This window comes from Primulina eburnea, unplaced genomic scaffold, assembly GCF_022965805.1.
Source record: "Primulina eburnea isolate SZY01 unplaced genomic scaffold, ASM2296580v1 ctg1320_ERROPOS1310249, whole genome shotgun sequence".
Lineage (NCBI taxonomy): Eukaryota > Viridiplantae > Streptophyta > Magnoliopsida > Lamiales > Gesneriaceae > Primulina > Primulina eburnea.
The window spans coordinates 76777-220955 of NW_027330849.1; the positions used below are offsets into that span (position 1 = coordinate 76777).

A 144179-nucleotide genomic window follows, 5' to 3' on the forward strand; every position below is an offset into this window, starting at 1 on the left:
CGAAGAAGCTCGATAAACGACTGTTAGATCTTGGTGCATTGGCAATTATTGAAAGAGGTCTGGGAGATGATCAGCATCCTTCAGGGTACAATATTTATTCACATGATTTTAGATGATTAACCATTAGCTCTTATGAAATTTACAATATGGAATTTACGGTCTTTCCCCGTTTAATTCAATAAAACATGAGAAATGAAAGCACTTCATGTTGTTTGGATTCCAGTGAGATGCAAATTCAACGTCCAAATGGTGTTGGCATGTAATCAATTTACAGGGAAAACTCTGTACAGGTTTGAAGTATCTTGAGATGCAGGTTGAGAGGACCCGTTCAATGACTCCTGCAGTACCTTCTGGGAAGAACAGGCCTGAGTGCTTCCTGAAAATGGTATTATCATCATATTTTGTCTTTAGCAGTAAAATAGTTGTCGTGATATTCTGTTTACCTGTTCAGTTGTGCTTTCTTCATCTACAAGTGTCTTGAGTCTTTCAAAACTATTCCGTCAAATTTCAGCAGTATAGCATATCTTTCTTCCTAGGGATAAATCCTTGACTTGAGAATATTTGAAAGTGTGTTTTTCTGACAGAAATAGAAAAGGTTTCCGATCCACAGGAAGCCTGTTTTGACTATAATTTACCCACAACCTACTGACAAGAACACTGATTGTAAATTTGTAATGATGTATATATAGATACCAAAGTTTTTATGAGGCCACACGTGCTTCCAAAAGCAACTTCTTTTGGTTCATGAATTTGATTGGTTACAATATAATGACAAAGCACTTGATCAAACAACTCTTGTCTGTTTGTTCTTGCTGACAACATTCAAATGCTTTTTGTTGTTGGTTGGTTGAGGGGCTGATGGAAGTGTGTTTTAGCTACAGGTTGATCTGGAAACCTTTGACTTGCATTTTGTTTCATGTGCACTATGTTTTTCCCAGCTAGTTAATTTTCTTAAGAAATGCTTGGGTACTAGAGGGATGAGTTGATTTGTTTTTTTCAGTTCATTTGTCTATTTGAAACTCATGTGCAAGGTATGTAAGTATCCATAGGTTACACATGCTCCTACTGGTAAACATGAGTATTGAGTTGTTTGAAAATATGATAGATATGAACAGTTATCATATATATCGAATTTGCACCTTAGTGATCAAGTTTGTTTGTAATTATAGACCAAGAATCTTCGATTAAGTAGAGAGGGCAGTGGGAAGGATGTGCGCCACTTTGAGTTCGATGTTGTTTCATCTGTAAGTCATGCTAAACATTCTCAAATAGGCAGTTGTCCGTTTTATTTTATGGTTAAAACCATACATATGTTCTTTTCTATTAATGTGTTGTGTTCATGTCTGCAGTCAATAGAATATGAAGTGGGCGATGTTCTTGAGATTCTTCCAGGTCAAAGTTCTGCTGCAGTATATGCTTTTATACAGCGTTGTAATTTGAACCCTGAGTCTTACATAACTGTATGTATTTCTCCATTTGAATTTCTTTATCGGTGCTTTTTTTTGAAGATTTTTTCAGTGTTTTCCGTGTGCCAATATCACAAATGTAATACTATCCCCTCTTGATCGTTCCTTTAATACTTTTTTCTATGTCTTGTTTAATCATCAGTTGTCCATACATGTTACACGGACCACTGGACTCTTGCATTGGTTACCATGATAATTTTATTATTGGATTTGAATGTATGCATTGTATTCGCAATAAAAGGAAAGCCAAGAAGGGATTTGGAGCTTTGAAGTTAGACATGAGCAAAACATATGACCGCATAGAATGGAGATACATGGAAGCCATCATGCTGAAGTTAGGCTTCGCTGCGAGTTTTGTAAGGCTGATCTTAAAATGTATATCTATTGTCTCTTATTCATCCGTGTTAATCACAATACTTATGGTAAGCTGATCCCAAAGCGTGGTATTCGTCAAGGTGATCCTTTATCTCCATATCTATTTGTTTTATGTGCTCAAGGACTTTCGGCCATATTATCTCTTGCGGTGCGAAATAAACTGTTTCAAGGAGTTAAAATTGCCCATAATTGTCAAGAAATCTCTCACTTACTGTTTGCAGATGATAGCTTAAACTTCTTTCGTGCTAAGGAAACAGAGTGCATACAGCTTCGAAGATGTTTGAGAGTTTATGAAATAGCTTATGGACAAACAGTAAATTATGATAAATTGGCCCTCACCTTCAGTGCGAGTGTTTCTTTGGATACTATAAATGCAATCCAGACTACCTTCTCTATACCTGTGGTTCAAGGCCATGAAATTTATTTGGGCCTTCCTACGTTCTCTCTTCGTAGTAAGCGCATTCAATTCTCTAATCTTCGTGAAAGACTTATCAAGAAGATCAATGGCTGGGCATCACGGTTTTTCTTTGCTGTAGGAAAAGAAACTCTGATTAAATCAATCTTGCAAGCCATACCCTCTTATGCAATGTCCTGCTTTAAGCTATACCTATTTCATTATGCCATGAACTGGAGCAGTTGTGCGCAAAATTTTGGTGGAATAAAACAACCGATGGAGAGGGAATGCATTGGGCTAGCTGGAGGAAATTATGTAGACCGAAACAATATGGAGGTATGGGGTTTCGTAATCTCTCTGAATTTAATCGTGCTTTTCTTGCTAAACAGGTATGGAAAATTATTACGGATCCTTCCTCGTTTATGGCACAAACGCTCAAATCTCGATATTTTAAAGATTGTTACATTATGGATGCTATTTTAGGATCGAATCCATCCTACATATGGCGATCGATCCTTTGGAGTCGAGATCTTATTCAAAAAGGATTAATGTGGAGAGTGGGGAATGGATCCCACATCAATGCACTTATTGATCGTTGGATTCCTAATCTCTTTTCTGGGAAAAGCTCGATGACAGGCTCAAGTGGTTGAGTAAGGTTCAAGAACTTATTTCATGTGACAGAACGTGGAATGAAGTTGAGGTACGCTCCAAATTTCCTTCGTTCGAAGCAGAATGTATTCTTGATATACCTCTGAAAAATCAGCACACTGAAGATGATAGATTCTGGAAGTGGGGAAAGAAAGGCAAGTACACAGTTAAATCAGGCTACCTGGCTCAAATTGGATGCTTCGATCCACATGAATCTCTATCGCATTCTCGTTGGAAAAGCAGTGGAAAAAGATTTGGCAGCTAAACATCCCACATAAAGTTCGAATATTTTTTTGGTGTGCGAGCAATGAATTAATTCCCACTTAACTGAACTTGTTTAGAAGACATTTACATACCAATAGATGTTGTTTTTATTGTAGCTCTTCGAATGCTTCAACAAGCCATTGTCTAATCTTTTGCCCCCTTGTAAGGCATATCTAGAAAGGTACGCTTTTTTGGCCATATCTAAAGAAATGTGGTGTGTTGTCGTTTATATCATGTGAGTTGTGCCTAATGGATCAAGTTTCACCTGCTGAATTTGAATTGTTTGCAATGCTCGCTTGGGAAATTTGGAAAGAGATTTGTATTTTAAAACATAATAGACATATTCCCAACAAATGTATTAAAGTTGAGTGGGTTATGTCGTATCTTGAGCAATTTAGAACAGCTAGATGTGCTTGAAATTTAGCTTCAGGGGAGGTGCAGAGTAGCAGGGATATGAGGTGGGTGCCTCCTCCGTTGGGGCAGTGGCGACTTGATGTCGATGCTGGGTTTAATGATACTGTTGGTAAATATAGTGTGGGTGCTATGATTCAAAATCATTTTCGAATTATTTTTGCTGCCTCAGCCATTGGCATACGAAAACCAGGATCAGTGTTGGAGGCAGAACTCTCGGCTATTCATTTTGGTTTGATGCTTGCTGTGAGAGGTAACTTTTCTGATGTTTGGGTTTTCTCGAACTCCTGTAATGCTGTTAAAGAGGTGACGTCGAAGTCTGAGGCTCGCAACCATCAAGGACTGTTAGTCTTGAACATATTGGATATTTTAACTTCTGGTAGATTTAAAAAGTTAGATCATGTTAGTAGAAATACAAACAAGTTAGCGCACTGTTTAGCGCATTTTGCTTTATCTCATCCTTCTCGTTCATGTTGGATGGAAGATTTTTACCCATCCTGATTGATGGATTTAGCTACTGTTGATTTAATTAATGTATAATATCTGATTTCCCCACAAAAAAAAGTGATTCGAATTCTCTCAAACTGACACGAAACTAGTCCGAACATCGCACTGATAATAATTAATAACACAAGGGAGGTAAACCCAAAAAATTTGGAAGTTGATTCAAGAGGCAAACCCAAAAAATTTCTATAAGACACATGAAAATTTAAAAGTCTCTTCGTCCAGTTAAGAGGGTCTGCCTGGATCATACCAAAAAGGGGAACAATAACTCAGAAAATCTTACTAAGATAAGTTCCCTCCACTCTGCTACCACAAATTAATGATATCAGTAGCTTGATTGAGCAGAACAACCATCTGTTTCTGGGAAATCCAAGGCTTACTCTCCAGAAAAATTTTAAGCTCTTCCCACGCATCTTTCCTCGGCCAAAAATAATATGGGCTCAAAGGAACAGTCCCATGACCTCCCGCAATCACTTGATCTAAAGCTATCCCTATGTTCTTTTCCATCCAAACGAATTTCAAAACCAGCCTCGGTCCCTCCATAGGCATCACCACAACTCCCAGTTTCTTCTTTACTTTTTTATTATTGTCAAGATCATGATTATTATTATCCAAGATCAATGATTCATGAGTGGTAGAGGGAGATGAAACATGGATTTTGAAGGGTTCGAGTTTGATTTTGCTGGGTTGGGGTTGATGATAAGAAAAAGGTGGAGTCTTCAAGGTAAAAAATATTGGATCTCTGGGGAGTTTTGATTTGAGAAAAAGGTCTAAGTGGATTCTCGTTGTGGGTTGAGACTTGAGAGCACACCGGTGTGAACATCTTGTCCTCCGCTGGCAGAATTATTCGAGGGAGAAGAAAATGTCTTTGGGGACTGCGCTTGTTCAACTGCGCTCGTACTCTTAATAAATAACTAGTAACCGTGGCTAATATATTAAATATTTATGATATTACAACATAATGACGTCACAACATAAAGAAGAGAGTTTATTTTTCACGGTGGTTAGTTTGGAGAAGAAATAACATTATTTTTCACGTGAGCAGTTTCCTTATGACGGTGAATATAATATTATTTGTTAAGAAAAAATATAATATAAAAAATGAAAAGGGTAAAATAAGAAAGAAATTTGGTGTTCTCATAGAGCGGTTATTATTAGGGGCTCAACTATAATAAAATAGTAAATAGTAAATATAAAAAATTAAAAAGGATAAAACAGGAAAGAAAGTTGGTGTCTTCACAGAGCAGTTATTATTAGGGTCTCATACTTAATATAATAGTATAGATAATTTTCATTTTTTAACTTTTACAAAAATACAGTTTATTTTTTTCCTTCATAATTTATAGATAGATAATTATCGTTTCCCAAATTTGTTTCATCGTACTACATTTTAAGACAACTGTATTTTCCTTCCAAACATCATATATACACTAGTAACCGTGGCACACACGTTGCGTGTGTCCTGAATACATGTGGCTAATATATTAAATATTCGTGATATTACAACATAATGACGTCACAACATAAAGAAGAGAGTTTATTTTTCACGGTGGCTAGTTTGGAGAAGAAATAATATTATTTTTCACGTGAGCAGTTTCTTTATGACGGTGAATATAATATTATTTGTTAAGAAAAAATATAATATAAAAAATGAGAAAGGGTAAAATAGGAAAGAAAGTTGATGTCCTCATAGAGACGGTTATTATTAGGGGTTCAACTATAATAAAATAGTAAATAGTAAATATAAAAAATTTAAAAAGGTAAAACAGGAAATAAAGTTGGTGTCCTCATAGAGCAGTTATTACTAGGTCCTCATACTTAATATAATAGTATAGATACACACACACACACACGATGTTTCATATCTTTGATTGTGATAAATTGATCACGAATATATTATATTTACATCTTTTTCCTTCAACATTTCAAATACCGAAAAATAATAATGCATATATAAATGTAATTCAAAAATATCAAAGTTAGAATATCGCAAGAATCAATTTCTCAGACCAATAATGTTCCTAATCTCTTTTCCAACCATTTTCTTGTATTTAAACGAGAGAATCAACTCTATTAAAAAAAATAAGAAGAGAAAATCAACTATTTTCAAGACCAGGCTTCGACATAATACTTGCCGGCCTCTCCAGTGCTCGAATCCATCTCGAAGCAACCTCTTTCGAAACCCCACTTTCAGCAGAAACTATATCTTCAAAGGCTGATAATACATCTGAAGGCATCTTATTTGACGATCCAGCAATGTACACAGAAGCACCTTGACTAAGCAAACCCCATATCTTAGTGCTTTGCTCCTTAATTTTGTGTTGCACATACACTTTCCGTGGCTGGTCCCTTGAAAACGCAGCATAGAATCCTCCACCCTTGTCTTCGGATAGTACCCCTCTGTTCTGTGAATGTTTCATCCAAAAATCTTGATAGAGAAAGTCATTGTCTCTGTTTCTGCATCCGAAGAAAAAAATCATCGGAGCTGTTGGGTCAGATTCATTTTGAAGTGCTCTTACTTCCACAAATCCACGAAAAGGTGCACATCCCGTTCCAGGACCAATGAGGATAAGATGAAGGGATGGCGGTGGAGGAGGAAGCGAACCTTTCTTAAACCACACTGCTACTAGTACATCTGATGAAGATTAAATACAATTTGTGAAAGTATATAACAGGAGACTAAGTTTTCTTGGTATAATAGATAGAAGTCAGAATATGATAATGGACTCACTCTGCTGAGGATCAAGACTGGCTAGCCAAGACGAGCAAAGACCTGAACGCTTCCTCTTGTATGGGGTCTTCCACGTGACCACACTTACCGTTAAGTGCACTTGATTTGGATGAGCTGAATGACAAGAAGAGATGGAGAAGGCCCTTGTTTTTAATGGAGGAACCAACTGTACCAACCATTCGAAGGGCATTTGCACAGAAGGGAAATCCTCCAATACCTACATTACATTACAGCTCCGGTGAAAAATGAGTAAGAATGTAGAGTAGAAAAGAGTTCATAAATTCTCCTCGTCCTTCTAACATAAATATGAAGCACTTGAACCTATCAAAGAGCACGTTATCTGAAAACCTAAAAAGATTACCTATTATATCTCTGATATGAAGCAATATTTAAAGACGATGCTCTTATTTTTCCTTTGTTCATCAATAGAAAGAAATCACAGTTTATGCGTACAAAACAAAATTATTTCCTTGATGCAAATGGTTTAGTGGTATATTTTCCGAAATATAACAGGTCAGAAATAAAAGTTGCAAACCAAGGACACTACCATTTTCCCGGGAGATGAAACATCAAAGGAGAATATCAGACAAACGTCTTGCATTTTCCAGGGTTGATCGCATAGTACATTTTACACGTAAAAAGACGTTGAAAAAGGTTTACATAAGAAATAAGAAAATCTAAAGGACAAATGAATGCAAAATAATACTTGTAGAAAATTAACAATATCTTGTCACTTCTAAAACAGTCATTCGCTCCTTCTGGTTGTATTGGTATAGATCATCTCTTCCTTCTGGCGAGGCAAAATATTGAAGCCTTTCCTTCTCATGTTCAGCACTGGCAAAAAAACTCATGACCTAAAGAAGCCCATAGATTAGAAACAACAACTGAATGTGTTATGGAGAACATCAGAAACAATTGTCTTGATAATAAAGCAGATGTGCAAGATTAAGATATTGCGACACAGGATACACCAATCAATCATATCTTCAATTCAGAATAAATTGACAAAGCAAAAGATACAAATCAATTGGTACAAGCTTACCTCAAAGAAGTAACGTCTAGGAGAAGCTGAGGCCACATCCATATTCAGCTCAACAAAAGTTTTTAGTTTCACAGGGAACAGGGAGGTATTTATCCCAGCTTTATTCCCTTTTCGCGGCTGAATCTAAAGACAAGTATTGTAATGAAAATAAAATTGGAGAACTAGTTAAACAAACCAAATCCACTTAGATAAAGCACCAAGCAGCAATTTATCATGGTAACCAATGCAAGAGTCCAGTGGTCCGTGTAACATGTATGGACAACTGATGATTAAACAAGACATAGAAAAAAGTATTAAAGGAACGATCAAGAGGGGATAGTATTACATTTGTGATATTGGCACACGGAAAACACTGAAAAAATCTTCAAGAAAAAGCACCGATAAAGAAATTCAAATGGAGAACTACATACAGTTATGTAAGACTCAGGGTTCAAATTACAACGCTGTATGAAAGCATCTACTGCGGCAGAACTTTGACCTGGAAGAATCTCAAGAACATCGCCCACTTCATATTCTATTGACTGCAGACATGAACACAACACATTACTAGAAAAGAACATATGTATGGTTTTAACCATAAAAGAAAACGGACAACTGCCTATTTGAGAATGTTTAGCATGACTTACAGATGAAACATCATCGAACTCAAAGTGGCGCACATCCTTCCCACTGCCCTCTCTACTTAATCGAAGATTCTTGGTCTATAATTACAAACAAACTTGATCACTAAGGTGCAAATTCGATATATATGATAACTGTTCATATCTATCATATTTTCAAACAACTCAATACTCATGTTTACCAGTAGGAGCATGTGTAACCTATGGATACTTACATACCTTGCACATGAGTTTCAAATAGACAAATGAACTGAAAAAAACAAATCAACTCATCCCTCTAGTACCCAAGCATTTCTTAAGAAAATTAACTAGCTGGGAAAAACATAGTGCACATGAAACAAAATGCAAGTCAAAGGTTTCCAGATCAACCTGTAGCTAAAACACACTTCCATCAGCCCCTCAACCAACCTTCAACAAAAAGCATTTGAATGTTGTCAGCAAGAACAAACAGACAAGAGTTTTTTGATCAAGTGCTTTGTCATTATATTGTAACCAATCAAATTCATGAACCAAAAGAAGTTGCTTTTGGAAGCACGTGTGGCCTCATAAAAACTTTGGTATCTATATATACATCATTACAAATTTACAATCAGTGTTCTTGTCAGTAGGTTGTGGGTGAATTATAGTCAAAACAGGCTTCCTGTGGATCGGAAACCTTTTCTATTTCTGTCAGAAAAACACACTTTCAAATATTCTCAAGTCAAGGATTTATCCCTAGGAAGAAAGATATGCTATACTGCTGAAATTTGACGGAATAGTTTTGAAAGACTCAAAACACTTGTAGATGAAGAAAGCACAACTGAACAGGTAAACAGAATATCACGACAACTATTTTACTGCTAAAGACAAAATATGATGATAATACCATTTTCAGGAAGCACTCATGCCTGTTCTTCCCAGAAGGTACTGCAGGAATCATTGAACGGGTCCTCTCAACCTGCATCTCAAGATACTTCAAACCTGTACAGAGTTTTCACTTCAATACGATCTTATAGTGGCAGAAACATAGACATATTTCTAATAAAATAAAAACTTTGGATATCATCAATGCATTATAATATCGAGGAATAATGAAACAATGAAATATGGAAGACTTGTTGGACTTTCATGTTCACCAAATATCTAAGAAACAAGTAACCTCTGGCATTTGAAACTGGTGGTACCCCTTCATTGATGTCATGATATATAATTTGTGCTCTAGGTCGATCAATTAAAGCTGCATCTGGATTGACAAAAACTGGACCATTTGGAAGTAATTTGAGATTCATTTGATATAATATATTCCACAAGGAGGACATCCAGGGATCCAAAGCCCCTTCATACCTATGAACGAAATGCCAATCATAAACCTTTTATGAGAATGAATAATTTAAAATATTCACATTAATTTGAATAAATGAAAATTAAAAAGTTGAATATCTTAAAATATGCAGGAAACAACATAAAGTGCACAAATCATCTGAGAGCCATTGTCACAGGAATAGCCAGATGAACAATTAGCATCATACTACAAGCATTTTGGCAAGTGAAAATTAGTACCAAATGACACAGCCATTAAAATACACCATCAAGACTAAAATTTCGTGTTCTACACATATATGGACTACACAAAACTAGAAGGTTATTCGAGCACACTAAACTTGACTTCATATATAAGAGGAAAATAATTAGGTAGGAGGAGTGGAATTCCTAATGTTAGATGCACACTCCATAATTGCTCTGATATCCATAAAATGTTTATAATGCAGCGAAAATGTCCTATTGCAAACTGACACGTTTCCCTGTAAATTGATTACACGCTAACACCATTTGGACGTTGAATTTGCATCTCACTGGAATCCAAACAACATGAAGTGCTTTCATTTCTCATGTTTTATTGAATTAAACGGGGAAAGACCGTAAATTCCATATTGTAAATTTCATAAGAGCTAATGGTTAATCATCTAAAATCATGTGAATAAATATTGTACCCTGAAGGATGCTGATCATCTCCCAGACCTCTTTCAATAATTGCCAATGCACCAAGATCTAACAGTCGTTTATCGAGCTTCTTCGCTACAAACTACGACCAGAAAATCCATTTATGTCATGGAATTAATAAGCAAGGAAAGATTATGGAAAAAACTTTTTGAAGATGCAATCTGTTAAAACAATTATGACGGAACATTCCATTATGAGAATCTACAACCAAACATATGATACCTATCCAATAACAATACACCCTGGTAATCTGAAAACAGGAGAACCAAAAATTTCCTCTATTTATGGCAATTGAAAAAAAATAAGATCAGGCCAATTATATCAAGAAGATCACTTTTTTTTCATCATTATATTTAGAATGTTCAACAAAAAAATGCATGTTTACAGTGCGGAAGAAGGAATACCTTCCTTTAGAAATAAGTTCATGAATTGTAATAAGGTGTTGATCTAGAAATAAGGTCATAAGATGATTTAATAAAGTAAAAATAAAAACTTTACATTATATTTTTGGTAACTTGAATCACCCAATCCAAAAACGGCATAACAAACTCCATTAAGCCACCCATGTGACAAATTTTTTTGCAGCAAAAACCTCCAAAACCCCTGGCAAATAATCTTGATTATGACGGATTAAAGCTAAGCACAAAAACAAAGAATTTATTATCATTAAACATAAATAAAACCTTAATAGAATCAGGGGCATCTCCTTGTCCTGTGGTTGACACCACAAAAATCACTTTCTCTTTTTTTGGTAAGTCACTCTGGCCAAGTAACCAATATAATCAGCCTACAAAACATTTAAAAAAACTGAAAGTTGGTATGTTCTGAAATAACGAGTAGAAGTATACCGGATGAAACTCATCCACAGAGAGGACAGAGACAGAAGGGCAACCGCGGCGCTCTGCCTCACGACCAACCTGCTCAGCAGCATCTATGGCATTTCCTGTTTCTGAAGCATACAATATCAGCAGATGCGTATTTAATTTCCCGTCCATTGTGCCAATCTGTTTTTGCATCATCAGATCTTTTAGGCACAGGAGCTGATCGTTGTAACATTACTAAAATAACTAGCCAAAATACCTGCTTCTCGTAATCATTAATGATCCAAATAAAAACAAAGTAAGAAATTCAACACGTACATCATTGAGTAAATCGCAGATAAAGGTCAGTGAGGTACAGCAAAACTGCTGAATACAACCATAAAGAAAAGTAAATAATAAGACAAGACATTCAACATATCAATACTTTCTGACTGAAGAACTCTTTTTCATTTCTAAATGTCAATTCTTAGGCACCCAATTGTGCTGCCCATATTAACCTAAGAATCAAAAAAGTTTCCCATAACCTTATTCTAACAACCAGATTTGGTAACCAATTCAAAATGGTGCTATTAAATTTTACTTCTTTTACATTGAAGTTTATCATTATTTCTAATGATATGATATTACTGCTTCAAAAGAATATTATTTTTTAAGATCAACACATATATCATGTGAGCTAACAAATTGAGTTTGACATATTTATTTAAGCTTTGGAATATCTGGCTTTTCATGGATCAAGTACAAATGTTTTTACTCTCATGGTATTGTAAAATCAGGAAGATTTAATATATTATTCTCATATATTAATGACACACGCAACGCGTGTGCCTCGGTGGCTAGTGCCATATTAATGTAGATTGATGAATAATGAAATTATTTAGAACTGTTAAAAATAACATAAAATAATTCTTTTGAAAACATAATTATAAAACTGATATATTTATTCAGCCAAGAACCATCTCAAAACTGCTTGCGATATTTCTAGGCACAGTTTGCTCCCGCTTTTTGAGTTGGCTCACAGTTTGCTGTAATTCAGTGTAAAGAATCGAACTTTATGTGGCAAAGGAGTTTTAGCTAAATCCTGCTTCTGATTCTTTCTGGGCACTTTCATTTTTGGTAAATGGGCATTTTGCAATTTAATTTTGGATTGCTATGTATTTGTTGGAATTCCCCTTTCAAAAGTCGTTGTAAACTTGTTCCTTGTTGAATAATGACTTTTTATTCTGATTATCTAGGTTTTTTTGTGGCTATAGGCTTTGGTTGTTTAGTTAGAGAAGCATTGCAGTTTATGATGGTTTTGAATCCATCAAATAAGAAGTTCATGTATTGTATTAACTTTTTATTCGCGATGTGGAATAAGAGTCTTTGACTATGTTCATGTATTGTATCAAACTGTTTGACTATGTTCTCAATGGACGAGGTAACAAGACTCACCTGCTGCTGTTGAAATACCATGTCTTTATGACACTTGGAGCACATATTCATGGTAGCTGCACTTCCGATGAAACCACAGTTGTTAATGCAAAGAATTGGGCCTTCGGGAACTTGACAACCGGTTTCTTTGGAAGACTCCATTCCTGTAAGTCCTGATATTTTGACATACATGCACTCGATGTGTATAAGGCTATTCAAGAAATGCATCAAAATTGAAGGGCACTAGCATTTCCCGAAGAAAATTCCCACCCAGGAAATGAAACCCAATTGCAAGAATCTATAACATCCAAATCCATATTTAATACCTAAATCAAGTGACCTTGGATACAAAGACATTCAGCCTGCTCAACAAAGAGTTTTACCAAACAAAAGCTTTTTAATATATTCTTTTTTTTTAAAAGAAAAAAAAAGAAGCAGAACCAATTCAGATACACAATAAGACACTTTTTGAAGGAGTAACTGCATAGTTGTGTTGCATAATTGTTGAGGCAACATGCATTGAACACATCTCCCATCCACAAGCAATTCAATAAAGTAGCCACTGTAATTGAACAATCCAGAAACAATAAAAGAAAAAAAGGTTTACAGGAGCAAAAATCAGTTTATGCAAAAAAGTAAAGTTATGGACCAACTGAGCCGATAGAAGTAAATCAGGCTTCAAGTGCTTAAGAAAGTTAAATAAAGTGAAATAGCAAGGTCCAAGTACAAAACTAGACCTTAATCCATTGGTATTTCAACAACAGCAGGTGACTGCCACCGAACCAACCGATCCCGTAACTTACATACAAAATCCCAAAAATCCTAGATTTCCACCATTCTCAAAATCCTTTAGTTCGAAACCAAAAGAGATTCCATAGGTGAAAAATATTTCAGTCAGAAAGATCGTAACACTTCCATAAGCAGCATAATCAATAGGATAAAATAAAAGTTAAGTACATACAACAAATAACAATCAATTCACGCCAAATAAGAAAGAAAGCAAAAGCCAGCAGACACACGCAAAGAAAATTTTCATCTCTAAAATTGAACAAATGACGAAGCTTATCCCGATCTCGACTTCGCAAAATCAACCCAACAATTTTATACTATATCCCGACCCACGAGAAAAAGGAATACGAGCGAAAGATTCAATCTTTTTACGAAATTAACAAAACCCATGAGCAGATCACAAAACCGAGTGAATTTTTTGCAAAAGAAAAAAAACAGATTAAAAAGCCCAAAAGCGCGGATAATACCTCGACTGAGAGATAATTGGAGCAGTTTGAGGGCTCAAAAAAGAAAAAGTAGGAATAGAGAAAGAACACCGCAGAGGAGAGTCATTTCTTACTGAATAACCAATTTTTCTCTCTTCGAAATTCGTTTAAGAAATTGAATTGAATATGTAGATATCTTTTGATAGGTTGCATGCGATACCCATTTATTCATGTATTGTATCAAACTGTGCCTAGAAATATCGCAAGCAGTTTTGAGATGGTTCTTGGCTGAATAAATATATCAGTTTTATAATTATGTTTTCCAAAGAATTATTTTATGTTATTTTTTAACAGTTCTGTTTGCACAATATTTGGTATTTGCGGGCGTGCTAGGTGCGAAGTGCACCAATTTACGTAAATCTAACTTCTAAATATTCAAGCGACGTGAATTCTAAATTCGACCGTCAGTTCTAGTCTCCTAAAACTAATGCGATGCCAAAACTAAGAAAACTATTGGAAAGTGATGGAAATAAACCCCTGACATGATTTTATTTTCAATAAACCGTAGGAATTCATCAAAGACATGAAAAATATAATAAATTGTTGTCGAAATCTAAAATGAGAATGCTAGAACAACTATTGAAAAGCTTGAAAAATAACGCTTGAAGACTGGAAATTTGCAGAGAGTATTTTTGCAGAGTTTTTGCTGTGTTGAGTTGTGTGTCTCTCTCTGTTTGCCGATTCTTTCTTTTCTTCTCAGTCTGTGTGGTTCCTCTCCACTCCCCCATGATCCATGTTCCCCACTTTTCACGCCACGATTTCTACCTCTCCTCCCACTAGCCATGAACTCTTCTCACGATCTCCTTGGTGGGACATTATCTGCTTATTTAAATACACTAATGGGCCTCTTGTTTTTCTCTACTAATTTAAACTTTTGGGCTTAGACAATTAATTGGGCTCAATTTAATTTTTGGTTCAAACAAATGTCCCCCGCAAGCATTGGCCCATTGGGCCAAAATGCTTGTATATGAGCCCAATTTTAATCCACTACGTAATAGCCCCAATTGATTTTTGTGAATTGGGCCAAGCACCCAAGTCCATGACTTCAAACTCTTCATCACTGTCTTTTGGGCTTTCTTCAAACTCTTCAAATTCAAAAAACTCTCTAGCCCGCTTTATTCTTCTTTCTCTGTCTTCAACATTCCCTCCTCATCCTTGTTATCAGAGATCTGCTTTTCTGTAGTCTTTTCCACCCAAAAAGGGACTGGGTAGCTAATAAACTCAAAGTGCTTCTTGACCAAACTCTTCAGCCTGCGTTCCTCAAGGTATTCAAGCTGGTCCTCTTTGAGATCTCTCCTGGTTTTCACAGCAAGCATGTAACAGTGAATGAGCCACCAGCTTGGTACTCCCATACATATCGCTCATCATCATTATGCTTAATAGTTACATTAACCTTCTCAGCAATCAAGTAAGCTAATTAGAAACCAACACCAAGCTTAACTCCCATCGACCATGACCAGTACCGTCAATCCCTACCAGGTAATTGCTGTATCTTACGATAGTTGTTCCAACCAAGAAGTAATTTTGCTAATCATTGCGCCTTAATGGTGTTTGTGAATTTGCTCCAATGAAAATTATATTAAAATTTTGTTGATTTCATTCTCGGCTAGACCGACGCGCCAACGGCCGTGGCTCCCCGGTTCACCACTGCTTCTATCGGAATTTGCTCGCCTTGCAAGAGCGAACACCACTCCCTTCTCGAGCCATGGTTTTGCGACTACCACGGTCAAACAAGATTTCCCTTCGGTTGTTTCTGCTTCTTCTACAGCTATTGGTACTCTCTCTCCATTTTTCTCGAGTACTATGTGATGCTATTCGGTTCCTTGAAATTTCTTGTTGTCTTGATTGGAGTAGACTTTTTACTTCTTTCTGCTTTGTATGATTAACCTGAGGCGCTTTGACTCTCCTAGAGAAATTTGAGGGAATGACGACTGGTTTTGTCACAATATTGATCACTGCCATGTTACTCTATATTATTTCCATGTTGGCTCTTTGTAGAGGTTTATATGCCACTGCCCCTTTGTTTCTTCGACAAACAACTGATTCAAGCCATGTGTTGGCATAACTCCCCGCTAGATCACTGGCTCCCTTGTTCAATGAACGTGCATATGACCATGAATTGACAGTCAAGAAGTAACTCTAATATTTTCTTTGTGTGTTGCACATCACTTGGGTCACATTCCCCCTACCCAAGCAGCCATTTGCATGCATTGCACTTCAGTTGGACCCCTTCCCGCATACGCGTCTACTTATTGTTCTTGCATGGGTGGCTCTGCTCTCTATCTGTTGACTGTTGGTTTGTCCTTCTAATTGTTGGATGTTGTTGGGGATTGGAGATGGGTTGAATGTGGTGTTGGAGATGTTGTTGGGGAGTTTATTCTGAGTTAATCCACTTAACCCAACTGGCTTCAATAGCTTCAATCAAAACCATAGGTTGACTTAAAACTCCCCACTCGTGATTATTTCACCATTGATTCCCCAGCGAAACAAAATGAATCCAATATGATAAGAGTGGCCAACGGGCCAACTTCATTTGATCATAACCAACAAATATCTATATTGGTGGTCCCAAGGCCTACTTCAAATAAAATATCACAACATGCAGCTAAAAACCGTATAAAAATGGCTGGATAGCCTATTTCTATACCAAAGTCCACTTTTGGGTCCTCTTGCGGTTAGCATAGTGCATCTGTTCTCTTCTGTTCTTCTTTGTTCCGCCTGGTGAGCTCCACTCCCCGCTCTTTGTAGTTTTTTCTTGCCATATTTTAAGTGGCCTCTTCACGAGCATGTCACCGCACATGCAAACAACCATTTATACAGTGGCTGTATAGCCGACCTTATCAATGATTTTTCGTAACATAAAAATAATAAAAACATCAACCAAATGTCTGGACTAGTGGCCATAAGGCCTACTCCCCCACATACTTAATTTCCTCAAATAGCACGAAAGCCACCGTGGACTCAAATTATCACCGTTCAAACAGAAGTTGGTCCCTGAAAATGACTATAGAGTCCACTTTGTTCTCCATATTTCACAATATGTAGGTAATAAAGAACGGAGGCATGCCAAGCTAGCCCAAAGGCCAACTCCCTGCTGAATATCAGCCTCTCTGTTTGCTCTTATTTCCTCACCTGACTCCATAATAAAACCAGAAACCTCTAAAATTATGAAAGTGGCCTACTAGCCCACCTCATTTTGTCAGTTTCATTATTGAATCATAAACAACGAATACTTACATCAGTGGCCTCGAGGCCTACATCATATGAAGTCCCAAAATAATTAAACATATATAAAGGTGGCCAGCAAGCATGTCCTTATATCAAAACATAACTCCCACACCTTTCTGTCGTTTGCACAGTGGACTCGGATTTTCATTATTTGAAACAAGTTCTAAATAATTTCATTATTCATCAATCTACATTAATATGACACTAGCCACCGAGGTACACGCGTTGCGTGTGTCATTAATATATGAGAATAATATATTAAATCTTCGTGATTTTACAATACCATGAGAGTAAAAACATTTGTACTTGATCCATGAAAAGCCAGAGATTCCAAAGCTTAAATAAATATGTCAAACTCAATTTGTTAGCTCACATGATATATGTGTTGATCTTAAAAAATAATATTCTTTTGAAGCAGTAATATCATATCATTAGAAATAATGATAAACTTCAATGTAAAAGAAGTAAAAAAATTAGTCAAAAAAAATATCTTAAAAATATAAGAACTCTGCTAGATCTTGAAAGTTTGAGTTTAAAATCTACCACCCAAAATGTAAATTTATCTCTAAAGATTATAATAAAACAATGTATAAGAAGTCCTAATATAATGATTTAGTGAATCTGTTGAGAATATGTGAGAGATTAGATCATAAGATCTTGAAGCTCGTAATAAATATATTATCTCACCTGCAAGATCAAAACGAACAGATGAATATGATATGACCACTAATATAAAGTAACATAATAAATCATAGAACATAAACTATTTGATTGTTAAAAACAAACCAGATGAAGATGAGGGCGAGTATATCTAATCCATTGAATTGAGTAGGCGATTTCTACAAATGCTTTGTTTGCAACCATTGTCCTTCAGCTTTTGAGAAAAAAATACAAAGGCAATTATGAATAAAACAATGTATCTAATGAATGTTTGAGTTGGTATAGTAGGTGAATAGGCCACTAATGTTGAAGGCTGGTTTTTGGCTTCCCCTTTTAATCTTCATGAGACAACTAAGATGTTAATATTCGACCATCCTACTATGTTCTCGTCAGAACTCAAATATAACATTATTATTCACAAAGAGTAGATACCAAACCTTGTGGCCTTTGGAACAAAACTCGGGCTTCAGATTGAACAACTTGAAGGCTCTACTACCTCGAGCGTGAAATTTGAACGGGGGATCTAGCAACCATGGGCATATAGATCTCTCTCAGCACCACTGTTTCTGTTTGAAATGAATTATCACTGATCTTAGATCAGTTAGCCAAAGTTACTGGATTATTTTTATACACATTAATCTTGACATCTCTATCATTCATATAGGGTTCTTAAATTTTTTGAAATTCGTTAAAGTTCAACAAAATTCATCACCATCCTCGATAAACAAAAAGTACATAAGCTTTTGTTTCTAAATTTTTTTTAAAAAAATATTAATTGTTGTAATCATTTAGGTCTGAATTCGATAAAATTTTAACAAAATTCATCACCATACTCAGTAAACAAAATGTACACAAATCATCAAGAGACCACCTTTAGTTGTCCAATAAACATAAAAACACATTTTGAATAATTTATTAATGGGAAGGCCACTCATTGCATAGATTCAATAAAATACATGATATCAAAATAAGACTATCCCTAGCGCAAAATAAAGACAGTCAACACTCCTCCAAAAGTTACAAATGTGAAAGAAAAGCATACTAAATTCGTCTTTGTTTTCACTAAATTTAAATCCTCTATGTAAGAGTACCGAGAAAAAATGTTCAAGCCTTATTTGCAGAGAAAGCATACCAGTATAATCGATCATCTTCTTCAAATACTCCCAGAAGATTTGAAAGATTTGAATAAAAGTATTTATTATGATTTATTAAATATTTCATAAATAATGAATATGGAGATAAGCCACTGTGTTTTTCAGGTATAAATTGATTTTCGAGTCATATGACCTATACAGGTGAGGCTTCACCTATGCTGCTCTCTTTACCATCTACTTTCCTGATTTATTCTGAACAAAAAAGACTTAAATCATATTTTCTTCCTCCTATTTCTGAACATGATTATAATGTCATATATCAAATGTGCAGGGAGAGGAGTTGAGAAAGATGATTGGTTCTCATGCTTACACTGAATGTAGTTAAATGTATTCTCGAGATTCAATATTCAAGTTTTTAGTTTCTTTTATTCGTACCTTCACTCTTTCAACATGCTGCACTCATTTACCCCATTATGTTTTCCCAACAGAATGTCACAAAGTCTGGATTAAATGGGTAGCATTTAACCACCACTGGCCTGACTCCCGAACCTAACCCATGATCTCAGTTTGGATGTGACAGTCCAAACCTCTGGAAAATTTAATAGACTGGAATGAAGAACAAACCTTCTCTTGCAGCTTTCAGCTCATCTGCCTAAATGAAAGAAAGGAAAAAGATGAGAAAATGGAACCAAAACATTTAGCATGATAGCACCATCCTTCAAGTGTATAAGCACAGTTTCATCATTTCCTGTTATTTTCTAAATAAATGAAAAGAGTGATTCAAGTCTCTGCTGGTTTTGGAAGCCACCAATCTAACATATTGTTTTAATTCATCCCTAATAAAGGGATCAATATTTGAACTGTCAAAAGGCAACAAAAAGTTGGCGGTCTATTCGGAACAGAGAACCGTAAAACTTACAATGGAATATGTGCACCATGCATGAGGTGTTTAAATAGCTCAGCAGTTCTAAGGCTCTTGATTTTTTGGTATTTCAATTTTTACATATACAGAGTTTTTTGCAACGACAAAAACTAAGAAATTTTTCAATGTTCTGATAAATATATATATTTTTAGTTAAGAAAATATATTTTCCCAACATGCTAGTTTCTAGTTTCTTTTATTCGTACCTTCATTCTTTGAACATGCTGCAATCATTTACCTCGTTATCTTCTGCTATCAAAGTCGTGCTCCAGCCACCCAAGCAAAAGAAAAAGAAGAGTAAGGCTCAAAAGGCATGTTCTATATTGTGATCAGCATTATGCACAATAAGGACAATAACCCACCATTGTTTCTAGCAATTCGTCTAGATGACTTAAACCCGAATAGTTAAGTCATATGTAGTCAATTGCCCATTGTGTTTTGATTTGTTTTATCTTGTTAATGTCCATTTTAATTACACACAACTGCAATATTTTAATACATGTGAGAACTAAGAACATAAGTCAGCCATATGAATCGCAATTCTAGAATCTAGAAATAAATTAGATTGACGCAAACGATTACTGCTTTAATTGATGGATCGAGACAGTTTCCAGAAATTGCAAAAGAACGCTGTCATATTAACAACTACGTGCCGTTTCAGCCCGACATTAAACGCAATTCGAATTAATGAGAAGCCAAAATTCAACCAAAAAATACATTACCTCAATCAAGCCTGTGTTCTCTCGGCACCTTCCTTGGTAAAGTAACTCGAATCTTCTGCAAGAGGACCAGATAATTTTCAAAATACCAAATTGAAGTACCTTTCGAAACTTGTCTTTGCTTGAACATAAAATGAAAAAGATTACAAAAACTTGCATCTGTGGCTATTCTGGAGTTAGCTCATCATGCGAGTCAAAATCCAAAGCAAACAGATTAAAGAATATGTAGTGCCTTGTTATCCCGATCACTTCGAAAACTTGAGGATCAAAGAGCTAAAAACAACATAATAATCTTTCATCAATCACGGAAGGACCCTTATGATTTCTTGGCCGGAAAATTAAATTTGAACCGACAGACAAGAGGCTGGCGATCGAGTGCAATGGATGTGGTGTTGAGTTCGTCGAGGCCTCAACCGAGTATTTGTTGGAGGAGATCGTGGATTTGGAGGAGATCCACCTTGTAGAGACGATTTGTGAAGGTAAATCAATTATATCTGAGAGAATCGTGGTGCGTAGTTGTGTGGAACGGTTTGCTGGAGATGTGGATTGATTTTGAATGAGATATTTTTGAGCTGAAACAAAAGGGCAAAATGGTCAATAAAAAATTGGTGTCCGCTTCGACAGTTTTTATGTGCCTCTCATCTTTAATAAAATAGTAGAGATATTGGCATAAAAAAAAATGAAATAAATTTTCTACATTTTTTCAAAATATTGCATATAATTAAAAAAATTAAGATCTTTTTTTGATAACAAAATATAAGATATTTCAACTTATTGATAATTGTTTTATTGTGTTTAAAATAATTTTTTTTGAAAAACTTTTTGTGAAAATCCATAAAATAAATATTTTTCTGTTTCATATAAAAATCTCACCAAATCAAAGTCCCATATTTTCTTTCTCTGTTACCTTATTTATTAATCATTATATTGCAAAAAATTTCATTAGAAATTTTTAAAATTGTTGTGAAAAAGTAAAAATTTATGTTAAAAACTAAAAATCTCAAACTCTCAAAATTTACCAAACTACACACTTTATAATATTTTTCTCTCTACTCAATTGTTATTTTCTTCACAAATGAGAGATCTATTTATAGAGTTTCATTACACATAATCCAAAAATAAATTCATCATTACATACATCATCACACACTAATTTTCAATATTCAACACCTAATTTTACCCAATTTTCAACATTCAACATTCAACATTCAACATTCAACATACACATTTTAATATTATATTTTCAACACTCCCCCTTGTGATGATGATCATAATGATTGTCTTCATTACGTGTTTTTATACTGCCTCGTTAAAAACCTTACTTGGAAAAACCCATTGGGATAAAAACCATAGTAAGGGAAAAAGAGTGCAGTCACGTAAACTCTCCCTGATGTTGACATGAACAATTCTTCACAAATATCGTAGATTGCGCATCCCAATATTATATATGTGTTTTCTTAATATTGACGTAGGAAGTGCCTTTGTGAAGAGATCTGATGAGTTTTCACTTGATTGAATGTGACGAACATCAATACATTTATTCTTCTCAAGCTCCTTGGTGAATGCGAAGAACTTAGGAGGAATATGTTTAGTTCTGTCGCTTTTTATGTATCCTTCTTTCATTTGAGCAACACATGCAGCATTATCTTCATATAGTATAACAGGCTTCTCATCGAATGATAATCCGCATGAAATTTGAATATGTTGGGTAATTGATTTTAACCACACACATTCACGACTTGCTTCATGTAGTGCAATAATCTCGGCATGATTTGATGAAGTTGTTACGAGCGTTTGTTTCTGTGAACGCCAAGATATTGCAGTGCCTCCACGAGTAAATACATATCCAGTTTGGGAACGTGCCTTGTGTGGATCAGATAAGTATCCAGCATCAGCATAACCAATTATACTTGGATTAGCATCTTTTGAATACAAAAGTCCCAAGTCTGTCGTTCCTCGTCGATAACGGAATATATGTTTAATTCTGTTCCAGTGTCTCTTTGTTGGATATGTGCTAAATCTTGCCAACAGATTCACGACGAAAAATATATCAGGCCTTGTACAATTTGTAAGGTACATAAGGGCACCGATGGCACTTAGATATGGTACTTCTGGACCAAGAATATCTTCATCATCTTCACATGGACGGAATGGATCCTTTTCTATGTTTAATGATCTAACAACCACTGGAGTACTTAAAGGATTTGATTTATCCATATTAAAACGTTTAAGGATCTTTTCTGTATAATTTGTCTGGTGAACAAACATTCCACATTCTTTTTGTTCAATTTGCAAACCCAGACAATACTTGGTTTTTCCAAGATCCTTCATTTCAAATTCTTCCTTCAAGTATGACACAACTTCTTGAATTTCCTTACTCGTTCCAATGATGTTTAAATCGTCAACATATACAGCAATAATTATGCATCCGGATGTTGTTTTCTTAATGAAAACACAAGGGCATATTGAATTATTTACATATCCCTTCTTCATCAAGTGATCACTTAGCCGATTATACCACATTCGGCCGGATTGCTTTAACCCATATAATGATCTTTGTAATTTCACAGAATAACATTCTCTGGGTTTTGAACTTTGTGCTTCAGGCATCTTAAATCCTTCAGGGATTTTCATATATATATTACTATCAAGTGATCCATATAAGTAAGCTGTAACAACATCCATAAGACGCATTTCTAAATTTTCAGATACCGCCAAGCTAATCAAATACCGAAACGTAATTGCATCCATCACGGGAGAATACGTTTCTTCATAATCAATTCCAGGCCTTTGAGAAAAACCTTGTGCAACAAGTCGAACTATATATCTTACGATTTCATTTTTCTCATTTCGCTTTCGAATAAAAACCCATTTGTATCCAACAGGTTTTACACCTTCAGGTGTAAGGACTATATGTCCAAAAACATTACGTTTATTTAGCGATTCTAATTCAACCTGGATGGCATCTTTCCATTTTATCCAATCCTGCCGATTTTTACATTCACCAAAAGATTTTGGTTCATGATCTTCGTTATCATTTATGATGTCGATTGCCACATTATAAGAAAATATATCATCAATTTCATCTATATCTTTTCGGTTCCATATTTTTCAAGTATTAATGTAATTGATAGAGATTTCATGATTCTCGTCAGTTTGTGGTTCTGACAGAACATTTTCATCATCATGTGTTTTTTCAGGAACACCATTCTCTATTTTGTGATCATCATGTGTTTCTCCAGAAACATCATTCTTTATTTTGTGATCATCGTGTTTCTCTATGAATTTTTTTTTTCGAGGATTTTTATCCTTGGAACCGACTGGCCTTCCACGCTTCAGGCGTTTAATGACATCATGAGTATCTTCCATTTGTTTATTTGGAATTTCAATTCGAGCAGGGGCATTTGCAGGATGTATATATGATTTAGTTACCCCTTTTGTGTCTGCAAATGCATCTGGTATTTGATTTGCTATTCTTTGCAAGTGCACAATTTGCTGTACATCCTTTTCACATTGTTTTGTTCTTGGATCCATATGTAACAATGATGATACATACCACGTAATTTCTTTTTCGGTATGTTTCTGTTCTCCCCCTAACATTGGGAAGATTTCCTCATTAAAATGACAATCAGCAAAACGTGCTGTGAACACGTCTCCTGTCTGAGGTTCAAGATATCGAATGATTGATGGACTATCATAACCGATATAAATTCCAACCTTTATTTGAGGTCCCATTTTCTTTCGTTGCGGTGGTGCAATAGGCACATACACCATACATCCAAAAATTCTCAGATGAGAAATGTCTGGTTCTTTACCAAATGCAAGCTGTAATGGAGAGTATTTATGATATGCACTCGGTCTGATGCGAATTAATGCAGCGGCATGTAAAATTGCATGTCTCCATATAGAAATAGGGAGTTTTGTTTTCATAATCATTGGTCTAGCAATCATTTGAAGACATTTAATCAATGATTCAGCCAATCCATTCTGTGTATGTACATGAGCAACAGGATGCTCAACAATGATTCCCATAGACATACAATAATCATTGAAAGTCTGGGAAGTAAATTCACCAGCATTATCAAGTCTAATTTTCTTGATTGTATAATCGGGAAATTGATTCCTCAATTTTATTATTTGAGCAAGTAATCTTGCAAATGCAACATTTCGAGTTGACAATAAACATACATGTGACCATCTGCTGGAGGCATCAATCAATACCATAAAGTATCTGAATGGTCCATATGGTGGATGGATTGGTCCACAAATATCACCCTGAATACGTTCAAGAAACATTGGTGATTCAGTTTGGATTTTGCCTGGTGATGGTCTTATAATAAGTTTTCCGAGAGAACAAGCTTTACATTGAAACTTATTATTCTGAAAGATCATCTGGTCTTTCAACGGATGACCATGTGTATTTTCTATAATTCTTCGCATCATTGTTGAACCAGGATGTCCCAATCGATCATGCCAATTGATCAGTATTGAAGAATTATCAACTACCATGTTTGATTCAATTGGACTTATATATGTATAATGCAATCCAGTAGAGAGCATTGGTAGTTTTTCAATCACATATTTCTTTCCTGATTTATATGTGATAAGACACATATATTTCTCATTCCCTTCATTCATTGTTTGAGTATCATATCCATGGGAATATATATCATTAAAACTCGACAAATTTCTTTTCGATTGTGGTGAATATAAAGCATCATTGATAAAAAATTTTGTACCATTAGGTAACAAAAATTGTGCTTTACCACATCCTTTAATCAAGTCTACAGGACCTGATATTGTATTCACTGTTGTTTTTGTTGGTTTTAGTTCCAAGAAATATCTTTTATCTCGGAGGATAGTGTGCGTTGTACCACTATCGGATATGCAAACTTCAGCTTTGCTCATAGCATTTTCCATATTTGAACTTCAAAAAAAAATATGCAATGAAATAAATTACTGGCAATATATATTTAAATATAACACATATCATAATTATACAATAAAACATTATTCTATGAATACATGAAAATAAATTATTGTACATTTCTATTCTACCATTATATTGTTCATTTTCAGATAAATCGTTGAGAAAATCTGCAGCATCAATATTGTTCATTTCTATCCCACCAGCATATTGATCATTTCCAGAGAAATCATTCATAAAATCACCAGCATCAAAATGAGTTGAATCACTCCAACGGTCACTGCGTTCAGTGAAGTTGGTCTCCTTTTCTTTCCCCTTTAATGATTCTTTATAAAGTTTACAAAGGTGCTCAGGGGCTCGACAAACTTTGGACCAATGTCCTGGAGTATCACATCTGTAACAAGAACTTTAATATCTTTTTGGGTGATTCTCATTAACACTTGTATTCTCATGATGCCTTTTCAGTGGATGGTTTGTGACGTTCTTTTGAGATGAGTTATAAAAATAACTATCTCTATTATTTTCAAAACCACGGCCGCGTCCACGACCACGACCAATTCCACGTCCACGTCCACGTCCACGACCTCGACCTCGACCAAAACCTTGTCTTTGAAATTGATTTTGGTTTCCAGGTTTAAATTCATTTTTACTTACAACATTTACTTCTGGAAATGCTGTTGATCCAGTGGGTCGGGACTGATGATTTCTCACTAGAAGCTCGTTGTTCTTTTCCGCCACAAGAAGACAGGCAATGAGTTCAGAATATCTCGCGAATCCACGTACTCTATATTGTTGCTGTAGAGTAATATTTGATGCATGAAACGTGGAAAATGTTTTTTCAAGCATCTCAGATTCTGTGACCTCATGTCCACAAAATTTTAATTGCGAGATTATTCTATACATCGTCGAATTGTAATCACTGACTTTTTTAAAGTCTTGGAATCTCAATGTATTCCATTCATCCCGGGCGGTCGGAAGTATAACTTCTCTTATATGTTCCCATCTTTCTTTTAATCCCTTCCACAAAGCCATGGGATTTTTTTCAGTCAGATATTCACATTTCAATCTATCGTCGAGATGTCGACGCAAAAATATCATGGCTCTTGTCTTTTCTTGTGACGTGCATATGTCATTTTCTTTAATGGTCTCGCTTAGACCCAATGACTCAAGATGCATTTCTACATCTAGAGTCCATGGCATATAATTTTTCCCAATAATGTCAAGAGCGATGAATTCGAGCTTTGTCAAGTTTGCCATGGTGGTACTAAAAATCACGATGCATTTTATTAGTTAATGAATATTGCAATACAAAGTAATGGATAAACAACAAGTACAAGTATTCGTAAAAATAAAGAAAACACACGAGGAGGATATTCTCCGATAAATACAAGACTCGTGAGTATGATAACTAAAATAATTAAAAATAACCTTGCGAAAGCCATCTTCTTTTTTTCTTCGAAAAATTTGATGATGAATAATTTTTAGAGAAGAAGAGAAAGTTGGAGTGATTGAATGTTTTTATGTGATCATATTTATAGGGCAAAAACTAGCCGTTTTTTACCATTTATGACCGTTGGTGTACAAAAAAATAAAGGTATGTATTTGTATAATTTTATGGTAATAATATGGTATATATAATATTAAACATGTTTAAATAATTATGTATATCATATCATAATATTATAATGAGTGTCATAATTTATTTTGTTTAAAAACCTTATAGGCTTTTATACTTGTCGTATCCATTACCGGGAGTGTGGGATGTCGTCTTAACATCCTCCCAGGATTTATAACAAGTTTATGAAAAATTTATTTTATTATTTCTAATAATAACATTATATTGTATATTAAATAAATACACAATAAATAAATAATAGTAAAATAAATATAATTACTTTTGTTACCTTTTTCTTCTGTGTGGAGCTTAGAAAAGTATGTAAGACTTTTAGAGCTTCGTGCTGATAACGTGTTGTGAAAAAGTAAAAATTTATGGTAAAAAGTAAAAATTTCAAACTCTCAAAATTTACCAAACTACAAACTTTATAATATTTTTCTCTCTACTCAATTGTTATTTTCTTCATAAATGAGAGATCTATTTATAGAGTTTCATTACACATAATCCAAAATAAATTCATCATTACATACATCATCACACACTAATTTTCAATATTCAACACCTAATTTTACCTAATTTTCAACATTCAACATTCAACATTCAACATTCAACATACACATTTTAATATTATATTTTCAACATAATTTATTAGGTTTATTATTATATAAAAGCTATAACTCACTTTTTGTGTTTTTTAAAAATACTTTTAAATTTTTATGTTTGTATCAATGAATAAAGATTCGTGATTTAATTATGTATACGAACATATATCTCTATATTATATTTCATACGCATAAATCATAATATAAATATATTAACTTGATATGTTTTTTTCCCTAAAAATTTAAGATTTTTTAAATAAAGTTATTAGGTTTAAAATTTTAAATTAAATATTTTTTGTATGAATTACATTTGTTATAATAATAAAATTGATAGAAACTCCTAAAATATATTGGGAATTTGTTTCTGGAAGTATCATCCATTCCATGGAAAGATGGTTTCTGTAATGACCCGATTTAATTATATGTCATTTGGCGATAATTAAGAGTAATTATTTTAAATTGAGGAATTTAAAATAATTAAACCAAATAATTAAATAATGTGTTTAAAAATATGTATTAGAAAATATCGGTTTATAGATGATATTAAAATGCATATTTAAATTTTATAGCACACAAGAGTTGAAATAAAATAGACCGGGTCAATTTCGAACCCCAAAAAAATAAAAGATAAACACATATAATATATATATATATATATATATATATATAGGTATATATATATATATATATATATATATATATATATATATATATATATATATGAGACTTGTTACCCTGCACCCAAGGGGTGCCGGGTAACATGGGCGCCTGCACAGCTGGCGCTGTGCTGGCGCCCAGCTGGATGCAGAGCTTGCATAATATTACATAACGAAAAAACGTTTAGCGACGGTTTTTAATATCCGTCGCTATTAGCGACGGTTTACTACACACCGTCGCAAAATGTCTAATTTTTCAAAGAAATAATTTAAATTAGCGACGGTTTTAAAAACCAGTCGCTAATAGCGACGGTGTTATAAAAACCGTCGCCAATTGTTCATTTTTTTTTTAAAAATAATTTTAAAAAAAAACAAGAAAATGAAACATAACCCACGTACGCCCAAATTTCTTCTCCCACCTTCGCCCAAATTTCTTCTCCTACCTACGCTCAAATCTTTACGTTAAGAAGATTGAGCGTAATTCTGGAGATCTCGTGCGGGCAAATATTCCGAAATTAGAAGGTAAATCGATGTAGTTCTAAATTTCATATTCCGAAGAAATTTCCAATTTATGATTTTGAAGGTTTCCGGTATATTGGCATACATGTTCTTTAATGTTTGTGTACAGTGATCCTGCTATTTGTAAAAGCCATCGGATTATTTGTTCCAACCCTTCTCTCAGTTCACATTCTACCACTAACTTGTAGTATTTGTTCCAACCCTGTCTGTGCTCCTACAATTTATTCATTTCTGGTGCATTTAAATCTTTTAGTGTTTTGGCATACAGGTTCTTTAATGTTTGTGAAGTGTAAGTTTGCATATTTAATTAATTGCACTAGGAAATGGTGTTGATGATCTAGCTATTTATGTATCTGGAGAAGATGTATGTTTTTTTTTAAATATATTTTATACTTGATGTCATTTCTCATATGATTTTATTGTTACCGTCGCTAATCCACCGTGCTCGGTTAATCCCCAGACAATCCTCGCCTAGCGCCACTGTAGATGAAATGGATCAATATAGTGGAGATGAACAATCGTACATCCCCCAATTCGGTGATGATCAGAAACCCCAGATTGGTATGAGATTTGATTCGTTAGAGGATGCATTTTCATTCTACAAACAATATGCCCGAGAATCCGGTTTTAGCGCGAGAATGAGTAATAGCAAGAAAAGTAAGAAAACGAACGAAATTACATGGAAGAAATTTGTACGCTTTAAAGAAGGGCATACAGATGATATTCGATGGAGCAAACAGACACAAAATGATCAACCAAGAAAAGAAAGAGCCCGTGGTGAGACTAGAACCGGATGTTTGTCCAAGATTTCAGTTGTCAAGGAACAAACAGGTCCAGGTTGGGTTGTCAGTACCTTCATTGAAAGTCATAATCATCCATTATCGACTCCGTCGAAGGTGCATTTGTTACGCTCGCATCGTGGTATTTCTGCATCAAAAAAAATGTTGAGTCAACAATTTGCAGAAGCCAATGTGCCGACTTGTCAACAAATGAGATTATTTGAGATGGAGTCTGGAGGGCCTGAACATGTAGGTTTCATAAAAAGAGATATCAGAAACTACGAGAAAAAGTGTTAGGCATGAGCATAAGGGTATTGATGCAGAAACACTGGTCGATTTCTTCGAATCTGAGAAAGCGAAGAATTCATTTTTCCAAGCAAGGTTACTTCTATCTTCGACACAGATATCAAACCAAACACTGAAAACACAGATATATGAGAACTCAGATTTATGTATATGAAACAAAGCACTATAAAATGGTTACCCCCATCGCACATATACAAATTGATACAATAACAATCTTGAAGAAGCTATAAAATTGAACAATTAGCGACGGTTTTTATAACACCGTCGCTATTAGCGACTGGTTTTTAAAACCGTCGCTAATTTAAATTATTTCTTTGAAAAATTTGACATTTTGCGACGGTGTGTAATAAACCGTCGCGAATTGCGACGGCTATTTAAAAACCGTCGCTAATGGCGACAGATTTTTAAAAACCGTCGCTAAACGTTTTTTTGTTATGTAATGTTATGCAAGCTCTGCATCCAGCTGGGCGCCAGCACAGCGCCAGCTGTGCAGGCGCCCATGTTACCCTGCACCCCTTGGGTAACAAGTCTCTATATATATATATGACACACATGCATATATAATATATGAGTAGGTCTCATGTGAGACCGTCTCATGGATATCAATCTGTGAGACGGGTCAACCCTACCCATATTCACCACAAAAAGTAGTACTCTTAGCATAAAAAGCAATACTATTTCATGGATTACCCAAATAAAGATCCGTCTCATAAAATTTGACCCGTGAGACCGTCTCACATAAGTTTTTGCCATAATATATATATTAATATACACCCTCTCTCACACACTACACCTATAAACACACACTAAATCTCATCTTTCTCCCGTAACATTTTTGTTCTTATTTCTTCAACCCATTTCCGCCACTTTGACCGCTCATATCTCCTTCACCGGTCACCGAAAAATTCAAGTAAATATAGATTTGGAAAGCCCATGATGAGAGCTATCCATTGATACCACTTTTGATAAGAAAAATCGAGATTCCCGAAAACCCGACGAAACATGCCGCCCCTTCCTCCGCTGAATCGTCGCCGTACGTCGCCGGAGTTCGGAAATTGATTGAGGACTTTTGTTCTTTGAGTTATAAGCTTCGTTGTGATATAAATCTTGAGGTATAAACTCTGATTCCGGAAATTATGTAAGGGTTGATCCATTTTTGGTTAACTTTGATATTAATATTGATATTGATTATATTTTTGGATGTAGGTACAAACTTTGAGTTGATTCGAGGTACCGATCAAATTTTAGAAATGGTAGCGAAGTCCAGAATATTTAATTAGAGATTTTGAGTTAGTGAAATGAGTAAATAGAGTATCAACTAGTTTGATGCCTTAGAATTGCTAATTATCATTGTTGGAAATTATTATGAAAAACTGTGATATAAAACGAAAAGTTTGGGAAAGTAGGAGAGATAGGCGCTTGAATATTATTTTAGCGTCATTTAAAGTTAAAACGAATATGCTGCGAAAATTAATTGATATTAGGCATTTTAGGCTAATATTGGAATTTTAGGAAATAAAATACCTAAATAGTTGAAATTGGATTGTTAGTGAATTTAAATGGTTATTGAAATTTTATATGATAATAAGACCGTTTAAATTAATATTCAGGTGAATTGTCTGAGTTGATATTTCCAGGACTTTCTTGAGGATTTAAGTTACTGGTAATTTAATTTGAAGGTTAATGTGAAGGCCCGAAAATACTTGATTGAAAAATTGCGGAAAATTAAAAATTTTCTTTTAAAATAACTGAATTTGCCTCGTTTCAAAATCAACTGATAAATCCAAGTCAAAGTTTAAAATATCGCAGCGGAAGAAATTAAAGTTGCCAAAAATTACAATTTAAAATTGTCCAACGACTGATAAAAAAAAATATTGTTTGAGAAATAAAATAGCAACTGCTGCACTGAGGTCCTCGGGTGCCACTACTGCCGACCCAAGCTGGCTCACTGGTCCCCGCCCTCGGCCCTAGCCTCATCAACACCTACAACAATCGAGTCTAGTGAGCCTAAAGACTCAGCATGCATATAACGCAGGTAACGAGTAAAATCTGAAGTAAAATATTCATGAGATAAAATATCATGTCATGAGGCATGCTGAAAATAATCTGTACTGAGCAATTATAATACGTGCATAACTGAACTGAAAATCATAGTAAAAATATTTTCTCCTTGGAGCATGTACTGAAATAACTGGTAAAATTTTCTGTTGAGATTATGTTTTACGCCTGTGGCCACTGCACTAAGCTGAAACTGATCGGTAACTGGCTACCGGGGAGGCTGAAACTGAACTGAGCTGGTCGGTCACTGGCGACCGGGTGGTACCACACTGAACTGATCGGTCACTGGCGACCGTATAAAATATCACTCCCACATAGTGAATGAACCTCAAGCCATATCGCATAAATCTCAAAATAATCATTTTCTATTTAATGCACGTAAAATAATTAACTGGCATAATGAAAATTCCTGTATATTTTACCAACTGGATTGGATCGTCCCCAGGCTCGCTGCAACCTAAAAATGCCTTGAAAATATGCAATGGAATTTTCTTGACCAACTATGCAATTTACGTTCAAAAGATGCGACAAAAACGTCTAACGACCTCGTATTTAATCATGACTTTAAACCAACCCGAACCAACACTGAACCAACGTGACGTCATGATTAAAATATGCTTAAAATTATGAATTTATGCTCCTAAAATTATGAGGGTCGAAATCTAGGTGAAATGGAGGCCAAAACATGAAACGCTCTTTCGAGAGTCAATTTGGCACATCGCACCGTAAATTCTCGTACGACCTCAAAAATGATCCGAATCACGAACGGTCAAAAACATGACCTTCCAAACTCAATGGGGCACTGTCCAGTCCAAGGCCATAGGCTAAAAGCCAACCAAGAACTCAAACGAGCCTTCTAAACGACACAGCGACCTGCTGTCAAATTCCAGCAGCTGTGCAAGTGCGTTGCTTGCGTCGTTTTCGAGTCCGCCGGCCATTGGGGCTTGCACGACCGACCAGAGACCCTTACCAACATCCCAAGGAAGGATTTGAACCATGGCTAAAGGCACAAGACCAGCCACAATTCGAACCACACCATGAGAGACCCGAAACTCCCACCCGAGCGCACCAAAATCTGCACTGTGATGCATTGGTTCGCTTGCTGTCTTTCATCATTCCAATGGCCATTTGATTGACCAAGGTTCGATCTAGACATCAAGGGGTGTGGTGTGAACCAGGGCTAAGGGCCAGAGGCCAACCAAGATCCACCCAACCTCATAAAAATCGAAACCACTCACACGAAGGAAAACAGAAAAGCGAAGAAAACGAGGGACACTTGTGTTGCTTCTGTCCAAACGACTTGGGACATGGATCAAGCCACTTAGGGCCGACTTGACCACGTCCTATGCTTGCTAGGGAAGGGTCCTAGCCATGGCTACTGGCCCTAGGCCAGCCATGACCTGAAATCTAACCCAAACAAGCCGAGACCCATAAGCTGTCAAAACCGAAGGGGCGAGAAAGGGGAGGGGCTGTTGTGACGTTTTATTTAAAAACTGAGGAGCCATGGACCAAGCCACCAAAAGGGCGACTTAGTCACGTCTTAGACATGCTAGGGGAGTGATCCAACCATGGCTAAGAGCCCTTAGGGCAGCCAAGATCAGATCCAACCCCTTGACATACAATCTGAAATTTTGAAACTCAAATTGACACACATGAGAGGTTGCTGTCCTCTCAGAGATCCCAGCGATTATGGGACTAAAACCACCGTTATATCCTGACCCTAACACGTCCTAGTACATGTCTATATGCAGCTTCGAGCCCCTGGAACGAGCCATCCCTGAAATCGAAAAGAAACACACCAAACGTGAAGCATGAAGAACCAACAAAACTGTGCAGAATTTTTAAATGATGTTGCTGTCAAAAAATCGGTTTCATGCTGTAAAATCGTGACTATGAGATGCTATAAAAATACTATAGGACTTGATTGAGGTTTAGAAAAGAACATAGACATGCCTGGTTTCGTTTTTACTAGAAACGAAAAGAAACAACGACGACGCGACGCGGAGGAGTGAAGCGCTTCTCTTGTTTCTTGCTCTCGATTTTTCTTGCCTTTCTCCCTAGCTATAACTCACGATTTTTACACTGGAAATGGATCTGAATGGTGAGTAAATCGGTGGTGAGGGAGGGGAGATAAGTGGTTATGGGAGTGAGGAGGATAGGTGCAAGATATTAGGATCTTATCAAGGCCAAGTCTCCAACAAATTTTTGAGTTTGAAATGATGTTGATATCAAATCTTTTTGGATGGGTCTAGAAAGGAGATGGCCGATTATTCCCATGATAAACTAGACTAGGATCATGATAATTAATTAATAAAATGTGCTCCCAAAAATCCTAGACTTAAATTACTAATTAAATTCAAAGATGAGATGAGATGGTGATAAGGCAAGTAATTGTTTAAACAATCAAGGTGGCCGAAAATTTTAGGATAAATGGGGAGGAAAAATATTTTCTTAAACCTTGTATTTTAAATCTCTAGTGTTTAATTTACCCAATAAATATTTTATGGAATTAAGAAGCTAATTATCTAACTTATTTACTATTCTATCTCAACTTAATTAGATAATCCCATAAACTTTATTTTACACTAAAATCACTTATTAAATAGCCTAAATAAATTCTAGAATATTTCCCAAATATTAAAATTTATCTCTATGCTCCAACTCCGGTCCGGCCTCAATGAATTTACTGAAAAGCTGAAAGTTAAACTACTGCATGAAATAATGAAATAATTAACTTCAAGAAGTGCACTTAAAATAAACATGCAATGAAGTCAATTTAAAAATCTAGAATTATGCATGGCTTGTACGCAGTCAAAAATCCGGGTTCTACAGTTAAGGTACGGATTGATCGATTTCTTACAGCGTCTATGTCGACGTGTAATTTAATTGATGTGAGCTAATTGATTTTATGTGAATTATATGATTATGTGCTCTTTGTGGAATTTGAATGCAAATTTAAGATTATTCCTCATTTTCTTAAAATAAAACATGATTTTCAAATATATTGGAATAATCTATGGATTGATATACATTGTTGAGCACACATTCATATTGAGCCCTTCAGTTATTGATACCCGTTGATATTCGATTGAGATCTGTATATGATATTATATTGTGTCTTGTGGATTTTGGGCACCTTGACTCGGTCCGGCTTAGGTAGTTGCTGGCATCAAGGGTGAAGCCATATCCCCAGACACTGTCCGCTGAGTCGTGGACAGGTCCGTTGAGTCGTGGACCAGCTCGAGCATATTATGATTGTTGATATCGATCCTTTGACTCCTGATATCCAGACATCTTGCACCCGTACATGCATTGCATTGATTTCATTACATGTCATTTATATATGCTGTAATTTATTTGATCTTCGTACTGGGGTTTGACCCCTGTCCTTTGGGACTGCTGTGGTTTGTTCTGTGTTTCCATAGCAGGTCATGCAGGTGGTTTGTCTTCGGCTGCTCAGGATGAAGCACCGAGGGGCGCTAGAGCTCTTTGAGTTTTGAGCTCAAGCCTTTATTGTTTTCTCTGTGAGTTCAGTCATCGAGTCCCCAGATATTATATTTATGTATTATGGAGTCTATGTATTACCGGGGTATGCCCCGAGTAGTTGTATATTGTGTTTGTGGAGAATCGTTGTTGTGATTGTTCCTGGTTGGCATTGTTTTCGTATTGGATGTTTGTTGAGGGTTTTGATTTAGTCTTTTTGGTTATTTATATTTTTCAGGTATGTCCTATTTACGGGGAGGTCATGCCGAAATTTCTATTGGGCCAAAAAGCAAAATTTTAACTCGTTTTCGCTGTTTATACTAATTAATCCTGATTGTGAGTTAATAAAATATTAATCAGGAACAAGGCCCTCACAGTTTCCGAGTAAGATACGCGCTTCAATTCAACTTGAAATCACTGTTGAAACCTACCCAAAATTTGTGGCTGCGCAGCCACAGCCTCCATCGAAAGACACGTTCTTTGAGAACTTGTCGTAGAAGCCCGTCGGTGCAGTGGCATCCCACTAATTATGGCCTCCAAAACTGTTGTTATTGCATGGTCTTCCCCATTACCTCATCAAACTACAGTCTACCCTACATGCTCTTTCTCAATTTTCACTCTTATCTAGGTTTCAATGGTTTTTTAGGGGTTCTGGAGAAGATGGGCAGTTGGGAATTGGAAACAGTGAGGAGAAAGAATGGGTTTGTGCCATTTCTGCTCTGAGTTCTAGCAACGTTTGCTCTGTAGTGGCCGGCAGCCGTAACTCCCTTGCTATATGTGATGACGGAAAGGTTCTAATTTTGAACTCCTTTATCTTGGTTTTACTGTATTTGATGATATGTCTATACTGTGTTTGATAGTGTGCTTGTTTGCTTGATGCTTGTGATGATTTAGTTATTTACATGGGGCTGGAATCAAAGGGGAACACTGGGCCATCCACAGGAAACCAAAAATGAGAATGTTCCCAGCCAAGTTAAGGCACTTGCCAATGTCAAAATTATTCAGGTGTTTCATGGTTTCTTTTCTGTGACTTATTTATTTATTTGTTGTTTTGACAATGGTGTAGACTTTGGCATTCTTTGTAAGTAAAGTGTTCTGGTTTTGATCATAGGCTGCTATTGGTGGCTGGCATTGCTTGGCCGTTGATGAACAAGGTCGAGCTTATGCATGGGGTACGTCTACTGTTTTTGCTCAGTACCTTTTTTTAATGTGTTTACATTTTACAGAGGCCAAGTGAGAGTGGAAAATGTTGAAGTTTCAGCTTTCAAAGTTATTTGTGGTTAATAAGTGGAAATTTTGATCTCGTGCTAGGATAGTTTCGTGATTCATATGTGGACTAAAAAGTAGAGTTAGCTCCTTTTATTTCTGAACGGTGAACCTTCTTCGGTGCAGGTGGGAATGAGTATGGACAGTGTGGTGAAGAACCTGAACGGAAAGAAGACATGGGCAAACCTGTCAGAAGAGATATAATCATTCCACAGCGATGTGTGCCAAGACTTTCTGTTCGTCAGGTGGTTAAACTTCCGTATCTCAGTTTTAAGCATGGAAAATAATCATTTTAATACTTCATTCCCCTCGGATAATTGGGTTAATTAATATCAAAAAAATTGTTGCAGTGAACTTGTACTGAATGAAACATTTCAATATCAAGCATAGCTGATAATTATTCTTCTAGATGATCTATGATTACCATCGACATTTATTCATGTTTGGCCCCAAAGACTTAGAATTATTTTTTATCAACCCAAGAAGCAGCATTTGACTGTTTTTGCCATGTGTTTGATTTTCTAATGTATATGCAATACGCATGCGCCAAGCCACTAGTCAGATTCACCGGTGACAGTCCTAACTTTTTCACCTCACAGGTAGCTGCTGGTGGAACTCATTCTGTTGTTCTTACCCGAGAAGGACATGTATGGACATGGGGTCAACCATGGCCTCCTGGAGACATGTATGTTTGGTTTACTGAAGTCTGTGATAAATATATTATTTCTTTTCTGATTTTTTCTTATCTGTTACTGGCATTCATTGGATTAAGTAGCTTAGTTAGTTGCTTACACTTGTTTAACGTCAATCAATCTACAGAAAGCAAATTTCGACCCCAGTTCGAGTGCAAGGTCTTGATAGTGTTAGGTTAATTGCAGTAGGTGCATTTCACAATTTAGCTCTTCTTGACGATGGAACTTTGATGGCTTGGGGCAATAATGAGTATGGTCAGCTTGGAACTGGTGATACCCAGCCAAGATCACAACCTATTCCTGTCCAGGGCCTCTCCGATCTTACTTTGGTTTGTGTTACCATCCTCTATATATACTCTGTTTGGCCATTAGTTTCCTTTTTCCATTGCATAGAATCTTGTGAGCATTTTATTTTTGCCACCAGTCAGTGATTGTTTCATTATATCAACTTCAACTAACTGTTGTGGTTGATTTTTATAGTAATGATAATTTCTGAACAAAAGACGGTGAATAGAGATGGAATTTTGAAGGTTATACGTTATGAAATTACTGATATCACATGGCAATAACAATTTGGAGTTCTATGGAAAAGAGTATAGTCTAGAACTTACCGTCATAATAAATTTTGAGAAATAGAACATCTTTGATTTTACTTATGGTTGGACTTAAGCGATTCTCTGCATTGTTGTCCAGGTTGATATTGCTGCTGGAGGATGGCATTCTACCGCGTTGACTGATGATGGAGAGGTATATATTATGTCTCTTCATTCAGCTAAAAATTTGTGCATTTGAACACATGTCGGTGCTTCTATCTAGTTCATGTTTTTCTTTAGGTGTATGGATGGGGCAGAGGGGAGCACGGAAGACTTGGATTTGGAGATGACAAGAGCAGCAAAATGGTTCCTCAAAGGGTTCAACTTTTAGTGGGCGAGGACATTGTTCAGGTTCTTACATGTATCAGCATCCTTGTGATTCTTATATTAAAAATTTGTAATGACTTAAATAAAAATGCAACAAACGAAATGCTCCTTCAGCCTTCCATTCATTTCGTTGCTTTCATAAAAATTGAGTAACATCAGTTTTGCGTGACTGCATGTGTGTCATGGTACTTAAAACACCTTAACTCACATTCTTATAGTATCATGAATTTGGGTATAGACTAAGCCAAATTCTAGCTTTTGCTCTTTAAGACTGTGTTGACATATCTATGCTTGTTACGAATTTAATATATCTGTTAATGGCTTCTTTTCTTTTCTTTGTTTTGTGGTTTGTCCCTTTGAGTAATTAGGCAATTTTATGATGTGAACATTTTGTTTTGTTATTTATAGCATGCTTCTTTGGAAAACCAAATATAAAAACTTCTGTTTTTTTTTTTTGCAGGTTTCTTGTGGAGGTACTCACTCCGTTGCATTAACGAGGGATGGCTGCATGTATTCAGTAAGTGCTTTACAGATCTTTTAATCTTTTTTATGCAAAAATGAACGTACCATCAACCCACCCAGAGGTATACGCTCTTCAGAAAAATAAACAAGCAATATATGCATCTTTTTTATGCATCAAATGGACATACTATCAGCCATTCAGCCCACCAAACGGTATATGCTCTTCAGAAAAATAAACAATCAATATATGCCCTTCAGGAATATAAAAAACAATGTAGATAGCCGCAAACAAAATAAAAATGTTTGGAACATCAACTCTAATGTTATATATTTTCTATACCATTTGATATAGGTTTTATGTACATAGTCTTGAATAAATATTGATGAACAAAATTTACCAATTCGACTTAATTCAGTTGAAATCGGAAAGTTCTGTTTTTCTGTTTTGGAACATCAGCTCTTGTGGTTATTACAAGGTATTTATTTAATGAATCTCTGTAACACTCAATAAATGCTTCGTTTTTCTCTCTGCTGTACATTTTTCCGAGTGTTGAAACTCAATCAGGAACCCAAGATGAGCAAAACTTTCTATTTCCAATTCACGTTTAACTTGAATCCAAGTGGTTTTCAAGGCAGTCATGCAAAACACATCTGACTTATCTTGATGCTTGCAGTTTGGACGAGGGGACCATGGACGTTTGGGATATGGACGAAAGGTGACAACAGGGAATCCAGCTGAAGTTCCGATAACAATTCCACCTCCTAAAGGCATCAGCGGCAGTGCAGCTGAAGGCCGGTGGTGTGCTAAACTAGTTGCTTGTGGTGGCCGTCATACTCTGGCGATAGCCGAATGGCACTCTTCTGAGGCGGATCACGAACTCTGAAGCGCTAAAAAGGTAATGGGTCTACGAGAAATGGCCTAGTTTGTTATTTTGTAGTAGAAAACCTTGTATAAGAGATATGGGGTACTGTGAGATACCTTGGATTTGCGTCTTGTACTCTTTCCATCTGCCGTGTAACTTACTAACACTAATATTTGTTTTACAATATTAGTTTTTTGGAGGGGAAAAAATACCCTACTAATTCGCTTTTTGGGTAAATTGCACGATCTAATTGCCATAAATACCATCGGAGGTTTGGGGAACTAAAATGTCCCCTGAAAGATTGTTCTAATCGCCATAAATACTTGCGAGGTTTAAAGAACTACGATGTGTTCCAAAATGTTACGGAAGATTTCTGTTTCCGTCACCGATCTGTCACATCAGTATCACAAAGCTTTACTAGAATAAATAGATATTTTTTGAAGCAACGAAACATCTCTAGTTATCAAAAATCTTGCAATTTTCCACTTCTTACAACTCAGAAATGCCAAGATTCTAATATTCACCACATGATAATCACTTGGTTCAGACTTACACGAACGTTAACCTTGTGGAAACCCGAAAGATTGTGAACTTGGAAATTGTGGTACTATTTTTTGAAGTTCCCTTAACGTTGGTAAGTCGGCCCGAATCTGCTGTTAAAGACGCCAGCATGCAGACGAAGCAGGTAGAGTAGTTGGATGAGACCCGATATCGCAATAAACGCTTCCAGTGTTTGCTGTGATTTGCAAGCTTAAAATCAAGAACCGGTGATGGATGCAATGGATATTCTATGTTAATTTAGACACCTTACCAAGCTAGCGTTTACCCGTGTCCTCCCACTATGGTTTGTTTGCAAACCAGGCGCTGTTTCAATTAGCAAAGAGCATATTGTATGTTTAGAACACAAACAAGCTTGGGGAACGCAGGATATGATGCAGGCACGAGCAATTGAAATGCATAATATTTTAGACTATCTTTTGACAACATTAATAATAAACAGATTTTATATGGTGGAGATTGAAGATTAATATATGTGATGCATACCCAAAAGCAAGAGCAGTAATCCCCCAAGAGCAGTAATCCCCCATGAGATAACAACTCAAAAAGCGGGAGCAAACTGTGCCTAGAAATATCGCAAGCAGTTTTGAGATGGTTCTTGGCTGAATAAATATATCAGTCTTATAATTATGTTTTCAAAAGAATTATTTTAAGTTATTTTTTAACAGTTCTAAATAATTTCATTATTCATCAATCTACATTAATATGGCACTAGCCACCGAGGCACATGCGTTGCGTGTGTCATTAATATATGAGAATAATATATTAAATATTCGTGATTTTACAATACCATGAGAGTAAAAACATTTGTACTTGATCCATGAAAAGCCAGAGATTCCAAAGCTTAAATAAATATGTCAAACTCAATTTGTTACCTCATATGATATATGTGTTGATCTTAAAAAATAATATTCTTTTGAAGCAGTAATATCATATCATTAGAAATAATGATAAACTTCAATGTAAAAGAAGTAAAATTTAATAGCACCATTTTGAATTGGTTACCAAATCTGGTTGTTAGAGTAAGGTTATGGGAAACTTTTTTGATTCTTAGGTTAATATGGGCAGCACAATTGGGTGCCTAAGAATTGACATTTAGAAATGGAAAAGAGTTCTTCAGCCAGAAAGTATTGATATGTTGAATGTCTTGTCTTATTATTTACTTTTCTTTATGGTTGTATTCAGCAGTTTTGCTGTACCTCACTGACCTTTATCTGCGATTTACTCAATGATGTACGTGTTGAATTTCTTACTTTGTTTTTATTTGGATCATTAATGATTACGAGAAGCAGGTATTTTGGCTAGTTATTTTAGTAATGTTACAACGATCAGCTCCTGTGCCTAAAAGATCTGATGATGCAAAAACAGATTGGCACAATGGACGGGAAATTAAATACGCATCTGCTGATATTGTATGCTTCAGAAACAGGAAATGCCATAGATGCTGCTGAGCAGGTTGGTCGTGAGGCAGAGCGCCGCGGTTGCCCTTCTGTCTCTGTCCTCTCTGTGGATGAGTTTCATCCGGTATACTTCTACTCGTTATTTCAGAACATACCAACTTTCAGTTTTTTTAAATGTTTTGTAGGCTGATTATATTGGTTACTTGGCCAGAGTGACTTACCAAAAAAAGAGAAAGTGATTTTTGTGGTGTCAACCACAGGACAAGGAGATGCCCCTGATTCTATTAAGGTTTTATTTATGTTTAATGATAATAAATTCTTTGTTTTTGTGCTTAGCTTTAATCCGTCATAATCAAGATTATTTGGCAGGGGTTTTGGAGGTTTTTGCTGCAAAAAAATTTGTCACATGGGTGGCTTAATGGAGTTTGTTATGCCGTTTTTGGATTGGGTGATTCAAGTTACCAAAAATATAATGTAAAGTTTTTATTTTTACTTTATTAAATCATCTTATGACTTTATTTCTAGATCAACACCTTATTACAATTCATGAACTTATTTCTAAAGGAAGGTATTCTTTCTTCCGCACTGTAAACATGCATTTTTTTGTTGAACATTCTAAATATAATGATGAAAAAAAAAGTGATCTTCTTGATATAATTGGCCTGATCTTATTTTTTTTCAATTGCCATAAATAGAGGAAATTTTTGGTTCTCCTGTTTTCAGATTACCAGGGTGTATTGTTATTGGATAGGTATCATATGTTTGGTTGTAAATTCTCATAATGGAATGTTCCGTCATAATTGTTTTAACAGATTGCATCTTCAAAAAGTTTTTTCCATAATCTTTCCTTGCTTATTAATTCCATGACATAAATGGATTTTCTGGTCGTAGTTTGTAGCGAAGAAGCTCGATAAACGACTGTTAGATCTTGGTGCATTGGCAATTATTGAAAGAGGTCTGGGAGATGATCAGCATCCTTCAGGGTACAATATTTATTCACATGATTTTAGATGATTAACCATTAGCTCTTATGAAATTTACAATATGGAATTTACGGTCTTTCCCCGTTTAATTCAATAAACATGAGAAATGAAAGCACTTCATGTTGTTTGGATTCCAGTGAGATGCAAATTCAAAGTCCAAATGGTGTTAGCGTGTAATCAATTTACAGGGAAACGTGTCAGTTTGCAATAGGACATTTTCGCTGCATTATAAACATTTTATGGATATCAGAGCAATTATGGAGTGTGCATCTAACATTAGGAATTCCACTCCTCCTACCTAATTATTTTCCTCTTAAATATGAAGTCAAGTTTAGTGTGCTCGAATAACCTTCTAGTTTTGTGTAGTCCATATATGTGTAGAACACGAAATTTTAGTCTTGATGGTGTATTTTAATGGCTGTGTCATTTGGTACTAATTTTCACTTGCCAAAATGCTTGTAGTATGATGTTAATTGTTCATCTGGCTATTCCTGTGACAATGGCTCTCAGATGATTTGTGCACTTTATGTTGTTTCCTGCATATTTTAAGATATTCAACTTTTTAATTTTCATTTATTCAAATTAATGTGAATATTTTAAATTATTCATTCTCATAAAAGGTTTATGATTGGCATTTCGTTCATAGGTATGAAGGGGCTTTGGATCCCTGGATGTCCTCCTTGTGGAATATATTATATCAAATGAATCCCAAATTACTTCCAAATGGTCCAGTTTTTGTCAATCCAGATGCAGCTTTAATTGATCGACCTAGAGCACAAATTATATATCATGACATCAATGAAGGGGTACCACCAGTTTCAAATGCCACAGGTTACTTGTTTCTTAGATATTTGGTGAACATGAAAGTCCAACAAGTCTTCCATATTTCATTGTTTCATTATTCCTCGATATTATAATGCATTGATGATATCCGAAGTTTTTATTTTATTAGAAATATGTCTATGTTTCTGCCACTATAAGATCATATTGAAGTGAAAACTCTGTACAGGTTTGAAGTATCTTGAGATGCAGGTTGAGAGGACCCGTTCAATGACTCCTGCAGTACCTTCTGGGAAGAACAGGCCTGAGTGCTTCCTGAAAATGGTATTATCATCATATTTTGTCTTTAGCAGTAAAATAGTTGTCGTGATATTCTGTTTACCTGTTCAGTTGTGCTTTCTTCATCTACAAGTGTTTTGAGTCTTTCAAAACTATTCCGTCAAATTTCAGCAGTATAGCATATCTTTCTTCCTAGGGATAAATCCTTGACTTGAGAATATTTGAAAGTGTGTTTTTCTGACAGAAATAGAAAAGGTTTCCGATCCACAGGAAGCCTGTTTTGACTATAATTTACCCACAACCTACTGACAAGAACACTGATTGTAAATTTGTAATGATGTATATATAGATACCAAAGTTTTTATGAGGCCACACGTGCTTCCAAAAGCAACTTCTTTTGGTTCATGAATTTGATGGGTTACAATATAATGACAAAGCACTTGATCAAACAACTCTTGTCTGTTTGTTCTTGCTGACAACATTCAAATGCTTTTTGTTGTTGGTTGGTTGAGGGGCTGATGGAAGTGTGTTTTAGCTACAGGTTGATCTGGAAACCTTTGACTTGCATTTTGTTTCATGTGCACTGAGTTTTTCCCAGCTAGTTAATTTTCTTAAGAAATGCTTGGGTACTAGAGGGATGAGTTGATTTGTTTTTTTCAGTTCATCTGTCTATTTGAAACTCATGTGCAAGGTATATAAGTATCCATAGGTTACACATGCTCCTACTGGTAAACATGAGTATTGAGTTGTTTGAAAATATGATAGATATGAACAGTTATCATATATATCGAATTTGCACCTTAGTGATCAAGTTTGTTTGTAATTATAGACCAAGAATCTTCGATTAAGTAGAGAGGGCAGTGGGAAGGATGTGCGCCACTTTGAGTTCGATGCTGTTTCATCTGTAAGTCATGCTAAACATTCTCAAATAAGCAGTTGTCCGTTTTCTTTTATGGTTAAAACCATACATATGTTCTTTTCTATTAATGTGTTGTGTTCATGTCTGCAGTCAATAGAATATGAAGTGTGCGATGTTCTTGAGATTCTTCCAGGTCAAAGTTCTGCCGCAGTAGATGCTTTCATACAGCGTTGTAATTTGAACCCTGAGTCTTACATAACTGTATGTAGTTCTCCATTTGAATTTCTTTATCGGTGCTTTTTCTTGAAGATTTTTTCAGTGTTTTCCGTGTGCCAATATCACAAATGTAATACTATCCCCTCTTGATCATTCCTTTAATACTTTTTTCTATGTCTTGTTTAATCATCAGTTGTCCATACATGTTACACGGACCACTGGACTCTTGCATTGGTTACCATGATAATTTTATTATTGGATTTGAATGTATGCATTGTATTCGCAATAAAAGGAAAGCCAAGAAGGGATTTGGAGCTTTGAAGTTAGACATGAGCAAAACATATGACCGCGTAGAATGGAGATACTTGGAAGCCATCATGCTGAAGTTAGGCTTCGCTGCGAGTTTTGTAAGGCTGATCTTAAAATGTATATCTATTGTCTCTTATTCATCCGTGTTAATCACAATACTTATGGTAAGCTGATCCCAAAGCGTGGTATTCGTCAAGGTGATCCTTTATCTCCATATCTATTTGTTTTATGTGCTCAAGGACTTTCGGCCATATTATCTCTTGCGATGCGAAATAAACTGTTTCAAGGAGTTAAATATGAAATGGAAAAAACATAGACAAGCCCACGAAATGAGTTTGATCATACCTATAAAACTTCAAAGACTCTTATTCCACATCACGAATAAAAAGTTAATACAATACATGAACTTCTTATTTGATGGATTCAAAACCATCATAAACTGCAATGCTTCTCTAACTAAACAACCAAAGCCTATAGCCACAAAAAAACCTAGAGAATCAGAATAAAAAGCCATTATTCAACAAGGAACAAGTTTACAACGACTTTTGAAAGGGGAATTCCAACAAATACATAGCAATCCAAAATTAAATTGCAAAATGCCCATTTACCAAAAATGAAAGTGCCCAGAAAGAATCGGAAGCAGGATTTAGCTAAAACTCCGTTGCCACATAAAGTTCGATTCTTTACACTGAATTACAGCAAACTGTGAGCCAACTCAAAAAGCGGGAGCAAACTGTGCCTAGAAATATCGCAAGCAGTTTTGAGATGGTTCTTGGCTGAATAAATATATCAGTTTTATAATTATGTTTTCAAAAGAATTATTTTATGTTATTTATTAACAGTTCTAAATAATTTCATTATTCATCAATCTACATTAATATGGCACTAGCCACTGAGGCACACGCGTTGCGTGTGTCATTAATATATGAGAATAATATATTAAATCTTCGTGATTTTACAATACCATGAGAGTAAAAACATTTGTACTTGATCCATGAAAAGCCAGAGATTCAAAAGCTTAAATAAATATGTCAAACTCAATTTGTTACCTCACATGATATATGTGTTGATCTTAAAAAATAATATTCTTTTGAAGCAGTAATATCATATCATTAGAAATAATGATAAACTTCAATGTAAAAGAAGTAAAAAAATTAGTCAAAAAAATGTCTTAAAAATATAAGAACTCTGCTAGATCTTGAAAGTTTGAGTTTAAAATCTACCACCCAAAATGTAAATTTATCTCTAAAGATTATAATAAAACAATGTATAAGAAGTCCTAATATAATGATTTAGTGAATCTGTTGAGAATATGTGAGAGATTAGATCATAAGATCTTGAAGCTCGTAATAAATATATTATCTCACCTGCAAGATCAAAACGAGCAGATGAATCTGATATGACCACTAATATAAAGTAACATAATAAATCATAGAACATAAACTATTTGATTGTTAAAAACAAACCAGATGAAGATGAGGGCGAGTATATCTAATCCATTGAATTGAGTATGCGATTTATACAAATATTTTGTTTGCAACCATTGTCCTTCAGCTTTTGAGAAAAAAATACAAAGGCAATTATGAATAAAACAATGTATCTAATGAATGTTTGAGTTGGTATAGTAGGTGAATAGGCCACTAATGTTGAAGGCTGGTTTTTGGCTTCCCCTTTTAATCTTCATGAGACAACTAAGATGTTAATATTCGACCATCCTACTATGTCCTCGTCAGAACTCAAATAAAACATTATTATTCACAAAGAGTAGATACCAAACCTTGTGGCCTTAGGAACAAAACTCGGGCTTCAGATTGAACAACTTGAAGGCTCTACTACCTCGAGCGTGAAATTTGAACGGGGGATCTAGCAACCATGGGCATATAGATTTCTCTCAGCACCACTGTTTCTGTTTGAAATGAATTATCACTGATCTTAGATCAGTTAGCCAAAGTTACTGGATTTGTTTTATACACATTAATCTTGACATCTCTATCATTCATATAGGGTTCTTAAATTTTTTGAAATTCGTTAAAGTTCAACAAAATTCATCACCATCCTCGATAAACAAAAAGTACATAAGCTTTTGTTTCTAAATTTTTTTTAAAAAAATATTAATTGTTGTAATCATTTAGGTCTGAATTCGATAAAATTTTAACAAAATTCATCACCATACTCAGTAAACAAAATGTACACAAATCATCAAGAGAACACCTTTAGTTGTCCAATAAACATAAAAACACATTTTGAATAATTTATTAATGGGAAGGCCACTCATTGCATAGATTCAATAAAATACATGATATCAAAATAAGACTATCCCTAGCGCAAAATAAAGACAGTCAACACTCCCCCAAAAGTTACAAATGTGAAAGAAAAGCATACTAAATTCGTCTTTGTTTTCACTAAATTTAAATCCTCTATGTAAGACTACCGAGAAAAAATGTTCAAGCCTTATTTGCAGAGAAAGCATACCAGTATAATCGATCATCTTCTTCAAATACTCCCAGAAGATTTGAAAGATTTGAATAAAAGTATTTATTATGATTTATTAAATATTTCATAAATAATGAATATCGAGATAAGCCACTATGTGTTTTCAGGTATAAATTGATTTTCGAGTCATATGACCTATACAGGTGAGGCTTCACCTATGCTGCTCTCTTTACCATCTACTTTCCTGATTTATTCTGAACAAAAAAGACTTAAATCATCTTTTCTTCCTCCTATTTCTGAACATGATTATAATGTCATATATCAAATGTGCAGGGAGAGGAGCTGAGAAAGATGATTGGTTCTCCTGCTTACACTGAATGTAGTTAAATGTATTCTCGAGATTCAATATTCAAGTTTTTAGTTTCTTTTATTCGTACCTTCACTCTTTCAACATGATGCACTCATTTACCCCATTATGTTTTCCCAACAGAATGTCACAAAGTCTGGATTAAATGGGTAGCATTTAACCACCACTGGCCTGACTCTCGAACCTAACCCATGATCTCAGTTTGGATGTGACAGTCCAAACCTCTGGAAAATTTAATAGACTGGAATGAAGAACAAACCTTCTCTTGCAGCTTTCAGCTCATCTGCCTAAATGAAAGAAAGGAAAAAGATGAGAAAATGGAACCAAAACATTTAGCATGATAGCACCATCCTTCAAGTGTATAAGCATAGTTTCATTATTTCCTGTTATTTTCTAAATAAATGAAAAGAGTGATTCAAGTCTCTGCTGGTTTTGGAAGCCACCAATCTAACATATTGTTTTAATTCCTCCCTAATAAATGGATCAATATTTGAACTGTCAAAAGGCAACAAAAAGTTGGCGGTCTATTCAGAACAGAGAACCGTAAAAGTTACAATGGAATATGTGCACCATGCATGAGGTGTTTAAATAGCTCAGCAGTTCTAAGAATCTTAATTTTTTGGCATTTCAATTTTTACATGTACAGAGTTTTTTGCAACGACAAAAACTAAGAAATTTTTCAATGTTCTGATAAATATATATATTTTTAGTTAAGAAAATATATTTTCCCAACATGCTAGTTTCTAGTTTCTTTTATTCGTACCTTCATTCTTTGAACATGCTGCAATCATTTACCTCGTTATCTTCTGCTATCAAAGTCGTGCTTTAGCCACCCAAGCAAAAGAAAAAGAAGAGTAAGGCTCAAAAGGCATGTTCTATATTGTGATCAGCATTATGCACAATAAGGACAATAACCCACCATTGTTTCTCCTCCATCAACTTCATTTGCTTTTCCCTCCTCAAAGTAGGAACCGTTGTCTGCCTTCGCTTGCTCCAAGTTCTAGCAATTCGTCTAGATGACTTAAACCCGAATAATTAAGTCATATGTAGTCAATTGCCCATTGTGTTTTGATTTGTTTTATCTTGTTAATGTCCATTTTAATTACACACAACTGCAATATTTTAATACATGTGAGAACTGAGAACATAAGTCAGCCATATGAATCGCAATTCTAGAATCTAGAAATAAATTAGATTGACGCAAACGATTACTGCTTTAATTGATGGATCGAGACAGTTTCCAGAAATTGCAAAAGAACGCTGTCATATTAACAACTACGTGCCATTTCAGCCCGACATTAAACGCAATTCGAATTAATGAGAAGCCAAAATTCAACCAAAAAATACATTACCTCAATCAAGCCTGTGTTCTCTCGGCACCTTCCTTGGTAAAGTAACTCGAATCTTCTGCAAGAGGACCAGATAATTTTCAAAATACCAAATTGAAGTACCTTTCGAAACTTGTCTTTGCTTGAACATAAAATGAAAAAGATTACAAAAACTTGCATCTGTGGCTATTCTGGAGTTAGCTCATCATGCGAGTCAAAATCCAAAGCAAACAGATTAAAGAATATGTAGTGCCTTGTTATCCCGATCACTTCGAAAACTTGAGGATCAAAGAGCTAAAAACAACATAGTAATCTTTCATCAATCACGGAAGGACCCTTATGATTTCTTGGCCGGAAAATTAAATTTGAACCGACAGACAGGAGGCTGGCGATCGAGTGCAATGGATGTGGTGTTGAGTTCGTCGAGGCCTCAAACGAGTATTTGTTGGAGGAGATCGTGGATTTGGAGGAGATCCACCTTGTAGAGACGATTTGTGAAGGTAAATCAATTATATCTGAGAGAATCGTGGTGCGTAGTTGTGTGGAACGGTTTGCTGGAGATGTGGATTGATTTTGAATGAGATATTTTTGAGCTGAAACAAAAGGGCAAAATGGTCAATAAAAATTTGGTGTCCGCTTCGACAGTTTTTGTAACGTCCCGAAAATTTGAAGATTTAAGTAAACCACATGCATGCAAATTAATAAATTTCTTTGGTATTTTATTAAATTCTTTTAAAGCATAAAATGCATGTTTATTTTATAAATTATGTGTTTAATTATTTTTATGCATTTTATACATAATTCATACATGATAAAATTTATTTTATGAAATTTTAAAGGTTTAAGCATTATAGATTTTTAAGTTGCATTTCGCGCTCGAACGAGGAACGGAAGCCGGAGAATTTTCAGAAAAATTATTTTAATTACATGATTTGTTTTTAAATATTAATTTAAGACGTTTTAAAGGTATTTTTCAAGAATTAGATTTATTGGGTATTTTTACCCGCATGATTTTAATTTTAACGGTACGCAAATTTTATCGAATCGGGGGACTTTTTGAGGTTTCGGCTAATATTTTCAAAATCTTTCCAACACGAAATATTTTTGGGGAGTGCGTTTGGATTCAATGGACCTACTTTTGAACTTATTGTGCTTATTTATTTATTTTTGTGCTCTTAAATAAAATAGAGACCATTAGCTAAATTATTATCTACCTAATTAACTCCTAATTATTCCCTTTAACTCCCCACTAACCTAATCACCCCTCATCAGCCGCCCACTCCCCTCCACTCACATTCATCCTCCTGATTGCTGCTACAACAATTCGGTGAAGTATTTTCTCTTGAAGCAAAGATTTTCTTCATTTGGTTGTTGGCTCCTCGATCGTTTTTTTTTTTCCTTAAGCAAACATCAGGCACGTTTTGTTCCATTATTTCTGCATCACACATGTTAAATATTACTGATATGTGTTTTAGTTTAATAAGGGATGATCGATCCAGTGTACAACATGGAAGTTCGTTCGGTTTTTTTTTCTTTTTTTGCTCTTGTCGTTTATTTTATTATTGTTTATCCACTCACGGTTTGATGATTTGTGCAAGGGGTTTCTGGTATGAGCTGTTAAGATTCTGATGTGGGTTTCACTTAGAGTTTTTGGGAGCATTACTGATCGGGGTCGCTGGAAGTGGCTACATCGAGAGTTTTGGGACGTTGCTCGTTGGGGCTGTGGCTCGCTTGGGTTGGAACGATCGGTGAAAGGGCTGAACCGGGGCTTGGACCAGACCCCAGTGGGTCTGAGTCACGACTCAGGGAAGCCCAACCACCGCTGGAACCACCTGAAGCGCCAGCCGCACACCATCGAGAGGAAAGCTCGGGTAGGGTCTTGGCAAGTGCTAGCTAGCGGTTCTGTTAGTGTAGGCTGCATGGGGCTGGGTTCTTGATGTTGGTAGGCTCCTTGGGGTCTGGACTAGGTCCACCATAGGCTGGTTAGGGGCTGGAGCCATCGGCTTGGGTGTAAGGGTGGTGAGTGTGTGCTAGTGCTTCGTTTGGGGGTGAGGGGAGCTGCTGGATTTTCCAGCAGCTGTACAAGGGAATTCGAATGCTTTAAAAATCTGGGTTTTGGGTTCGTTAGAGTCCTTTAAGTGTTTTTAAGACATGGTTTAAGTTTGGTAAAATTTTGTTAAGTTTCGAGTTGATTCGGGTTAAAACCGAGACTCCGGTCCAAGTTTTAAAACGAATCGGTTAAGTTCTGATTTTGGCTTGGGTTTACGTCTAAGAATGCTTTTAAAAATGTTTTGGGACATATTAAGGAGTTTGGTAAGTTTCGGGTCAATTTTAGAGGTCCAGGTTTAAAACGATAATTTTCGGGTTTTCTGGGGCAAAATGGTCATTTTGCACCCGGGGTGAGATTTTGGTCTTGGCAGCGCCCTGAACACAAATATATGATATTTTAAATGTTTATGCATCATTTTTAAGATTTTTACGCAATTACGATAAATACGTTGCATGCTTGGTTTAAAGGAAAAGTTACGCATATGCATGTTTTTATTAAGTGATGAAAATAATGATATTTTTGAAGGATGTGAATTGGTTGTGACTGACGATGTATATGTATACGATGACATGAGATATGATGAGCTGAGGCCCGGGCTCAGTGGGCGGGTAATACTGTCGCTGATGTCCCCCGCCGCCGGGTACCACGGTTTTTATAGATGGATCCATCGATAGAGCTGATACGATAGAGCTGATACGAAAGTCACAACTAATGAACTGAATTCAAGTAAAAGAAAATGTTTAAATTTATGACACGATGAGCTGTTTTGACACGTATATGATGATATGAGATGACATGAGTTGACACGACATGATTTTATGCGACACGTTTACGTTATGCTTTTAAGTTCATGAAAGATATGTTGAGTATGATATTTTCACTGTTGTGTGCTATGTATATGTACTTGTTATTAACGGTACAGGTGTGTTAAGTCTTTAGACTCACTAGGCGTGTGTGATGCAGGTGAGCTTGTTATTGAGAGGACTGGAGGTGCTGAACACTGAGTAGACAGACCTGGTGGGGTGACACGACCCGAGGACCATATGTTTTCCGCATTTTGTTTTTATGAGATTTGAGATGATATGAACATTTTTATATGCTGGTTTGGATACGCTGATGATTTTCACAATTTCTACTCGTTTGTGTTTACGCACTATTTATATTGTCACATACTTAAGACATTTTTAAATGTTATTTCTAAAATGCGAGCTTTTATATATAAAAAAAATATTTCCGCGCTTTTAAAATTAGTAGATGTTACAGTTGGTATCAGAGCCAGGTTCCTGTATAGGGTTGTGCACCGCCAGCTTCTGTCGCTCAGTTTTCAAGCCTCAAGTCTGTAAGTTTATATGGTTTAAATGTTTTGAAAGTTTTAATGATATCACCTGCATGTTACATGATATACGTTTTACAGTACATGTTTATCGGTCGCTATGTTTTGAGATTTAATGTTTTAAAAAAATTTGTGCATGTTATGACATGAAATGAGAAATTATATGATTTTCATGCATGCTGGCTTTGTGGTGGAATTGGACAAGAATAAGAATTATTCTATTGGGCGTTAGGAGAAGTTGGAAATGATTTGGTAATATTAATTTTTGGTTAGTAGTACTGATGTTCTACTTGTAGGTCATAAATTAAAATTAAAAATTATGAATGCTTTTGGGACTTGTAAATTTTCTAAGAAAATACTGATGGTTCGGGATTGTTAGTTGAGTTAGTTTTTGAGGATTACATGTAAGGATTATTGATTCGAAGACTACGAAGATTTTTGGAAGTGTAAAGCGTAGAATTTATTTAGGATGCATGCTCTACCTGGTTGGGTTTAAGGATGGAATTGCACAAATTGAGAATTTTAAGGATTTAATTGTAATAACCAATAATTTCAGGACCTAAGTACAAAAATAAAATTCTAAGGGACTATTTTCGAATTTACCGAATTTTGGGATTTAATTCTGTGTTTGAGAAAATCGATAATGTTATGGGGACAAAAATGCAAATTTCGAAGAGTTGTAGGGCCAAAAATGTAATTTTCGAGAACAATAAGGGCCAAATTGCAAATCTCGAAATTTTTGAGGATTAAATTCGAACTTCTAAGGAACACTTGGGATTTTAAATATTCATGAAAATGTAAGACTGGTTATTAGAATTAATTTTGGGTTTAATAAGCTTAAGACTATTATAACTTATGATACGGGAACCTATGAAATGGAATTAGGAATGCCAAGAACTTGTGGCTGATTGTGGAATTTTTGGAATTAAGGATAAATTGGATAATTTTTGAGGAAATTAGAAATTAATGTTGCAATTCTAAGGAATTTGGAGACTAATTTAGCAATAAGAGAGATATGAATGGTTTAAATGATAGGAATTGCCAGTGATTTAGGCTTGAAGGATATTTAAAACCTTTAGACATTTGAGTTATAATGTTATAAGGAATGATAAGCAAGGACATTGTAGGATAAAATCAACATTGGGTTTGAAAGGTTAAGCGCTAGAGAATTAATGCTGTGGCAAGTTAAGAATTTAGAGTGATAACAATTTAAGATAAAACTGATCAATTAGTTAAGTTATAAGATTAGACAATAAGTTAACTTATTTTTGGGAACTCAAGTTTGATGTATCATAAGCTTTAATCATGATATTAACAGTTAAAATTATACTTTTGTTGGAATTTAATTTTTCTAGGAAGTTGGGTATGATTTATGGTTAGGTTATTTGATAGACGCGTGTAAGAGGTGAGGTAAACACCTAGTCTTGAGGAATTTTTGAAAGCCATTAAGAAACTTTGAATTAAGTAGATTTGTGTATTGGAATTGTGTTATCTAAAACTATTTGGGTTGCGTAAGTTTGAATTTCAAGTTTATGGGATATGTGTTCATATGGAAATTTTGGGTGAAATAAAAAAAAAACAAAAAAAAATTTGCGGTATTCAGCATAGGTTACGAATGAACGAATATTAAGATTCTTATCGAGTAAGAAATCCAAAATCTTGATATGGAAATTTTAGAATTCTATGGGCTATAAGTAAAGTTGAGTTATTAAAGTTAGTCTAATCTTACCATGGGATAACTTATTAAATTTTATACGTTAATATCATTTAAGCATTAGGGATATATAAGAATGCGACATTCGTTTCAAGGAGAAAAATCTAAGAGTCTTAGGTTTCAACTATATTGTAATTGGGAAGTGAATAATTTAAGCATCCAACTGATGCAAGAAGGGTTTTACTAATTAGGTAGAAAATTATTATGGTATATTTTGGGATTTACGAGTTAACATTACTCGAGGATTAAAATTTGCAACAATTTTATAATTGAGATGTACTTGTAATAGTAAGTTACGTAAGTTTGGTACCGTAAGATAAAGATTCGATTCAAGGATTTTAGGCTAATATTATTATGGGGTTGAGATAAGGTTTAACTTTTAAGTGTATTATCGAGGATATGAATCGATTAGTAAATTTTGGCACTAAGGTTTCTTAAATTGAACTGCATAAATACTAATGTAATAGGTCGATAAACATTATGAGTATAGTATAAGAAAAGTAAAGTGCGTTAAGTTGGACATCCATTTCTAGTATGAGGAATTGTGAGATAAGTCAAATTCGAGATATTAGTAGAATAGAACTAAGTTGCTATAAATCGTTTAAGTTACGATTAATAAACGAGGATTTTGACATTCAAAATAATTAGGATTGAGGAGACATAAGGACATCTTAAAATTTATTATTTTATCAGAGTAGCGTCGCAGAAGCATGGACCATTGGGATACTAGAACTAAGTCTAAACTTGTGATTATCAAGGACAAGCGAATTTCGGGGACGAAATTCAATTTAAGGGGGGTAGATTGTAACGTCCCGAAAATTTGAAGATTTAAGTAAACCACATGCATGCAAATTAATAAATTTCTTTGGTATTTTATTAAATTCTTTTAAAGCATAAAATGCATGTTTATTTTATAAATTATGTGTTTAATTATTTTTATGCATTTTATACATAATTCATACATGATAAAATTTATTTTATGAAATTTTAAAGGTTTAAGCATTATAGATTTTTAAGTTGCATTTCGCGCTCGAACGAGGAACGGAAGCCGGAGAATTTTCAGAAAAATTATTTTAATTACATGATTTGTTTTTAAATATTAATTTAAGACGTTTTAAAGGTATTTTTCAAGAATTAGATTTATTGGGTATTTTTACCCGCATGATTTTAATTTTAACGGTACGCAAATTTTATCGAATCGGGGGACTTTTGAGGTTTCGGCTAATATTTTCAAAATCTTTCCAACACGAAATATTTTTGGGGAGTGCGTTTGGATTCAATGGACCTACTTTTGAACTTATTGGGCTTATTTATTTATTTTTGTGCTCTTAAATAAAATAGAGACCATTAGCTAAATTATTATCTACCTAATTAACTCCTAATTATTCCCTTTAACTCCCCACTAACCTAATCACCCCTCATCAGCCGCCCACTCCCCTCCACTCACATTCATCCTCCTGATTGCTGCTACAACAATTCGGTGAAGTATTTTCTCTTGAAGCAAAGATTTTCTTCATTTGGTTGTTGGCTCCTCGATCGTTTTTTTTTTTCCTTAAGCAAACATCAGGCACGTTTTGTTCCATTATTTCTGCATCACACATGTTAAATATTACTGATATGTGTTTTAGTTTAATAAGGGATGATCGATCCAGTGTACAACATGGAAGTTCGTTCGGTTTTTTTTTCTTTTTTTGCTCTTGTCGTTTATTTTATTATTGTTTATCCACTCACGGTTTGATGATTTGTGCAAGGGGTTTCTGGTATGAGCTGTTAAGATTCTGATGTGGGTTTCACTTAGAGTTTTTGGGAGCATTACTGATCGGGGTCGCTGGAAGTGGCTACATCGAGAGTTTTGGGACGTTGCTCGTTGGGGCTGTGGCTCGCTTGGGTTGGAACGATCGGTGAAAGGGCTGAACCGGGGCTTGGACCAGACCCCAGTGGGTCTGAGTCACGACTCAGGGAAGCCCAACCACCGCTGGAACCACCTGAAGCGCCAGCCGCACACCATCGAGAGGAAAGCTCGGGTAGGGTCTTGGCAAGTGCTAGCTAGCGGTTCTGTTAGTGTAGGCTGCATGGGGCTGGGTTCTTGATGTTGGTAGGCTCCTTGGGGTCTGGACTAGGTCCACCATAGGCTGGTTAGGGGCTGGAGCCATCGGCTTGGGTGTAAGGGTGGTGAGTGTGTGCTAGTGCTTCGTTTGGGGGTGAGGGGAGCTGCTGGATTTTCCAGCAGCTGTACAAGGGAATTCGAATGCTTTAAAAATCTGGGTTTTGGGTTCGTTAGAGTCCTTTAAGTGTTTTTAAGACATGGTTTAAGTTTGGTAAAATTTTGTTAAGTTTCGAGTTGATTCGGGTTAAAACCGAGACTCCGGTCCAAGTTTTAAAACGAATCGGTTAAGTTCTGATTTTGGCTTGGGTTTACGTCTAAGAATGCTTTTAAAAATGTTTTGGGACATATTAAGGAGTTTGGTAAGTTTCGGGTCAATTTTAGAGGTCCAGGTTTAAAACGATAATTTTCGGGTTTTCTGGGGCAAAATGGTCATTTTGCACCCGGGGTGAGATTTTGGTCTTGGCAGCGCCCTGAACACAAATATATGATATTTTAAATGTTTATGCATCATTTTTAAGATTTTTACGCAATTACGATAAATACGTTGCATGCTTGGTTTAAAGGAAAAGTTACGCATATGCATGTTTTTATTAAGTGATGAAAATAATGATATTTTTGAAGGATGTGAATTGGTTGTGACTGACGATGTATATGTATACGATGACATGAGATATGATGAGCTGAGGCCCGGGCTCAGTGGGCGGGTAATACTGTCGCTGATGTCCCCCGCCGCCGGGTACCACGGTTTTTATAGATGGATCCATCGATAGAGCTGATACGATAGAGCTGATACGAAAGTCACAACTAATGAACTGAATTCAAGTAAAAGAAAATGTTTAAATTTATGACACGATGAGCTGTTTTGACACGTATATGATGATATGAGATGACATGAGTTGACACGACATGATTTTATGCGACACGTTTACGTTATGCTTTTAAGTTCATGAAAGATATGTTGAGTATGATATTTTCACTGTTGTGTGCTATGTATATGTACTTGTTATTAACGGTACAGGTGTGTTAAGTCTTTAGACTCACTAGGCGTGTGTGATGCAGGTGAGCTTGTTATTGAGAGGACTGGAGGTGCTGAACACTGAGTAGACAGACCTGGTGGGGTGACACGACCCGAGGACCATATGTTTTCCGCATTTTGTTTTTATGAGATTTGAGATGATATGAACATTTTTATATGCTGGTTTGGATACGCTGATGATTTTCACAATTTCTACTCGTTTGTGTTTACGCACTATTTATATTGTCACATACTTAAGACATTTTTAAATGTTATTTCTAAAATGCGAGCTTTTATATATAAAAAAAAATATTTCCGCGCTTTTAAAATTAGTAGATGTTACAGTTTTTATGTGCCTCTCATCTTTAATAAAATAGTAGAGATATTGGCATAAAAAAAATGAAATAAATTTTCTACATTTTTTCAAAATATTGCATATAATTAAAAAAATTAAGATCTTTTTTTGATAACAAAATATAAGATATTTCAACTTATTGATAATTGTTTTATTGTGTTTAAAATAATATTTTTTTGAAAAACTTTGTGTGAAAATCCATAAAATAAATATTTTTCTGTTTCATATAAAAATCTCACCAAATCAAAGTCCCATATTTTCTTTCTCTGTTACCTTATTTATTAATCATTATATTGCAAAAAATTTCATTAGAAATTTTTAAAACTGTTGTGAAAAAGTAAAATTTATGGTAAAAAGTAAAAATCTCAAACTCTCAAAATTTACCAAACTACACACTTTATAATATTTTTCTCTCTACTCAATTGTTATTTTCTTCACAAATGAGAGATCTATTTATAGAGTTTCATTACACATAATCCAAAAATAAATTCATCATTACATACATCATCACACACTAATTTTCAATATTCAACACCTAATTTTACCTAATTTCAACATTCAACATTCAACATTCAACATACACATTTTAATATTATATTTTCAACACTCCCCCTTGTGATGATGATCATAATGATTGTCTTCATTACGTGTTTTTATACTGTCTCGTTAAAAACCTTACTTGGAAAAACCCATTGGGATAAAAACCATAGTAAGGGAAAAAGAGTGCAGTCACGTAAACTCCCCCTGATGTTGACATGAATAATTCTTCACAAATTTCGTAGATTGCGCATCCCAATATTATATATGTGCTTTCTGAATATTGACGTAGGAAGTGCCTTTGTGAAGAGATCTAATGAGTTTTCACTTGATTGAATGTGACGAACATCAATACATTTATTCTTCTCAAGCTCTTTGGTGAATGCGAAGAACTTAGGAGGAATATGTTTAGTTCTGTCGCTTTTTATGTATCCTTCTTTCATTTGAGCAACACATGCAGCATTATCTTCATATAGTATAACAGGCTTCTCATCGAATGATAATCCGCATGAAATTTGAATATGTTGGGTGATTGATTTTACCACACACATTCACGACTTGCTTCATGTAGTGCAATAATCTCGGCATGATTTGATGAAGTTGTTACGAGCGTTTGTTTCTGTGAACGCCAAGATATTGCAGTGCCTCCACGAGTAAATACATATCCAGTTTGGGAACGTGCCTTGTGTGGATCAGATAAGTATCCAGCATCAGCATAACCAATTATACTTGGATTAGCATCTTTTGAATACAAAAGTCCCAAAGTCTGTCGTTCCTCGTAGATAACGGAATATATGTTTAATTCTGTTCCAGTGTCTCTTTGTTGGATATGTGTTAAATCTTGCCAACAGATTCACGACAAAAAATATATCAGGCCTTGTACAATTTGTAAGGTACATAAGGGCACCGATGACACTTAGATATGGTACTTCTGGACCAAGAATATCTTCATCATCTTCACATGGACGGAATGGATCCTTTTCTATGTTTAATGATCTAACAACCATTGGAGTACTTAAAGGATTTGATTTATCCATATTAAAACGTTTAAGGATCTTTTCTGTATAATTTGTCTGGTGAACAAACATTCCACATTCTTTTTGTTCAATTTGCAAACCCAGACAATACTTGGTTTTTCCAAGATCCTTCATTTCAAATTCTTCCTTCAAGTATGACACAACTTCTTGAATTTCCTTACTCGTTCCAATGATGTTTAAATCGTCAACATATACAGCAATAATTACGCATCCGGATGTTGTTTTCTTAATGAAAACACAAGGGCATATTGAATTATTTACATATCCCTTCTTCATCAAGTGATCACTTAGCCGATTATACCACATTCGGCCGGATTGCTTTAACCCATATAATGATCTTTGTAATTTCACAGAATAACATTCTCTGGGTTTTGAACTTTGTGCTTCAGGCATCTTAAATCCTTCAGGGATTTTCATATATATATATTACTATCAAGTGATCCATATAAGTAAGCTGTAACAACATCCATAAGACGCATTTCTAAATTTTCAGATACCGCCAAGCTAATCAAATACCGAAACGTAATTGCATCCATCACGGGAGAATACGTTTCTTCATAATCAATTCCAGGCCTTTGAGAAAAACCTTGTGCAACAAGTCGAGCTTTATATCTTACGATTTCATTTTTCTCATTTCGCTTTCGAATAAAAACCCATTTGTATCCAACAGGTTTTACACCTTTAGGTGTAAGGACTATATGTCCAAAAACATTACGTTTATTTAGCGAATCTAATTCAACCTGGATGGCATCTTTCCATTTTATCCAATCCTGCCGATTTTTACATTCACCAAAAGATTTTGATTCATGATCTTCGTTATCATTTATGATGTCGATTGCCACATTATAAGAAAATATATCATCAATTTCATCTATATCTTTTCGGTTCCATATTTTTCAAGTATTAATGTAATTGATAGAGATTTCATGATTCTCGTCAGTTTGTGGTTCTGACAGAACATTTTCATCATCATGTGTTTTTTCAGGAACACCATTCTCTATTTTGTGATCATCATGTGTTTCTTCAGAAACATCATTCTTTATTTTGTGATCATCGTGTTTCTCTATGAATTTTTTTTTTCGAGGATTTTTATCCTTGGAACCGACTGGCCTTCCACGCTTCAGGCGTTTAATGACATCATGAGTATCTTCCATTTGTTTCTTTGGAATTTCAATTCGAGCAGGGCATTTGCAGCATGTATATATGATTTAGTTACCCCTTTTGTGTCTGCAAATGCATCTGGTATTTGATTTGCTATTCTTTGCAAGTGCACAATTTGCTGTACATCCTTTTCACATTGTTTTGTTCTTGGATCCATATGTAACAATGATGATACATACCACGTAATTTATTTTTCGGTATGTTTCTGTTCTCCCCCTAACATTGGGAAGATTTCCTCATTAAAATGACAATCAGCAAAACGTGCTGTGAACACGTCTCCTGTCTGAGATTCAAGATATCGAATGATTGATGGACTATCATAACCGATATAAATTCCAACCTTTATTTGAGGTCCCATTTTCTTTCGTTGCGGTGGTGCAATAGGCACATACACCATACATCCAAAAATTCTCAGATGAGAAATGTCTGGTTCTTTACCAAATGCAAGCTGTAATGAGGAGTATTTATGATATGCACTCGGTCTGATGCGAATTAATGCAGCGGCATGTAAAATTGCATGTCTCCATATAGAAATAGGGAGTTTTGTTTTCATAATCATTGGTCTAGCAATCATTTGCAGACATTTAATCAATGATTCAGCCAATCCATTCTGTGTATGTACATGAGCAACAGGATGCTCAACAATGATTCCCATAGACATACAATAATCATTGAAAGTCTGGGAAGTAAATTCACCAGCATTATCAAGTCTAATTTTCTTGATTGTATAATCGGGAAATTGATTCCTCAATTTTATTATTTGAGCAAGTAATCTTGCAAATGCAACATTTCGAGTTGACAATAAACATACATTTGACCATCTGCTGGAGGCATCAATCAATACCATAAAGTATCTGAATGGTCCACATATTGGATGGATTGGTCCACAAATATCACCCTGAATACGTTCAAGAAACATTGGTGATTCAGTTTGGATTTTTCCTGGTGATGGTCTTATAATAAGTTTTCCGAGAGAACAAGCTTTACATTGAAACTTAGTATTCCGAAAGATCTTCTGGTCTTTCAACGGATGACCATGTGTATTTTCTATAATTCTTCGCATCATTGTTGAACCAGGATGTCCCAATCGATCATGTCAATTGATCAGTATTGAAGAATTATCAACTACCGTGTTTGATTCAATTGGACTTATATATGTATAATGCAATCCAGTAGAGAGCATTGGTAGTTTTTCAATCACATATTTCTTTCCTGATTTATATGTGATAAGACACATATATTTCTCATTCCCTTCATTCATTGTTTGAGTATCATACCCATGGGAATATATATCATTAAAACTCAACAAATTTCTTTTCGATTGTGGTAAATATAAAGCATCATTGATCAAAAATTTTGTACCATTAGGTAACCAAAAGTGTGCTTTACCACATCTTTTAATCAAGTCTACAGGACCTGATATTGTATTCACCGTTGTTTTTGTTGGTTTTAGTTCCAAGAAATATCTTTTATCTCGGAGGATAGTGTGCGTTGTACCACGATAGGGTATGCAAACTTCAGCTTTGCTCATAGCATTTTCCATATTTGAACTTCAAAAAAATATATGCAATGAAATAAATTACTGGCAATATATATTTAAATATAACACATATCATAATTATACAATAAAACATTATTCTATGAATACATGAAAATAAATTATTGTACATTTATATTCTACCATTATATTGTTCATTTTCAGAGAAATCGTTGAGAAAATCTGCAGCATCAATATTGTTCATTTCTATCCCACCAGCATATTGATCATTTCCAGAGAAATCATTCATAAAATCACCAGCATCAAAATGAGTTGAATCACTCAAACGGTCACTGCGTTCAGTGAAGTTGGTCTCCTTTTCTTTCCCCTTTAATGATTCTTTATAAAGTTTACAAAGGTGTTCAGGGGCTCGACAAACTTTGGACCAATGTCCTGGAGTATCACATCTGTAACAAGAACTTTCATATCTTTTTGAGTGATTCTCATTAACACTTGTATTCTCATGATGCCTTTTCAGTGGATGGTTTGAGACGCTCTTTTGAGATCAGTTATAAAAATAACTATCTCTATTATTTTCAAAACCACGGCCGCGTCCACGACCACGACCAATTCCACGTCCACGACCTCGACCATAACCTTGTCTTTGAAATTGATTTTGGTTTCCAGGTTTAAATTCATTTTTACTTACAACATTTACTTCTGGAAATGCTGTTGATCCAGTGGGTCGGGACTGATGATTTCTCACTAGAAGCTCGTTGTTCTTTTCCGCCACAAGAAGACAGGCGATGAGTTCAGAATATCTCGCGAATCCACGTACTCTATATTGTTGCTGTAGAGTAATATTTGATGCATGAAACGTGGAAAATGTTTTTTCAAGCATCTCAGATTCTGTGACCTCATGTTCACAAAATTTTAATTGCGAGATTATTCTATACTTCGCCGAATTGTAATCACTGACTTTTTTAAAGTCTTGGAATCTCAATGTATTCCATTCATCCCGGGCGGTCGGAAGTATAACTTCTCTTATATGTTCGAATCTTTCTTTTAATCCCTTCCTCAAAGCCGTGAGATTTTTTTCAGTCAGATATTCACATTTCAATCTATCGTCGAGATGTCGACGCAAAAATATCATGGCTCTTGCCTTTTCTTGTGACGTGCATATGCCATTTTCTTTAATGGTCTCGCTTAGACCCAATGACTCAAGATGCATTTCTACATCTAGAGTCCATGACATATAATTTTTCCCAGTAATGTCAAGAGCGATGAATTCGAGCTTTGTCAAGTTTGCCATGGTGGTACTAAAAATCACGATGCATTTTATTAGTTAATGAATATTGCAATACAAAGTAATGGATAAACAACAAGTACAAGTATTCGTAAAAATAAAGAAAACACACGAGGAGGATATTCTCCGATAAATACAAGACTCGTGAGTATGATAACGAAAATAATTAAAAATAATCTTGCGAAAGCCATCTTCTTTTTTTCTTCGAAAAATTTGATGATGAATAATTTTTAGAGAAAAAGAGAAAGTTTGAGTGATTGAATGTGTTTATGAGATCATATTTATAGGGCAAAAACTAGCCGTTTTTTACCATTTATGACCGTTGGTGTACAAAAAAATAAAGGTATGTATTTGTATAATTTTATGGTAATAATATGGTATATATAATATTAAACATGTTTAAATAATTATGTATATCATATCATAATATTATAATGAGTGTCATAATTTATTTTGTTTAAAAACCTTATAGGCTTTTATACTTGTCGTATCCATTACCGGGAGTGTGGGATGTCGTCTTAACATCCTCCCAGGATTTATAACAAGTTTATGAAAAATTTATTTTATTATTTCTAATAATAACATTATATTGTATATTAAATAAATACACAATAAATAAATAATAGTAAAATAAATATAATTACTTTTGTTACCTTTTCTTCTGTTTGGAGCTTGGAAAAGTATGTAGGACTTTTAGAGCTTCGTGCTGATAACGTGTTGTGAAAAAGTAAAAATTTATGGTAAAAAGTAAAAATCTCAAACTCTCAAAATTTACCAAACTACACACTTTATAATATTTTTCTCTCTACTCAATTGTTATTTTCTTCACAAATAAGAGATCTATTTTTAGAGTTTCATTACACATAATCCAAAAATAAATTCATCATTACATACATCATCACACACTAATTTTCAATATTCAACACCTAATTTTACCTAATTTTCAACATTCAACATTCAACATTCAACATACACATTTTAATATTATATTTTCAACATAATTTATTAGGTTTATTATTATATAAAAGCTATAACTCACTTTTTGTGTTTTTTAAAAATACTTTTAAATTTTTATGTTTGTATCAATGAATAAAGATTCGTGATTCAATTATGTATACGAACATATATCTCTATATTATATTCATACGCATAAATCATAATATAAATATATTAACTTGATATGTTTTTTACCCTAAAAATTTAAGATTTTTTAAATAAAGTTATTAGGTTTAAAATTTAAATTAAATATTTTTTGTATGAATTACATTTGTTATAATAATAAAATTGATAGAAACTCCTAAAATATATTGGGAATTTGTTTATGGAAGTATCATCCATTCCATGGAAAGATGGTTTCTGTAATGACCCGATTTAATTATATGTCATTTGGCGATAATTAAGAGTAATTATTTTAAATTGAGGAATTTAAAATAATTAAACCAAATAATTAAATAGTGTGTTTAAAAATATGTATTAGAAAATATCGGTTTATAGATGATATTAAAATACATATTTAAATTTTATAGCACACAAGAGTTGAAATAAAATAGACCGGGTCAAGTTTCGAACCCAAAAAAAATAAAAGATAAACACACATAATATATATATATAGATATATACACACGCATACCTATATATATATATATATATATATATATTACACACATGCATATATATTATATATATTAATATACACACTCTCGCACACACACTACACCTATAAACACACACTAAATCTCATCTTTCTCCCGTAACATTTTTGTTCTTATTTCTTCAACCCATTTCCGTCACTTTGACCGCTCATATCTCCTTCACCGGTCACCGAAAAATTCAAGTAAATATAGATTTGGAAAGCCCATGATGAGAGCTATCCATTGATACCACTTTTGATAGGAAAAATCGAGATTCCCGAAAACCCGACGAAACATGCCGCCCCTTCCTCCGCCGAATCGTCGCCGTACGTCGCCGGAGTTCGGAAATTGATTGAGGACTTTTGTTCTTTGAGTTATAAGCTTCGTTGTGATATAAATCTTGAGGTATAAACTCTGATTCCGGAAATTATGTAAGGGTTGATCCATTTTTGGTTAACTTTGATATTAATATTGATATTGATTATATTTTTGGATGTAGGTACAAACTTTGAGTTGATTCGAGGTACCGATCAAATTTTAGAAATGTTAGCGAAGTCCAGAATATTTAATTAGAGATTTTGAGTTAGTGAAATGAGTAAATTGAGTATCAACTAGTTTGATGCCTTAGAATTGCTAATTATCATTGTTGGAAATTATTATGGAAAACTGTGATATAAAACGAAAAGTTTGGGAAAGTAGGAGAGATAGGCGCTTGAATATTATTTTAGCGTCATTTCAAGTTAAAACGAATATGCTGCGAAAATTAATTGATATTAGGCATTTTAGGCTAATATTGGAATTTTAGGAAATAAAATGCCTAAATAGTTGAAATTGGATTGTTAGTGAATTTAAATGGTTATTGAAATTTTATATGATAATAAGACCGTTTAAATTAATATTCAGGTGAATTGTCTGAGTTGACATTTCCAGGACTTTCTTGAGGATTTAAGTTACTGGTAATTTAATTTGAAGGTTAAGGTACAGATTGATCGATTTCTTACAGCGTCTAAGTCGACGTGTAATTTAATTGATGTGAGTTAATTGATTTTATGTGAATTATATGATTATGTGCTCTTTGTGGAATTTGAATGCAAATTTAAGATTATTCCTCATTTTCTTAAAATAAAACATGATTTTCAAATATATTGGAATAATCTATGGATTGATATACATTGTTGAGCACACATTCATATTGAGCCCTTCAGTTATTGATACCCGTTGATATTCGATTGAGATCTGTATATGATATTATATTGTGTCTTGTGGATTTTGGGCACCTTGACTCGGTCCGGCTTAGGTAGTTGCTGGCATCAAGGGTGAAGCCATATCCCCAGACACTGTCCGCTGAGTCGTGGACAGGTCCGCTGAGTCGTGGACCAGCTCGAGCATATTATGATTGTTGATAACGATCCTTTGACTCCTGATATCCAGACATCTTGCACCCGTACATGCATTGCATTGATTTCATTACATGTCATTTATATATGCTGTAATTTATTTGATCTTCGTACTGGGGTTTGACCCCTGTCCTTTGGGACTGCTGTGGTTTGTTCTGTGTTTCCATAGCAGGTCATGCAGGTAGTTTGTCTTCGGCTGCTCAGGATGAAGCACCGAGGGGCGCTAGAGCTCTTTGAGTTTTGAGCTCAAGCCCTTATTGTTTTCTCTGTGAGTTCAGTCATCGAGTCCCCAGATATTATATTTATGTATTATGGAGTCTATGTATTACCGGGGTATGCCCCGAGTAGTTGTATATTGTGTTTGTGGAGAATCGTTGTTGTGATTGTTCCTGGTTGGCATTGTTTTCGTATTGGATGTTTGTTGAGGGTTTTGATTTAGTGTTTTTGCTTATTTATATTTTTCAGGTATGTCCTATTTACGGGGAGGTCATGCCGAAATTTCTATTGGGCCAAGCAAAATTTTAACTCGTTTTCGCTGTTTATACTAATTAATCCTGATTGTGTGTTAATAAAATATTAATCAGGAACAAGGCCCTCACAGTTTCCGAGTCAGATACGCGCTTCAATTCAACTTGAAATCACTGTTGAAACCTACCCAAAATTTGTGGCTGCGCAGCCACAGCCTCCATCGAAAGACACGTTCTTTGAGAACTTGTCGTAGAAGCCCGCCGGTGCAGTGGCATCCCACTAATTATGGCCTCCAAAACTGTTGTTATTGCATGGTCTCCCCCATTACCTCATCAAACTATAGTCTACCCTACATGCTCTTTCTCAATTTTCACTCTTATCTAGGTTTCAATGGTTTTTTAGGGGTTCTGGAGAAGATGGGCAGTTAGGAATTGGAAACAGTGAGGAGAAAGAATGGGTTTGTGCCATTTCTGCTCTGAGTTCTAGCAACGTTTGCTCTGTAGTGGCCGGCAGCCGTAACTCCCTTGCTATATGTGATGACGGAAAGGTTCTAATTTTGAACTCCTTTATCTTGGTTTTACTGTATTTGATGATATGTCTATACTGTGTTTGATAGTGTGCTTGTTTGCTTGATGCTTGTGATGATTTAGTTATTTACATGGGGCTGGAATCAAAGGGGAACACTGGGCCATCCACAGGAAACCAAAAATGAGAATGTTCCCAGCCAAGTTAAGGCACTTGCCAATGTCAAAATTATTCAGGTGTTTCATGGTTTCTTTTCTGTGACTTATTTATTTATTTGTTTTTTTGACAATGGTGTAGACTTTGGCATTCTTTGTAAGTAAAGTGTTCTGGTTTTGATCATAGGCTGCTATTGGTGGCTGGCATTGCTTGGCCGTTGATGAACAAGGTCGAGCTTATGCATGGGGTACATCTACTGTTTTTGCTCAGTACCTATTTTTAATGTGTTTACATTTTACAGAGGCCAAGTGAGAGTGGAAAATGTTGAAGTTTCAGCTTTCAAAGTTATTTGTGGTTAATAAGTGGAAATTTTGATCTCGTGCTAGGATAGTTTCGTGATTCATATGTGGACTAAAAAGTAGAGTTAGCTCCTTTTATTTCTGAACGGTGAACCTTCTTCGGTGCAGGTGGGAATGAGTATGGACAGTGTGGTGAAGAACCTGAACGGAAAGAAGACATGGGCAAACCTGTCAGAAGAGATATAATCATTCCACAGCGATGTGTGCCAAGACTTTCTGTTCGTCAGGTGGTTAAACTTCCGTATCTCAGTTTTAAGCATGGAAAATAATCATTTTAATACTTCATTCCCCTCGGATAATTGGGTTAATTAATATCAAAAAAATTGTTGCAGTGAACTTGTACTGAATGAAACATTTCAATATCAAGCATAGCTGATAATTATTCTTCTAGATGATCTATGATTACCATCGACATTTATTCATGTTTGGCCCCAAAGACTTAGAATTATTTTTTATCAACCCAAGAAGCAGCATTTGACTGTTTTTGCCATGTGTTTGATTTTCTAATGTATATGCAATACGCATGCGCCAAGCCACTAGTCAGATTCACCGGTGACAGTCCTAACTTTTTCACCTCACAGGTAGCTGCTGGTGGAACTCATTCTGTTGTTCTTACCCGAGAAGGACATGTATGGACATGGGGTCAACCATGGCCTCCTGGAGACATGTATGTTTGGTTTACTGAAGTCTGTGATAAATATATTATTTCTTTTCTGATTTTTTCATATCTGTTACTGGCATTCATTGGATTAAGTAGCTTAGTTAGTTGCTTACACTTGTTTAACGTCAATCAATCTACAGAAAGCAAATTTCGACCCCAGTTCGAGTGCAAGGTCTTGATAGTGTTAGGTTAATTGCAGTAGGTGCATTTCACAATTTAGCTCTTCTTGACGATGGAACTTTGATGGCTTGGGGCAATAATGAGTATGGTCAGCTTGGAACTGGTGATACCCAGCCAAGATCACAACCTATTCCTGTCCAGGGCCTCTCTGATCTTACTTTGGTTTGTGTTACCATCCTCTATATATACTCTGTTGGCCATTAGTTTCCTTTTTCCATTGCATAGAATCTTGTGAGCATTTTATTTTTGCCACCAGTCAGTGATTGTTTCATTATATCAACTTCAACTAACTGTTGTGGTTGATTTTTATAGTAATGATAATTTCTGAACAAAAGACGGTGAATAGAGATGGAATTTTGAAGGTTATACGTTATGAAATTACTGATATCACATGGCAATAACAATTTGGAGTTCTATGGAAAAGAGTATAGTCTAGAACTTACCGTCATAATAAATTTTGAGAAATAGAACATCTTTGATTTTACTTATGGTTGGACTTAAGCGATTTTCTGCATTGTTGTCCAGGTTGATATTGCTGCTGGAGGATGGCATTCTACCGCGTTGACTGATGATGGAGAGGTATATATTATGTCTCTTCATTCAGCTAAAAATTTGTGCATTTGAATACATGTCGGTGCTTCTATCTAGTTCATGTTTTTCTTTAGGTGTATGGATGGGGCAGAGGGGAGCACGGAAGACTTGGATTTGGAGATGACAAGAGCAGCAAAATGGTTCCTCAAAGGGTTCAACTTTTAGTGGGCGAGGACATTGTTCAGGTTCTTACATGTATCAGCTTCCTTGTGATTCTTATATTAAAAATTTGTAATGACTTAAATGCAACAAACGAAATGCTCCTTCAGCCTTCCATTCATTTCGTTGCTTTCATAAAAATTGAGTAACATCAGTTTTGTGTGACTGCATGTGTGTCATGGTACTTAAAACACCTTAACTCACATTCTTATAGTATCATGAATTTGGGTATAGACTAAGCCAATTTCTAGCTTTTGCTCTTTAAGACTGTGTAGACATATCTATGCTTGTTACGAATTTAATATATCTGTTAATGGCTTCTTTTCTTTTCTTTGTTTTGTGGTTTGTCCCTTTGAGTAATTAGGCAATTTTATGATGTGAACATTTTGTTTTGTTATTTATAGCATGCTTCTTTGGAAAACCAAATATAAAAACTTCTGTTTTTTTTTTTGCAGGTTTCTTGTGGAGGTACTCACTCCGTTGCATTAACGAGGGATGGCTGCATGTATTCAGTAAGTGCTTTACACATCTTTTAATCTTTTTTATGCAAAAATGAACGTACCATCAACCCACCCAGAGGTATACGCTCTTCAGAAAAATAAACAAGCAATATATGCATCAAATGGACATACTATCAGCCATTCAGCCCACCAAACGGTATATGCTCTTCAGAAAAATAAACAATCAATATATTCCCTTCAGGAATATAAAAAACAATGTAGATAGCCGCAAACAAAATAAAAATGTTTGGAACATCAACTCTAATGTTATATATTTTCTATCCCTGACCATTTGATATAGGTTTTATGTACATAGTCTTGAATAAATATTGATGAACAAAATTCACCAATTCGACTTAATTCAGTTGAAATCGGAAAGTTCTGTTTTTCTGTTTTGGAACATCAGCTCTTGTGTTTATTACAAGGTATTTATTTAATGCATCTCTGTAACACTCAATAAATGCTTCGTTTTCTCTCTGCTGTACATTTTTCCGAGTGTTGAAACTCAATCAAGAACCCAAGATGAGCAAAACTTTCTATTTCCAATTCACGTTTAACTTGAATCCAAGTGGTTTTCAAGGCAGTCATGCAAAACACATCTGACTTATCTTGATGCTTGCAGTTTGGACGAGGGGACCATGGACGTTTGGGATATGGACGAAAGGTGACAACAGGGAATCCAGCTGAAGTTCCGATAACAATTCCACCTCCTAAAGGCATCAGCGGCAGTGCAGCTGAAGGCCGGTGGTGTGCTAAACTAGTTGCTTGTGGTGGCCGTCATACTCTGGCGATAGCCGAATGGCACTCTTCTGAGGCGGATCACGAACTCTGAAGCGCTAAAAAGGTAATGGGTCTACGAGAAATGGCCTAGTTTGTTATTTTGTAGTAGAAAACCTTGTATAAGAGATATGGGGTACTGTGAGATACCTTGGATTTGCGTCTTGTACTCTTTCCATCTGCCGTGTAACTTACTAACACTAATATTTGTTTTACAATATTAGTTTTTTGGAGGGGAAAAATACCCTACTAATTCGCTTTTTGGGTAAATTGCACGATCTAATTGCCATAAATACCATCGGAGGTTTGGGGAACTAAAATGTCCCCTGAAAGATTGTTCTAATCGCCATAAATACTTGCGAGGTTTAAAGAACTACGATGTGTTCCAAAATGTTACGGAAGATTTCTGTTTCCGTCACCGATCTGTCACATCAGTATCACAAAGCTTTACTAGAATAAATAGATATTTTTTGAAGCAACGAAACATCTCTAGTTATCAAAAATCTTGCAATCTTCCACTTCTTACAACTCAGAAATGCCAAGATTCTAATATTCACCACATGATAATCACTTGGTTCAGACTTACACGAACGTTAACCTTGTGGAAACCCGAAAGATTGTGAACTTGGAAATTGTGGTACTATTTTTTGAGGTTCCCTTAACGTTGGTAAGTCGGCCCGAATCTGCTGTTAAAGAGGCCAGCATGCAGACGAAGTAGGTAGAGTAGTTGGATGAGACCCGATATCGCAATAAACGCTTCCAGTGTTTGATGTGATTTGCAAGCTTAAAATCAAGAACCGGTGATGGATGCAATGGATATTCTATGTTAATTTAGACACCTTACCAAGCTAGCGTTTACTCGTGTCCTCCCACTATGGTTTGTTTGCAAACCAGACGTTGTTTCAATTAGCAAAGAGCATATTGTATGTTTAGAACACAAACAAGCTTGGGGAACGCAGGATATGATGCAGGCACGAGCAATTGAAATGCATAATATTTTAGACTATCTTTTGACAACATTAATAATAAACATATTTTATATGGTGGAGATTGAAGATTAATATATGTGATGCATACCCAAAAGCAAGAGCAGTAATCCCCCAAGAGCAGTAATCCCCCATGAGATAACAACTCAAAACGCGGGAGCAAACTGTGCCTAGAAATATCGCAAGCAGTTTTGAGATGGTTCTTGGCTGAATAAATATATCAGTTTTATAATTATGTTTTCAAAAGAATTATTTTATGTTATTTTTTAACAGTTCTAAATAATTTCATTATTCATCAATCTACATTAATATGGCACTAGCCACCGAGGCACACGCGTTGCGTGTGTCATTAATATATGAGAATAATATATTAAATCTTCGTGATTTTACAATACCATGAGAGTAAAAACATTTGTACTTGATCCATGAAAAGCCAGAGATTCCAAAGCTTAAATAAATATGTCAAACTCAATTTGTTACCTTACATGATATATGTGTTGATCTTAAAAAATAATATTCTTTTGAAGCAGTAATATCATATCATTAGAAATAATGATAAACTTCAATGTAAAAGAAGTAAAATTTAATAGCACCATTTTGAATTGGTTACCAAATCTGGTTGTTAGAATAAGGTTATGGGAAACTTTTTTGATTCTTAGGTTAATATGGGCAGCACAATTGGGTGCCTAAGAATTGACATTTAGAAATGGAAAAGAGTTCTTCAGTCAGAAAGTATTGATATGTTGAATGTCTTGTCTTATTATTTACTTTTCTTTATGGTTGTATTCAGCAGTTTTGCTGTACCTCACTGACCTTTATCTGCGATTTACTCAATGATGTACGTGTTGAATTTCTTACTTTGTTTTTATTTGGATCATTAATGATTACGAGAAGCAGGTATTTTGGCTAGTTATTTTAGTAATGTTACAACGAGCAGCTCCTGTGCCTAAAAGATCTGATGATGCAAAAACAGATTGGCACAATGGACGGGAAATTAAATACGCATCTGCTGATATTGTATGCTTCAGAAACAGGAAATGCCATAGATGCTGCTGAGCAGATTGGTCGTGAGGCAGAGCGCCGCGGTTGCCCTTCTGTCTCTATCCTCTCTGTGGATGAGTTTCATCCGGTATACTTCTACTCGTTATTTCAGAACATACCAACTTTCAGTTTTTTTAAATGTTTTGTAGGCTGATTATATTGGTTACTTGGCCAGAGTGACATACCAAAAAAAGATAAAGTGATTTTTGTGGTGTCAACCACAGGACAAGGAGATGCCCCTGATTCTATTAAGGTTTTATTTATGTTTAATGATAATAAATTCTTTGTTTTTGTGCTTAGCTTTAATCCGTCATAATCAAGATTATTTGGTAGGAGTTTTGGAGGTTTTTGCTGCAAAATAATTTGTCACATGGGTGGCTTAATGGAGTTTGTTATGCCGTTTTTGGATTGGGTGATTCAAGTTACCAAAAATATAATGTAAAGTTTTTATTTTTACTTTATTAAATCATCTTATGACCTTATTTCTAGATCAACACCTTATTACAATTCATGAACTTATTTCTAAAGAAGGTATTCCTTCTTCCGCACTGTAAACATGCATTTTTTTGTTGAACATTCTAAATATAATGATGAAAATAAAAGTGATCTTCTTGATATAATTGGCCTGATCTTATTTTTTTTCAATTGCCATAAATAGAGGAAATTTTTGGTTCTCCTGTTTTCAGATTACCAAGGTGTATTGTTATTGGATAGGTATCATATGTTTGGTTGTAAATTCTCATAATGGAATGTTCCGTCATAATTGTTTTAACAGATTGCATCTTCAAAAAGTTTTTTCCATAATCTTTCCTTGCTTATTAATTCCATGACATAAATGGATTTTCTGGTCGTAGTTTGTAGCGAAGAAGCTCGATAAACGACTGTTAGATCTTGGTGCATTGGCAATTATTGAAAGAGGTCTGGGAGATGATCAGCATCCTTCAGGGTACAATATTTATTCACATGATTTTAGATGATTAACCATTAGCTCTTATGAAATTTACAATATGGAATTTACGGTCTTTCCCCGTTTAATTCAATAAAACATGAGAAATGAAAGCACTTCATGTTGTTTGGATTCCAGTGAGATGCAAATTCAACGTCCAAATGGTGTTAGCGTGTAATCAATTTACAGGGAAACGTGTCAGTTTGCAATAGGACATTTTCGCTGCATTATAAACATTTTATGGATATCAGAGCAATTATGGAGTGTGCATCTAACATTAGGAATTCCACTCCTCCTACCTAATTATTTTCCTCTTATATATGAAGTCAAGTTTAGTGTGCTCGAATAACCTTCTAGTTTTGTGTAGTCCATATATGTGTAGAACACGAAATTTTAGTCTTGATGGTGTATTTTAATGGCTGTGTCATTTGGTACTAATTTTCACTTGCCAAAATGCTTGTAGTATGATGCTAATTGTTCATCTGGCTATTCCTGTGACAATGGCTCTCAGATGATTTGTGCACTTTATGTTGTTTCCTGCATATTTTAAGATATTCAACTTTTTAATTTTCATTTATTCAAATTAATGTGAATATTTTAAATTATTCATTCTCATAAAAGGTTTATGATTGGCATTTCGTTCATAGGTATGAAGGGGCTTTGGATCCCTGGATGTCCTCCTTGTGGAATATATTATATCAAATGAATCCCAAATTACTTCCAAATGGTCCAGTTTTTGTCAATCCAGATGCAGCTTTAATTGATCGACCTAGAGCACAAATTATGTATCATGACATCAATGAAGGGGTACCACCAGTTTCAAATGCCACAGGTTACTTGTTTCTTAGATATTTGGTGAACATGAAAGTCCAACAAGTCTTCCATATTTCATTGTTTCATTATTCCTCGATATTATAATGCATTGATGATATCCGAAGTTTTTATTTTATTAGAAATATGTCTATGTTTCTGCCACTATAAGATCGTATTGAAGTGAAAACTCTGTACAGGTTTGAAGTATCTTGAGATGCAGGTTGAGAGGACCTGTTCAATGACTCCTGCAGTACCTTCTGGGAAATGAATTATCACTGATCTAGCAACCATGGGCATATAGATCTCTCTCAGCACCACTGTTTCTGTTTGAAATGAATTATCACTGATCTTAGATCAGTTATCCAAAGTTACTGGATTTTTTTTATACACATTAATATTGACATCTCTATCATTCATATTCTATCATTCATATAGGGTTCTTAAATTTTTTGAAATTCGTTAAAGTTCAACAAAATTCATCACCATCCTCGATAAACAAAAAGTACATAAGCTTTTGTTTCTAAATTTTTTTTTAAAAAATATTAATTGTTGTAATCATTTAGGTCTGAATTCGATAAAATTTTAACAAAATTCATCACCATACTCAGTAAACAAAATGTACACAAATCATCAAGAGACCACCTTTAGTTGTCCAATAAACATAAAAACACATTTTGAATAATTTATTAATGGGAAGGCCACTCATTGCATAGATTCAATAAAATACATGATATCAAAATAAGACTATCCCTAGCGCAAAATAAAGACAGTCAACACTCCTCCAAAAGTGACAAATGTGAAAGAAAAGCATACTATATTCGTCTTTGTTTTCACTAAATTTAAATCCTCTATGTAAGAGTACCGAGAAAAAATGTTCAAGCCTTATTTGCAAAGAAAGCATACCAGTATAATCGATCATCTTCTTCAAATACTCCCAGAAGATTTGAAAGATTTGAATAAAAGTATTTATTATGATTTATTAAATATTTCATAAATAATGAATATGGAGATAAGCCACTATGTGTTTTTCAGGTATAAATTGATTTTCGAGTCATATGACCTATACAGGTGAGGCTTCACCTATGCTGCTCTCTTTACCATCTACTTTCCTGATTTATTCTGAACAAAAAAGACTTAAATCATCTTTTCTTCCTCCTATTTCTGAACATGATTATAATGTCATATATCAAATGTGTAGGGAGAGGAGCTGAGAAAGATGAGGTGTTTAAATAGCTCAGCAGTTCTAAGGCTCTTAATTTTTTGGCATTTCAATTTTTACATGTACAGAGTTTTTTGCAACGACAAAAACTAAGAAATTTTTCAATGTTCAGATAAATATATATATTTTTAGTTAAGAAAATATATTTTCCCAACATGCTAGTTTCTAGTTTCTTTTATTCGTACCTTCATTCTTTGAACATATTGCAATCATTTACCTCGTTATCTTCTGCTATCAAAGTCGTGCTCCAGCCACCCAAGCAAAAGAAAAAGAAGAGTAAGGCTCAAAAGGCATGTTCTATATTGTGATCAGCATTATGCACAATAAGGACAATAACCCACCATTGTTTCTCCTCCATCAACTTCATTTGCTTTTCCCTCCTCAAAGTAGGAACCGTTGTCTGCCTTCGCTTGCTCCAAGTTCTAGCAATTCGTCTAGATGACATTCACGACTTGCTTCATGTAGTGCAATAATCTCGGCATGATTTGATGAAGTTGTTACGAGCGTTTGTTTCTGTGAACGCCAAGATATTGCAGTGCCTCCACGAGTAAATACATATCCAGTTTGGGAACGTGCCTTGTGTGGATCAGATAAGTATCCAGCATCAGCATAACCAATTATACTTGGATTAGCATCTTTTGAATACAAAAGTCCCAAGTATTTCGTTCCTCGTAGATAACGGAATATATGTTTAATTCTGTTCTATTGTCTCTTTGCTGGATATGTGCTAAATCTTGCCAACAGATTCACGACAAAAAATATAGCAGGCCTTGTACAATTTGTAAAGTACATAAGGGCACCGATGGCACTTAGATATGGTACTTCTGGACCAAGAATATCTTCATCATCTTCACATGGACGGAATGGATCCTTTTCTATGTTTAAAGATCTAACAACCATTGGAGTACTTAAAGGATTTGATTTATCCATATTAAAACGTTTAAGGATCTTTTCTGTATAATTTGTCTGGTGAACAAACATTCCACATTCTTTTTGTTCAATTTGCAAACCCAGACAATACTTGGTTTTTCCGAGATCCTTCATTTCAAATTCTTCCTTCAAGTATGACACAACTTCTTGAATTTCCTTACTCGTTCCAATGATGTTTAAATCGTCAACATATACAGCAATAATTACGCATCCGGATGTTGTTTTCTTAATGAAAACACAAGGGCATATTGAATTATTTACATATCCCTTCTTCATCAAGTGATCACTTAGCCGATTATACCACATTCGGCCGGATTGCTTTAACCCATATAATGATCTTTGTAATTTCACAGAATAACATTCTCTGGGTTTTGAACTTTGTGTTTCAGGCATCTTAAATCCTTCAGGGATTTTCATATATATATTATTATCAAGTGATCCATATAAGTAAGCTGTAACAACATCCATAAGACGCATTTCTAAATTTTCAGATACCGCCAAGCTAATCAAATACCGAAACGTAATTGCATCCATCACGGGAGAATACGTTTCTTCATAATCAATTCCAGGCCTTTGAGAAAAACCTTGTGCAACAAGTCGAGCTTTATATCTTACGATTTCATTTTTCTCATTTCGCTTTCGAATAAAAACCCATTTGTATCCAACAGGTTTTACACCTTCAGGTGTAAGGACTATATGTCCAAAAACATTACGTTTATTTAGCGAATCTAATTCAACCTGGATGGCATCTTTCCATTTTATCCAATCCTGCCGATTTTTACATTCACCAAAAGATTTTGGTTCATGATCTTCGTTATCATTTATGATGTCGATTGCCACATTATAAGAAAATATATCATCAATTTCATCTATATCTTTTCGGTTCCATATTTTTCAAGTATTAATGTAATTGATAGAGATTTCATGATTCTCGTCAGTTTGTGGTTCTGACAGAACATTTTCATCATCATGTGTTTTTTCAGGAACACCATTCTCTATTTTGTGATCATCATGTGTTTCTTCAGAAACATCATTCTTTATTTTGTGATCATCTGGTATTTGATTTGCTATTCTTTGCAAGTGCACAATTTGTTGTACATCCTTTTCACATTGTTTTGTTCTTGGATCCATATGTAACAATGATGATACATACCACGTAATTTCCTTTTCGGTATGTTTCTGTTCTCCCCCTAACATTGGGAAGATTTCCTCATTAAAATGACAATCAACAAAACGTGCTGTGAACACGTCTCCTGTCTGAGGTTCAAGATATCAAATGATTGATGGACTATCCTAACCGATATAAATTCCAACCTTTATTTGAGGTCCCATTTTCTTTCGTTGCGGTGGTGCAATAGGAACATACACCATACATCCAAAAATTCTCAGATGAGAAATGTCTGGTTCTTTACCAAATGCAAGCTGTAATGGGGAGTATTTATGATATGCACTCGGTCTGATGCGAATTAATGCAGCGGCATGTAAAATTGCATGTCTCCATATAGAAATAGGGAGTTTTGTTTTCATAATCATTGGTCTAGCAATCATTTGCAGACATTTAATCAATGATTCAGCCAATCCATTCTGTGTATGTACATGAGCAACAGGATACTCAACAATGATTCCCATAGACATACAATAATCTTTGAAAGTCTGGGAAGTAAATTCACCAGCATTATCAAGTCTAATTTTCTTGATTGTATAATCGGGAAATTGATTCCTCAATTTTATTATTTGAGCAAGTAATCTTGCAAATGCAACATTTCGAGTTGACAATAAACATACATTTGACCATCTGCTGGAGGCATCAATCAATACCATAAAGTATCTGAATGGTCCACATGGTGGATGGATTGGTCCACAAATATCACCCTGAATACGTTCAAGAAACATTGGTGATTCAGTTTGGATTTTGCCTGGTGATGGTCTTATAATAAGTTTTCCGAGAAAACAAGCTTTACATTGAAACTTATTATTCTGAAAGATCTTCTGGTCTTTCAACGGAGGACCATGTCTATTTTCTATAATTCTTCGCATCATTGTTGAACCAGGATGTCCCAATCGATCATGCCAATTGATCAGTATTGAAGAATTATCAACTACCATGTTTGATTCAATTGGACTTATATATGTATAATGCAATCCAGTAGGGAGCATTGGTAGTTTTTCCATCACATATTTCTTTCCTGATTTATATGTGATAAGACACATATATTTCTCATTCCCTTCATTCATTGTTTGAGTATCATACCCATGGGAATATATATCATTAAAACTCAACAAATTTCTTTTCGATTGTGGTGAATATAAAGCATCATTGATCAAAAATTTTGTACCATTAGGTAACAAAAATTGTGCTTTACCACATCCTTTAATCAAGTCTACAGGACCTGATATTGTATTCACCGTTGTTTTTGTTGGTTTTAGTTCCAAGAAATATCTTTTATCTCGGAGGATAGTGTGCGTTGTACCACTATCGGGTATGCAAACTTCAGCTTTGCTCATAGCATTTTCCATATTTGAACTTCAAATAAAATATGCAATGAAATAAATTACTGGCAATATATATTTAAATATAACACATATCATAATTATACAATAAAACATTATTCTATGAATACATGAAAATAAATTATTGTACATTTATATTCTACCATTATATTGTTCATTTTCAGAGAAATCGTTGAGAAAATCTGCAGCATTAATATTGTTCATTTCTATCCCACCAGCATATTGATCATTTCCAGATAAATCATTAATAAAATCACCAGCATCAAAATGAGTTGAATCACTCAAACGGTCACTGCGTTCAGTAAAGTTGGTCTCCTTTTCTTTCCCCTTTAATGATTCTTTATAAAGTTTACAAAGGTGCTCAGGGGCTCGACAAACTTTGAACCAATGTCCTGGAGTATCACATCTGTAACAAGAACTTTCATATCTTTTTGAGTGATTCTCATTAACACTTGTATTCTCATGATGCCTTTTCAGTGGATGGTTTGTGACGCTCTTTTGAGGTGAGTTATAAAAATAACTATCTCTATTATTTTCAAAACCACGGCCGCGTCCACGACCACGACCAATTCCACGTCCACGTCCACGTCCACGTCCACGACCTCGACCTCGACCAAAACCTTGTCTTTGAAATTGATTTTGGTTTCCAGGTTTAAATTCATTTTTACTTACAACATTTACTTCTAGAAATGCTGTTGATCCAGTGGGTCTGGACTGATGATTTCTCACTAGAAGCTCGTTGTTCTTTTCCGCCACAAGAAGACAAGCGATGAGTTCAGAATATCTCGCGAATCTACGTACTCTATATTGTTGCTGTAGAGTAATATTTGATGCATGAAACGTGGAAAATGTTTTTTCAAGCATCTCAGATTCTGTGACCTCATGTCCACAAAATTTTAATTGCGAGATTATTCTATACATCGCCGAATTGTAATCATTGACTTTTTTAAAGTCTTGGAATCTCAATGTATTCCATTCATCCCGGGCGGTCGGAAGTATAACTTCTCTTATATGTTCGAATCTTTCTTTTAATCCCTTCTACAAAGCCATGGGATTTTTTTCAGTCAGATATTCACATTTCAATCTATCGTCGAGATGTCGACGCAAATATATCATGGCTCTTGCCTTTTCTTGTGACGTGCATATGCCATTTTCTTTAATGGTCTCGCTTAGACCCAATGACTCAAGATGCATTTCTACATCTAGAGTCCATGGCATATAATTTTTCCCAATAATGTCAAGAGCGATGAATTCGAGCTTTGTCAAGTTTGCCATGGTGGTACTAAAAATCACGATGCATTTTATTAGTTAATGAATATTGCAATACAAAGTAATGGATAAACAACAAGTACAAGTATTCGTAAAAATAAAGAAAACACACGAGGAGGATATTCTCCGATAAATACAAGACTCGTGAGTATGATAACTTAAATAATTAAAAATAACCTTGCGAAAGCCATCTTCTTTTTTTCTTCTAAAAATTTGATGATGAATAATTTTTAGAGAAGAAGAGAAAGTTGGAGTGATTGAATGTGTTTATGTGATCATATTTATAGGGCAAAAGCTAGCCGTTTTTTACCATTTATGACCGTTGGTGTACAAAAAAATAAAGGTATGTATTTGTATAATTTTATGGTAATAATATGGTATATATAATATTAAACATGTTTAAATAATTATGTATATCATATCATAATATTATAATGAGTGACATAATTTATTTTGTTTAAAAACCTTATAGGCTTTTATACATGTCGTATCCATTACCGGGAGTGTGGGATGTCGTCTTAATATCCTCCCAGGATTTATAACAAGTTTATGAAAAATTTATTTTATTATTTCTAATAATAACATTATATTGTATATTAAATAAATACACAATAAATAAATAATAGTAAAATAAATATAATTACTTTTGTTACCTTTTTCTTCTGTTTGAAGCTTGGAAAAGTATGTAGGACTTTTAGAGCTTCGTGCTGATAACGTGTTGTGAAAAAGTAAAAATTTATGGTAAAAAGCAAAAATCTCTAACTCTCAAAATTTACCAAACTACACACTTTATATTATTTTTTTCTCTACTCAATTGTTATTTTCTTCACAAATGAGAGATCTATTTATAGAGTTTCATTACACATAATCCAAAAATAAATTCATCATTACATACATCATCACACACTAATTTTCAATATTCAATACCTAATTTTACCTAATTTTCAACATTCAACATTCAACATTCAACATACACATTTTAATATTATATTTTCAACATAATTTATTAGGTTTATTATTATATAAAAGCTATAACTCACTTTTTGTGTTTTTTAAAAATACTTTTAAATTTTTATGTTTGTATCAATGAATAAAGATTCGTGATTCAATTATGTATACGAACATATATCTCTATATTATATTTCATACGCATAAATCATAATATAAATATATTAACTTGATATGTTTTTTTCCCTAAAAATTTAAGATTTTTTAAATAAAGTTATTAGGTTTAAAATTTTAAATTAAATATTTTTTGTATGAATTACATTTGTTATAATAATAAAATTGATAGAAACTCCTAAAATATATTGGGAATTTGTTTCTGGAAGTATCATCCATTCCATGGAAAGATGGTTTCCGAGTCAGATACGCGCTTCAATTCAACTTGAAATCACTGTTGAAACCTACCCAAAATTTGTGGCTGTGCAGCCACAGCCTCCATCGAAAGACACGTTCTTTGAGAACTTGTCGTAGAAGCCCGCCGGTGCAGTGGCATCCCACTAATTATGGCCTCCAAAACTGTTGTTATTGCATGGTCTCCCCCATTACCTCATCAAACTACAGTCTACCCTACATGCTCTTTCTCAATTTTCACTCGTATCTAGGTTTCAATGGTTTTTAGGGGTTCTGGAGAAGATGGGCAGTTGGGAATTGGAAACAGTGAGGAGAAAGAATGGGTTTGTGCCATTTCTGCTCTGAGTTCTAGCAACGTTTGCTCTGTAGTGGCCGGCAGCCGTAACTCCCTTGCTATATGTGATGACGGAAAGGTTCTAATTTTGAACTCCTTTATCTTGGTTTTATTGTATTTGATGATATGTCTATACTATGTTTGATAGTGTGCTTGTTTGCTTGATGCTTGTGATGATTTAGTTATTTACATGGGGCTGGAATCAAAGGGGAACACTGGGCCATCCACAGGAAACCAAAAATGAGAATGTTCCCAGCCAAGTCAAGGCACTTGCCAATGTCAAAATTATTCAGGTGTTTCATTGTTTCTTTTCTGTGACTTATTTATTTATTTGTTTTTTTGACAATGGTGTAGACTTTGGCATTCTTTGTAAGTAAAGTGTTCTGGTTTTGATCATAGGCTGCTATTGGTGGCTGGCATTGCTTGGCCGTTGATGAACAAGGTCGAGCTTATGCATGGGGTACGTCTACTGTTTTTGCTCAGTACCTTTTTTTAATGTGTTTACATTTTACAGAGGCCAAGTGAGAGTGGAAAATGTTGAAGTTTCAGCTTTCAAAGTTATTTGTGGTTAATAAGTGGAAATTTTGATCTCGTGCTAGGATAGTTTCGTGATTCATATGTGGACTAAAAAGTAGAGTTAGCTCCTTTTATTTCTGAACGGTGAACCTTCTTCGGTGCAGGTGGGAATGAGTATGGACAGTGTGGTGAAGAACCTGAACGGAAAGAAGACATGGGCAAACCTGTTAGAAGAGATATAATCATTCCACAGCGATGTGTGCCAAGACTTTCTGTTCGTCAGGTGGTTAAACTTCCGTATCTCAGTTTTAAGCATGGAAAATAATCATTTTAATACTTCAATATCAAGCATAGCTGATAATTATTCTTCTAGATGATCTATGATTACCATCGACATTTATTCATGTTTGGCCCCAAAGACTTAGAATTATTTTTTATCAACCCAAGAAGCAGCATTTGACTGTTTTTGCCATGTGTTTGATTTTCTAATGTATATGCAATACGCATGCGCCAAGCCACTAGTCAGATTCACCGGTGACAGTCCTAACTTTTTCACCTCACAGGTAGCTGCTGGTGGAACTCATTCTGTTGTTCTTACCCGAGAAGGACATGTATGGACATGGGGTCAACCATGGCCTCCTGGAGACATGTATGTTTGGTTTACTGAAGTCTGTGATAAATATATTATTTCTTTTCTGATTTTTTCTTATCTGTTACTTGCATTCATTGGATTAAGTAGCTTAGTTAGTTGCTTACACTTGTTTAACGTCAATCAATCTACAGAAAGCAAATTTCGACCCCAGTTCGAGTGCAAGGTCTTGATAGTGTTAGGTTAATTGCAGTAGGTGCATTTCACAATTTAGCTCTTCTTGACGATGGAACTTTGATGGCTTGGGGCAATAATGAGTATGGTCAGCTTGGAACCGGTGATACCTAGCCAAGATCACAACCTATTCCTGTCCAGGGCCTCTCTAATCTTACTTTGGTTTGTGTTACCATCCTCTATATATACTCTGTTGGCCATTAGTTTCCTTTTTCCATTGCATAGAATCTTGTGAGCATTTTATTTTTGCCACCAGTCAGTGATTGTTTCATTATATCAACTTCAACTAACTGTTGTGGTTGATTTTTATAGTAATGATAATTTCTGAACAAAAGACGGTGAATAGAGATGGAATTTTGAAGGTTATACGTTATGAAATTACTGATATCACATTGCAATAACAATTTGGAGTTCTATGGAAAAAAGTATAGTCTAGAACTTACCGTCATAATAAATTTTGAGAAATAGAACATCTTTGATTTTACTTATGGTTGGACTTAAGCGATTCTCTGCATTGTTGTCCAGGTTGATATTGCTGCTGGAGGATGGCATTCTACCGCGTTGACTGATGATGGAGAGGTATATATTATGTCTCTTCATTCAGCTAAAAATTTGTGCATTTGAACACTTGTCGGTGCTTCTATCTAGTTCATGTTATTCTTTAGGTGTATGGATGGGGCAGAGGGGAGCACAAAAGACTTGGATTTGGAGATGACAAGAGCAGCAAAATGGTTCCTCAAAGGGTTCAACTTTTAGTGGGCGAGGACATTGTTCAGGTTCTTACATGTATCAGCATCCTTGTGATTCTTATATTAAAAATTTGTAATGACTTAAATAAAAATGCAACAAACGAAATGCTCCTTCAGCCTTCCATTCATTTCGTTGCTTTCATAAAAATTGAGTAACATCAGTTTTGCGTGACTGCATGTGTGTCATGGTACTTAAAACACCTTAACTCACATTCTTATAGTATCATGAATTTGGGTATAGACTAAGCCAAATTCTAGCTTTTGCTCTTTAAGACTGTGTTGACATATCTATGCTTGTTACGAATTTAATATATCTGTTAATGGCTTCTTTTCTTTTCTTTGTTTTGTGGTTTGTCCCTTTGAGTAATTAGGCAATTTTATGATGTGAACATTTTGTTTTGTTATTTATAGCATGCTTCTTTGGAAAACCAAATATAAAAACTTCTGTTTTTTTTTTTGCAGGTTTCTTGTGGAGGTACTCACTCCGTTGCATTAACGAGGGATGGCTGCATGTATTCAGTAAGTGCTTTACACATCTTTTAATCTTTTTTATGCAAAAATGAATGTACCATCAACCCACCCAGAGGTATACGCTCTTCAGAAAAATAAACAAGCAATATATGCATCTTTTTTATGCATCAAATGGACATACTATCAGCCATTCAGCCCACCAAACGGTATATGCTCTTCAGAAAAATAAACAATCAATATATGCCCTTCAGGAATATAAAAAACAATGTAGATAGCCGCAAACAAAATAAAAATGTTTGGAACATCAACTCTAATGTTATATATTTTCTATCCCTGACCATTTGATATAGGTTTTATGTACATAGTCTTGAATAAATATTGATGAACAAAATTCACCAATTCGACTTAATTCAGTTGAAATCGGAAAGTTCTGTTTTTCTGTTTTGGAACATCACCTCTTGTGGTTATTACAAGGTATTTATTAATGCATCTCTGTAACACTCAATAAATGCTTCGTTTTCTCTCTGCTGTACATTTTTCCGAGTGTTGAAACTCAATCAGGAACCCAAGATGAGCAAAACTTTCTATTTCCAATTCACGTTTAACTTGAATCCAAGTGGTTTTCAAGGCAGTCATGCAAAACACATCTGACTTATCTTGATGCTTGCAGTTTGGACGAGGGGACCATGGACGTTTGGGATATGGACGAAAGGTGACAACAGGGAATCCAGCTGAAGTTCCGATAACAATTCCACCTCCTAAAGGCATCAGCGGCAGTGCAGCTGAAGGCCGGTGGTGTGCTAAACTAGTTGCTTGTGGTGGCCTTCATACTCTGGCGATAGCCGAATGGCACTCTTCTGAGGTGGATCACGAACTCTGAAGCGCTAAAAAGGTAATGGGTCTACGAGAAATGGCCTAGTTTGTTATTTTGTAGTAGAAAACCTTGTATAAGAGATATGGGGTACTGTGAGATACCTTGGATTTGCGTCTTGTACTCTTTCCATCTGCCGTGTAACTTACTAACACTAATATTTGTTTTACAATATTAGTTTTTTGGAGGGGAAAAAATACCCTACTAATTCGCTTTTTGGGTAAATTGCACGATCTAATTGCCATAAATACCATCGGAGGTTTGGGGAACTAAAATGTCCCCTGAAAGATTGTTCTAATCGCCATAAATACTTGCGAGGTTTAAAGAACTACGATGTGTTCCAAAATGTTACGGAAGATTTCTGTTCCCGTCACCGATCTGTCACATCAGTATCACAAAGCTTTACTAGAATAAATAGATATTTTTTGAAGCAACGAAACATCTCTAGTTATCAAAAATCTTGCAATTTTCCACTTCTCACAACTCAGAAATGCCAAGATTCTAATATTCACCACATGATAATCACTTGGTTCAGACTTACACGAACGTTAACCTTGTGAAAACCCGAAAGATTGTGAACTTGGAAATTGTGGTACTATTTTTTGAGGTTCCCTTAACGTTGGTAAGTCGGCCCGAATCTGATGTTAAAGACGCCAGCATGCAGACGAAGCAGGTAGAGTAGTTGGATGAGACCCGATATCGCAATAAACGCTTCTAGTGTTTGCTGTGATTTGCAAGCTTAAAATCAAGAACCGGTGATGGATGCAATGGATATTCTATGTTAATTTAGACACCTTACCAAGCTAGCGTTTACCCGTGTCCTCCCACTATGGTTTGTTTGCAAACCAGGCGCTGTTTCAATTAGCAAAGAGCATATTGTATGTTTAGAACACAAACAAGCTTGGGGAACGCAGGATATGATGCAGGCACGAGCAATTGAAATGCATAATATTTTAGACTATCTTTTGACAACATTAATAATAAACAGATTTTATATGGTGGAGATTGAAGATTAATATATGTGATGCATACCCAAAAGCAAGAGCAGTAATCCCCCAAGAGCAGTAATCCCCCATGAGATAACAACTCAAAAAGCGGGAGCAAACTGTGCCTAGAAATATCGCAAGCAGTTTTGAGATGGTTTTTGGCTGAATAAATATATCAGTTTTATAATTATGTTTTAAAAAGAATTATTTTATGTTATTTTTTAACAGTTCTAAATAATTTCATTATTCATCAATCTACATTAATATGGCACTAGCCACCGAGGCACACGCGTTGCGTGTTTCATTAATATATGAGAATAATATATTAAATCTTCGTGATTTTACAATACCATGAGAGTAAAAACATTTGTACTTGATCCATGAAAAGCCAGAGATTCCAAAGCTTAAATAAATATGTCAAACTCAATTTGTTACCTCACATGATATATGTGTTGATCTTAAAAAATAATATTCTTTTGAAGCAGTAATATCATATCATTAGAAATAATGATAAACTTCAATGTAAAAGAAGTAAAATTTAATAGCACCATTTTGAATTGGTTACCAAATCTGGTTGTTAGAGTAAGGTTATGGGAAACTTTTTTGATTCTTAGGTTAATATGGGCAGCACAATTGGGTGCCTAAGAATTGACATTTAGAAATGGAAAAGAGTTCTTCAGTCAGAAAGTATTGATATGTTGAATGTCTTGTCTTATTATTTACTTTTCTTTATGGTTGTATTCAACAGTTTTGCTGTACCTCACTGACCTTTATCTGCGATTTACTCAATGATGTACGTGTTGAATTTCTTACTTTGTTTTTATTTGGATCATTAATGATTACGAGAAGCAGGTATTTTGGCTAGTTATTTTAGTAATGTTACAACGATCAGCTCCTGTGCCTAAAAGATCTGATGATGCAAAAACAGATTGGCACAATGGACGGGAAATTAAATACGCATCTGCTGATATTGTATGCTTCAGAAACAGGAAATGCCATAGATGCTGCTGAGCAGGTTGGTCGTGAGGCAGAGCGCCGCGGTTGCCCTTCTGTCTCTGTCCTCTCTGTGGATGAGTTTCATCCGGTATACTTCTACTCGTTATTTCAGAACATACCAACTTTCAGTTTTTTTAAATGTTTTGTAGGCTGATTATATTGGTTACTTGGCCAGAGTGACTTACCAAAAAAAGAGAAAGTGATTTTTGTGGTGTCAACCAAAGGACAAGGAGATTTCCCTGATTCTATTAAGGTTTTATTTATGTTTAATGATAATAAATTCTTTGTTTTTGTGCTTAGCTTTAATCCGTCATAATCAAGATTATTTGGCAGGGGTTTTGGAGGTTTTTGCTGCAAAAAAATTTGTCACATGGGTGGCTTAATGGAGTTTGTTATGCCGTTTTTGGATTGGGTGATTCAAGTTACCAAAAATATAATGTAAAGTTTTTATTTTTACTTTATTAAATCATCTTATGACCTTATTTCTAGATCAACACCTTATTACAATTCATGAACTTATTTCTAAAGGAAGGTATTCCTTCATCCGCACTATAAACATGCATTTTTTTGTTGAACATTCAAAATATAATGATGAAAAAAAAAGTGATCTTCTTGATATAATTGGCCTGATCTTATTTTTTTTCAATTTCCATAAATAGAGGAAATTTTTGGTTCTCCTGTTTTCAGATTACCAGGGTGTATTGTTATTGGATAGGTATCATATGTTTGGTTGTAAATTCTCATAATGGAATGTTCCGTCATAATTGTTTTAACAGATTGCATCTTCAAAAAGTTTTTTCCATAATCTTTCCTTGCTTATTAATTCCATGACATAAATGGATTTTATGGTCGTAGTTTGTAGCGAAGAAGCTCGATAAACGACTGTTAGATCTTGGTGCATTGGCAATTATTGAAAGAGGTCTGGGAGATGATCAGCATCCTTCAGGGTACAATATTTATTCACATGATTTTAGATGATTAACCATTAGCTCTTATGAAATTTACAATATGGAATTTACGGTCTTTCCCCGTTTAATTCAATAAAACATGAGAAATGAAAGCACTTCATGTTGTTTGGATTCCAGTGAGATGCAAATTCAACGTCCAAATGGTGTTAGCGTGTAATCAATTTGCAGGGAAACGTGTCAGTTTGCAATAGGACATTTTCGCTGCATTATAAACATTTTATGGATATCAGAGCAATTATGGAGTGTGCATCTAACATTAGGAATTTCACTCCTCCTACCTAATTATTTTCCTCTTATATATGAAGTCAAGTTTAGTGTGCTCGAATAACCTTCTAGTTTTGTGTAGTCCATATATGTGTAGAACACGAAATTTTAGTCTTGATGGTGTATTTTAATGGCTGTGTCATTTGGTACTAATTTTTACTTGCCAAAATGCTTGTAGTATGATGCTAATTGTTCATCTGGCTATTCCTGTGACAATGGCTCTCAGATGATTTGTGCACTTTATGTTGTTTCCTGCATATTTTAAGATATTCAACTTTTTAATTTTCATTTATTCAAATTAATGTGAATATTTTAAATTATTCATTCTCATAAAAGGTTTATGATTGGCATTTCGTTCATAGGTATGAAGGGGCTTTGGATCCCTGGATGTCCTCCTTGTGGAATATATTATATCAAATGAATCCCAAATTACTTCCAAATGGTCCAGTTTTTGTCAATCCAGATGCAGCTTTAATTGATCGACCTAGAGCACAAATTATATAACATGACATCAATGAAGGGGTACCACCAGTTTCAAATGCCACAGGTTACTTGTTTCTTAGATATTTGGTAAACATGAAAGTCCAACAAGTCTTCCATATTTCATTGTTTCATTATTCCTCGATATTATAATGCATTGATGATATCCGAAGTTTTTATTTTATTAGAAATATGTCTATGTTTCTGCCACTATAAGATCGTATTGAAGTGAAAACTCTGTACAGGTTTGAAGTATCTTGAGATGCAGGTTGAGAGGACCCGTTCAATGACTCCTGCAGTACCTTCTGGGAAGAACAGGCCTGAGTGCTTCCTGAAATTGGTATTATCATCATATTTTGTCTTTAGCAGTAAAATAGTTGTCGTGATATTCTGTTTACCTGTTCAGTTGTGCTTTCTTCATCTACAAGTGTTTTGAGTCTTTCAAAACTATTCCGTCAAATTTCAGCAGTATAGCATATCTTTCTTCCTAGGGATAAATCCTTGACTTGAGAATATTTGAAAGTGTGTTTTTCTGACAGAAATAGAAAAGGTTTCCGATCCACAGGAAGCCTGTTTTGACTATAATTTACCCACAACCTACTGACAAGAACACTGATTGTAAATTTGTAATGATGTATATATAGATACCAAAGTTTTTATGAGGCCACACGTGCTTCCAAAAGCAACTTCTTTTGGTTCATGAATTTGATTGGTTACAATATAATGACAAAGCACTTGATCAAACAACTCTTGTCTGTTTGTTCTTGCTTACAACATTCAAATGCTTTTTGTTGTTGGTTGGTTGAGGGGCTGATGGAAGTGTGTTTTAGCTACAGGTTGATCTGGAAACCTTTGACTTGCATTTTGTTTCATGTGCACTGAGTTTTTCCCAGCTAGTTAATTTTCTTAAGAAATGCTTGGGTACTAGAGGGATGAGTTGATTTGTTTTTTTAAGTTCATCTGTCTATTTGAAACTCATGTGCAAGGTATATAAGTATCCATAGGTTACACATGCTCCTACCGGTAAACATGAGTATTGAGTTGCTTGAAAATATGATAGATATGAACAGTTATCATATATATCGAATTTGCACCTTAGTGATCAAGTTTGTTTGTAATTATAGACCAAGAATCTTCGATTAAGTAGAGAGGGCAGTGGGAAGGATGTGCGCCACTTTGAGTTCGATGCTGTTTCATCTGTAAGTCATGCTAAACATTCTCAAATAGGCAGTTGTCCGTTTTATTTTATGGTTAAAACCATACATATGTTCTTTTCTATTAATGTGTTGTGTTCATGTCTGCAGTCAATAGAATATGAAGTGGGCGATGTTCTTGAGATTCTTCCAGGTCAAAGTTCCGCCGCAGTAGATGCTTTCATACAGCGTTGTAATTTGAACCCTGAGTCTTACATAACTGTATGTAGTTCTCCATTTGAATTTCTTTATCGGTGCTTTTTCTTGAAGATTTTTTCAGTGTTTTCCGTGTGCCAATATCACAAATGTAATACTATCCCCTCTTGATCGTTCCTTTAATACTTTTTTCTATGTCTTGTTTAATCATCAGTTGTCCATACATGTTACACGGACCACTGGACTCTTGCATTGGTTACCATGATAATTTTATTATTGGATTTGAATATATGCATTGTATTCGCAATAAAAGGAAAGCCAAGAAGGGATTTGGAGCTTTGAAGTTAGACATGAGCAAAACATATGACCACGTAGAATGGAGATACTTGGAAGCCATCATGCTGAAGTTAGGCTTCGCTGCGAGTTTTGTAAGGCTGATCTTAAAATGTATATCTATTGTCTCTTATTCATCCGTGTTAATCACAATACTTATGGTAAGCTGATCCCAAAGCGTGGTATTCGTCAAGGTGATCCTTTATCTCCATATCTATTTGTTTTATGTGCTCAAGGACTTTCGGCCATATTATCTCTTGCGGTGCGAAATAAACTGTTTCAAGGAGTTAAAATTGCCCATAATTGTCAAGAAATCTCTCACTTACTGTTTGCAGATGATAGCTTAAACTTCTTTCGTGCTAAGGAAACAGAGTGCATACAGCTTCGAAGATGTTTGAGAGTTTATGAAATAGCTTATGGACAAAGAGTAAATTATGATAAATTGGCCCTCACCTTCAGTCCGAGTGTTTCTTTGGATACTATAAATGCAATCCAGACTACCTTCTCTATACTTGTGGTTCAAGGCCATGAAATTTATTTGGGCCTTCCTACGTTCTCTCTTCGTAGTAAGCGCATTCAATTCTCTAATCTTCGTGAAAGACTTATCAAGAAGATCAATGGCTGGGCATCACGGTTTTTCTTTGCTGTAGGAAAAGAAACTCTGATTAAATCAATCTTGCAAGCCATACCCTCTTATGCAATGTCCTGCTTTAAGCTACCTATTTTATTATGCCATGAACTGGAGCAGTTGTGCGCTAAATTTTGGTGGAATAAAACAACCGATGGAGAGGGAATGCATTGGGCTAGCTGGAGGAAATTATGTAGACCGAAACAATATGGAGGTATGGGGTTTCGTAATCTCTCTGAATTTAATCGTGCTTTTCTTGCTAAACAGGTATGGAAAATTATTACGGATCCTTCCTCGCTTATGGCACAAACGCTCAAATCTCGATATTTTAAAGATTGTGACATTATGGATGCTATTTTAGGATCGAATCCATCCTACATATGGCGATCGATCCTTTGGAGTCGAGATCTTATTCAAAAAGGATTAATGTGGAGAGTGGGGAATGGATACCACATCAATGCACTTATTGATCGTTGGATTCCTAATCTCTTTTCTGGGAAAAGCTCGATGACAGGCTCAAGTGGTTGAGTAAGGTTCAAGAACTTATTTCATGTGACAGAACGTGGAATGAAGTTGAGGTACGCTCCAAATTTCCTACGTTCGAAGCAGAATGTATTCTTGATATACCTCTGAGAAATCAGCACACTAAAGATGATAGATTCTGGAAGTGGGGAAAGAAAGGCAATTACACAGTTAAATCAGGCTACTTGGCTCAAATTGGATGCTTCGATCCACATGAATCTCTATCGCATTCTCGTTGGAAAAGCGGTGGAAAAAGATTTGGCAGCTAAACATCCCACATAAAGTTCGAATATTTTTTTGGTGTGCGAGCAATGAATTAATTCCCACTTAACTGAACTTGTTTAGAAGACATTTACATACCAATAGATGTTGTTTTTATTGTAGCTCTTCGAATGCTTCAACAAGCCATTGTCTAATCTTTTGCCCCCTTGTAAGGCATATCTAGAAAGGTACGCTTTTTTGGCCATATCTAAAGAAATGTGGTGTGTTGTCGTTTATATCATGTGAGTTGTGCCTAATGGATCAAGTTTCACCTGCTGAATTTGAATTGTTTGCAATGCTGGCTTGGGAAATTTGGAAAGAGATTTGTATTTTAAAACATAATAGCTATATTCCCAACAAATGTATTAAAGTTGAGTGGGTTATGTCGTATCTTGAGCAATTTAGAACAGCTAGATGTGCTTGAAATTTAGCTTCAGGGGAGGTGCAGAGTAGCAGGGATATGAGGTGGGTGCCTCCTCCGTTGGGGCAGTGGCGACTTGATGTCGATGCTGGGTTTAATGATACTGTTGGTAAATATAGTGTGGGTGCTGTGATTCAAAATCATTTTCGAATTATTTTTGCTGCCTCAGCCATTGGCATACGAAAACCAGGATCAGTGTTGGAGGCAGAACTCTCGGCTATTCATTTTGGTTTGATGCTTGCTGTGAGAGGTAACTTTTCTTTTGTTTGGGTTTTCTCGAACTCCTGTAATGCTGTTAAAGAGGTGACGTCGAAGTCTGAGGCTCGCAACCATCAAGGACTGTTAGTCTTGAACATATTGGATATTTTTACTTCTGGTAGATTTAAAAAGTTAGATCATGTTAGTAGAAATGCAAACAAGTTAGCGCACTGTTTAGCGCGTTTTGCTTTATCTCATCTGTGAAGGCCCGAAAATACTTGCTTGAAAATTTGCGGAAAATTTAAAATTTTCTTTTAAAAATAACTGAAATTGCCTCGTTCATAATTAAACTGATAAACAAAGTCAAAGTTTAAAATATCGCAGCGGAAGAAAAATAAAGTTGCCAAAAATCACAATTTAAAATTATCCAACAACTGATAAAAAAATAGTTTGAGAAATAAAATAACAACTGCTGCACTGAGGTCCTCGGGTGCCACTACTGCCGACCCAAGCTGACTCACTGGTCCCCGCCCTCAGCCCTAGCCTCATCAACACCTACAACAATCAAGTCTAGTGAGCCTAAAGACTCAGCATGCATATATCGCAGGTAACGAGTAAAATCTGAAGTAAAAATACTCATGGGATATGCTGAAAATAATCTGTACTGAGCAATTAAATTACGTGCATAGCTGAACTGAAAATCACAGTAAAAATATTTGCTCCTTGGAGCCTGTACTGAAATAACTGGTAAAATTTTCTGTTGAGATTATGTTTTACGCCTGTGGCCACTGCACTAAGCTAAATCTGATCGGTAACTGGCTACCGGGGAGGCTGAAGCTATCTAAGCTGGCCGGTCACTGGCGACCGGGTGGTACCACACTGGACTGATCGGTCACTGGCGACCGTCTAAAATATCACTCCCACATAGTGAATGAACCACAAGCCATATCGCATAAATCTCAAAAATAATCATTTTCTATTTAATGCACGTAAAATAATTAACTGGCATAATGAAAATTTCTTGTATTAAAATCATGTACTCGCGATATTTAAAAATATCTATATGGCTTGATTGAAGAGTGAAAGAAGATATAAACATGCCTTGGTTTGTTTTGACAGAAAAACAAACGAATAACGACGCGGCGCGGCGGAGACCGAGTGCTCTTCACTTTCTCACTTAATTCCTTTAAATTAAGCATGCACCATAAATATTATAATTGCGTAAAAATCGTAAACGTGATGCATGAACATTTCAAAAATATTATGATTTGTGCTCAGGGCGCTGCTATGACTAAAATCTCACCCCGGGTGCAAAATGACCATTTTGCCCCTGGAAACCCAAAAATTATTGTTTCAACCCTGGACCTCTAAAATTTCCCGAAGCTTACCAAACTCCTTAAAATAATCCAAAACATTTTTAAAAATATTCCCAGACGTAATTCGAGCCCAAAATACAACTTAATCTAATTGTTTTTAAAACTTGAACCGGGGTCCCGGTTTTAACCCGAATTAAACCGAAACTCAATCAAATTATTCCCAACTTTTTACCATATCTTACAACCACTTAATAGGTCCTAAATTACTGTCATTTAGCGGCTAAACCTCGGCTGAAATTTCCAGATTCTGAAACCAACTCTCGGCCCTTTCTTGTTGCGCCACCTTGCATTATTCTATCTCTTAACCCACGCCATCATCTAATCACCGATGCACCAGCTCATAGCCCACTTAACATGGACCTAGATTAGACTCTAATGAACCTCATTTAACCACACAATCGGCCTCATGCAACCTCCACTAACACCTCACCCGCTAGACACCAAAAGTGGCTCCCCCGACTCTCCTTGCATTCGGTACCAATGTCTCACTCAAGAGATCGGTCCAGCAGTGCTAGGACTATACCAGGACATGGTTCGGACCCATCATGAGTAGATCCATCGCCTGGACTCATCCTGGCACCGCCGGTTCCTCCCCTTAGCCCTCGATCTACTACAACCAAGCCTCTCCATGGCACGCTACTCTCAGTCCTACCCTTGAAGCGATCAGCAGCCAACCTAGGCTCCAAAACAGTACCTGAACACCACGAGTAACTCCTAGACAACCAAGAACAGCGGCCCCTTGCAAGAAACTCAGAAAAATCGTGAGCACCGAAAAAGAATGTAAGGGAGGTTAGTTCGATTATGGGTGTGTGGGCAGTGCCCACACCCCATATGAGTGGTTGAGATTCCATCTCATGGGGAAAAAAATTAAAAAAAAATAAAATTGGGCCAGAAAAAATTCTGGCCCTTGGATGTACCCCTGCAGGCAGTGCCTGCAGGGGTAGGATGAAATAATCCGATGAAAGGTATGGTGGAAATCCTTTGCAAGACAAGAGGCCACCGACGGTTTTTTTTTTTATTTTTATGAAGAACAGCCCTGAATTCGAGAGAGGAGGCAGCTGGGGTAGGGTGTCGGCTGATAAAGTCTTTAGGTTTAGGGTTAAGTGTGTTTAGGTAGATTATTATATAGAGAAAATAATAATTAATGGGCTCTAATTAAATAATTAAAAGTTTAAAAGAGTTTTAAGCCCAAAAAGCTTAAAAGTAGGCCCATTAAACCCGAACACACTCCCGTAAAATATTTCGAGTTGAAAAGATTTTTAAAATGTTAGCTGAACCCTTAAAAAATCTCCCGATTCGCTAAAATTTACGTACCGTTAAAAATAAAGTCTCGCGGGTAAAAATACCCTAATAAAATCTTATTTTAGAAAAATACACTTAAAAGGCTCTAAATAATTTATAAAAATTAATCGTGAACTAAAATAATTTTTCCTGAAAATTCCCTGGTCTTCGATCCTCGATCGAGCGTGAAATGCAACTTAAAAAATCTTAATGCACGAACTTTTGAAATGTAATGAAATAAACATGCTAGAATACCACTTCTTAAATAAATCTTTATTAGCTTAACACAATTCTCCATCTCCAGTCCGACCTCACTTATTTAACTGAAACAACAAACTACTGAACTGAATTAATAAAATAATTAACTTCAAAGAAATGCATTAAAATAAACATGCACTGAAGTCAATTAAATTTTTAAAATAATAGAATTATGCATGGCTTGTATGCAGTCTAAAAATCCGGGTTCTACATCATCCTTCTCGTTCATGTTGGATGGAAGATTTTTACCCATCGTGATTGATGGATTTAGCTACTGTTGATTTAATTAATGTATAATATCTGATTTCCTCACAAAAAAAAGTGATTCGAATTCTCTCAAACTGACACGAAACTAGTCCGAACATCGCACTGATAATAATTAATAACACAAGGGAGGTAAACCCAAAAAATTTGGAAGTTGATTCAAGAGGCAAACCCAAAAAATTTCTATAAGACACATGAAAATTTAAAAGTCTCTTCGTCCAGTTAAGAGGGTCTGCCTGGATCATACCAAAAAGGGGAACAATAACTCAGAAAATCTTACTAAGATAAGTTCCCTCCACTCTGCTGCCACAAATTAATGATATCAGTAGCTTGATTGAGCAGAACAACCATCTGTTTCTGGGAAATCCAAGGCTTACTCTCCAGAAAAATTTTAAGCTCTTCCCACGCATCTTTCCTCGGCCAAAAATAATATGGGCTCAAAGGAACAGTCCCATGACCTCCCGCAATCACTTGATCTAAAGCTATCCCTATGTTCTTTTCCATCCAAACGAATTTCAAAACCAGCCTCGGTCCCTCCATAGGCATCACCACAACTCGCAGTTTCTTCTTTACTTTTTTATTATTGTCAAGATCATGATTATTATTATCCAAGATCAATGATTCATGAGTGGTAGAGGGAGATGAAACACGGATTTTGAAGGGTTCGAGTTTGATTTTGCTGGGTTGGGGTTGATGATAAGAAAAAGGTGGAGTCTTTCTTCAAGGTAAAAAATATTGGATCTCTGGGGAGTTTTGATTTGAGAAAAAGGTCTAAGTGGATTCTCGTTGTGGGTTGAGACTTGAGAGCACACCGGTGTGAACATCTTGTCCTCCGCTGGCAGAATTATTCGAGGGAGAAGAAAATGGCTTTGGGGACTGCGCTTGTTCAACTGCGCTCGTACTCTTAATAAATAACTAGTAACCGTGGCTAATATATTAAATATTTATGATATTAAAACATAATGACGTCACAACATAAAGAAAAGAGTTTATTTTTCACGGTGGTTAGTTTGGAGAAGAAATAATATTATTTTTCACGTGAGCAGTTTCCTTATGACAGTGAATATAATATTATTTGTTAAGAAAAAATATAATATAAAAAATGAAAAGTGTAAAATAAGAAAGAAAGTTGGTGTTCTCATAGAGCGGTTATTATTAGGGGCTCAACTATAATAAAATAGTAAATAGTAAATATAAAAAATTAAAAAGGGTAAAACAGGAAAGAAAGTTGGTGTCTTCACAGAGCAGTTATTATTAGGGTCTCATACTTAATATAATAGTATAGATAATTTTCATTTTTTAACTTTTACAAAAATACAGTTTATTTTTTTCCTTCATAATTTATAGATAGATAATTATTGTTTCCCAAATTTGTTTCATCGTACAACATTTTAAGACAACTGTATTTTCCTTCCAAACATCATATATACACTAGTAACCGTGGCACACACGTTGCGTGTGTCCTAAATACATGTGGCTAATATATTAAATATTCATGATATTACAACATAATGACGTCACAACATAAAGAAGAGAGTTTATTTTTCACGGTGGCTAGTTTGAAGAAGAAATATTAGCCGAAACCTCATAATTTCCCCTGATTTGATTAAATTTGCGTACCGTTAAAAATAAAGTATTGCGAGTAAAAATACCCAAATAAAATGTCATTTTTGAGAAATACCCTTAAAAATACCTTAACTTAATTTATAAAAATAAATCGTATAATAAAATAATTTTCCTGAAAATTTTCCGGTCTCCGATCCTCGTTTGAACGTGAAATGAATCTAGAAATTCTAATGCATGAATTTCATGGATTAAATCCTATCATGCATTAATTATGCCTAAAATGCATAAAAATAATTAAACATAAATTAATGAAATAAACATACATTTAATGCTTTAAAAACAATTAAATAAAATACCAAAGAAATTTAATAACTTGCATGCATGACAACTTTATAAAATATATTTAATAGCATGCTAAATTACCACTTCTTAAATAAGTCTTTATTAACTATCTCAATACTCCATCTCCAGTCCGGCCTCACTTATTTAACTGGAAAGATAACAATTAAACTACTGCGTAAAATAAATAAATTTAAAGAAAAGAATTTAAATACTCATACGATAAAAATCATTTTAATTTTAAATACTAGAATTATGCATGGCTTATACGCAGTCTAATTTACGGGTTCTACAATCCTTCCCCCCTTGAAAGAAATTTCGTCCTCGAAATTGGCTTATCCTTGATAAACAAAAAGTTTAGACTCTTAATTCTAGAATCTTAATAATCCACGCTTCCGATGCGCTACTTTGATTAAATATTAAGGTATCCTTACGTCTCCTCAATAGTCAATCATTAATAAATTTGTCTACCAAAATCCTCGTTGTGAATCGCAACTTAAAACAACTTATGGTGACTTAGTTCTATTCAACGATAGCCCCAAATTTTGAATTACCTCGCAATTCTTCTTTCTAGAAATGGATGTCCGAACTTATCGCACCTTACTTTTCTTATACTATACTCGTAATATTCATCGACTTATTATATTAGCATTTATACAGTTCGACTTAAGAAACCTTTGTACCAAAATTTACTGATCGACTACTATTCTCAGTAGAACGCTTAAAGGCTACACCTTATTTCAACCTCATAGTAGTATTAGCCTAAAATCCTGAAATCGAATCTTTATCTTACGACACTATAACTTATTATTTACAAGTGCATCCCGGGTGTGAAATCGTTGTAAATCTTAAACCTCGAATAACGTTAATCCATAAAACTCAATTATACAACATTGACCTTCTACCTCAATAATAACACTTCTAGCATCAATTACCTGCTCAACTATCCTCTTCCCAATTACAATCTAGTTGAGGCCTGAGACTCTGAACTTCCTCATTGGAACAAGTGTCGCATTCTTATGTATCCTTAATGCTTACTTAATTTTAGCATATAAACTTAATAAGTTAGCCCAAGGTAACATTAGACCAACTTTAATAAATCAATTTCACTTATAACCCATAGAATTCTAGAATCCCCATATCAAGATTTTAGATTTCTTACTTGATAAAAAAAAATCTTAATATTCATCAATTGATAACTTATATTGAACACAACTAATTCCTTTTTTTTTTTTTTAATTTCACCCAAAATTTCCGTATGAACAAATATCCCATAAATTTGAAATTCAGACTTACCTAATCCAAATAGCTTTGAATAAAATAATTCCAATACACATATCCGTTTAGTCCCAAGTTTGTTAAAGACTTCCAAAATTTCTCAAGACAAGGTGTCTACCTCACCTCTTACGTGCGTCTACCAATTAAACTAACCATCATCGTACCCAACTTCCCAAAATTTTAAAATTCTCACAAGGTATAATCTTAATTGTTAAGATCATGACTAAAACTTGTGACACATCAAACTTATGTTCCCAAAAATTTACTAACTCAATGTTTATTCTTATAGCTTAACTAACCGATCAAATTTACCTTAAATCATCATCACTTTAAATTCTTAATTTGCCACAACATTATTTCACTAACGCTTAAAATTTCACGCCTAAGATTGATTCATCCTACAATGTCCTTGGTTACCATTCATTATACCTTATAACCCAAACATCTAAATATTCTATATTTCCTTCGAGCCTAAATAACCGAAAATTCCTACCATTTAAACCGTTCAATTCTCACTTACTACTAAATAAGTTCTCAAGTTTCTTAAAATTGTAGATTAATTCTTACTCTCCTCGAATATCATCCAATTTTTTTTTTCCTAAATCTCGAAATTCCACAATTACCCATTAGTTCTCAGTATTCCCAATTTCATTTTATAGATTTCCCGTATCATAAGGTTCAATAGCCTTAAGTTTATTAAACCCGAAATTAATTCCCATAACACGTCTTACATTTCTATAAATACTTAAAATCCCAAGTGTTCCTCAAACGTTCGCATTTAATCCTTAAAATTTTGAAAATTGCAATCTGACCCTTACAGTTCTCCAAATTTACAATTTTGGCCCTACAACTCTCCGAAATTTGCATCATTGTCCCCATAAAATTTTTTCATTTTTACCTCATTAAACTTTTAGATTCTCGAACTCGAAATTCAATCCCAAAATTTGGTAAATTCGAAAATAGTCCCTTAGAATTTTATTTTTGAACTTAGGTCCTCAAATAATTGGTTATTACAATTAGGTCCTTAAAATTCTCAACTCCTGCAATTCAATCCTCAAATCCAACTATGTAGGGCATGCATCCTAAATAAATTATCATAATTAATCTTACTTTTCCATAGATACCTAAAATCCTCAAATTGTACATTTATAATCCTACTGCTTGTCGTAGTCTTCGAATCGCTGTTGCTTAGGAAATCCTCAAAAATTTACTCGACTAGCAACCAAGAACCATTAATAATTTCTTAGAAATTCTACAAGTCTCAAAAGCATTCATAATTTTTAAGTTTATTTATGGCCCATAAATAGAACATCAGTACTACTAACCCAAAAATTAATATAGTCAAATAATTTACGACCTCTCTTAATTCACAATAGCAAAATTCTCATTTATGTCCGGTGGGGGGTGGAGGTGCATTTCCCTCCTGCCTCTGATGCTCACCGTCCTCATGACGGCGCTCATCATCCCTCGCGCGCTCAACAAGGCGTCTAGGAGGCATATTGTTCCATACATATAACCCAAACGTAACCAACATGAATAATTCCCTAATTTCTTTAAATTTAAGTAAATACTGAATAAGAAAATATGAACGTAAAATATTTCATGAAATCATGCTGTTAAAATAATTCATGCTTTAAATAAAATGCGTAAATGTAAAACTTACACACCGAAGACGTGACTTCGTGAGCTTCTCGTGGTCAGTAGTAGTGTAACCCTTTACAAGAACATAGGCTCTGATACCAGCTGAAACGGCCCGAAAATTCGTGCTTGAAAATTTGCGGAAAAATTAAAAATTTTCTTTTAAACTAAACGGAGAATCAAATTCATAAAATAAACTGTTAAATAATGTTTAATGTTTAAAAAAATAGTAGCGGAAGAATTTAATGTTTGCAAAGTAACAATTTAAAATAATTCAACAAGAGATAAATGTTTGAGCATAAAAATCGTAAGTGCTGAAAATGAGGTACTCGGGTTCCACTACTGCCGACCCAAGCTAGCTCACTGGTCCCCGCCCTCGGTCCCGACATCATCAGTACCTACAACAATCAAGTCTAGTGAGTCTAAAGACTCAACATGCATATATCGTAAATAACGAGAAATAATATAGTAAAATTTGCATGGGGTAAAAATATCATGTCATATCAGGAGTCATAAAGTGAAAATACTTCGCCATAAACAATTATAATACGTGCATAACTAAACTGAACATCGTAGTAAAAATGGTTGCTCCATCGAGCCCTGTCATAAATATCAAGTAATAATTTTCTGGTGAGATTATGGTATCCGCAAGTGACCACTGCACTAATATAAACTGCAAAATGACCGGTGACTGGCGACCGGACCGATAACTGGCGATCGGATTTAAATATGCTCGTCTGATCAGACAAAATGCCACAGTATACTGGGTGGTACAAACTGAAACTGACCGGTAACTGGCGACCGGATTTACAAAGTCTCCCATGATAGTGCTACGGCAACAAGCAATATCGCATAAATCTCAAAAATGAACATTTTAAATTTCTATGCACGTAATATAATTAAATGGTATCATCAAATCTGAAAAATTTCAATCTCCTGTATTAAAATCATTTACTTGCGATAATTTAAAAATATCTATATGACTTGATTGAAGAGTCAAAAGAGATATAAACATGCCTTGGTTTGTTTTGACAGAAAACAAACGAAATAACGACGCGGCGCGGCGGAGACGGAGTGTTCTTCCTTAATTCCTTTAAACTAAGCATGCACCATAATTATTATAATAGCGTAAAAATCGTAAACGTGATGCATGAACATTTAAAAATATCATGATTTGTGCTTAGGACGCTGCTAGGACCAAAATCTCGTCTCGTGTGCAAAATGACCATTTTGCCCCTGAAAACCAAAAAAATTATCGTTTCACCCCTGGACCTCTAAAATTTACCCGAAGCTTACCAAACTCCTTAAAATATTCCAAAAACATTAATAAAAGCATCGCTAGACATAAATTAGAGCCCAAAACAAAACTTAATCGATTTGTTTTAAAACTTGGACCGGGGTCCCGATTTTAACCCGAATCGAATCAAAACTTACCCGAATTTTTCCTTAACTTTTTATCATATTTTAAAAACACTATAATGATTCTAAAATCTTATCCCCATGCCATTAAACCTACGGCTGATGGTCCAACAAGTGAAAAAAATCTCGGCCACTCCCACTTGCAATATCATTCATCCTATACATGGCTCCACCCTATGTCATTATCTCAATACAACACATGTCCCCCATTTCCTCACCTTCGGTCCTCTCTAAACCCACCACATGGACCTAGCTTTATTACACACCATTAGGCACTTAATGACTCCATCTAAACTACCGAAACCAAACAAAACCGCAGCTTAACCCAAAACCACTCAAAACGCGGCTCCTCTCCTAAGTCCGCTCGATCAAGTGCAGGGACGGTCCCAGCAGGGATCGAGCCACCATCAGCTTTTACTCGGGCCCTTCACAGCCTGGCTCAAGCCTCGGTATGCCCTTGCACCGCTGGTCCCAACCCATCACGCGATCTCCTTCACCCAGTGCCATGACTTCAAGGATTACGCTCCTCTCTCGCCCAACTCACCGCACCCCGATCTAGCTTGCAAGCCCTCCTACTCTCGGTGTAACAGCCCTTCCACACCACACGCAGCAGCCCCCTTGCAATAGTTTAAACAAAGCGTGAGTGGGATGAGAAAACATGCACGAATTTGAACAAACATGAGACATCTTCACGCTACTGGATTGGATCGAGAGATATCATACACAAATGCATACACAACAGTAATATTGAACATGAATGATGCCAAAACAGAGATACGAGGCGTGCCTTAAGATGTAAAGACTCGAGGAGAATGAGGAGAAGAGCGCCGGGAGATGTTTTCTTTGCAAACACAAGCCAACAACCTATGCTTTCAGCTGCTGGTGAAGAAACCGAGGGGAGGATGTTTGAGGGAGGGGTGTGTCGGCTGCTTAGAATATTAGGTTTAGGGTATTTGGAGTTTAAGTGTTAATTATATAGTAAACAATTAATTAATGGGCCAAAATTTTTAAATTTAAAGTTTAAAAAGAGTATTAAGCCTAATAAACTTAAACGTAGGCCCGTTGAATTCAAACACACTCCCGAAAAATATTTCGTGTTGGAAAGCTTTTGAAAATATTAGCCGAAACCTCATAATTTCCCCTGATTTGATTAAATTTGCGTACCGTTAAAAATAAAGTATTGCGAGTAAAAATACCCAAATAAAATGTCATTTTTGAGAAATACCCTTAAAAATACCTTAACTTAATTTATAAAAATAAATCGAATAATAAAATAATTTTCCTGAAAATTTTCCGGTCTCCGATCCTCGTTTGAACGTGAAATGAATCTAGAAATTCTAATGCATGAATTTCATGGATTAAATCCTATCATGCATTAATTATGCCTAAAATGCATAAAAATAATTAAACATAAATTTCTAGAATTATGCATGGCTTATACGCAGTCTAATTTACGGGTTCTACAATCCTTCCCCCCTTGAAAGAAATTTCGTCCTCGAAATTGGCTTATCCTTGATAAACAAAAAGTTTAGACTCTTAATTCTAGAATCTTAATAATCCACGCTTCCGATGCGCTACTTTGATTAAATATTAAGGTATCCTTACGTCTCCTCAATAGTCAATCATTAATAAATTTGTCTACCAAAATCCTCGTTGTGAATCGCAACTTAAAACAACTTATGGTGACTTAGTTCTATTCAACGATAGCCCCAAATTTTGAATTACCTCGCAATTCTTCTTTCTAGAAATGGATGTCCGAACTTATCGCACCTTACTTTTCTTATACTATACTCGTAATATTCATCGACTTATTATATTAGCATTTATACAGTTCGACTTAAGAAACCTTTGTACCAAAATTTACTGATCGACTACTATTCTCAGTAGAACGCTTAAAGGCTACACCTTATTTCAACCTCATAGTAGTATTAGCCTAAAATCCTGAAATCGAATCTTTATCTTACGACACTATAACTTATTATTTACAAGTGCATCCCGGGTGTGAAATCGTTGTAAATCTTAAACCTCGAATAACGTTAATCCATAAAACTCAATTATACAACATTGACCTTCTACCTCAATAATAACACTTCTAGCATCAATTACCTGCTCAACTATCCTCTTCCCAATTACAATCTAGTTGAGGCCTGAGACTCTGAACTTCCTCATTGGAACAAGTGTCGCATTCTTATGTATCCTTAATGCTTACTTAATTTTAGCATATAAACTTAATAAGTTAGCCCAAGGTAACATTAGACCAACTTTAATAAATCAATTTCACTTATAACCCATAGAATTCTAGAATCCCCATATCAAGATTTTAGATTTCTTACTTGATAAAAAAAAATCTTAATATTCATCAATTGATAACTTATATTGAACACAACTAATTCCTTTTTTTTTTTTTTTAATTTCACCCAAAATTTCCGTATGAACAAATATCCCATAAATTTGAAATTCAGACTTACCTAATCCAAATAGCTTTGAATAAAATAATTCCAATACACATATCCGTTTAGTCCCAAGTTTGTTAAAGACTTCCAAAATTTCTCAAGACAAGGTGTCTACCTCACCTCTTACGTGCGTCTACCAATTAAACTAACCATCATCGTACCCAACTTCCCAAAATTTTAAAATTCTCACAAGGTATAATCTTAATTGTTAAGATCATGACTAAAACTTGTGACACATCAAACTTATGTTCCCAAAAATTTACTAACTCAATGTTTATTCTTATAGCTTAACTAACCGATCAAATTTACCTTAAATCATCATCACTTTAAATTCTTAATTTGCCAGAACATTATTTCACTAACGCTTAAAATTTCACGCCTAAGATTGATTCATCCTACAATGTCCTTGGTTACCATTCATTATACCTTATAACCCAAACATCTAAATATTCTAATTTCCTTCGAGCCTAAATAACCGAAAAATCCTACCATTTAAACCGTTCAATTCTCACTTACTACTAAATAAGTTCTCAAGTTTCTTAAAATTGTAGATTAATTCTTACTCTCCTCGAATATCATCCAATTTTTTTTTTCCTAAATCTCGAAATTCCACAATTACCCATTAGTTCTCAGTATTCCCAATTTCATTTTATAGATTTCCCGTATCATAAGGTTCAATAGCCTTAAGTTTATTAAACTCGAAATTAATTCCCATAACACGTCTTACATTTCTATAAATACTTAAAATCCCAAGTGTTCCTCAAACGTTCGCATTTAATCCTTAAAATTTTGAAAATTGCAATCTGACCCTTACAGTTCTCCAAATTTACAATTTTGGCCCTACAACTCTCCGAAATTTGCATCATTGTCCCCATAAAATTTTTTCATTTTTACCTCATTAAACTTTTAGATTCTCGAACTCGAAATTCAATCCCAAAATTTGGTAAATTCGAAAATAGTCCCTTAGAATTTTATTTTTGAACTTAGGTCCTCAAATAATTGGTTATTACAATTAGGTCCTTAAAATTCTCAACTCCTGCAATTCAATCCTCAAATCCAACTATGTAGGGCATGCATCCTAAATAAATTATCATAATTAATCTTACTTTTCCATAGATACCTAAAATCCTCAAATTGTACATTTATAATCCTACTGCTTGTCGTAGTCTTCGAATCGCTGTTGCTTATATGAAATCCTCAAAAATTTACTCGACTAGCAACCAAGAACCATTAATAATTTCTTAGAAATTCTACAAGTCTCAAAAGCATTCATAATTTTTAAGTTTATTTATGGCCCATAAATAGAACATCAGTACTACTAACCCAAAAATTAATATAGTCAAATAATTTACGACCTCTCTTAATTCACAATAGCAAAATTCTCATTTATGTCCGGTGGGGGGTGGAGGTGCATTTCCCTCCTGCCTCTGATGCTCACCGTCCTCATGACGGCGCTCATCATCCCTCGCGCGCTCAACAAGGCGTCTAGGAGGCATATTGTTCCATACATATAACCCAAACGTAACCAACATGAATAATTCCCTAATTTCTTTAAATTTAAGTAAATACTGAATAAGAAAATATGAACGTAAAATATTTCATGAAATCATGCTGTTAAAATAATTCATGCTTTAAATAAAATGCGTAAATGTAAAACTTACACACCGAAGACGTGACTTCGTGAGCTTCTCGTGGTCAGTAGTAGTGTAACCCTTTACAAGAACATAGGCTCTGATACCAGCTGAAACGGCCCGAAAATTCGTGCTTGAAAATTTGCGGAAAAATTAAAAATTTTCTTTTAAACTAAACGGAGAATCAAATTCATAAAATAAACTGTTAAATAATGTTTAATGTTTAAAAAAATAGCAGCGGAAGAATTTAATGTTTGCAAAGTAACAATTTAAAATAATTCAACAAGAGATAAATGTTTGAGCATAAAAATCGTAAGTGCTGAAAATGAGGTACTCGGGTTCCACTACTGCCGACCCAAGCTAGCTCACTGGTCCCCGCCCTCGGTCCCGACATCATCAGTACCTACAACAATCAAGTCTAGTGAGTCTAAAGACTCAACATGCATATATCGTAAATAACGAGAAATAATATAGTAAAATTTGCATGGGGTAAAAATATCATGTCATATCAGGAGTCATAAAGTGAAAATACTTCGCCATAAACAATTATAATACGTGCATAACTAAACTGAACATCGTAGTAAAAATGGTTGCTCCATCGAGCCCTGTCATAAATATCAAGTAATAATTTTCTGGTGAGATTATGGTATCCGCAAGTGACCACTGCACTAATATAAACTGCAAAATGACCGGTGACTGGCGACCGGACCGATAACTGGCGATCGGATTTAAATATGCTCGTCTGATCAGACAAAATGCCACAGTATACTGGGTGGTACAAACTGAAACTGACCGGTAACTGGCGACCGGATTTACAAAGTCTCCCATGATAGTGCTACGGCCACAAGCAATATCGCATAAATCTCAAAAATGAACATTTTAAATTTCTATGCACGTAATATAATTAAATGGTATCATCAAATCTGAAAAATTTCAATCTCCTGTATTAAAATCATTTACTTGCGATAATTTAAAAAATATCTATATGACTTGATTGAAGAGTCAAAAGAGATATAAACATGCCTTGGTTTGTTTTGACAGAAAACAAACGAAATAACGACGCGGCGCGGCGGAGACGGAGTGTTCTTCCTTAATTCCTTTAAACTAAGCATGCACCATAATTATTATAATAGCGTAAAAATCGTAAACGTGATGCATGAACATTTAAAAATATCATGATTTGTGCTTAGGACGCTGCTAGGACCAAAATCTCGTCTCGTGTGCAAAATGACCATTTTGCCCCTGAAAACCAAAAAAATTATCGTTTCACCCCTGGACCTCTAAAATTTACCCGAAGCTTACCAAACTCCTTAAAATATTCCAAAAACATTAATAAAAGCATCGCTAGACATAAATTAGAGCCCAAAACAAAACTTAATCGATTTGTTTTAAAACTTGGACCGGGGTCCCGATTTTAACCCGAATCGAATCAAAACTTACCCGAATTTTTCCTTAACTTTTTATCATATTTTAAAAACACTATAATGATTCTAAAATCTTATCCCCATGCCATTAAACCTACGGCTGATGGTCCAACAAGTGAAAAAAATCTCGGCCACTCCCACTTGCAATATCATTCATCCTATACATGGCTCCACCCTATGTCATTATCTCAATACAACACATGTCCCCCATTTCCTCACCTTCGGTCCTCTCTAAACCCACCACATGGACCTAGCTTTATTACACACCATTAGGCACTTAATGACTCCATCTAAACTACCGAAACCAAACAAAACCGCAGCTTAACCCAAAACCACTCAAAACGCGGCTCCTCTCCTAAGTCCGCTCGATCAAGTGCAGGGACGGTCCCAGCAGGGATCGAGCCACCATCAGCTTTTACTCGGGCCCTTCACAGCCTGGCTCAAGCCTCGGTATGCCCTTGCACCGCTGGTCCCAACCCATCACGCGATCTCCTTCACCCAGTGCCATGACTTCAAGGATTACGCTCCTCTCTCGCCCAACTCACCGCACCCCGATCTAGCTTGCAAGCCCTCCTACTCTCGGTGTAACAGCCCTTCCACACCACACGCAGCAGCCCCCTTGCAATAGTTTAAACAAAGCGTGAGTGGGATGAGAAAACATGCACGAATTTGAACAAACATGAGACATCTTCACGCTACTGGATTGGATCGAGAGATATCATACACAAATGCATACACAACAGTAATATTGAACATGAATGATGCCAAAACAGAGATACGAGGCGTGCCTTAAGATGTAAAGACTCGAGGAGAATGAGGAGAAGAGCGCCGGGAGATGTTTTCTTTGCAAACACAAGCCAACAACCTATGCTTTCAGCTGCTGGTGAAGAAACCGAGGGGAGGATGTTTGAGGGAGGGGTGTGTCGGCTGCTTAGAATATTAGGTTTAGGGTATTTGGAGTTTAAGTGTTAATTATATAGTAAACAATTAATTAATGGGCCAAAATTTTTAAATTTAAAGTTTAAAAAGAGTATTAAGCCTAATAAACTTAAACGTAGGCCCATTGAATTCAAACACACTCCCGAAAAATATTTCGTGTTGGAAAGCTTTTGAAAATATTAGCCGAAACCTCATAATTTCCCCTGATTTGATTAAATTTGCGTACCGTTAAAAATAAAGTATTGCGAGTAAAAATACCCAAATAAAATGTCATTTTTGAGAAATACCCTTAAAAATACCTTAACTTAATTTATAAAAATAAATCGTATAATAAAATAATTTTCCTGAAAATTTTCCGGTCTCCGATCCTCGTTTGAACGTGAAATGAATCTAGAAATTCTAATGCATGAATTTCATGGATTAAATCCTATCATGCATTAATTATGCCTAAAATGCATAAAAATAATTAAACATAAATTAATGAAATAAACATACATTTAATGCTTTAAAAACAATTAAATAAAATACCAAAGAAATTTAATAACTTGCATGCATGACAACTTTATAAAATATATTTAATAGCATGCTAAATTACCACTTCTTAAATAAGTCTTTATTAACTATCTCAATACTCCATCTCCAGTCCGGCCTCACTTATTTAACTAGAAAGATAACAATTAAACTACTGCGTAAAATAAATAAATTTAAAGAAAAGAATTTAAATACTCATACGATAAAAATCATTTTAATTTTAAATACTAGAATTATGCATGGCTTATACGCAGTCTAATTTACGGGTTCTACAGTAAAATAGGAAAGAAAGTTGATGTCCTCATAGAGATGGTTATTATTAGGGGTTCAACTATAATAAAATAGTAAATATAAAAAATTTAAAAAGGTAAAACAGGAAATAAAGTTGGTGTCCTCATAGAGCGGTTATTATTAGGTCCTCATACTTAATATAATAGTATAGATACACACACACACACGATGTTTCATATCTTTGATTGTGATAAATTGATCACAAATATATTATATTTACATCTTTTTCCTTCAACATTTCTAATACCGAAAAATAATAATGCATATATAAATGTAATTCAAAAATATCAAAGTTAGAATATCGCAAGAATCAATTTCTCAGACCAATAATGTTCCTAATCTCTTTTCCAACCATTTTCTTGTATTTAAATGAGAGAATCAACTCTATTAAAAAAATAAGAAGAGAAAATCAACTATTTTCAAGACCAGGCTTCGACATAATACTTGCCGGCCTTCTCCAGTGCTCGAATCCATCTCGAAGCAACCTCTTTCGAAACCCCACTTTCAGCAGAAACTATATCTTCAAAGGCTGATAATACCTCTGAAGGCATCTTATTTGACGATCCAGCAATGTACACAGAAGCACCTTGACTAAGCAAACCCCATATCTTAGTGCTTTGCTCCTTAATTTTGTGTTGCACATACACTTTCCGTGGCTGGTCCCTTGAAAACGCATCATAGAATCCTCCACCCTTGTCTTCGGATAGTACCCCTCCGTTCTGTGAATGTTTCATCCAAAAATCTTGATAGAGAAAGTCATTGTCTCTGTTTCTGCATCCGAAGAAAAAAATCATCGGAGCTGTTGGGTCAGATTCATTTTGAAGTGCTCTTACTTCCACAAATCCACGAAAAGGTGCACATCCCGTTCCAGGACCAATGAGGATAAGAGGAAGGGATGGCGGTGGAGGAGGAAGCGAACCTTTCTTAAACCACACTGCTACTAGTACATCTGATGAAGATTAAATACAATTTGTGAAAGTATATAACAGGAGACTAAGATTTTCTTGGTATAATAGATAGAAGTCAGAATATGATAATGGACTCACTCTGCTGAGGATCAAGACTGGCTAGCCAAGACGAGCAAAGACCTGAACGCTTCCTCTTGTATGGGGTCTTCCACGTGACCACACTTACCGTTAAGTGCACTTGATTTGGATGAGCTGAATGACAAGAAGAGATGGAGAAGGCCCTTGTTTTTAATGGAGGAACCAACTGTACCAACCATTCGAAGGGCATTTGCACAGAAGGGAAATCCTCCAATACCTACATTACATTACAGCTCCGGTGAAAAATGAGTAAGAATGCAGAGTAGAGAAGAGTTCATAAATTCTCCTCGTCCTTCTAACATAAATATGAAGCACTTGAACCTATCAAAGAGCACGTTATCTGAAAACCTAAAAAAGATTACCTATTATATCTCTGATATGAAGCAATATTTAAAGACGATGCTCTTATTTTTCCTTTGTTCATCAATAGAAAGAAATCACAGTTTATGCGTACAAAACAAAATTATTTCCTTGATGCAAATGGTTTAGTGGTATATTTTCCGAAATATAACAGGTCAGAAATAAAAGTTGCAAACCAAGGACACTACCATTTTCCCGGGACAAGATGAAACATCAAAGGAGAATATCAGACAAATGTCTTGCATTTTCCAGGGTATATCGCATAGTACATTTTACCCGTAAAAATACGTTGAAAAAGGTTTACATAAGAAATAAGAAAATCTAAAGGACAAATGAATGCAAAATAATACTTGTAGAAAATTAACAATATCTTGTCACCTCTAAAACAGTCCTTCGCTCCTTCTGGTTGTATTGGTATAGATCATCTCTTCCTTCTGGCGAGGCAAAATTGTCACGCCCCGAGCCCGGGCCCGCGCCTGCGTGACTGCACAATGGGTCCCTATAGCAACTACTTCGTATCCGTCCTCGCTTTACGAAAATGATTAATCCAAGTTGCTATAGAAGTCCATTGTAGCCCTTTATAAACTCATTTTAAATCTTGATTTTTTTTCGATGTGGGACAAGGGTATCACAATCACCCCTCCTTCAGAACGCGACGTCCCCGTCGCGGCCTGACCACTCGATCCACCAGCGCCGAGAATCTAGAGGTGGCTCCTACAGGTTCAAGAGGTGGCTCCCGTCATGTCGCACTTTGCCCCGCAGGTTCAAGAGGTGGCTCTCATGCACGTAGCACTTTGCCCCGCATAGCACTTATTTCTCGGTGTTCCATGCCGGTGACCGGCTCTGATACCATTCTGTCACGCCCCGAGCCCGGGCCCGCGCCTGCGTGACTGCACAATGGGCCCCTATAGCAACTACTTCGTATCCGTCCTCGCTTTACGAAAATGATTAATCCAAGTTGCTATAGAAGTCCATTGTAGCCCTTTATAAACTCATTTAATCTTGATTTTTTTCGATGTGGGACAAGGGTATCACAAAAATATTGAAGCCTTTCCTTCTCATGTTCAGCACTGGCAAAAAAACTCATGACCTAAAGAAGCCCATAGATTAGAAACAACAACTGAATGTGTTATGGAGAACATCAGAAACAATTGTCTTGATAATAAAGCAGATGTGCAAGATTAAGATATTGCGACACAGGATACACCAATCAATCATATCTTCAATTCAGAATAAATTGACAAAGCAAAAGATACAAATCAATTGGTACAAGCTTACCTCAAAGAAGTAACGTCTAGGAGAAGCTGAGGCCACATCCATATTCAGCTCAAAAAAAGTTTTTAGTTTCACAGGGAACAAGGAGGTATTTATCCCAGCTTTATTCCCTTTATCTCGCGGCTGAATCTAAAGACAAGTATTGTAATGAAAATAAAATTGGAGAACTAGTTAAACAAACCAAATCCACTTAGATAAAGCACCAAGCAGCAATTTATCATGGTAACCAATGCAAGAGTCCAGTGGTCCGTGTAACATGTATGGACAACTGATGATTAAACAAGACATAGAAAAAAGTATTAAAGGAACGATCAAGAGGGGATAGTATTACATTTGTGATATTGGCACACGGAAAACACTGAAAAAATCTTCAAGAAAAAGCACCGATAAAGAAATTCAAATGGAGAACTACATACAGTTATGTAAGACTCAGGGTTCAAATTACAACGCTGTATGAAAGCATCTACTGCGGCAGAACTTTGACCTGGAAGAATCTCAAGAACATCGCCCACTTCATATTCTATTGACTGCAGACCTGAACACAACACATTAATAGAAAAGAACATATGTATGGTTTTAACCATAAAAGAAAACGGACAACTTCCTATTTGAGAATGTTTAGCATGACTTACAGATGAAACAGCATCGAACTCAAAGTGGGGCACACCACTGCCCTCTCTACTTAATCGAAGATTCTTGGTCTATAATTACAAACAAACTTGATCACTAAGGTGCAAATTCGATATATATGATAACTGTTCATATCTATCATATTTTCAAGCAACTCAATACTCATGTTTACCGGTAGGAGCATGTGTAACCTATGGATACTTATATACCTTGCACATGAGTTTCAAATAGACAGATGAACTGAAAAAACAAATCAACTCATCCCTCTAGTACCCAATCATTTCTTAAGAAAATTAACTAGATGGGAAAAACTCAGTGCACATGAAACAAAATGCAATTCAAAGGTTTCCAGATCAACCTGTAGCTAAAACACACTTCCATCAGTTCCTCAACCAACCAACAACAAAAAGCATTTGAATGTTGTCAGCAAGAACAAACAGACAAGAGTTGTTTGATCAAGTGCTTTGTCATTATATTGTAACCAATCAAATTCATGAACCAAAAGAAGTTGCTTTTGGAAGCACGTGTGGCCTCATAAAAACTTTGGTATCTATATATACATCATTACAAATTTACAATCAGTGTTCTTGTCAGTAGGTTGTGGGTAAATTATAGTCAAAACAGGCTTCCTGTGGATCGGAAACCTTTTCTATTTCTGTCAGAAAAACACACTTTCAAATATTCTCAAGTCAAGGATTTATCCCTAGGAAGAAAGATATGCTATACTGCTGAAATTTGACGGAATAGTTTTGAAAGACTCAAAACACTTGTAGATGAAGAAAGCACAACTGAACAGGTAAACAGAATATCACGACAACTATTTTACTGCTAAAGACAAAATATGATGATAATACCATTTTCAGGAAGCACTCAGGCCTGTTCTTCCCAGAAGGTACTGCAGGAGTCATTGAACGGGTCCTCTCAACCTGCATCTCAAGATACTTCAAACCTGTACAGAGTTTTCACTTCAATACGATCTTATAGTGGCAGAAACATAGACATATTTCTAATAAAATAAAAACTTTGGATATCATCAATGCATTATAATATCGAGGAATAATGAAACAATGAAATATGGAAGACTTGTTGGACTTTCATGTTCACCAAATATCTAAGAAACAAGTAACCTGTGGCATTTGAAACTGGTGGTACCCCTTCATTGATGTCATGATATATAATTTGTGCTCTAGGTCGATCAATTAAAGCTGCATCTGGATTGACAAAAACTGGACCATTTGGAAGTAATTTGGGATTCATTTGATATAATATATTCCACAAGGAGGACATCCAGGGATCCAAAGCCCCTTCATACCTATGAACGAAATGCCAATCATAAACCTTTTATGAGAATGAATAATTTAAAATATTCACATTAATTTGAATAAATGAAAATTAAAAAGTTGAATATCTTAAAATATGCAGGAAACAACATAAAGTGCACAAATCATCTGAGAGCCATTGAAACGCCTGTCTTTTTATTGCTTTAAAAGTACTAGAATTTTTTTTTTTTTTCTTAACCTCATTTTCGAAAATGATATAATTAATACTAGAAAATATTTTCATAAAATATTTTGCTCTCTTTAAAATAAAACCTCGATCAACTAGTATATCAAAACTCGAGTGCAATTGTCGTAAAATAAAAACGTCTACTGTTTTACCAAGTTTAAAAACAATAAGTTTGAAAAGGTATAGCCCATACTAAGCCTCTCAAAATCTCTCAAAAATCATAATTAAATAGTCTTAAAATCTTTAACTTAAAATCATAAATCGTAATGCGGAAATGACGCGCCGGTCCTCGGGTTGTGTGCACCTTCAGTCCAGTAGAATCATCTGTCTAGAACCCCATCAATACCACCTGCATCAATCACACCTAATGAGTCTAAAGACTCAACACACCATAATCTTTAATAACGAGTAATACATAATAAAATCACATGCAACAGTGAAAATACTTTTAAGTAAAAATACTTTTCATGATATGCGTAAACTTTGACTTTTGCCTCAACATGACATAAAATCCTTTAAACATAAACATAACTTTTTCTTTTATCCTCTGTTGAATTCAGATTGTTAATTGTGACCCTTTTTCTTTCTTTTCTTTTTTGATGGATCCATCTACATATAACCACAGTACTGGGCGGCGGGGGACACCAGCAACACTCTCACCGGTCAACTAGGCCCTGGCCAATCATTATCGAATAGAAAAACGTTCGTTGGGGTTCCCTCTGGGGCCTTGGCCCGTAAACGGGGTCCCTCTGGGGCCTTTTCCCCTCACGATATTCCCATTCTTACTTTCGTCCTCATTGGACACGTATCCTCTGTTCACAACGATGGAAACACGATCGTCGGGCTCTCACTGGGATCATCACCCTCACGACATTGCCATCATTAACGAACTCGTCACAATCAATTCACTTCCTTCAACGTTTTTCATTCACATCACTTTATAAAATCATTAACAACACATATCTTTTTCCTTTTTTGAAACCAAGCATGCAACACGTATTTAAATGTCTTCTTTAAACCATAAAAATTCCTTTTGACATTTAAAATCATAAATAATTCATGATAAATTCATTAACATATAAAAATATCATAATTAACATGAAAACAGTATTTCGGGCACTGCCATGACCTTTACTAATTTTTCGACGTAAAAAGACCGTTTTACCCCTGGACTCGTCTTTTTACGAATTCGATTATTTTCTTGATTTTATGATTCTAAGATGTCCCAAATAATTATTTAAGCTTACGTGAATTTTCTCATATTTTTATTTGGCCTAAATCAATGACTTTTAATTTATTCCTTAAATGAGACGTATTAATGCGTTTTAAATCCCGAAAAATCCCAAACCTCATCATAAAATTCCTAAATCAAAAACTTAGACTTATAATAATTATTTAAGCTTAACTCTAATTTTTCATAATTTTATAAGGCATAAAACTAGACTTTTCAATTAACTCGTTAATTGACGTTTCGCGCGGCGATTAAATTCCGAATAAATCCAAAACTCGATATTTTGATCCCAAATTTTTAACATAACCTTTTTAGTATTTATTCTACCCTCCCAAGTCATTAGCCACACTCGTGGACCCTTGGATCAATTTTTCCTTCTTAAATTCGAAATATGACCCTCACCCGAACACACCGAGCCGTCTCTCAATTTACTCGAGCCACGCCCGAGCCACTTCGAGCCAAAACCTAACCAACTCATCTAGGGACTCCACTGTGCAAGCCCAGCCCGTAAAACCACCCATGGCCCGCCCAAAACACTCCTGGAACTTGGCCATAAAATCTGTGCGTGAGCCCTTCCTTACCCAAGACTCCTAGTGACCTTAGAACTCCTCTAGCCGCCTAACCACTGACCACCCACGACCCTTACCGACCCTAGTCCAGTCCCAGACCCGAGCCCAGTCCAGCCCAAGCCCTGGACCACGCGCACGAGCCGCCTGAATCCCGCACACAACTTCTGTATCCAGGAAACTACCCTGCGCGTCACCTTGCTGCCTTGCGGCCCCTCACGTTTCTTCGAGCCAGCGCCAAGCCTAGCTACTCCAGCACCTTGCCCGTCCCCTTAACATCATCCTAGGACCCTTATGAACTACCTAGCTCGCGCCCAGACCAAGCCATGGCCCCTGGAATCTCTCCCGAAGCCCAGCAGTCCACACGCATGGGGAGAGTCCCACTTTACGTGGACTCTTCCCCAGCCCCTAGCTTGTACCCTAGCCATCCTAGGACCCTACCCAGCCCTATACCGAGACCACCCCTGACCCTGGACGAGCCCTGGTTGCGCCCCACCAGCCCATGCAAAGATCCGAAATCCTTGGCTTGAACAAACAGTACAAACTCACGTCCCTTGCAGGTTGCTTCCCACGTTACCAGCTTTTCTTTTCCTTTTCATATTTGCAGCGTTTTGGGGGTGATTAAGACTCTTTAAACTTGTGTAAAACATACACCTAACCCTTCCTAATCATGGCAGCACCTTAGAGACTTGAATTTCATGAATTTTGGATCAAAACACATGCTTTAAAAATCCATATAATATGCATAAACGAAAATAATATAAGGTGTGTGTCTTGTTTTCATGCCAACAATTTTAAATAATTACTATGATGTGAAAGATGAGGAAAGGAAGAAATATGGCGTGCCTTTGCGTTTTAAACGCACGAATAATCGTTGACGACGAAGAACGGCGACGAACGAAGACGTTGGCTTGATTTTCCCCTTGAAAAATTGATGCTTTACCCTTCCAAGAAATTTGTGTGTGCCGTGAATGTGTTGGGAGAGAGGGAGGGGAATTTTCAGATTTCTAAAGAGTGAGGCGTGAGTTTTCTTGGGTTTAATGGGTAGATTAGTATATTATATACTTAATTAAATCACTAATCAATCTTAGGCCCATTAGGAAAGTTAATTAGGCCCATTAGTCTTTAATTAAGTTTAATTAAAATGTAAAAATAGTTTTGTTTAAAATAAATTTGTGAATTTATTAGCCGCGTTGCTAAAAAGCTCGCATTTTATTTAAAAATCCAATACCGATAAAATTTACGTCCCGGCGTATAAAATCACCTCAAAACCCTTTATTTTTCAAAAATAAGAAAACGCATCGCCCATACTTTAAATAATTAAAAACAATTATTTAATAAAAATCATTTTCTATTTTTCAGCCCTCGGTCCCCGTTCCTCGATCGTCACTTGAATATTCCTTAAAAATATCATTTTAAAGCAATCATGTAGAAAATATAATTTTAACATATCAATATGCACCACATAAATAATTAATGCAATTAAAATAATTTAACTAAAATACAAAGAATTTAATAATTGCATGCACGTGGTTCGCGTGGACCTTTAAATTTTCCGGGCGTTACAGCCATTGTCACAGGAATAGCCAGATGAACAATTAGCATCATACTACAAGCATTTTGGCAAGTGAAAATTAGTACCAAATGACACAGCCATTAAAATACACCATCAAGACTAAAATTTCGTGTTCTACGCATATATGGACTACACAAAACTAGAAGGTTATTCGAGCACACTAAACTTGACTTCATATATAAGAGGAAAATAATTAGGTAGGAGGAGTGGAATTCCTAATGTTAGATGCACACTCCATAATTGCTCTGATATCCATAAAATGTTTATAATGCAGCGAAAATGTCCTATTGCAAACTGACACGTTTCCCTGTAAATTGATTACACGCTAACACCATTTGGACGTTGAATTTGCATCTCTCTGGAATCCAAACAACATGAAGTGCTTTCATTTCTCATGTTTTATTGAATTAAACGGGGAAAGACCGTAAATTCCATATTGTAAATTTCATAAGAGCTAATGGTTAATCATCTAAAATCATGTGAATAAATATTGTACCCTGAAGGATGCTGATCATCTCCCAGACCTCTTTCAATAATTGCCAATGCACCAAGATCTAACAGTCGTTTATCGAGCTTCTTCGCTACAAACTACGACATCCATTTATGTCATGGAATTAATAAGCAAGGAAAGATTATGGAAAAAACTTTTTGAAGATGCAATCTGTTAAAACAATTATGACGGAACATTCCATTATGAGAATTTACAACCAAACATATGATACCTATCCAATAACAATACACCCTGGTAATCTGAAAACAGGAGAACCAAAAATTTCCTCTATTTATGGCAATTGAAAAAAAATAAGATCAGGCCAATTATATCAAGAAGATCACTTTTTTTTTCATCATTATATTTAGAATGTTCAACAAAAAAATGCATGTTTACAGTGCGGAAGAAGGAATACCTTCCTTTAGAAATAAGTTCATGAATTGTAATAAGGTGTTGATCTAGAAATAAGGTCATAAGATGATTTAATAAAGTAAAAATAAAACTTTACATTATATTTTTGGTAACTTGAATCACCCAATCCAAAAACGGCATAACAAACTCCATTAAGCCACCCATGTGACAAATTTTTTTGCAGCAAAAACCTCCAAAACCCCTGCCAAATAATCTTGATTATGACGGATTAAAGCTAAGCACAAAAACAAAGAATTTATTATCATTAAACATAAATAAAACCTTAATAGAATCAGGGACATCTCCTTGTCCTGTGGTTGACACCACAAAAATCACTTTCTCTTTTTTTGGTAAGTCACTCTGGCCAAGTAACCAATATAATCAGCCTACAAAACATTTAAAAAAACTGAAAGTTGGTATGTTCTGAAATAACGAGTAGAAGTATACCGGATGAAACTCATCCACAGAGAGGACAGAGACAAAAGGGCAACCGCGGCGCTCTGCCTCACGACCAACCTGCTCAGCAGCATCTATGGCATTTCCTGTTTCTGAAGCATACAATATCAGCAGATGCGTATTTAATTTCCCGTCCATTGTGCCAATCTGTTTTTGCATCATCAGATCTTTTAGGCACAGGAGCTGATCGTTGTAACATTACTAAAATAACTAGCCAAAATACCTGCTTCTCGTAATCATTAATGATCCAAATAAAAACAAAGTAAGAAATTCAACACGTACATCATTGAGTAAATCGCAGATAAAGGTCAGTGAGGTACAGCAAAACTGCTGAATACAACCATAAAGAAAAGTAAATAATAAGAAAAGACATTCAACATATCAATACTTTCTGACTGAAGAACTCTTTTCCATTTCTAAATGTCAATTCTTAGGCACCCAATTGTGCTGCCCATATTAACCTAAGAATCAAAAAAGTTTCCCATAACCTTATTCTAACAACCAGATTTGGTAACCAATTCAAAATGGTGCTATTAAATTTTACTTCTTTTACATTGAAGTTTATCATTATTTCTAATGATATGATATTACTGCTTCAAAAGAATATTATTTTTTAAGATCAACACATATATCATGTGAGCTAACAAATTGAGTTTGACATATTTATTTAAGCTTTGGAATCTCTGGTTTTTCATGGATCAAGTACAAATGTTTTTACTCTCATGGTATTGTAAAATCACGAAGATTTAATATATTATTCTCATATATTAATGACACACGCAACGCGTGTGCCTCGGTGGCTAGTGCCATATTAATGTAGATTGATGAATAATGAAATTATTTAGAACTGTTAAAAAATAACATAAAATAATTCTTTTGAAAACATAATTATAAAACTGATATATTTATTCAGCCAAGAACCATCTCAAAACTGCTTGCGATATTTCTAGGCACAGTTTGCTCCCGCTTTTTGAGTTGGCTCACAGTTTGCTGTAATTCAGTGTAAAGAATCGAACTTTATGTGGCAACGGAGTTTTAGCTAAATCCTGCTTCTGATTCTTTCTGGGCACTTTCATTTTTGGTAAATGGGCATTTTGCAATTTATTTTTGGATTGCTATGTATTTGTTGGAATTCCCCTTTCAAAAGTCGTTGTAAACTTGTTCCTTGTTGAATAATGACTTTTTATTCTGATTCTCTAGGTTTTTTTGTGGCTATAGGCTTTGGTTGTTTAGTTAGAGAAGCATTGCAGTTTATGATGGTTTTGAATCCATCAAATAAGAAGTTCATGTATTGTATTAACTTTTTATTCGCGATGTGGAATAAGAGTCTTTGAAGTTTTATATGTATGATCAAACTCATTTCGTGGGCTTGTCTATGTTTTTTCCATTTCATATTTGCTGGGAATCTGCGAGGGAAAGGGAATCCTTCAGTTTCTTATGATTTCATTTAGTTCAGTGCCAATTAAATGTTTAAAAAAAACTGACAACCAGATTTGGTAACCAATTCAAAATGGTGCTATTAACTAGATTATCATTACATACAAAATCAGTTTTTTTTAAACATTTAGTTGGCACTGAACTAAATGAAATCATAAGAAACTGAAGGATTCACTTTCCCTCGCAGATTCCCAGCGAATATGAAATGGAAAAAACATAGACAAGCCCACGAAATGAGTTTGATCATACCTATAAAACTTCAAAGACTCTTATTCCACATCGCGAATAAAAAGTTAATACAATACATTAACTTCTTATTTGATGGATTCAAAACCATCATAAACTGCAATGCTTCTCTAACTAAACAACCAAAGCCTATAGCCACAAAAAAACCTAGAGAATCAGAACAAAAAGCCATTATTCAACAAGGAACAAGTTTACAACGACTTTTGAAAGGGGAATTCCAACAAATACATAGCAATCCAAAATTAAATTGCAAAATGCCCATTTACCAAAAATGAAAGTGCCCAGAAAGAATCAGAAGCAGGATTTAGCTAAAACTCCGTTGCCACATAAAGTTCGATTCTTTACACTGAATTACAGCAAACTGTGAGCCAACTCAAAAAGCGGGAGCAAACTGTGCCTAGAAATATCGCAAGCAGTTTTGAAATGGTTCTTGGCTGAATAAATATATCAGTTTTATAATTATGTTTTCAAAAGAATTATTTTATGTTATTTTTTAACAGTTCTAAATAATTTCATTATTCATCAATCTACATTAATATGACACTAGCCACCGAGGCACACGCGTTGCGTGTGTCATTAATATATGAGAATAATATATTAAATCTTCGTGATTTTACAATACCATGAGAGTAAAAACATTTGTACTTGATCCATGAAAAGCCAGAGATTCCAAAGCTTAAATAAATATGTCAAACTCAATTTGTTACCTCACATGATATATGTGTTGATCTTAAAAAATAATATTCTTTTGAAGCAGTAATATCATATCATTAGAAATAATGATAAACTTCAATGTAAAAGAAGTAAAAAAATTAGTCAAAAAAATGTCTTAAAAATATAAGAACTCTGCTAGATCTTGAAAGTTTGAGTTTAAAATCTACCACCCAAAATGTAAATTTATCTCCAAAGATTATAATAAAACAATGTATAAGAAGTCCTAATATAATGATTTAGTGAATCTGTTGAGAATATGTGAGAGATTAGATCATAAGATCTTGAAGCTCGTAATAAATATATTATCTCACCTGCAAGATCAAAACGAACAGATGAATCTGATATGACCACTAATATAAAGTAACATAATAAATCATAGAACATAAACTATTTGATTGTTAAAAACAAACCAGATGAAGATGAGGGCGAGTATATCTAATCCATTGAATTGAGTATGCGATTTATACAAATGTTTTGTTTGCAACCATTGTCCTTCAGCTTTTGAGAAAAAAATACAAAGGCAATTATGAATAAAACAATGTATCTAATGAATGTTTGAGTTGGTATAGTAGGTGAATAGGCCACTAATGTTGAAGGCTGGTTTTTGGCTTCCCCTTTTAATCTTCATGAGACAACTAAGATGTTAATATTCGACCATCCTACTATGTCCTCGTCAGAACTCAAATATAACATTATTATTCAGAAAGAGTAGATACCAAACCTTGTGGCCTTAGGAACAAAACTCGGGCTTCAGATTGAACAACTTGAAGGCTCTACTACCTCGAGCGTGAAATTTGAACGGGGGATCTAGCAACCATGGGCATATAGATCTCTCTCAGCACCACTGTTTCTGTTTGAAATGAATTATCACTGATCTTAGATCAGTTAGCCAAAGTTACTGGATTTTTTTTATACACATTAATCTTGACATCTCTATCATTCATATAGGGTTCTTAAATTTTTTGAAATTCGTTAAAGTTCAACAAAATTCATCACCATCCTCGATAAACAAAAAGTACATAAGCTTATGTTTCTAAATTTTTTTTAAAAAAATATTAATTGTTGTAATCATTTAGGTCTGAATTCGATAAAATTTTAACAAAATTCATCACCATACTCAGTAAACAAAATGTACACAAATCATCAAGAGACCACCTTTAGTTGTCCAATAAACATAAAAACACATTTTGAATAATTTATTAATGGGAAGGCCACTCATTGCATAGATTCAATAAAATACATGATATCAAAATAAGACTATCCCTAGTGCAAAATAAAGACAGTCAACAATCCTCCAAAAGTTACAAATGTGAAAGAAAAGCATACTAAATTCGTCTTTGTTTTCACTAAATTTAAATCCTCTATGTAAGAGTACCGAGAAAAAAATGTTCAAGCCTTATTGGCAGAGAAAGCATACCAGTATAATCGACCATCTTCTTCACATACTCCCAGAAGATTTGAAAGATTTGAATAAAATTATTTATTATGATTTATTAAATATTTCATAAATAATGAATATGGAGATAAGCCACTATGTGTTTTTCAGGTATAAATTGATTTTCGAGTCATATGACCTATACAGGTGAGGCTTTACCTATGCTGCTCTCTTTACCATCTACTTTCCTGATTTATTCTGAACAAAAAAGACTTAAATCATCTTTTCTTCCTCCTATTTCTGAACATGATTATAATGTCATATATCAAATGTGCAGGGAGAGGAGCTGAGAAAGATGATTGGTTCTCCTGCTTACACTGAATGTAGTTAAATGTATTCTCGAGATTCAATATTCAAGTTTTTAGTTTCTTTTATTCGTACCTTCACTCTTTCAACATGCTGCACTCATTTACCCCATTATGTTTTCCCAACAGAATGTCACAAAGTCTGGATTAAATGGGTAGCATTTAACCACCACTGGCCTGACTCCCGAACCTAACCCATGATCTCAGTTTGGATGTGACAGTCCAAACCTCTGGAAAATTTAATAGACTGGAATGAAGAACATGTTGGATCCCGGTTTTCTACGCGTCCAAACGCAGCGGAAGTTTTAAAATTTTTATTTTATTTTGACAATCAAAATATATTAGATTTGGACGCTCGTATGGTTTTCATAATTAAACATTCATAGGGAGTAAATCATTATACCTTTGGTGAATTAATTCACGTGGCTCCAACTATTCCGGGGTTAGTGGAGATAGCTCTTGATGTAAGTCCCTACGAACTTTCTTCAATCTCCGAATTAGGTCCACGACTAGAAGATTTGTTCCTCTTGTAATTTGCACTAGAAAATTAAAAGAGATTTTGCGTAGGAGAGAAAATAATTGAGAGAGGCTCAAACTTTTTGTCTCTCAAAAATAATGGCCGATTTTTTTTTTCTTTCAAGTGGAGGCTCACGTAGGTAGCTTGGGTGGTGGCTAGGGTTTGATTCTTAATACATTATTTATAATAAATTAAACCCTAATTACATAATTAACATTAATGGGCTTGATTTAATTAATTGGACTAGTCCAACTAGTTTAATTAATTTAATCAAAGCCCGTTAAAACTTTAATTATTTATTATGTTGGACTTGTACTCCTACAAGCCCATTAAACATATTACCCACCATATTTAATTTATTAATTAATCAACTCAAATCTTGAGCTTAATAAATTAAATACATTATAAATTCAACATTTGAATTTATTATTTAAATTATAAATTCAACTCTTTGAATTTTCATCACCTCTAAAATTTAATATTTAATAAACCCAACATTTGAGTTTAATAAATTAAATTCTCAAATTTTTATAAATTCAACTCCTTGAATTTATTCTCTCAAAATTTAATTATCATAAATTCAACTCCTTGAATTTACTATATAATATAAATTCAACTTATTGAATTTATTCTCTCAACGGGAACAAACAATCCAGTACTTGTGTGACCCTCAATGGTTCAGGGATACAGCTAGCCGTGGGTTCACAAGTCCTTGTGATTCAGAATAACATTTATTCTTATTCGGGCTTACCCTAGTTAGCCCCATTCTTTTCATCAACACTTTGATCAAGAATGTCAGAACTCATTTCTGATTGCACCCATCGGATCATGGTAAGAGCGTCTAGTAGCATCGCCCCATGATCCCCTAGGTATCACTGATAGTGCCTGCAAGAACCAGTCGATTATGATTAGCGTACAGTACGGTCCCTTCATCTCAAATATCCCGATCGAATCTGCAACTATTGGTTCATCGAGGGTTGCATATTAATTCGATAACTATGTGTTACATATAATAATGGCATCGCGTGTACCATTGGAGAACTCCTTCTCCAACGTACATCTCATACTCTGGCCAGAGATTCCATGCACTATTATTACATCAGATCACATAGGATATCCACACCCGTAGGTGAGCGGTGAATCCCCGACTACAATGCACTGGCTCCTATATGTGTCGCGACTGTACCCAACCTCGCCACCTGATGACTCTCCTGGAGCCGGTAAACGAGTCAAAGCACAGCCCTAGCATATAGAGCCTCAGAGTTGTCCCGGGTCATAAGGACTAATGGTGTACAATCATAACCACGAACTTATCCTCTCGATGAATGAGAACCACTTGGAAAGTCCGAGGGAGGGTTGTTCGGTATACTCATCATATGACTACCCATCTGTATGTTTGGACATCTCTATGTCCTTACCAAGAAACACAGTACACAACATCACAGATGCTAGCCTCGAGCTCAAGCGGCCTTTATCCATGTTTTAGGCGGCTGAATCGACTAGGAACGAATTTAGAATATGCAGTGTTTACAAATAAGTTTCAACATCGAATTACGATTCATTTGTATTAAAGCATAATCAAGGACTTTATCTATGCTGCTTGCATGGGTATACAGATAAAGTATAACGAAACCATTAAAAAGTAAATTATATTAAAATAAAGATTGTTTATTTCACTTGAGTCAATAAATTCCCTAGCCAACAGTTGGCTTACAGGGCATCTACTCTAACAATCTCCCACTTGCCCTAGAGCCAACTACCTATAAACTTTAATCCCATTGCTTCGCGATGCTACTCAAACAATGGTCCTGGCAAGGGCTATGTAAGTGGATCGGCAACATTATCTGCAGAGGTACTCTTTCGACTGATATGTCTCCTCTTCCCACGATCTCCCGTATGATGTGGAACTTCCTCAGTACACGTTTGGATAGCTGATGAGACCTTGGTTCCTTTGCTTGCGCAACGGCACCGGTGTTGTCACAGTACACCGGGACTGGATCAACTCCATTAGGAATAACGTCCAACTCTTGGACAAAATTCCTCATCCAAACTTCCTCTTTGGCTGCATCAGATGCAACAATGTATTCAGCTTCAGTGGTGGAATCCTTAACGGTGTCTTACTTGGAACTTTTCCAAGAGATACCCACACCATTTAGCATGAATACAAAACCAGAGGTCGATTTCGAATCATCTACGTCACATTGGAAGCTAGAATCAGTGTAGCCTTTCAATTTCAATTCTCCATCCCCATAAACCATGAACAAGTTCTTAGTGCTTCTCAAGCACTTAAGAATATCTTTCACGGCTTTCCAACGCATTGGACCAGGGTTCGCCTGATGTCTGCTTGTAACACTCAAAGCGTAAGCAACATCAAGACATGTCGATATCATACCATACATGATACTACCAATAGCTGACGCATATGGAATACGTGTCATCATCTCTATCTTTCCATCAGTCTTGGGCCACATTGCATTAGATAGAGTAATACCATGACGCATTGGTAAGTATCCTCTCTTGGACTCTTCCATAGAGAATCGCTTCAGAATGGTATCGATATAAGTGGCTTGGGTGAGTCCTAGCATACCTTTAGATCTATCTCTATAGATTTGTATTCACAATACATAGGATGCTTCACCCATATCTTTCATGGAGAATCTACTTGCTAACCATACTTTAGTTGATTGCACTAATCCTACATCATTCCCAATGAGTAGAATATCATCAACATAAAGTACTAGGAATGTCACTGCACTCCCACTAACTTTCTTGTACACGCATGGTTCCTCACGATTCTTAGCGAAACCAAACTCTTTGATAGTGCTATCAAATCTAAGGTTCCATCTCCTTGACGCCTGCTTGAGACCATATATTGATCTCTGAAGTTTGCATACCTTATGCTCCACTTCCTACTGATGTGTATCCCTCAGGTTGAGACATATAAATTTCTTCTTTCATGTCTCCATTGAGGAATGCAGTCTTTACATCCATTTGCCATATCTCATAGTCATACCATGCTTTTATGGCTAGTAGTATTCTAATGGACTTAAACATAGCAACTGGTAAAAAATTTTCCTCATAGTCAACTCTTTGTCTTTGAGTATAACCTTTTGCAACCATCTTGCTTTGAAAGTCACTACCTTCCCATCCGCCCCAAGCTTTCTTTTGTAGATCCATTTGCATCCTATGGGAACAATTCCCTCAGGTGGATCCACTAATGTCCAGACTTGGTTTGAATACATAGAGTCCATTTCTGACTGCATGGCTTCAAGCCATTTGGTTGAATCAGTATCAGATATTGCTTCTTTGAAATTCATTGGATCACATCCAACACAAGGCTCATCATGGCCTTGTTAATGAAGAAGTGTATATCTGGCAGGTGGTCTAATAACCCTATCAGACCTTCTAGGAGCTTGTACTTCAACTACTAGTTCTAGGGGATTAGTTTCAACTTCTAAAGTTGAGGGAGTATCTTGAATTTCTTCAAGTTCTATCATATTGCCTTTTCTATCTAATAGAAACTCCTTTCCCAAAAAAAATGGCATTTCTTGAAACAAACACTTTTGCTTCACTAGGATGATAGAAATAATATCCAACAGAATTCTTTGGATATCCTACAAAGTAGCACAAAGTGGATCTACTATCCAATTTGTCTCCCACTGTCTGCTTCACATAAGCAGGACATCCCCATATTCTCATGTAAGAATACTTGGGAGGTTTCCCCATCCATATCTCATATGGTGTTTTATCCACTGCCTTAGTTTGGACATTATTCAACAACATTGCCGCAGTTTCAAGCGCAAAGCCCCAAAACGATGTAGGCAATTCAGTGAATCCCATCATGGATCAAACCATGTCCGACAAGGTTCGATTTCGACGTTCAGAAACACCATTCAATTGCGGTGTTGCTGGTGGAGTCCACTATGAGAGAATCCCATTATCTTTTAGATAACCCAAAAATTCAGCACTTAAGTATTCTCTACCTCGATCAGATCGAAGTGCCTTAATACTTCTTTCTAGCTAATTTTCTACTTCAAATCTGAATTCTTTGAACTTTTCAAACGCTTCAGATTTGTGTTTCATCAAATAAACATACCCAAACCTCGAATGGTCATCAGTAAAGGTAATGAAGTAGGATTGCCCATATTTTGTGCTAACACTTAGCGGACCACAAACGTCTGTGTGGATCAAATCCAGTAGACCATGCGCACGTTCCACGTTTCCATCGAATGGAGTCTTTGTCATTTTTCCTTTTAGACAGGATTTACAAGTATGCAGAGAATTTATGTTTGACAAGTCAAACATGCCTTCTCCCACTAGTTTGTGCATCCTTCTTTGGGAAATGTGACATAGTCTAGCGTGCCATATTTGTGAGGGATTTGGATCATCTAAATTTGTTGTTGAAATCGTGTTTACTTAGACATTCACTTATTATTTCCCAGAACATTTCTGGCGCTTATAATATCTTATGTCCGGATTACTTGCAGTGAAATAAATATGTCCTGACTTATCAGGTTTTGTAGGCCCTTTAAGTGTCCTTCAGAGTTTGCCTCTTATTGGGATTGTTTTTTTTCTCGTGAGAGGCAGAACATTTCTTTCCCTTATCTTGTGGGCCATTTTTCGTCTGACGAGATGCCCATAAGAAAAAACAACAATTTCTTGTTTTATGGTGATCTGATAAGTTATAAGCGTATTGACTAGCTCTTCAAGGCTATCATATATCTTATTCAAATTGAAGTTCACCATAACCCCGTCAAATGAGGAAGAGAAAGACAACAAATTGATGTTATCTAATAACTCGTTAGGAATCACATATTCCAGGCCCACCACATTCTCAATAAGCCCAATCATATGTACACCACGCTCATGGGCCAAAACCCTATCTTGCATACGTGTAGTCATGAGTTCCTTGAAAGTGGTGTGCATCATCGTATGAATTTCATGTACCATGCAACTCTTGCACGTGCATTCGAATGTCAGCAGCATTCAATATTTCCTCAAACTGTCCCTACAGTTCATTTGACATAGAAGCGAGCATGTTACAGTTTAGCTTGCATACTATGGTCCTACCATCTTGCATGCTTTGTCAGTTCAGCAAGACTGACATTAGTGTGTATGTCATTTTCTCCGAATTTAGAACAATTTTCCAACCAGTCTTGAAAATTAGATTCGGTTAGCTTGTTAATAACAAAATTTGATTATGTGACGAAATCGAAAATATACTGATATGGAAACAGAATAATGATTGCTGATTATTTTAAAATAATTTTAAGATATAAAATATGGATTTTATTTTATAAATCTTCCTCCCACTATTTTGACATTTTCACCACCCTCTGATGAAAAAGGGAAATCGTATTTCCTTAGTGGGCACGTAGAGTCCAATTAACCAATTATAATCCCGAATAATATCAGCCGATTATAATTTCTAAAATGTAGAATCCAATTGCATCCCTATGCAACCTCCGCGTGTTTTGCCTCACGTTTAATAAGGACCCAATAATATGACGCCGTTTATTTTCGCGTGTCAAACCAACCCATCAATGTTGAATTGTAGTAGACGGTCGCCATGAGTTCCCCCAATAATATGAGCCGAAGTCATGGGAGTTCCACTCAATTCACATCATATGTCCAGTGGAAGACACAGCTTTCCGGCGTCCAGGCCTCCCCAATAATATGAGCCAGACACTGTCCGCGGGTAGCGATCAACATGCAACCACGGTTGATGGAAGGCAAGGAAAAATTAAACTCTTTTAATTTTTACTTTTTCGGTTTGATATAAATTTTTGAATCTTATTCAAAATGAGGGATTTTAATTTTAAAATTGTCTCATCATTTTAATTTAAAAATCGCGTGTCACGAGTTTGTATGTTTGCCGGATTCATGCAACTATATTATCTAATAATATACATACATGCATACTACTATATATCGCATATATCATAATATGACATTCAACAATAAATAAGGATGATCGATCGCCAACACTATTAGATCCATGTGAGCCATACATGGATCCAGGTCAAAAACCTAGGTGAATGCAGGGATGCAAATGCAACTATTACAAAAGCTTCCAATATTTTACATGTCTTCATCTTGATCATCGGGTCTACCATCTTCCAGTCTTGATCTCCCACTATTTCTAATAATTACATTTGAATAGCCATGGAACATAAGGGATACATCTCATGGGGGTGGGAACGGGCCATAAACCAGGACCACTTTAATAATATCAAATATTATAAAAAGAATAAAAACAGTAAAATATCCTAACATACACCTAACACATTGGTCAAGGCTCTCGATCATCCTCCATCCATTTAATATCAAATATTAACATCAATTAATTAAACAATTTAATTAATTGATAAATCATATATCTAATAATTTATAACAAACCACCACAATTATTAAAGAATTTAATAAATTAAATAAACCCCTTTATTTAATTTCCAATTAAATCAATAATAATTGATTTCTTGTAAAAATTCATTTTTACCATAAATAATTAAAATCATATTCTAATTATTTATTTTACAAGAAAATTATTAATTTTCCAAAAAATAATTTTTAAAAGAAAAATTGAACCAATTTTCCAAAATATCAATTTTGCCCCAAAAAATTTAAAATTCAGAAAATTGCACCCTAGGCCCAAACAATTCAAGCCCATTATTCAGCGCGCTTCCCGAGACGCTCCCGGGCAGCCGCCCGTCCACTGCCCGCCCGCTGCCCGAACGTTTCGGGCAGCGGCAGCGCACGCCGACGCCGCGCGCGCGCAGTGCGCGACGCCTGCGCTAGCGCGGTGCGCGCAGGCGTCCGGCGCCTGCGCTTGCGCGGTGCGCGCAGGCGTCCGGCGACTGCGAGCGTGCGTTGCGCGCAGGCGTCGGACGCCTGCGCGCACGCTGCGCGCTGCCGTGCGCAGCCCTGTGCGCACGGACTGCTCGGAACAGTTTGGGCAGATTTAATTTTTTTTTTTTTTTGATTTCTGAAAAATAAAATAATTTTTATGGTGCATCAATTTTCTGAAATATTTTCTTGTGTGGTTAGAAATAAATTATTCAATATATCAAAACCATACGATTTAGAAAAACCTTGGCTCTGATTCCACTGTTGGATCCCGGTTTTCTACTCGCCCAAACGCAGCGGAAGTTTTAAAATTTTTATTTTATTTTGACAATCAAAATATATTAGATTTGGACGCTCGTATGGTTTTCATAAATAAACATTCATAGGGAGTAAATCATTATACCTTTGGTGAATTCATTCACGTGGCTCCAACTATTCCGGGGTTAGCGGAGATAGCTCTTGATGTAAGTCCCTACGAACTTTCTTCAATCTCCGAATTAGGTCCACGACTAGATGATTTGTTCCTCTTGTAATATGCACTAGAAAATTAAAAGAGATTTTGCGTAGGAGAGAAAATAATTGAGAGAGGCTCAAACTTTTTGTCTCTCAAAATAATGGCCGATTTTTTTTTTCTTTCAAATGGAGGCTCACGTAGATAGCTTGGGTGGTGGCTAGGGTTTGATTCTTAATACATTATTTATAATAAATTAAACCCTAATTACATAATTAACATTAATGGGCTTGATTTAATTAATTGGACTAGTCCAACTAGTTTAATTAATTTAATCAAAGCCCGTTAAAACTTTAATTATTTATTATGTTGGACTTGTACTCCTACAAGCCCATTAAACATATTACCCACCATATTTAATTTATTAATTAATCAACTCAAATCTTGAGCTTAATAAATTAAATACATTATAAATTCAACATTTGAATTTATTATTTAAATTATAAATTCAACTCTTTGAATTTTCATCACTTTCAAAATTTAATATTTAATAAACCCAACATTTGAGTTTAATAAATTAAATTCTCAAATTTTTATAAATTCAACTCCTTGAATTTATTCTCTCAAAATTTAATTATCATAAATTCAACTCCTTGAATTTACTATATAATATAAATTCAACTTATTGAATTTATTCTCTCAACGGGAACAAACAATCCAGTACTTGTGTGACCCTCAATGGTTCAGGGATACAGCTAGCCGTGGGTTCACAACTCCTTGTGATTCATAATAACATTTATTCTTATTCGGGCTTACCCTAGTTAGCCCCATTCTTTTCTTCAACACTTTGATCAAGAATGTCAGAACTCATTTCTGATTGCACCCATCGGATCATGGTAAGAGCGTCTAGTAGCATCGCCCCATGATCCCCTAGGTATCACTGATAGTGCCTGCAAGAACCAGTCGATTATGATTAGCGTACAGTACGGTCCCTTCATCTCAAATATCCCGATCGAATCTGCAACCATTGGTTCATCGAGGGTTGCATATTAATTCGATAACTATGTGTTACATATAATAGTGGCATCGCGTGTACCATTGGAGAACTCCTTCTCCAACGTACATCTCATACTCTGGCCAGAGATTCCATGCACTATTATTACATCAGATCACATAGGATATCCACACCCGTAGGTGAGCGGTGAATCCCCGACTACAATGCACTGGCTCCTATATGTGTCGCGACTGTACCCAACCTCGCCACCTGATGACTCTCCTGGAGCCGGTAAACGAGTCAAAGCACAGCCCTAGCATATAGAGCCTCAGAGTTGTCCCGGGTCATAAGGACTAATGGTGTACAATCATAACCACGAACTTATCCTCTCGATGAATGAGAACCACTTGGAAAGTCCGAGGGAGGGTTGTTCGGTATACTCATCATATGACTACCCATCTGTATGTTTGGACATCTCTATGTCCTTACCAAGAAACGCAGTACACAACATCACAGATGCTAGCCTCGAGCTCAAGCGGCCTTTATCCATGTTTTAGGCGGCTGAATCGACTAGGAACGAATTTAGAATATGCAGTGTTTACAAATAAGTTTCAACATCGAATTACGATTCATTTGTATTAAAGCATAATCAAGGACTTTATCTATGCTGTTTGCATGGGTATATAGATAAAGTATAACGAAACCATTAAAAAGTAAATTATATTAAAATAAAGATTGTTTATTTCACTTGAGTCAATAAATTCCCTAGCCAACAGTTGGCTTACAGGGAATCTACTCTAACAGAACAAACCTTCTCTTGCAGCTTTCAGCTCATCTGCCTAAATGAAAGAAAGGAAAAAGACGAGAAAATGGAACCAAAACATTTAGCATGATAGCACCATCCTTCAAGTGTATAAGCACAGTTTCATCATTTCCTGTTATTTTCTAAATAAATGAAAAGAGTGATTCAAGTCTCTGCTGGTTTTGGAAGCCACCAATCTAACATATTGTTTTAATTCCTCCCTAATAAAGGGATCAATATTTGAACTGTCAAAAGGCAACAAAAAGTTGGCGGTCTATTCAGAACAGAGAACCGTAAAACTTACAATGGAATATGTGCACCATGCATGAGGTGTTTAAATAGCTCAGCAGTTCTAAGGCTCTTAATTTTTTGGTATTTCAATTTTTACATGTACAGTGTTTTTTGCAACGACAAAAACTAAGAAATTTTTCAATGTTCTGATAAATATATATATTTTTAGTTAAGAAAATATATTTTCCCAACATGCTAGTTTCTAGTTTCTTTTATTCGTACCTTCATTCTTTGAACATGCTGCAACCATTTACCTCGTTGTCTTCTGCTATCAAAGTCGTGCTCCAGCCACCCAAGCAAAAGAAAAAGAAGAGTAAGGCTCAAAAGGCATGTTCTATATTGTGATCAGCATTATGCACAATAAGGACAATAACCCACCATTGTTTCTCCTCCATCAACTTCATTTGCTTTTCCCTCCTCAAAGTAGGAACCGTTGTCTGCCTTCGCTTGCTCCAAGTTCTAGCAATTCGTCTAGATGACTTAAACCCGAATAGTTAAGTCATATGTAGTCAATTGCCCATTGTGTTTTGATTTGTTTTATCTTGTTAATGTCCATTTTAATTACACACAACTGCAATATTTTAATACATGTGAGAACTGAGAACATAAGTCAGCCATATGAATCGCAATTCTAGAATCTAGAAATAAATTAGATTGACGCAAACGATTACTGCTTTAATTGATGGATCGAGACAGTTTCCAGAAATTGCAAAAGAACTCTGTCATATTAACAACTACGTGCCGTTTCAGCCCGACATTAAACGCAATTCGAATTAATGAGAAGCCAAAATTCAACCAAAAAATACATTACCTCAATCAAGCCTGTGTTCTCTCGGCACCTTCCTTGGTAAAGTAACTCGAATCTTCTGCAAGAGGACCAGATAATTTTCAAAATACCAAATTGAAGTACCTTTCGAAACTTGTCTTTGCTTGAACATAAAATGAAAAAGATTACAAAAACTTGCATCTGTGGCTATTCTGGAGTTAGCTCATCATGCGAGTCAAAATCCAAAGCAAACAGATTAAAGAATCTGTAGTGCCTTGTTATCCCGATCACTTCGAAAACTTGAGGATCAAAGAGCTAAAAACAACATAGTAATCTTTCATCAATCACGGAAGGACCCTTATGATTTCTTGGCCGGAAAATTAAATTTGAACCGACAGACAGGAGGCTGGCGATCGAGTGCAATGGATGTGGTGTTGAGTTCGTCGAGGCCTCAACCGAGTATTTGTTGGAGGAGATCGTGGATTTGGAGGAGATCCACCTTGTAGAGACGATTTGTGAAGGTAAATCAATTATATCTGAGAGAATCGTGGTGCGTAGTTGTGTGGAACGGTTTGCTGGAGATGTGGATTGATTTTGAATGAGATATTTTTGAGCTGAAACAAAAGGGCAAAATGGTCAATAAAAAATTGGTGTCCGCTTCGACAGTTTTTATGTGCCTCTCATCTTTAATAAAATAGTAGAGATATTGGCATAAAAAAAAATGAAATAAATTTTTTACATTTTTTCAAAATATTGCATATAATTAAAAAAATTAAGATCTTTTTTTGATAACAAAATATAAGATATTTCAACTTATTGATAATTGTTTTATTGTGTTTAAAATAATATTTTTTTGAAAAACTTTGTGTGAAAATCCATAAAATAAATATTTTTCTTTTTCATATAAAAATCTCACCAAATCAAAGTCCCATATTTTCTTTCTCTGTTACCTTATTTATTAATCATTATATTGCAAAAAATTTCATTAGAAATTTTTAAAATTGTTGTGAAAAAGTAAAAATTTATGGTAAAAAGTAAAAATCTCAAACTCTCAAAATTTACCAAACTACACACTTTATAATATTTTTCTCTCTACTCAATTGTTATTTTCTTCACAAATGAGAGATCTATTTATAGAGTTTCATTACACATAATCCAAAAATAAATTCATCATTACATACATCATCACACACTAATTTTCAACATTCAACACCTAATTTTACCTAATTTTCAACATTCAACATTCAACATACACATTTTAATATTATATTTTCAACACTCCCCCTTGTGATGATGATCATAATGATTGTCTTCATTACGTGTTTTTATACTGCCTCGTTAAAAACCTTACTTGGAAAAACCCATTGGGATAAAAACCATAGTAAGGGAAAAAAAGTGCAGTCACGTTAACTCCCCTTGATGTTGACATGAACAATTCTTCACAAATTTCGTAGATTGCGCATCCTAATATTATATATGTGCTTTCTGAATATTGACGTAGGAAGTGCCTTTGTGAAGAGATCTGAAGAGTTTTTACTTGATTGAATGTGACGAACATCAATACATTTATTCTTCTCAAGCTCCTTGGTGAATGCGAAGAACTTAGGAGGAATATGTTTAGTTCTGTCGCTTTTTATGTATCCTTCTTTCATTTGAGCAACACATGCAGCATTATCTTCATATAGTATAACAGGCTTCTCATCGAATGATAATCCGCATGAAATTTGAATATGTTTGGTAATTGATTTTAACCACACACATTCACGACTTGCTTCATGTAGTGCAATAATCTCGGCATGATTTGATGAAGTTGTTACGAGCGTTTGTTTCTATGAACGCCAAGATATTGCAGTGCCTCCACGAGTAAATACATATCCAGTTTGGGAACGTGCCTTGTGTGGATCAGATAAGTATCCAGCATCAGCAAAACCAATTATACTTGGATTAGCATCTTTTGAATACAAAAGTCCCAAGTCTGTCGTTCCTCGTAGATAACGGAATATATGTTTAATTCTGTTCCAGTGTCTCTTTGTTGGATATGTGCTAAATCTTGCCAACAGATTCACGACAAAAAATATATCAGGCCTTGTACAATTTGTAAGGTACATAAGGGCACCGGTGGCACTTAGATATGGTACTTCTGGATCAAGAATATCTTCATCATCTTCACATGAACGGAATGGATCCTTTTCTATGTTTAATGATCTAACAACCATTGGAGTACTTAAAGGATTTGATTTATCCATATTAAAACGTTTAAGGATCTTTTCTGTATAATTTGTCTGGTGAACAAACATTCCACATTCTTTTTGTTCAATTTACAAACCCAGACAATACTTGGTTTTTCCGAGATCCTTCATTTCAAATTCTTCCTTCAAGTATGACACAACTTCTTGAATTTCCTTACTCGTTCCAATGATGTTTAAATCGTCAACATATACAGCAATAATTACGCATCCGGATGTTGTTTTCTTAATGAAAACACAAGGGCATATTGAATTATTTACATATCCCTTCTTCATCAAGTGATCACTTAGCCGATTATACCACATTCGGCCGGATTGCTTTAACCCATATAATGATCTTTGTAATTTCACAGAATAACATTCTCTGGGTTTTGAACTTTGTGCTTCAGGCATCTTAAATCCTTCAGGGATTTTCATATATATATATTACTATCAAGTGATCCATATAAGTAAGCTGTAACAACATCCATAAAACGCATTTCTAAATTTTCAGATACCGCCAAGCTAATCAAATACCGAAACGTAATTGCATCCATCACGGGAGAATACGTTTCTTCATAATCAATTCCAGGCCTTTGAGAAAAATCTTGTGCAACAAGTCGAGCTTTATATCTTACGATTTCATTTTTCTCATTTCGCTTTCGAATAAAAACCCATTTGTATCCAACAGGTTTTACACCTTCAGGTGTAAGGACTATAGGTCCAAAAACATTACGTTTATTTAGCGAATCTAATTCAACCTGGATGGCATCTTTCCATTTTCTCCAATCCTGCCGATTTTTACATTCACCAAAAGATTTTGGTTCATGATCTTCGTTATCATTTATGATGTCGATTGCCACATTATAAGAAAATATATCATCAATTTCATCTATATCTTTTCGGTTCCATATTTTTCAAGTATTAATGTAATTGATAGAGATTTCATGATTCTCGTCAGTTTGTGGTTCTGACAGAACATTTTCATCATCATGTGTTTCTTCAGGAACACCATTCTCTATTTTGTGATCATCATGTGTTTCTTCAGAAACATCATTCTTTATTTTGTGATTATCGTGTTTCTCTATGAATTTTCTTTTTCGAGGATTTTTATCCTTGGAACCGACTGGCCTTCAACGCTTCAGGCGTTTAATGACATCATGAGTATCTTCCATTTGTTTCTTTGGAATTTCAATTCGAGCATGGGCATTTGAAGCATGTATATATGATTTAGTTACCCCTTTTGTGTCTGCAAATGCATCTGGTATTTGATTTGCTATTCTTCGCAAGTGCACAATTTGCTGTACATCCTTTTCACATTGTTTTGTTCTTGGGAAGATTTCCTCATTAAAATGACAATCAGCAAAACGTGTTGTGAACACTTCTCCTGTCTGAGGTTCAAGATATCGAATGATTGATGGACTATCAGAACCGATATAAATTCCAACCTTTATTTGAGGTCCCATTTTCTTTCGTTGCGGTGGTGCAATAGGCACATACACCATACATCCAAAAATTCTCAGATGAGAAATGTCTGGTTCTTTACCAAATGCAAGCTGTAATGGGGAGTATTTATGATATGAACTCGGTCTGATGCGAATTAATGCAGCGGCATGTAAAATTGCATGTCTCCATATAGAAATAGGGAGTTTTGTTTTCATAATCATTGGTCTAGCAATCATTTGCAGACATTTAATCAATGATTCAGCCAATCCATTCTGTGTATGTACATGAGCAACAGGATGCTCAACAATGATTCCCATAGACATACAATAATCATTGAAAGTCTGGGAAGTAAATTCACCAGCATTGTGGGGCCCCGGGTCCGATATCTAATACTAATAATTTTTAATGTATCAAACCAAACGATTTAATAAAATACATAATTTGTTGTTCACAAATCCACATAAACATCGTCAAAGTAATTTAATGGTCTCAAATGTTTGAAATAAAATTTTCAACATGTCAAAATAAAATAGTGAACCAAATAAATCCAAACATCATCACATAGCTTCTAAGACCCGAGAATCCCACTTTAACTCGTATCTCCTGGCCTGGAACTGGACTCTGGCATCCCAAGCCTCGCCTCACCTACCGTCAAGCACATGAAAACAAGAGGTAGCCGACATGCCGGTGAGTATAAACCCAGTATGATGCAATCAATAACATATGAGAATTAAAATTTCAAATAGTTCATACAAATTCATAAAGATGCAATATAATGCAATGCATGATCAGAAGCTGTGGCTATCAATAAATCTCAAGATCAAGTGAATTCATCTGGTCATAGGTATCCAAGGGAAGAGAATCTCCCAGCAACATACACCGACTCATCCGCTCGAGGTGAGGTGCTGTGTTCTACAATCCCAAGACTATGGTGCGCCTATAGAGAGTGTTCAGGCCATAGCAGCGACCTCCGCATACACTATGCCAACTCAACTATAGCCCCATACGTCCAACAATTCAATAATTCAAGGCGACCTCCGCCATATCAAATCTGAATCAACAAGTGGCTCAATATGCAATGTCATGATGCAAATCAATATCATCATCTCGATATCATAATCAACTCATCTCAATACAACAATCATCATCAAATCACCAATAGTTCATCAAGCCATAGAGTTTTCAATTTAAAATAAAAATGATACTTTTACCTCGTATGTTACCGACCGTAACATACCTTTCAAATATTACCAAAAGAAGATCAAAATATATTGTTGAGAAGTCTTGAACCCTCGCAGTCTACTCGATTCGCTATCAACCAACTTAGAGTAAATAATCTTGAGCCAACCCAAGTCAATACTTGAACTGAATCTTCAATACATAATCAAGATCTCGGATTACTTATCAACACATAGCACTTTTCGTACAAAATTCATAATTAATTCAATACGGCTTCAAATCAAGATCCGCAAATTGGATATGCAACAAAACTCAAATCCCAACCATTCTTCTTCAGAACTTTTGTCAAATAAAGTCATTTACTCATTCGTTCATAATCTGAAACATAGAACATAATTTTCGAAATTCTGCACCAACACATTTCTGGCACACTTTAGTATTTTGAGCATAACTCCCTCAATACTCAATGGAATCAAGCCAATTTTATATCATTTCGCAGACAAGACAATGTTATATAACTTTCATATGAACACCAAATTCAGAATCCCAACCGATTAATATCAGAATTCGAATAAACAGACGACACAGACACAAAATCGGGATTCTAGACCATGTTTAGTAAATATAGCATATCTCTTTCAATTCTTCATGGAATTGAGTTATTCTTGTACCAAATCGAAGCTAACTCGATGCTCTACAAGTTCGACGAAGACCATAACATCAAAATCCAACTAGAACCATCTCATATATCCAAAATACGGTAGGCATAAAAACTGATCTTGCATAGAAACAAGAAATCATGCTCATATCCATTTTAAATTCAAACCAACACCAATACCACATCTCCAACATCTCAATATCTCAAATATCAACTCAAATATCAATTCTAAATTTCAACCCATTTCCAAACTTGAATAAAAATGGAAGATACTTACATCTTCGTGAAGCCCGTGACGAGAGGATCACAAATCTACCTTTATTATATAATTTTCTTGAGCAAATCTCTCTTAATCTTAGAAAGAAGATTTGAAAATAGAGAGAAATGGATGAGGGTTCGTTTGAGGAGGAGAAAAAATGATTGGAGGAGATGAAAGTTGACTCAAATATTGATTTTTCGCGTCTGTAGCGCCGCAGCGCCAATTTTCTAGCGCCGCAGCGCTGAACTCTCGGTCTGTTAGCGCCTAGGCGCTACTTTTCTAGCGCCGCAGCGCTTGAATAGTGCCGATGAACAGTACCCGTGAACATTAACTTTTTCTATTTTTTTTTTTAAATATTTTTTTTTAAAATTCGGGTATTACAAGCATTATCAAGTCTAATTTTCTTGATTGTATAATCGAGAAATTGATTCCTCAATTTTATTATTTGAGCAAGTAATCTTGCAAATGCAACATTTCGAGTTGACAATAAACATACATGTGACCATCTGCTGGAGGCATCAATCAATACCATAAAGTATCTGAATGGTCCACATGGTGGATGGATTGGTCCACAAATATCACCCTGAATACGTTCAAGAAACATTGGTGATTCAGTTTGGATTTTGCCTGGTGATGGTCTTATAATAAGTTTTCCGAGAGAACAAGCTTTACATTGAAACTTATTATTCTGAAAGATCTTCTGGTCTTTCAACGGATGACCATGTGTATTTTCTACAATTCTTCGCATCATTGTTGAACCAGGATGTCCCAATCGATCATGCCAATTGATTAGTATTGAAGAATTATCAACTAACATGTTTGATTCAATTGGACTTATATATGTATAATGCAATCCAGTAGAGAGCATTGGTAGTTTTTCAATCACATATTTCTTTCCTGATTTATATGTGATAAGACACATATATTTCTCATTCCCTTCATTCATTGTTTGAGTATCATACCCATGGGAATATATATCATTAAAACTCAACAAATTTCTTTTCGATTGTGGTGAATATAAAGCATCATTGATAAAAAATTTTGTACCATTAGGTAACAAAAATTGTGCTTTACCACATCCTTAAATCAAGTCTACAGGACCTGATATTGTATTCACCGTTTTTTTGTTGGTTTTAGTTCCAAGAAATATCTTTTATCTCGGAGGATAGTGTGCGTTGTACCACTATCGGGTATGCAAACTTCAGCTTTGCTCATAGCATTTTCCATATTTGAACTTCAAAAAAATATATGCAATGAAATAAATTACTGGCAATATATATTTAAATATAACACATATCATAATTATACAATAAAACATTATTCTATGAATACATGAAAATAAATTATTGTACATTTATATTCTACCATTATATTGTTCATTTCTATCCCACCAGCATATTGATCATTTCCAGAGAAATCATTCATAAAATCACCAGCATCAAAATGAGTTGAATCACTCAAACGGTCACTGCGTTCAGTGAAGTTGGTCTCCTTTTCTTTCCCCTTTAATGATTCTTTATAAAGTTTACAAAGGTGCTCAGGGGCTCGACAAACTTTTGACCAATGTCCTGGAGTATCACATCTGTAACAAGAACTTTCATATCTTTTTGAGTGATTCTCATTAACACTTGTATTCTCATGATGCCTTTTCAGTGGATGGTTTGGGACGCTCTTTTGAGATGAGTTATAAAAATAACTATCTCTATTATTTTCAAAACCACGGCCGCGTCCACGACCACGACCAATTCCACCTCCACGTCCACGACCTCGACCTCGACCAAAACCTTGTCTTTGAAATTGATTTTGGTTTCCAGGTTTAAATTCATTTTTACTTACAACATTTACTTCTGGAAATGCTGTTGATCCAGTGGGTCGAGACTGATGATTTCTCACTAGAAGCTCGTTGTTCTTTTCCGCCACAAGAAGACAGACGATGAGTTCAGAATATCTCGCGAATCCACGTACTCTATATTGTTGCTGTAGAGTAATATTTGATGCATGAAACGTGGAAATTGTTTTTTCAAGTATCTCAGATTCTGTGACCTCATGTCCACAAAATTTTAATTGCGAGATTATTCTATACATCGCCGAATTGTAATCACTGACTTTTTTAAAGTCTTGGAATCTCAATGTATTCCATTCATCCCGGGCGGTCGGAAGTATAACTTCTCTTATATGTTCGAATCTTTCTTTTAATCCCTTCCACAAAGCCATGGGATTTTTTTCAGTCAGATATTCACATTTCAATCTATCGTCGAGATGTCGACGCAAAAATATCATGGCTCTTGCCTTTTCTTGTGACGTGCATATGCCATTTTCTTTAATGGTCTCGCTTAGACCCAATGACTCAAGATGCATTTCTACATCTAGAGTCCATGGCATATAATTTTTCCCAGTAATGTCAAGAGCGATGAATTCGAGCTTTGTCAAGTTTGCCATGGTGGTACTAAAAATCACGATGCATTTTATTAGTTAATGAATATTGCAATACAAAGTAATGGATAAACAACAAGTACAAGTATTCGTAAAAATAAAGAAAACACACGAGGAGGATATTCTCCGATAAATACAAGACTCGTGAGTATGATAACTAAAATAACTAAAAATAACCTTGCGAAAGCCATCTTCTTTTTTTCTTCGAAAAATTTGATGATGAATAATTTTTAGAGAAGAAGAGAAAGTTGGAGTGATTGAATGTGTTTATGAGATCATATTTATAGGGCAAAAACTAGCCGTTTTTTACCATTTATGACCGTTGGTGTACAAAAATATAAAGGTATGTATTTGAATAATTTTATGGTAATAATATGGTATATATAATATTAAACATGTTTAAATAATTATGTATATCATATCATAATATTATAATGAGTGTCATAATTTATTTTGTTTAAAAATCTTATAGGCTTTTATACTTGTCGTATCCATTACCGGGAGTGTGGGATGTCGTCTTAACATCCTCCCAGGATTTATAACAAGTTTATGAAAAATTTATTTTATTATTTCTAATAATAACATTATATTGTATATTAAATAAATACACAATAAATAAATAATAGTAAAATAAATATAATTACTTTTGTTACCTTTTTCTTCTGTTTGGAGCTTGGAAAAGTATGTAGGACTTTTAGAGCTTCGTGCTGATAACGTGTTGTGAAAAAGTAAAAATTTATGGTAAAAAGTAAAAATCTCAAACTCTCAAAATTTACCAAACTACACACTTTATAATATTTTTCTCTCTACTCAATTGTTATTTTCTTCACAAATGAGAGATCTATTTGTAGAGTTTCATTACACATAATCCAAAAATAAATTCATCATTACATACATCATCACACACTAATTTTCAATATTCAACACCTAATTTTACCTAATTTTCAACATTGAACATTCAACATTCAACATACACATTTTAACAACATAATTTATTAGGTTTATTATTATATAAAAGCTATAACTCACTTTTTGTGTTTTTTAAAAATACTTTTAAATTTTTATGTTTGTATCAATGAATAAAGATTCGTGATTCAATTATGTATACGAACATATATTTCTATATTATATTTCATACGCATAAATCATAATATAAATATATTAACTTGATATGTTTTTTTCCCTAAAAATTTAAGATTTTTTAAATAAAGTTATTAGGTTTAAAATTTTAAATTAAATATTTTTTGTATGAATTACATTTGTTATAATAATAAAATTGATAGAAACTCCTTTCTGGAAGTATCATCCATTCCATGGAAAGGTGGTTTCCGAGTCAGATACGCGCTTCAATTCAACTTGAAATCACTGTTGAAACCTACCCAAAATTTGTGGCTGCGCAGCCACAGCCTCCATCGAAAGACACGTTCTTTGAGAACTTGTCGTAGAAGCCCGCCGGTGCAGTGGCATCCCACTAATTATGGCCTCCAAAACTGTTGTTATTGCATGGTCTCCCCCATTACCTCATCAAACTACAGTCTACCCTACATGCTCTTTCTCAATTTTCACTCTTATCTAGGTTTCAATGGTTTTTTAGGGGTTCTGGAGAAGATAGGCAGTTGGGAATTGGAAAGAGTGAGGAGAAAGAATGGGATTGTGCCATTTCTGCTCTGAGTTCTAGCAACGTTTGCTCTGTAGTGGCCGGCAGCCGTAACTCCCTTGCTATATGTGATGACGGAAAGGTTCTAATTTTGAACTCCTTTATCTTGGTTTTACTGTATTTGATGATATGTCTATACTGTGTTTGATAGTGTGCTTGTTTGCTTGATGCTTGTGATGATTTAGTTATTTACATGGGGCTGGAATCAAAGGGGAACACTGGGCCATCCACAGGAAACCAAAAATGAGAATGTTCCCAGCCAAGTTAAGGCACTTGCCAACGTCAAAATTATTCAGGTGTTCCATGGTTTCTTTTCTGTG

The 144179-nt window shown here is 35.2% G+C and overlaps 8 protein-coding genes, 1 long non-coding RNA gene and 3 pseudogenes across 24 annotated transcripts; 7 read left to right on the plus strand and 5 right to left on the minus strand.

Annotated features, from left to right (window-relative positions):
• Window positions 1–6067: 6067 nt before the first annotated feature.
• On the minus strand, window positions 6068–13104 carry LOC140820669 (NADPH-dependent diflavin oxidoreductase 1-like; annotated as a pseudogene).
• A 16272-nt stretch (window positions 13105–29376) lies between these two features.
• Window positions 29377–29961, plus strand: LOC140820655 (protein FAR1-RELATED SEQUENCE 5-like). The gene has a single exon (XM_073180972.1). It carries the CDS (start codon window positions 29377–29379, stop codon window positions 29959–29961), a length of 585 nt encoding a protein of 194 aa, XP_073037073.1.
• Window positions 29962–30797: 836 nt separating this feature from the next.
• On the minus strand, window positions 30798–36035 carry LOC140820651 (uncharacterized). The gene is made up of 2 exons (XR_012115556.1): window positions 35905–36035; window positions 30798–31091 (listed from the first exon to the last, which is right to left on the minus strand). It is a non-coding gene; the product is annotated as an uncharacterized lncRNA (long non-coding RNA).
• On the plus strand, window positions 31177–70977 carry LOC140820650 (ultraviolet-B receptor UVR8-like). Of its 15 annotated transcripts, none has more exons than XM_073180960.1 (16): window positions 65002–65354; window positions 65449–65472; window positions 65853–65927; window positions 66516–66614; window positions 66812–66832; window positions 66931–67128; window positions 67217–67361; window positions 67465–67575; window positions 67682–67742; window positions 67963–68081; window positions 68436–68521; window positions 68656–68857; window positions 69221–69274; window positions 69361–69471; window positions 69901–69957; window positions 70568–70976. In XM_073180960.1, the coding sequence occupies exons 6-16, from the start codon at window positions 67100–67102 to the stop codon at window positions 70775–70777; spliced, it is 1185 nt and encodes a 394-aa protein (XP_073037061.1). In that variant the 5' UTR covers window positions 65002–65354; window positions 65449–65472; window positions 65853–65927; window positions 66516–66614; window positions 66812–66832; window positions 66931–67099; the 3' UTR covers window positions 70778–70976. The 15 variants fall into 15 exon arrangements, with proteins under 15 accessions (XP_073037065.1, XP_073037064.1, XP_073037063.1 ...); XM_073180956.1 differs by having other exon boundaries at window positions 66519–66614; XM_073180969.1 differs by lacking the exon at window positions 66812–66832 and having other exon boundaries at window positions 64742–65354; window positions 66519–66614; window positions 69361–69481; window positions 70568–70977.
• Window positions 35930–39934, plus strand: LOC140820649 (ultraviolet-B receptor UVR8-like). Its single transcript, XM_073180954.1, has 11 exons — window positions 35930–36069; window positions 36158–36302; window positions 36406–36516; window positions 36623–36683; window positions 36904–37022; window positions 37377–37462; window positions 37597–37798; window positions 38163–38216; window positions 38303–38413; window positions 38850–38906; window positions 39526–39934. Exons 1-11 carry the CDS (start codon window positions 36041–36043, stop codon window positions 39733–39735), a joined length of 1185 nt encoding a protein of 394 aa, XP_073037055.1. The 5' UTR covers window positions 35930–36040; the 3' UTR covers window positions 39736–39934.
• LOC140820656 (NADPH-dependent diflavin oxidoreductase 1-like) lies at window positions 42230–44939 on the plus strand. Its single transcript, XM_073180973.1, has 5 exons — window positions 42230–42655; window positions 43302–43486; window positions 43665–43759; window positions 44544–44618; window positions 44724–44939. Exons 2-5 carry the CDS (start codon window positions 43327–43329, stop codon window positions 44937–44939), a joined length of 546 nt encoding a protein of 181 aa, XP_073037074.1. The 5' UTR covers window positions 42230–42655; window positions 43302–43326.
• Window positions 70978–81811: 10834 nt separating the features above from the next.
• Window positions 81812–85765, plus strand: LOC140820662 (ultraviolet-B receptor UVR8-like; annotated as a pseudogene).
• A 6835-nt stretch (window positions 85766–92600) lies between these two features.
• On the plus strand, window positions 92601–93227 carry LOC140820657 (uncharacterized). The gene is made up of 2 exons (XM_073180975.1): window positions 92601–92670; window positions 92776–93227. Exons 1-2 carry the CDS (start codon window positions 92601–92603, stop codon window positions 93225–93227), a joined length of 522 nt encoding a protein of 173 aa, XP_073037076.1.
• A 3058-nt stretch (window positions 93228–96285) lies between these two features.
• On the minus strand, window positions 96286–97731 carry LOC140820658 (small ribosomal subunit protein cS23-like). Its single transcript, XM_073180976.1, has 2 exons — window positions 97727–97731; window positions 96286–96860 (listed from the first exon to the last, which is right to left on the minus strand). The coding sequence occupies exons 1-2, from the start codon at window positions 97729–97731 to the stop codon at window positions 96422–96424; spliced, it is 444 nt and encodes a 147-aa protein (XP_073037077.1). The 3' UTR covers window positions 96286–96421.
• A 12164-nt stretch (window positions 97732–109895) lies between these two features.
• On the minus strand, window positions 109896–111500 carry LOC140820666 (NADPH-dependent diflavin oxidoreductase 1-like). 2 transcript variants are annotated; one of them, XM_073180982.1, is made up of 3 exons: window positions 111436–111500; window positions 110698–110914; window positions 109896–110600 (listed from the first exon to the last, which is right to left on the minus strand). In XM_073180982.1, the coding sequence occupies exons 2-3, from the start codon at window positions 110885–110887 to the stop codon at window positions 110071–110073; spliced, it is 720 nt and encodes a 239-aa protein (XP_073037083.1). In that variant the 5' UTR covers window positions 110888–110914; window positions 111436–111500; the 3' UTR covers window positions 109896–110070. The 2 variants fall into 2 exon arrangements, with proteins under 2 accessions (XP_073037083.1, XP_073037084.1); XM_073180983.1 differs by lacking the exon at window positions 111436–111500 and having other exon boundaries at window positions 109896–110422; window positions 110698–110837.
• A 553-nt stretch (window positions 111501–112053) lies between these two features.
• On the minus strand, window positions 112054–114386 carry LOC140820659 (NADPH-dependent diflavin oxidoreductase 1-like). Its single transcript, XM_073180977.1, has 7 exons — window positions 114090–114386; window positions 113817–113911; window positions 112965–113033; window positions 112749–112859; window positions 112336–112461; window positions 112093–112147; window positions 112054–112058 (listed from the first exon to the last, which is right to left on the minus strand). The coding sequence occupies exons 1-7, from the start codon at window positions 114247–114249 to the stop codon at window positions 112054–112056; spliced, it is 621 nt and encodes a 206-aa protein (XP_073037078.1). The 5' UTR covers window positions 114250–114386.
• Window positions 114387–143532: 29146 nt separating this feature from the next.
• The window catches only part of LOC140820663 (ultraviolet-B receptor UVR8-like), a 4039-nt pseudogene continuing 3392 nt past the window's right edge, over window positions 143533–144179 (plus strand).

What these genes read in the sequence shown, in the direction of transcription:
- LOC140820655 (XM_073180972.1), top strand. Translation starts at nt 29,377, where the DNA reads ATGGATCAATATAGTGGAGATGAACAATCGTACATCCCCCAATTCGGT.
- LOC140820649 (XM_073180954.1), top strand. Translation starts at nt 36,041, where the DNA reads ATGGCCTCCAAAACTGTTGTTATTGCATG. An exon ending in AAAACTGTTGTTATTGCATG is followed by an intron (nt 36,070 to 36,157) that starts GTCTTCCCCATT and finishes ATGGTTTTTTAG; the next exon opens with GGGTTCTGGAGAAGATGGGC. An exon ending in CAAGACTTTCTGTTCGTCAG is followed by an intron (nt 37,023 to 37,376) that starts GTGGTTAAACTT and finishes TTCACCTCACAG; the next exon opens with GTAGCTGCTGGTGGAACTCA.
- LOC140820656 (XM_073180973.1), top strand. Translation starts at nt 43,327, where the DNA reads ATGTCCTCCTTGTGGAATATATTATATCAAATGAATCCCAAATTACTT. An exon ending in ACCAGTTTCAAATGCCACAG is followed by an intron (nt 43,487 to 43,664) that starts GTTACTTGTTTC and finishes AACTCTGTACAG; the next exon opens with GTTTGAAGTATCTTGAGATG. An exon ending in AGTTCGATGCTGTTTCATCT is followed by an intron (nt 44,619 to 44,723) that starts GTAAGTCATGCT and finishes TCATGTCTGCAG; the next exon opens with TCAATAGAATATGAAGTGTG.
- LOC140820650 (XM_073180964.1), top strand. Translation starts at nt 67,100, where the DNA reads ATGGCCTCCAAAACTGTTGTTATTGCATG. An exon ending in AGGTCGAGCTTATGCATGGG is followed by an intron (nt 67,743 to 67,962) that starts GTACATCTACTG and finishes TCTTCGGTGCAG; the next exon opens with GTGGGAATGAGTATGGACAG. An exon ending in CAAGACTTTCTGTTCGTCAG is followed by an intron (nt 68,082 to 68,435) that starts GTGGTTAAACTT and finishes TTCACCTCACAG; the next exon opens with GTAGCTGCTGGTGGAACTCA.
- LOC140820657 (XM_073180975.1), top strand. Translation starts at nt 92,601, where the DNA reads ATGGATCAAGTTTCACCTGCTGAATTTGAATTGTTTGCAATGCTGGCT. An exon ending in GGAAATTTGGAAAGAGATTT is followed by an intron (nt 92,671 to 92,775) that starts GTATTTTAAAAC and finishes CTTGAAATTTAG; the next exon opens with CTTCAGGGGAGGTGCAGAGT.
- LOC140820666 (XM_073180982.1), bottom strand. Translation starts at nt 110,887, where the DNA reads ATGCCCTTCGAATGGTTGGTACAGTTGGTTCCTCCATTAAAAACAAGG. An exon ending in CAGTCTTGATCCTCAGCAGA is followed by an intron (nt 110,601 to 110,697) that starts GTGAGTCCATTA and finishes AATCTTCATCAG; the next exon opens with ATGTACTAGTAGCAGTGTGG.
- LOC140820659 (XM_073180977.1), bottom strand. Translation starts at nt 114,249, where the DNA reads ATGTCCTCCTTGTGGAATATATTATATCAAATGAATCCCAAATTACTT. An exon ending in CTGAGTGCTTCCTGAAAATG is followed by an intron (nt 113,034 to 113,816) that starts GTATTATCATCA and finishes TTGTAATTATAG; the next exon opens with ACCAAGAATCTTCGATTAAG. An exon ending in CTAGACGTTACTTCTTTGAG is followed by an intron (nt 112,148 to 112,335) that starts GTAAGCTTGTAC and finishes GGGCTTCTTTAG; the next exon opens with GTCATGAGTTTTTTTGCCAG.